This window comes from Pseudorca crassidens, chromosome 4 (genome assembly GCF_039906515.1).
Source record: "Pseudorca crassidens isolate mPseCra1 chromosome 4, mPseCra1.hap1, whole genome shotgun sequence".
In the NCBI taxonomy this organism is placed as follows: domain Eukaryota; kingdom Metazoa; phylum Chordata; class Mammalia; order Artiodactyla; family Delphinidae; genus Pseudorca; species Pseudorca crassidens.
The window spans coordinates 6,886,253-7,030,431 of NC_090299.1; the positions used below are offsets into that span (position 1 = coordinate 6,886,253).

Here is a 144,179-nt window from a genome sequence, read left to right on the forward strand (position 1 = left end):
CACTTCTCATAGAGTAAAACACCACACAGAGAAGAACTTTTCTCTAAAACACTTTATAAGCTTAGTTAATATTTATGATCATTGACTGAAAGAAAAACATATGGAAACAAGTTCATTCTGTATTGAAGAATGATGATCATCAACCACATTTTACTGAAGCAAAGACTTCCATTTCCAAAGATTGTAATACTCATCAGGGATACATACAAAAAATGTGAAATTTTAGAGGATAGAACTATTGGATATTCCTAAATATGCTTCCACATTAATGTCAAATAGACGAGTTCAAAGATAGGGAAACCATTCTCAGTGCATCTGCCAAGCAATTTCAGAGAATTTGACTGATTTTTTTTTTTTTTTTTAGGTAGTAAGTTCTGAAAACAGAAACTGTTGAAAGCTATCTGACCTGAATTTATTCCACAAAATTTTATTCCCTTCTAAAACTGTGCCTGTGATTTATTCTCTGTCACTGCTGTATCTACACTAATGCACCATTATGCACAGTGGATGTTTCGGATGTATAACCATCACTCTTCCTGAAGCCAGAACTTTATGATTACGTCAGGCATTGTCTGGCATAATCTATTTAGCTAGTCGATTTTACCTCCGTAGTTTCTGATTAATCTGGAGTAATAACTTAAATATTTACTCTTCTATGTTTAAAATGTGCTAGAACAAAGAGATTATGCATGCAGGAAGTGTGCAGGGGGGTTGGAGATAACAAATGATACATTGAGCACAGCCTAATGTGGCTTTACTGGAGTAGAAACAGTGGTAATAAATCACCTGCCAATGTTGATAATAAAATACTGCATTGGCCTCCATCAGCCACAAGAGAAAGGATAAATGTTATTTCTCACAATAACCATGTGGTCTTCATAGCTGACACCTCCAATATTAAATCCCATCATTATTTTCTATAGAAAACATTTGGTCTTTATTCCTAATGGAGCATTTTTGTAAAGAACTACTTTGCAAATATCTAATATCCTTGAAATACCTTCATTCATTTTATGGTTATTTTACTCTATAAAAGTATCTCTTCTCTTTAGTATAAAACTACTTTTATGTAATGGGTAGCTTTGGGAGGTTGAAATTCATTCTGGTCAACTGTAAGCGACCTTTTAATGATAGGATTCATGTGAACTCGGTGTTGGTGTAGGTTGCAAATTGAAATATTATCCCTGAATAAGCTCAGTGATTTATTTTCTAGTTTATTTATTAAATCAAATCTCAATTTTTGTCCATATTGCATTCTAAATTACTCTTATTTCAACACCAACGTCATCTCTTGACCTGTCTATACAAAAATTATTTCCTTAATATGCTTTCTGTAATGAATTAATTTTTATAGAGTGGGTTTGAAATGAATGTTAGTCTGAAAGGGAAGGCATGAAATGTATTTTAGGCGATGTACACATGAGGCTTATATTTATCAAGATATTGATACACACACACACACACACACACACACACACACACAAGCTTATATCAGTGAAGATATTGACGTATGTACATACAGCTAAATGATAGCAAATACTTCCAGCTGTGGACACAAATGAAATCACACTATTCATGACCCCAGGTACACTGGCACCGCCTCTACTACCTATGGCTTATTGCTCACTCTTATTTCTGAAAGACATCAAATTGGAAATCTGTTTGTACTTACAAAATAGTTTTTCAGCTATAATGGCCTTAAACCTTTCTTCCTGTGCTTCTTCTATTCAAGAGACTGTTTTAAAGGAAAGCTCCTTTCAGTGCTCATCCAGAGAACAGCAAGGTTCATTGAAATTGTTTTATCTCCTAACATTCCCCAAACAACCAACCTTCAAAGTGTCAGTGCAGTCATGTATAATGTGCAGAAGTAGAGAGAATTCCTTCCTGCATAACTCATTGCAGAGAATTGTTAACTGGGCATAGCAGCATTGCATGTGACCACTTACACACTTACTCATAGCCCTTCACCAAAACTAGCAATGATTTTCTTAATAACTCAACCCAAGACCTTCCTCTGAAACGGCACATTTCTTCAATAAAACCCTCTTCTATTCATATATGATTTTAAACCTTTACATATAGTGTTTCTGAACTTGGAGCTACAGAGTTGCTCAGGCAACCTAACTTAAGAACACAATCTTTGCTTTCCACTACAGGATTGTGAACAACTTAAGAGCAAGTGCTGTTATCTTTCTTTCTCACAGCTGTATCCCCAGAACAATTCCTGCATACAATAGGTTATATTGCCAGGGTTGTTCCTGGCAAAAGTCTTTGCTTCTGTTTGTTTCCTGGACTGAAAATGGGAAATATCAAGTCTATCTTAATTCCTGCTGTATCTCCAGCACAGTCCTGGCATTGACTATTTTTAAAATGAATACATGGGGCCGGAGGGGCCGGTGGCACGCGCGTGCCGCCAGACGCGTCCACGTCCGCGTCCGGGTCCTCCGCCACCCTCGGCACGGGGGGTGGGCCGGGGGTTCCCGGGCACTCGCGGCCCTTGCGCTCTTCCTAAATAAATAAAAGAAAAAAAATGAATACATGAATAAATGAAGGACAATTGGATGTTTTTTCTAAGATGGGTCAGTCTGTATAAAAGGATATTCTAATATTCTATATCATATAAAACTGAAAATTATATATATATATATATACATATTTGAAAGTCAGACTTTTCAAGTTTTTCCTTTGACCGTCAAGTTTTGAAATATATGAGGTAAATTATCTTTTGTCAAGGACAAAAGCACCTTGACATAAATAATGGAAAACAATATTTTTTCAGGATATAGAAAGTAGGACTCATTTCTTTCTATCTTTTTAAATTGAAATATAGCTCATGAACAACGTTATGTTAGTTTTAGGTGCACTGCGTAGTGATCTGACATTTGCATACCTTATGAGATGATCACCACCATAAGCCTAGTAACCATCTGTCCCCACAAAAATGTATTACAATATTATTGACCACATTAGCTATGCTGAAGACTTTTTCACCATGGCTTATGTTATAACTGAAGGTTTGTACCTCTTAATCCTCTTCATCTTTTTCATCCCCCCATATCCCTTCCCTCTGGCAACCACCCATTTGTTCTCTGTATCTGATTCTGTTTTCTTTTTGTTTTATCTTTAGTTCTGTTTTTTATTTTCCACATATAAATGAAATCATACAGTATTTGTCTCTCTCTGACTTACTTCACTTAGCTTAATATCCTCTAGATGCATGCATATTATGACAAATAGCGAGATTTCCCTTTTTGTGACTAATATTCCACTGTATGTATATGTGGGTATGTATATGATATATATATATATATATATGGTACATCTTCTTTATCCATTCATCTATCAGTGGACACATAGGTTGCTTCTGTATCTTGGCTATTGTAAATAATGCTGCAATGAACATGGGGTGAATATATCTCTTTGAATTTGTGTTTTTGTTTTCTTCAGGTAAATACTCAGAAGTGAAATTGCTGGATCACATAGCAGTTCTATTTTTAATTTTTTGAAGAAGCTCCATATTGTTTTCCGTAGTGGTTGCATTAATTTACAATCCCACCAACAGTGCACTAGGGTTCCTTTTTCTCCACATCCTTGCCAATATTAGTTGGTTCTTGACTTTTTGATGATAGCCATTCTGACAGGTATGAGGTCGTCTCTCATTGTGGTTTTGATTTGTATTTCCCTTATGATTAATGATGTAGATCATCTTTTCATGTGTCTGTTGGCCATCTGTGTGCCTTCTTTGGAAAAATGTCTATTCAGTTCCTCTGCCCATTTTTTAATGGAATTGCTTGGTTGTTTTTGTTTTTGTTTGCGGTACGCGGGCCTCTCACTGTTGTGGCCTCTCCTGCTGCGGAGCACAGGCTCCGGACGCGCAGGCTCAGCAGCCATGGCTCACTGGCCTAGCCGCTCTGCGGCATGTGGGATCTTCCTGGACTGGGGCACGAACCCGTGTCCCCTGCATTGGCAGGCAGACTCTCAACCACTGCACCACCAGGGAAGCCCGGCTTGGTTGTTTTTTGATATTGAGGTGTATGAATTTTGTGTGTATTTTGGATATTAACCCCTTGTCAGACACATTATTTGTAAATATCTTCTCTCATTCAGTAGGCTGCCTTTTTTTTTAATTGATAGTTTCCTTCATTGTTAATAATCTTTTTAGTTGGACATAATCACATTTGTTTATTTTTGGTTTTGTTTCTCTTGCCTGAGGAGACAGATCCAAAAAAATGTTGCTAAGACAGATGTCAAAGAAGGTACTGCCTATGTTTTGTTCTAGGAGTTTTATGGTTTCAAATCTTACATTTATGTCTTTAATCCATTTATGAGTTTACTTTTTTACAGTGTGGAAAAGTAGTCCAGTTTGATTCTTTTGCATGTAGCTGTCCAGTTTTCCAAACACCATTTATTGAAGAGGCTGTCTTTTCCCCATTGTGTAATCTTGCCTCCTTTGTTATAGATTAATTGACCATATAAGCGTGGGTTTATTTCTGGGCTCTCTGCTTTGTTCCATTGATCTATGTGTCTGTTTTTGTGCCAGTACCATACTGTTTTGATTATTGTGACTTTGTAGCATATTTTGAAATAGGTGTGAAACCTCCAGCTTTGTTCTTTTTTCTCAAGATTGCTTTGACTATTTGATGTCTTTTGTGGTTTCATTTAGATTTTTAGAATTATTTGCTTTAGTTCTGTGAAAAATGCCATTGGTATTTTGATAGGGATTGCACTGAATCTGTAGATTGCCTGGGATAGTATGGTCATTTTAACAATACATTTTAACAATACAATTCTTCCAATCTAAGAGCATGGTATATTTTTCCATTTGTTTGTGTCTTCAGTTTATTTCATCCATGTCTTATTGTCTTCAGAGTACAAGCCTTCATGTCTTTGGTTAGATTTATTCCTAGGCATTTTATTCTTTTTGATACAAGTGTAAGTGAGATTGTTTTCTTAATTTTTCTTTCTGATAGTTTGTAATTAGTGTATAGAAATGCAACAGAATTCTGTATGTTAATTTTGTATCCTGCAACTTTAATGAATTCATTTATTAGTTTAATAGTGTCCTTAGAATGTTTTATGTACAATATCATGTTGTTTGTGAACAATGGCAGTTTTTACTTCTTTTCCAATTTAGGTTCCGTTTATTTCTTTCTCTTGTCTGATTGCTGTGGCTTGGACTTCTAATACTATGTTAAATAAAAATGGTGAGAATGGGCATCCTTATTGTTTCTGATCTTAAAGGAAATGCTTTCAGCTTTTCATTGTTTACTGTGATATAGGCTGTGGGTTAGAACTCATTTCTATAAAGAGAGTGTCGCCCTTACCTCTTTTGGTGGGGGTGGGGTCTTTGCAGCAGTCCTTGTTAGAACAAAATGTAGACAGTGGAAAAGATAATTCTCTCATTCTTATCTTGTGTTTTCATTGAGTTCTCTTATTGTTGATGCCTATAACTGATTATTTATCAGGAATCATAGATCCTTCTTTAATATCCCTGTTGTATATGCCCCTCTATCACAATCTTCTTCTAGTAATCACATATTTTGATAATTTGGGAAGGTGGAGTGCATGCACTACTAGCATAGAATTCCAAATTTTGTGTGTTTAAGTTTGGACATATTTTAGAAGGAGAGAGTCTGTATATTGGTTTCATCTTCTTAATAGTGTTTGGACCGAAATAGATAAAGAGACACTTCACTATATTCCTCATGTTCAGAATATACAATCTTATCCTCAGAATAGTCTTAAACCAACACTTTTTACATCTAACATTCTTATTCTAAAATAATAATTTTCATTCAAATCACTTAGCATAATTATTAAATTTCTTCATAGCTAGGAATTTCTCTTTACAGCCTGACATAACCCTAACAACACAAAAATATCATTTTCAAACTTGCTTTCATATGTTGTTATAGTCTGAAAAGCCAAATTCTTTCATTTATAAATATTCACAATCTATTATTTTAGCTTTGTGGACTTGTATGTTCAGTTCTTTCTCCAGGTTTAGGGAGTTTACAGATATTATTTCTTTAAATAACATCTCTTCCCCTTCTTCTTCTTTTCTCCTTCTGACATAACCATTATTATGCTGGGTCTCCTAATGGAGCCTGACAGCTCTCACACAGTTTCTTGACTTCTTAAAAATCTTAGTTCTGTCTCCTCTTCCAGCTGAATTATTTCTAGATTTCTATCTTTCAGATTGTGTATTCTCTCTTCTAGCTAATCTTTCTATTTCCAGTGCTTTCTAATGCATTCTTCATCTCGTGTATTGGGTTTTTCAGCTCCAGAATTTCTGTTTGATTCTTTTCAATAATTTCAGTCTCTTTGGTAGAGCACTCCTTCTGTTCATTAATTTAATCCCCAGTTCCTTGTATTGTCTTTCTGAATTTTCTTGTAACTCATTGAATTTATTCATAACAGCTATTTTTAATTCTCTATCAGGTAGATCACACTCTTCTGTGAGTTTGAGTTTACTTGCTGGAGAATTGTCATTTTATTTTTGTAATACCGTACTACCACAATTTTTCATGTTGTTTGATGATATGTGCCTATGCTGGCACATTTGAAGTAGTGAACATCTTTCTTCTTTAGGTAAAGCTTTGTTTACTTTGATTCTAACAGTCCAACAGATTGGCAATTAGAGGCCTTTCTATTGTTTCCCAGCAGGTGACACTATAGCACACATTTTTTTTTTTCCCATAGATCCTTGTGGCTGTATTTGGAAGCTTTCAATAGAAAAAGAAAGAAAAAAAAAAAAAAAAAAAAAGGCTGGGAACAAAGTGGGGTGAAGTATGTGCTTGGACCTTAGGGCTTTGGGTGTATGACAAGCCTGTAGGGGAGATCCTCAAGTGAGGGAATCCTAGAGGTTTTGAATGGTCCTCTTGCTAAATTCTGGGGCAGATAGCAGGTAACAATGTTCTTTTTTGTCTGATCCTTCCCTTCCTTTCCCTCCCCCCAGTTACACATGCCTCTCCTCTGAGGTCTGGGTACTGCTGAATTGCAACAGGACCCTTCAGCTGTAGTTCACAGAGCCAGATAGACTTCCACTCGCCACTTTTTACCTTAGATGCCCTCTGCCAGAGGGGGTGCCGGTGCTGCGGTCACCAGTGCTGTTGCTCCTGGGCTCACCAGTGCAGTTGCCACTGCTGGACCTTGAGTGAAGGCACTGCTACCACTGCTCCCCTGGTTCTGCAACCTCCACAATGTCCAATCCTCCCACCATTAGCTATACAGATATATGTATCTCTACAGTGTTATGGTGTGCTGTGCAGAGGAACCATTGGCTTACGGATGTCCTACTAGTTGTAAATTGAAGGGGAGAGACAAAGGAAATGATGCTGACCCCATATTGTTTTGAATAATAGAATAGAGATATTTACTCCAACCCCTTCAGTTGCCTTAATCCTTAAAAGTCATATTAAGTCTCTCCTCATTAGTGATGCACATCAATCTGATTTTATCTTTTACTAAAATTCCAGACACACCATGTTTTGTCTTGGGGGGAAATAAAACCATATTTGATTACTTAATGAATCTTAATAAAGTTTCTATAAAGAGAGTAGAGTAAATATAGAAGCAAGAAAAATATCAATAGAATAATAGAAGAAAAATTTCCAGAAGTGCATAAAAATAGGGATTTTCCAAATGGAAAAGCCCTACTAAATGTGAAATAGCATGGAAAAATAAAAGACAAAATATTACACACATCCTAATGAAACTTAATTGTTATACTCTACATTTCTCTCTTTAAAAAGTATTATAAAATAAAAAATGGTCAAAATGGAAGGAAAATTGCCTCCTGAGGAAAAACATGTAGATTATTTATAAATTAATGGAAATTGAACATCCTCCAGATATCTTAACATTAATAGCAAAGGAAAAGACACATTTTGTCAAAGCTTTCAAAATTTGTGGACAGGGGATTATTTTAAAATCCGGGGGAGACTTCCGGGAAGATGGCGGAAGAGTAAGACGCGGAGATCACGTTCCTCCCCACAGATACACCAGAAATACATCTACGCGTGGAACAACTCCTACAGAGCATCTACTGAACGCTGGCAGAAGACCTCAGACCTCCCAAAAGGCAAGAAACCCCCCACGTACCTGGGTAGGGCAAAAGAAAAAACTAAACAGAGACAAAAGGATAGGGACGGGTCCTGCACCAGCGGGAGAGAGCTGTGAAGGAGGAAAAGTGTCCACACACTAGGAAGCCCCTTCGCGGGTGGAGACTTCGGGAGGCGGAGTGGGGGAGCTTGGGAGCCGCGGAGGAGAGCACAGCAACAGGGGTGCGGAGGGCAAAGCGGCCAGATTCCAGCGCAGAGGATCAGGCCGACCGGAACTCGCCAGCCAAGAGGCTTGTCTGCTCGCCCGCCGGGGCGGGCGGGACTGGGAGCTGAGGCTCCGGCTTTTGTCGGAGCGCCGGGAGAGGACTGAGGTTGGCGGCGTGAACACAGCCTGCAGGGCGTTAGTGCACCGCGGCTGGCCGGGAGAGAGTCCGGGGAGAAGTCTGGAACTGCCGAAGAGGCAAGAGACTTTTACGTCCCTCTTTGTTTCCTGGTGCACGAGGAGAGGGGATTAAGAGCGCCGCTTAAAGGAGCTCCAGAGACGGGCGCAAGCCGCGGCTAAAAGTGCGGAGCCCAGAGACAGACATGAGACGCTAGGGCCGCTGCTGCCGCCACCGGGAGGCCTGTGTGCGAACACAGGTCACTAGCCACACGCCCTTCCGGGGAGCCTGTGCAGCCCGCCACTGCCAGGGTCCCGGGATCCAGGGACAACTCCCCCGGGAGAACGCACAGGCGCGCCTCAGGCTGCAACGTCTTGCCGGCCTCTGCCGCCGCAGGCCCGCCCCACACTCCGTGCCCCTCCCTACCCCCGGGCCTGAGTGAGCCAGAGCCTCCGAATCAGCGGCTCCTTTAACCCCGTCCTGTCTGAGCAAAGAACAGACGCCCTCCGGCGACCTACACGCACAGGCGGGGCTAAATCCAAAGCTGAGCCCCTGGGAGCTGTGAGAACAAAGAAGAGAAAGGGAAATCTCTCCCAGCAGCCTCAGAAGCAGCGGATTAAAGCTCCACAATCAACTTGATATACCCTGCGTCTGTGGAATACCTGAATAGACAGCCAATCATCCCAAATTAAGGAGCCCTGTGGATGAAAGGCTCTTGGTGCTGCAGCCAGGAGTCAGTGCTGTGCCTCTGAGGTGGGAGAGCCAACTTCAGGACACTGATCCACAAGAGACCTCCCAGCTGCACATAATATCAAACAGCAAAAATTTCCGAGAGATCTCCATCTCAACGCCAGCACCCAGCTTCACTCAACGACCAGCAAGCTACAGTGCTGGACATCCTATGCCAAACAACTAGCAAGACAGGAACACAACCCCACCCATTAGCAGAGAGGCGGCCCAAAATCATAATAAGTCTACAGACACCCCAAAACACACCACCAGACGTGAACCTGCCCACCAGAAAGACAAGATCTAGCCTCATCCACCAGAACACAGGCACTAGTACCCTCCACCAGGAAGCCTACACAACCCACTGAACCAACCTTAGCCACTGGGGACAGACACAAAAAACAACAGGAACTACGAACCTTCAGCCTGCAAAAAAGGAGACCCCAAACACAGTAAGATAAGCAAAATGAAAAGACAGAAAAACACACCGCAGATGAAGGAGCAAGATAAAAACCCATCAGACCTAACAAATGAAGAGGAAATAGGCAGTCTACCTGAAAAAGAATTCAGAATAATGATAGTAAGGTTGATCCGAAATCTTGGAGATAGAATGGACAATAGAATGGACAAAATGCAAGAATCAGTTAACAAGGACCTAGAAGAACTAAAGATGAAACAAGCAACGATGAACAACACAATAAATGAAATTAAAAGTACTCTAGATGGGATCAATAGCAGAATAACTGAGGCAGAAGAACGGATAAGTGACCTGGAAGATAAAATAGTGGAAATAACTACTGCAGAGCAGAATAAAGAAAAAAGAATGAAAAGAACTGAGGACAGTCTCAGAGACCTCTGGGACAACATTAAACGTACCAACATTCGAATTATAGGGGTTCCAGAAGAAGAAGAGAAAAAGAAAGGGACTGAGAAAATATTTGAAGAGATTATAGTTGAAAACTTCCCTAATATGGGAAAGGAAATAGTTAATCAAGTCCAGGAAGCACAGAGAGTCCCATACAGGATAAATCCAAGGAGAAATACGCCAAGACACATATTAATCAAACTGTCAAAAATTAAATACAAAGAAAACATATTAAAAGCAGCAAGGGAAAAACAACAAATAACACACAAGGGAATCCCCATAAGGTTAACAGCTGATCTTTCAGCAGAAACTCTGCAAGCCAGAAGGGAGTGGCAGGACATATTGAAAGTGTTGAAGTAGAAAAACCTGCAACCAAGATTACTCTACCCAGCAAGGATCTCATTCAGATTTGATGGAGAAATCAAAACCTTTAGAGACAAGCAGAAGCTGAGAGAGTTCAGCACCACCAAACCAGCTCTACAACAACTGCTAAAGGAACTTCTCTAGGCAAGAAACACAAAAGAAGGAAAAGACCTACAATAACAAACCCAAAACAATTAAGAAAATGGGAATGGGAACATACATATCGATAATTACCTTAAATGTAAATGGACTAAATGCTCCCACCAAAAGACACAGATTGGCTGAATGGATACAAAAACAAGACCCATATATTTGCTGTCTACAAGAGATCCACTTCAGACCTAGAGACACATACAGACTGAAAGTAAGGGGATGGAAAAAGGTATTTCATGCAAATGGAAACCAAAAGAAAGCTGGAGTAGCAATTCTCATATCAGACCAAATAGATTTTAAAACAAAGACTATTAGAAGAGACAAAGAAGGACACTACATAATGATCAAGGGATCGATCCAAGAGGAAGATATAACAATTGTAAATATTTATGCACCCAACATAGGTGCACCTCAATACATAAGGCAAATACTGACAACCATAAAAGGGGAAATCAACAGTAACACATTCATAGTAGGGGACTTTAACACCCCACTTTCACCAATGGACAGATCATCCAAAATGAAAATAAATAAGGAAACACAAGCTTTAAATGATACATTAAATGAGATGGAGTTAATTGATATTTATAGGACATTCCATCCAAAAACAACAGAATACACATTTTTCTCAAGTGCTCATGGAACATTCTCCAGGATAGATCATATCTTGGGTCACAAATCAAGCCTTGGTAAATTTAAGAAAATTGAAATTGTATCAAGTATCTTTTCCGAGCACAACGCTATGAGACTCGATATCAATCACAGGAGAAGATCTGTAAAAAATACAACCACATGGAGGCTAAACAATACACTACTTAATAACGAAGTGATCACTGAAGAAATCAAAGAGGAAATCAAAAAATACCTAGAAACAAATGACAATGGAGACACGACGACTCAAAATCTATGGGATGCAGCAAAAGCAGTTCTAAGAGGGAAGTTTATAGCAATACAATCTTACCTTAAGAAACAGGAAACATCTCGAATAAACAACCTAACCTTGCACCTAAAGCAATTAGAGAAAGAAGAACAAAAAAACCCCAAAGTTAGCAGGAGGAAAGAAATCATAAAAATCAGATCAGAAATAAATGAAAAAGAAATGAAGGAAACGATAGCAAAGATCAATAAAACTAAAAGTTGGTTCTTTGAAAGGATAAACAAAATTGATAAACCATTAGCCAGACTCATCAAGAAAAAAAGGGAGAAGACTCAAATCAATAGAATTAGAAATGAAAAAGGAGAAGTAACGACTGACACTGCAGAAATACAAAAGATCATGAGAGATTACTACAAGCAACTCTATGCCAATAAAATGGACAACCTGGAAGAAATGGACAAATTCTTAGAAAGGCACAACCTGCCAAGACTGAATCAGGAAGAAATAGAAAATATGAACAGACCAATCACAAGCACTGAAATTGAAACTGTGATTAAAAATCTTCCAACAAGCAAAAGCCCAGGACCAGATGGCTTCACAGGCGAATTCTATCAAACATTTAGAGAAGAGCTATCACCTATCCTTCTCAGACTCTTCCAAAATATAGCAGAGGGAGGAACACTCCCCAACTCATTCTACGAGGCCACCATCACCCTGATACCAAAACCAGACAAGGATGTTACAAAGAAAGAAAACTACCGGCCAATATCACTGATGAACATAGATGCAAAGATCCTCAACAAAATACTAGCAAACAGAATCCAACAGCACATTAAACGGATCATACACCATGATCAAGTGGGGTTTATTCCAGGAATGCAAGGATTCTTCAATATACGCAAATCAATCAACGTGATACACCATATTAACAAATTGAAGGAGAAAAACCATATGATCATCTCAATAGATGCAGAGAAAGCTTTTGACAAAATTCAACACCCATTTATGATAAAAACCCTGCAGAAAGTAGGCATAGAGGGAACTTTCCTCAACATAATAAAGGCCATATATGACAAACCCACAGCCAACATCGTCCTCAATGGTGAAAAACTGAAAGCATTTCCACTAAGATCAGGAACAAGACAAGGTTGCCCACTCTCACCACTCTTATTCAACATAGTTTTGGAAGTTTTAGCCACAGCAATCAGAGAAGAAAAGGAAATAAAAGGAATCCAAATCGGAAAAGAAGAAGTAAAGCTGTCACTGTTTGCAGATGACATGATACTATACATACAGAATCCTAAAGATGCTACCAGAAAACTACTAGAGCTAATCAATGAATTTGGTAAAGTAGCAGGATACAAAATTAATGCACAGAAATCTCTGGCATTCCTATACACTAAGAATGAAAAATCTGAAAGTGAAATCAAGAAAACACTCCCATTTACCATTGCAACAAAAAGAATAAAATACCTAGGAATAAACCTACCTAAGGAGACAAAAGACCTGTATGCAGAAAATTATAAGACACTGATGAAAGAAATTAAAAATGATACAAATAGATGGAGAGATATACCATGTTCTTGGATTGGAAGAATCAACATTGTGAAAATGACTCTACTACCCAAAGCAATCTACAGATTCAATGCAATCCCAATGAAACTACCACTGGCATTTTTCACAGAACTAGAACAAAAAATCTCACAATTTGTATGGAAACACAAAAGACCCCGAATAGCCAAAGCAATCTTGAGAACGAAAAATGGAGCTGGAGGAATCAGGCTTCCTGACTTCAGACTATACTACAAAGCTACAGTAATCAAGACAGTATGGTACTGGCACAAAAACAGAAATATAGATCAATGGAACAGGATAGAAAGCCCAGAGATAAACCCACGCACATATGGTCACCTTATCTTTGACAAAGGAGGCAGAAATGTACAGTGGAGAAAGGACAGCCTCTTCAATAAGTGGTGCTGGGAAAACTGGACAGCTACATGTAAAAGTATGAGATTAGATCACTCCCTAACACCATACACAAAAATAAGCTCAAAATGGATTAAAGACCTAAATGTAAGGCCAGAAACTATCAAACTCTTAGAGGAAAACATAGGCAGAACACTCTATGACATAAATCACAGCAAGATCCTTTTTGACCCACCTCCTAGAGAAATGGAAATAAAAACAAAAGTAAACAAATGGGACCTAATGAAACTTAAAAGCTTTTGCGCAGCAAAGGAAACCATAAAGAAGACCAAAAGACAACCCTCAGAATGGGAGAAAATATTTGCAAATGAAGCAACTGACAAAGGATTAATCTCCAAAATTTATAAGCAGCTCATGCAGCTTAATAACAAAAGAACAAACAACCCAATCCAAAAATGGGCAGAAGACCTAAATAGACATTTCTCCAAAGAAGATATACAGAGTGCCAACAAACACATGAAAGAATGCTCAACATCACTAATCATTAGAGAAATGCAAATCAAAACTACAATGAGATATCATCTCACACCAGTCAGAATGGCCATCATCAAAAAATCTAGAAACAATAAATGCTGGAGAGGGTGTGGAGAAAAGGGAACCCTCTTACATTGTTGGTGGGAATGTAAATTGATACAGCCACTGTGGAGAACAGTATGGAGGTTCCTTAAAAAGCTACAAATAGAACTACCATATGACCCAGCAATCCCACTACTGGGCATATACCCTGAGAAAACCATAATTCAAAAAGAGTCATGTACCAAAATGTTCATTGCAGCTCTATTTACAATAGCCCAGAGATGGAAACAACCTAAGTGTCCATCATCGGATGAATGGATAAAGAAGATGTGGCACATATATACAATGGAATATTACTCAGCCATAAAAAGAGACGAAATTGAGCTATTTGTAATGAGGTGGATAGACCTAGAGTCTGTCATACAGAGTGAAGTAAGTCAGAAAGAGAGAGACAAATACCGTATGCTAACACATATATATGGAATTTAAGAAAAAAAAAATGTCATGAAAAACCTAGGGGTGAAACAGGAATAAAGACACATACTTACTAGAGAATGGACTTGAGGCTATGGGGAGGGGGAAGGGTAAACGGTGACAAAGCAATAAAGAGGCATGGACATGTATACACTACCAAACGTAAGGTAGATAGCTAGTGGGAAGCAGCCGCATAGCACAGGGAGATCAGCTCGGTGCTTTGTGACCGCCTGGAGGGGTGGGATAGGGAGGGTGGGAGGGAGGGTGACGCAAGCGGGAAGAGATATGGGAACATATGTATATATATAACTGATTCATTTTGTTGTGAATCTGAAACTAACATACCATTGTAAAGCAATTATGCTCCAATAAAGATGTTTAAAAATAAATAAATAAATAAATAATAAAATCCGAATCTTATTTCCAGGTAAATGATATCTACTGTGAGGGTAAAATAAAGAAATTTTCAGTTATAGAAAGACTCACAAATTTATCTCTCAAGAGCCTTTACTGAGTAACCCAAACAGCAGCAACAGCAGAGCAGAAGTAAAAAAGGTATTTCTTAATTGGTACTTAACAGGTGATGATTATAGTATGTTATTTAAAATGTTACTAGATGAAATGTCTCTATAGCTTTCTCCTTTGTTTTAAGTAAAATCCTGGTAACCATGATTTTTCTTTTAAAAATAAATAGAATAACTTTATATGTTCTAGAAAACCATAAAATGTGGGAAATAGGGTACTGAATACATGTTATTTATGGATACATGAATGTAACAAAATGATATCATACCATTTTATATAGAAAATTATGCATTTTGCTTTCTTTTCACAAAAGATTACATTTTTAGCAAACATCTCCTATAAGTAAACATAGATCTATACTATTTCTTTTTTTAACACATCCATCAAAATAGGTATTTATCTATAGATAGATACATAAGACTTTTTGGGTGAGAATATTTAAGTTCTACTCTCAGTAAATTTCAGTTATACAATACATTATTATCAACTGTAGTCACCATGTTTTCATTTGATCCTCAGATCTTTTTTATCTTACAGGTGAAAATTTGTACCCTTTATTATCCTCTCCTTATTTCCCCATCCCAGGCAGGTAGCTACTTTTCTACTTTCTGTTTCTATGAGTTTGACTTTTATCGATTGATTGATTGATTCCAGATATAAGTGGTATCATGCAATATTTGTCTTTCTCTGTCTGGGTTAATCTGGTTATTAGCATAATGCCCTCAAAGTCCATCCAATTTCTTATAAACGGCAGGATTTCCTTCTTTCTCATGGCTGAATAATATTTCAGTGTATTTATATACACATTTTCTTTATCTATTCATCCACTGACAAACAGTTAAATTGTTTCCATATTTTGGGTATTGTGAATACTACTGCAATGGAACATGTGAGTGCAGATAAAGCTTCAACATCCTGTTTTCTTTTCCTTTGAGTATGTACCCAGAAATGAGATAGCTGGATCATATGGCAGTTCTACTTTTAATGTTTTGAGGGACCTCCATATTGTTTCCCATAGAAGCTGCATCCAATTTACATTCCCATCAATAGTGCACAGAGGTTCCCTTTTCTCTATATCCTCACCAACAGTTGTTGTCTCTTGATATTCTAACAGGTGTGAGGTGATATCTCATTGTATGGGGTTTTTTTTTAAATAAATTTGTTTATTTATGTATGTTTGGCTGCATTGGGTCTTTGATGCTGCACACAGGCTTCCTCTAGTTGTGGCGAGCAGGAGCTACTCTTCGTTGTGGTGCGTGGGCTTCTCATTGCGGTGGCTTCTCTTGTTGCGGAGCACGCACTCTAGGTGCGCGGGCTTCAGTAGTTGTGGCACATGGGCTCAGTAGTTGTGGCTTGCAGGCTCTAGAGCGCAGGCTCAGTAGTTGTGGTACACGGGCTTAGTTGCTCCACGGCATGTGGGATCTTCCCAGACCAGGGCTCAAACGTGTGTCCCCTGCATTGGCAGGTGGATTCTTAACCACTGTGCCACCAGGGAAGTCCTCTCATTGTGGTTTTAATTTGCATTTCCCTGGTTATTAGTGATGTTGAACATCTTTTCATGTGTCTGTTGACCATCTCTGTCTTCTTTGGAAAAAATGTCTATCTAGATCCTCTGCCCATTTTTTACTCAAATTATTTGTTCTTTTGCTATTGAGTTGCTTAAGTTTTTTAATGTATTTTTATATATTTTAATTAGTCCCTTTGAATATATGATTTGCAAGTATTTTCTCCCGTTCACAGGGTTGCCTTTTCATTTTGTTCCTTTGCTGTACAGAAGCTCTTTAGTTTGACATAGTCCTGCTTGTTTATTTTTGTTTTTGTTGACTTTGCTTTGGGAGTCAGATCCAAAAATTCCATACCAAGCAGCTTACCACCAATGTTTTCTTCTAGGAGCTTTATGGTTTCAGGTTTTGAATTTAAGTCTTTAATATTTTGTAGTTGATTTCTGCTTATGGTGGAAGTCAGGGCTTCAGTTTTATGCTTTTTCATGTGGCTGCCAAATTTTTCCCAACACCATTTATTGAAGAGTCTATCCTTTCCCTATTGTATATTCTTGGCTCCTTTGTCATAAATTAATTGTCCATAGATTATGCCTGGGATTATTTCTGACTGTATATTGTGTTCCATTAATCTATATGTCTATTTTATATCAATACCATTCTGTTTTGATTATGTAACTTTGTATTATATTTTGAAATCAGGACGTGTGATGCCACCAGCTTTGTTTTTCTCTCTCAAGGTTGCTTGGGCTATTTGGAGTCTTTAGTACTTCCATACAAATTTTAGGATTTTTTGTTTTCTTTCTGTGAAAAATTGGAGTTTTGATAGGGGTTGCATTGAATCTGTATATTGCTTTGGGTAATATGGGTATTTTAACAATAATAATTCTTCCAATCCATGAGCATGTAATATCTTCCATTTATTTGTGTCTTCCTCAGTATCTTTTATTAAAGGGTGTGTGTGTGTGTGTGTGTGTGTGTGTGTGTGTGTGTGTGCATGCTCATGTTTCTTTTTGAAACAGAGGGTTAGAGAACCCTCATGATAAAGTAGGATATGTGAGAAGGATTTTGAAAACCCTATGGAAATAGCATAGTGTGTAACATATCTCATCTCCATAAGGAACAACTATTTGGGCTGTTTATTGTTACTGTTTTTGAATTAGTGAGACTTGATATTAATCATTGTTTTATGATTATATAAAAATATTAATATTGGTGGCATCTTTGTACAGGATACCTATGGAAATATATATGGAAATAAATATATTTATGGAAATTCTTTGTACTTATTTGCAACCTTTTTTTGTAAGTCTAAAGCTTTCAAAATATAAAGGTAAAAACTAACTATAGTGTATGTACATATGTAATATATCCCTTATTTACCTTATCTTCAATAACATTCTGTATAATTCTAAAATATTCACAAACTTAACTCTGTAATTATTTATGTATCATTCAATGGCAGGAAACTGGGTGCATTAAAAGGAGGTAATTGCAAAGAGTTTGGTGATGAATGTTAACTAGACTTATTGTGGTGACCATTTTGCAATATATACAAATATCAAATCATTGTATTGTACACCTGAAACTAATGTAATGTTATATGTCAAATTATTCCTCAATAAAAGCAAGGAGGAAAGCAAGAAAGGAAAGAAAGGAGAAAAGGAAAAGGAAAGAGTTTGGGGAAAAGTTTATTGAAAAAGTATGCACAGGTTTTTTTCACAAACCAACAAGGGTTGTTGAATCACCCCAGCAAAGCTACCAGTAGTGTCCAATGACCTTAACAACCTAGGCCAGAAAGAGCAAGATTGGGTAAAGCAGTTTCCAAAATGTGATCTTCAGTGTAGCCATATATATACTACCAACCTAAAGCCTGGTGGGGTGGGAGCTGGGGAGGGGGTGGATGCACTGTCAGTTTTCAGTCCATAGTGTCCTGGCAATGCATCTTATTTGTCAAACCAAATGAGAAGTCAGAGGATGAGATAATACAGTTTATGGGCAGATAAATATCTGCCTCCTGGGTAGAGAGCAGGGTGGAGAAGGATGCAAAGTGGTTGGAAAGGGACAAGAGAAGAGTGTTCAGCATGCCTGGAAAAATCTGAAAGCACTCTGTCTTTCTTTGTCTACAGTATTTGTAAACACGGATTTAAAATGAACTAAGTTTTATATAACATCAAGAAATCCTGTATTAAGTGTTAAGAAATAAAGTAACAACCATCTCTCTGCATCTTAATGTGTTCACGATATCTTCTTTTTAAAAAAAAAAAATTATTGGAGTATAGTTGCTTTACAGTGTTGTGTTAGTTTCTACTCTATAGCTTCTTTTGATTTCCATTTAAATCCATGGCATTTGCAATGTGTTTGCATTAATAGAACATAATTGCAGACTTTTCATGAAATGGTTTGTCTTTTGAAAAACTGTGCAGTAATCTTGGGTGGATGACTTATTGTTGTTCCTGAAAACAATTTGGGAATTCCTAAAAGACCATTCTCAATCAGAATCAACAGCATCAAGTGAATTTACTCAATATTTTCCTTGCTGTCTACTTTTAAGTGCCACATTTCACTTAGCAAAAACAATAATATTTTTAAAATAGTAAAGAAAATTCAAATATTTTAATATCATTTTCTTCTTTTATATTTTCAGCTATTAATTAATTCTATATAACCTGAAACATAGGTCTTCTTTGGTTTATGAAAAAGAAATATTTCTGCTGTATAAATTTTGTTTTTAAAATCTGCATTGTATTTTGAAGACATTGGACCAGCTACAAATGAAAAAGACAGTATGGCCAATTATTTAATGGAATGAAAAATTATTTTCAGTTTTCTATCCACATTTTTTCCTCTAGTTATATATAACTGTATTATATGTAGTAATAGCTTATATATACACAGACATTTCTAAATTACTTTTTACTGGTTAATATTATTTGTCAACTTGGCTGGGCCATGGAGTACTCAGATATCTGTTGAAATGCTTTTCTGGGTGTTTCTATGAGGATGTTTTTGGTTGAGGTTAACATTTAAATTGGTAGATTGAGTAAAGCAGATTGTCCTCCCTAATGTGGGTGAGCCTCATCCAATCACTTGAAGCCCAGAATAGAGCAAAAAGACTGAACTCATCCGAATAGAATTCTTCCTGCCCAACTACCTTTAAGCTACATCATTGGCTTTTTTGCTGCCTTCCCACTGAAACTGAAACATCAGCTCTTCCTGGGTCTTGAGCCTACCAGTCTTTGGACTGGAACTACACCATAGACTCTCCTAGGTCTCAGTTGGCTGGTTCACTCTGCAGATCTTGGGACTTGTCAGCTTCTATAAAATGTCAGCCAATTCCTTATTTTATATATATATTTATATATATATATATATATATATATATATATATATATATATAGGGGGCAGAGAGGGATGTACAAGCATAGATTTCTCTGGAGAGCCCTGACTAATACACACTGCATTTTATAATATGACCAGCCTGTAACTTAATGATCTATAAGGAAATATGCAGGGAGTCATAGGTATTGGAAAACTGGCTCAAGAAAGAAGTGAGGGAAATATTATTTGATCTTTGATTTCATGTAATCTGCATGAATTCTGGAAGTTTGAGGTATCAGCCATGGCTTATTGTGGAGGAGCAGAAAAAACATATGCTGTGGCTAGAATTTGAAAAGTTTGATATAAGAGTTTACATCTCAATTCTAAAAGCAAGCTCACAAGGTTAATTGCTCAGTTTACTTCTAGAACATCCAATCTTAAGCTTCACATCAATGGTTTCACAGTATGAAAAACTAAGGATCTATTTAACATCAATTTTGGCCAAACTTTGGAAGGAATTGAAAGGGATTTACAAAGAAAGACAATTTGGGTCAATTGTTTTATCCATTGTAGGAAGAGGTCTCCAATGTGTCTGAAATATTTCAGTATCATACGGAAAAAGTTGGTGTGCTTATGCCTAGAAATGTACATCAACAATATTTTATAATACCAAGCCCAGGGAGAATGGCAGCAGTGAATGATGTGTCCCAAAAGGGATTCCAACAGGACCCTGTATGGAATAATTTGCTGTTGGGACTGTAAAAGGCTGATGCAGGGGCAAGGAGCAAGGTAGAGTTGTGACCTTCAAGAGAAGCACTAGGGACATGAGGGAACAGTAACTATTCATATTCTGAAGGGGTAAAAGAGTAAGAAATGAGAGTGAACTAGGGGGTGCAAGGAAGTGGTGAGAGCTGGGATCCTGCTTAGCACAAATGATCTTTCCTCAGACTTAAACTGAGGGCAGTCAAGGGAGTTGGCCAATTTTTCTAGCTTGGGGTGTTGTACTAACTTGGTTTTTTTATTCCCTGGGCTTTGTGTGACTCAGTGAGATTTCTATACATGGAAATACCAAGAAGGGTATTTTTCTGCCTTTTTTTTGAGTCATGAAGCTTAAAAATCTGTACATTTTTTATTCATTATGTTTATATGTAGGAAACTCAGGTGGATACACAGTGGCTTATAATACTGAGTTTCATGATTCTCCAAAGTGAGGAGATGGTGTCAACCCTTCTCAAGTATATATAAGGGAATAGTTATGATCCTGACAAAATGTTTCAAGCCCTAGTGGTCACCCATGCACTTTCTGGTTCACTTTATTTCTTATTTGCTGCTTCTGGCCTTGCTACTTGCCATCAACGTGTTGGCATCCTGTTCTTAAATAAAGAATCCATTTACCTAGATTAGATAGAACTTAGTCTTTCCTGTTTACTGGTTTTAGTAATTGAAGATTTGTAAATTGATTTTTCCAGAAAGTTTTGCTTTCTAACATGATTGTGTTTTTAGGTTGATAATAATATGTTTATCATACTGGTTTTCTTTGGAATTCTGCAAGTACAAGAGATATCTTTTAACTTTTACTTGAGTCACTTTGCTTGCAGTCTTGGGTAAAAAATTTTTAATAAATGATTTCTTATAATATAGATGTAAGACTGTCATTATGCTTACTGTGCAGTATTATATAATTTTATTTATCTTTCCCACTCATCTTACTAATTCAGAATTTTTTTAAACAATTCTCTGCCTGCTATGACATAAATCCTCCCTAAGTGCTGTGCAAAATGTGGCTTGGTGGTGCAGTTGGAGGGAGAGGCAGATAGTTGTCATAAACAACAACAAGAACAACAAAAACACTTAGGAAATGACATACAATTGCTTATTTTAATTCAGCCTCCAGCATCTTCTGCTTATAAATAAAACATCAATCCCAAAACATGTAAGAGGATATAATCTCACATTTTTTAAAAAGAATAAATTTAAATTATATAATTATTCTATATCTTCCTCTTAATTCTCTGTGACTTGATGAAAACTTTGTCATTGACTGGTGATTTTTCAAGATTATATTGGGAACCACTGGCTTAAAGAGTAACATTGACACTCAGAATCGTGTCATTCTTGCAGACATTGAAAATAAAATGCATTTGTGTTGTTTTGAGCATTAATCACCCACCTCAAGAATCTGCTAAATTTAGAGAGAAATGGCTCAGTGGACTTTTATGGAGCCAACTTACTGTCAAACCTAGCCTATCGCTTTAGTGCATGTCATGATTCTATATACTATACATACGGTAGTATAAGATTGCTATCTGTAGCTTGTTCAATAGAATGAGAATAGAAGGTTGCTGGGAAAATATTTTCAGAGTTGTTATATTTTAGAATAAGGATATGCTTAAACATGCATTAATATTCTAAATATTTAAGATTTAGAAAAAATAAATTGCACCTTAAATTGTATTAAGCTTTTTTTCTGTGATTATGTAGTTATAATATGTCACATAGTTGATGTTCACTAAATAATATCTCATACTCTCTTCTCTGAACCTGTGTTTTTTAACTAATTTATTAGCAAGATTCCATCATTGCTAATCAAATGTAAATTCAATACATCTTGTTCATCACATAGGTTTCATTAAGAGTACACTGTTCAAATTAGATTAATCTGACAAATTATTATTTCAAACAGCATGCCATGAAAGGAATCAGTCTCCATAAATATCTCTTTGAACTATATATTCTCATTGGTCAAAAGAACTTCTTAATTTTAGCAAATTAAGTTCTTAGTTTAATACCCTTCATAAATTAAGTAATAAATTGCTTTTACAATGCATTGGGTTGCAAGCCTTGTTTCTACTCAAGAGGATTTTAATTGTGTTGCAAGTTAGAAGTGCTAGGAGTATTGTGAGTCGGTGAAATCTATACATGTGATTATAATAATGTAATTTCTTCTAGGAGCCAGATGAGTCCTTATATAAAATAATGAGCAATTACTGCTTGCTAATAGTCACTTGTTACGTATTATTATTAGAATGTCTGCAATCAAAATGGAATATGTAAAACATTTCCAGCCTTCAAAAGTATCAATTTAGAGCAACGTATAATCTTTCTACTACACAAATGCACCCCTGAAATTTCAAAAAAAAAAAAAAATTGGTATATGCTTGCTGTCAGGAACAATATAGTTACTAGGTTAATGCGTATTGTTGAAATAGATGCTGGATATGCCTCTCAGATTCCTCCAGCTTCCAGGAGTTTTGATTGCTGAAGGTTCAAAACTGAGGCCATCTCCAGAAATAGCCTTTCCCCAATATTATACCCCTGTCCTGGGAACAGCCTACTTCTAATAACTGATCAATTTGGACAAAGCCCCAGCCCCCTTGTCTCAAGTCATGATACGTTTGAAGAATTATCTCAGTTTTAGATTTTCCTAAGAGATAAACTGAGGCCCTTGTTGCAACCATATCTCAGTTCAACCCCTGCCCTCCCGCTAATTCTCTTGTAAGATTGATAAAGAATGTTGATAATATTATGTTAATTAATATTAACATATTCTACACTTGGGAATACTACTCCTACCCATTTACTGATTACAATGGAAAAAGGCCATCTTTGAGTGGGACCCAGATATGGAATGGCTGTACAGCAGATTCAAGCTGCAGTGCAAGTGGTCCTGTTGCTGGGTCATCCAAACAAGTAGATACTAAGGAATTAGAGATGTTTGTGGTAGAAAAACATTTTTATACAACAGAGATTTATACACCATTCACAGATGGTGCTTGTACATGCTCAGCCATGAGAAAAATACCATGGGACACAGGTGACCATGCAGCCATACCAGCCTTCCTGAGCTGGGTCCTGTGAAACCCAACAACAAATCACATGGTTCCTAGATCCAACAGCTGTCTATTCCAAAACTGAAGGAGTACATTTGGAATTGGGCAGGATCAGATTAGGAGTATAAGTAATTTGCATTAAATGGCTCAGACTTCCAGTTTCTCCACCACTGTTGCACTAGCTCCTGAACTTAGCTCAGCCCTCTGACTAGTATTCAAGGGCTTACGAAGTGTTGGAGCCACCAAAAAGGTATTCTGCATTACATTACATTATAACAAGGGACTCAAAGAGTGTAGGGTATGCAGCAATAGAAAAATGGAGGCACGGATGAAGAGCTAGGCTGGAGGTGACACCCTGTTTAGATGAAATACTATTAGGAACAGTATACACATTAAATCAATGTCATTATTTGGTGTCTACGCTCATTAAATAGAGCAAATAATCTTTAGAAACAAGAGATAAAAGTAGTAGTGGCTCTGTTTACCATCGCTCCCAGTGACTGACTTTAGGAATGTGTGCTTCCCATCCCCACAGCTCTAGTCCCTTCAGATCTGGAAGTTTAGGTTCCCCGTGAGGCTACGCTTCAACCAGGGTCCACAGTCAGAGTCCTATTAAACTTTAAGCTATGGCTGCCACGTCACATCAGTATCCTAACGCTAAAGACCAGCCGGGAAGAAAGGAGTCACTATCCTGGCAAAGGTAATTGATTTGATCATTGGAAGGAGGCAAGGGAAGTTGCTGTTAAACGATGGTTTGAAGAAAAATTATTTGATGCCCAAGTGATCCGTTGGGTCATATGTTGGAACTTTACACAATTTTTTAAAAATAGCTTTAGTGAGATATAATTGAGATATAATAACCGTAGAATTCACCTATTCAAGCTGTGTGATTCAGTGGTTTCGGTGTAGAGTACATTATTATTTTTTATTGTAATTTTATATGTGTATACATTTGGTCATCCAGCCGTTTTAGATCAAATTCAGTGTCACTCACAGTGTTGTGCAACCCCCACCACTCTGTTCCAGAAGCTTCTGTGTTACCCTCCCACCAATTCTGTTAAGCTGTTATGCAGTAATTTCCACTCCTGCCTCCCCTCATACCCACTCTCCCCATCTAATCTACTTCCTATCTCTATGAATTTGCCTGAATGTTTCATATAATTGGAATCACGCAATGTTTGTCCTTTTTTCTCTGGTTTATTTCAGTTAGCGTCATGTTTTCAAGTTTCATCCATGTTGTAGCATCCCTTTTGATGGCTTAGTAATATTCAACAAAATGTGGTATATACATTTTTTATATTCAGTAATCAGGATACTTGGGTTATTTTCACCTTCTGGCTATTGTGAATAATGCTGCAGTGAACACTGACATTGAAATATCCATTTGAGTCCCTGCTTTCATTTTTTTTTCAATATCTACAAAAAGAGTGCGTTATATGGAAATTCTGTGTTTAGCTTGTTGAGGTTATTACCCCACCAGGTAATATCTCTTAACCAGTGGAAATGGTAGTTGAAGGTAAAAGGCCTCTAGAAAGAGTGATAGAGGGGGAACACTACGAATATTGTTTATGGCCCTAAGACCAGCTGAAGTCAGAGGAGAAAGGCTTGTGTTAGTCTTAATAGCATATTTTTTACTCCAGGAAAAGAGACCTGGAGGATCTATTTCCAGATGGAGTAAACTTATCACAGGAAACAAGTGGATCTAAGTGGTGCAGGGGGTGGACTATAGTGGAGGTTATGGTATAGTACTACTGAAATCCCCATTCAGGATGGGGACACCTGTTACTCCAGATGCTGGGGCTGATAGCTGCTGATGTCTCATGGAAACTTCCCTCACCAGGAATTGCCCTCAGTCTAAGGAAGCTGCCTCATACACCCTTACATTGCCTTAGTGGGAAGAAACTTATATCCAATGCAGTTAAAACAGGACTACAAAGCCCCAGTACCTTTCCTCAATTTGGGGCATTTCTGAAGGGCCTCAGCAGCTTGAGAGCTCTTCTTGATATCAGCTCAGGCCTCTGTTGCAGCTGTATCATAGTTTAATTTCTTTTTCTGCCTAGTTCCATTTTTCTTTTAATTTCTACAGATATTATTCCTGAAAATACTCCCCAATACATTTTCATTTCATTGACTGTTTCCCAGGTAACCCGATCAAAAATTATTGGTTTAGAAAAACTGACAATAGAATAGCAATAACTGAAGACTAAAACAGGTTGTTGGCTCAGTTATATCCATGGCTTACTAGTCCTCATTTGCAGTGGAAATTCAGGTTCCTTGACATTTAAAATGTATATTATTTTCAGAGTGATGCTTTTTAAAAAAATTCTGATAGTGCAAAGAATTCATTACCATTTGCATCTATGGAATAAAATGGATAGTGAAAATTGTAAACAAAATCAAAGCAAAGCAATAACTGAAGAAAAAATAATAGTAATGTATATATACAGAATATGTAAGAATAAAATGTATGACAGTAATAGTACAGAGGATAGGGTAGAAATAATTGAGAATATGTGCTTATAAAGTGCTTAAACTACACATGAAGTGGTATGATATTGTTTGAAGGCAGACTGATTAAATAAGAAAATAAATTTTAAGCCTGGGGCAACCACTAAAACATTAAAACAGGCATAATAGTAGGTCAATAGTGTAGATAAAATGTAATTATGTAAAATGTTCAATTAATCTAGAGAAGGCATAAATAGAGGGGGGAAATACCTGGATACCATTGGAAAAATAGAAAACAGCTGGGAATATAATAGATTTTAATCTAATTATAGTAATAATCACATTAAATATAGGTAGTTACAAGACATTAAATAACAAATATTGATAAATTGAATAAGCAAAGAAAGAACCAATTTTAAGCTATCTACAAGAAACCCACGTTAAATATCTGGGCATAGGGATGTTAAAAGGAAAAGAAAGGTATACTAATATCTTATAGACTAAATACAGAAGAAATGTTACCAGGAATAAAGAGGGACATTACATAATGATAAAACTATCAATTCTCCAAGAGGACATGACAGTTTTATATGTGCATGTATCTAATAACAGAGCTATAAATAATATAAAGCAAAAACTGATAGAACTGAAATAGAAATAGAAAAATCCACAATGATAGCTGGAGATTACAATACTTCTCTATCTGTAATTGATAGAACTAGCTGCCAGAAAATCAGTAAGGATTTAAAAGAATTGAATAACATCACTGAATGAGACAATTGACATTTATGGACCACTTGCCTAATATCAGCAGAATGTACATTATTTTCAAGTACCTATGGAACTGGACCAAGGCAGAGCATATTGTTGGCTATATGACAAGCCATACAAACAAAAAGAATAGAGGCAATAAAAGGTAATTTTATGACCATAGAATTAATCTTATAATTAATAACAGGATTATTTGGAAATTCTCAGATATTTGGAAATTAACCAGTAAACTTCTAAATACCTTATGCATCAAAGAGCAAGTTTTTTGTTTTTTTTTTTTCTTTTTTTGCGGTACGCGGGCCTCTCACTGCTGTGGCCTCTCCTGTTGCGGAGCACAGGCTCCGGACGCGCAGGCCCAGCGGCCATGGCTCACGGGCCCAGCCGCTCCACGGCATGTGGGATCCTCCCAGACCGGGGCACGAACCCGCTTCCCCTGCATCGGCAGGCAGACTCCCAACCACTGCGCCACCAGGGAAGCCCAAACAGCAAGTTTGAAGGGGTTTTAAAGAAACAAAATTTGAGCTAATTGAAAATGAAAATAGAACATATCGAATATTTGTGTAATCCAACTTAATGCTTAGAGTGGAATTTATATCATTAAACTTTTATTTTAAACAAAAGTATAAAACAGTAATTTAAAATTTTACCAGTAAATACATAAATAAGCAAATGAAATTCAAAGCAAGCAGAAGAAACCATAAAGAATTAAGGAAAAATCAATGATATAGAAACCAAAGAAGCAATTATACTCCAATAAAGATGTTAAAAAAAAAAAGAAACCAAAGAAAACAGAAAATAGACAAACTCAATGTAACAAAAAGCTGCTTCTTTGAAATGAGTCATAAAACCAAATGAATTTTATGGATGAGAAAATTAAGATTTGGAGAGATTAATTCATTTACCGAAAGCCATATAGAAGCAGAGAGAGAGTCCAAATCTAAATCTTTCTTAATCTACAATCTCCTCGCCACTACTTTGAGAGGTCACATAATTTGTCTTGGTTCATTTAAATAAAACAAGACTCTAAGATTCTTCATTTAAATAAGGAATCTGACTGTGTTTTTATTTGTTTCCTCCATGTATAGAACAGGTAGATATTCCAATCCCATCTGACCAAAGAAGCATGGCAAAGATATATGCCTTTGAGAAATCAAAGGTGCCAATTTAAATGTTATTGGTATGATAAAATGTTATTAATTACGACAGTCTGTTATTAATTATTCAGTCCGTGGTTCAGAGTTTAGTTACACAGGACTGAATAACATTCTCCAAACCTTTGGTGTCATACAAGACTTACTTAATAGAAAATTACATGTAAGGACACTTTATTTTTCTATAACTCTGAGTATTAAATGTTTTTCTTTCATTTGTGAGGGAATGGAAAACATTCGATCCTTCTAATTTTGCTTAAACTTCTTTCATGCACAGTTAGAAGAGCTTGCAGTTTCAGATCCTTAATCACAAAGATAGAGAGCTCTCAATGTCTCTGCAATTTCTCAAAGTTCAAACTTTATGTACTTAGTCATCATTAATTGTTTGTTTATATCTATAACTGCAGCCTAGCTTCACAAGATGCCAGAATTTGTGTTTTGCTAAGTTGCACTTTACTGTACAAAATGATGATTACAACTGCATTTTATGCCAGTGAGAGAATCTCTTAAGAGTGCTGTCTGATATATACTGTGATAAAATTTGGGTGGCGGGTGTTAAAAAGCCATAATGGTTTTTAGTGGAAAGGACAGATTCATGACTGAGTCTAGCCTCAGAAAGAATCTTTCTGTTTATATCTTCATGAACTTTATAATACTAGCTAAACATTCCCTGACTTGAGGCTCATATTTTTATTTTCTATTTTATGCCTAATATAGGATAAGTTACTGTATCTTTTAGGTGGTTTCTGTAGAAAGGGTTAAGAAAACTAAAACTGGCTTAAAAAGGGAACTTACTTGTTCACATTAGTAAGAACATAGAAATAGAACTAGCTTCAGGTGGAATTTGAATGTGAAATCTTAATATCACCAGATCTTTGTCTTTTACCATTATTTCTCTTTACTTATCTACTCTAAGATGGTTTTATTTGTAGCTCAACATAATAGTTGCCAGTGATGATGTGGCTATATCATCCAGGCCTCAGATCGGGGACAACAAAAACAAGAGTATGTATTTTTAGTCAGTTCCCCCATATGTCTAATTATTAATATTAATTAAACCAGTTTAGGTCATAAGCTTATCCCAGAACCAGTGGGTGTGGCCAGGAATTATATTGTTTGGCTTTGTCTGGGTTCCATTTCCCCTACTACACTCAGTGTTATCTGAGTCACAAGAGGTGAGAGTGATGAAAGGTTTTCTGTCTGTTTGTTTGTTTCCTAAAGGAAATTTGGAAGTCCCAAAGGAAGAGAAAGGAGGCACAAATAATAACCATACACTGTAACTACGTATATGAAAAAGATAGCAGGATGATTTGGGAGAATTGTTTTCCTTTCCCATTTCCCATTGGCAGCACAGCTTCCTGCGTGAAGCAACCCTCACAGCGGCGTATTTCAGATGGCACGCCACTTAGCACTGCTGTACTGACTACTCTGGGAGGCAGTTATAACGGGAGCAGTTCTTGGAGCTACTCTACTTCTGTGTTTGCTAACAGGAATTCAGAGAAGCCTTGCTCGCCCGATAGGGAGACAAATGTCTTAAGAATTAAGAGGAACTTTATATTGATGTTTTAGAGACGACTGCAGTTTTCTTGCTTAGAGAGGTTAAAAAGGGAGAGCTGCCACTCAGTGCTAGCTGAAAGAGCATTTGGATTATGACGTGCTGTGCTCGAACTGCAGGAAGAGTGAAGGGTTTGCCAAGAAAATGGGCTGGCCGTTGGGCATCTCAACCCAAATTCAACATTTCTGTTCAGAAACCAGTGTCTGAAATCAATAACTCTGCCAATCTGTACCTGCAATTTCCCCACAGTTATCTTCCAACACCCACGTGGGCAATGCTGAATTTAATGTGACCTGTGACATGGATATTTTTTCTATTCTTACTTATCCTCCTTAAAAAAATTATAATTGCTCCCTCAGGGAATCATTCAGGATGTTCTTCAGCAATTCACCCCTAAAAATGATAGGCTATTTTCAAGCTCAAGTCCAACACAATAAAATGCAATATAATGTATAGTCAAAAAGACTTGCTGAGGATTGAAATAGGTTGTTTAATGGAAAACGGTGACCCTAGATTTCAATCTCTCCTTGCTTTACTATCTTTAGAAACTCAACTTTCTATGAAACTTTCTCCTAAATGCACATTCTTTTCCTATTTTTACTCTCATTTTACAAGTTAACAAAATCTAATTAATTATAACAAAGACTTCTGAGACCACTGACTTTATGCTTTTTGTCACTTTAATTGTATGTATATGTTTACTTGGTCATTGTCAGTGTGTATACACCAAACAGTTCCCTTTCTAGTGTTGATGAAGCAGCTGAAATGTCATCACTGAATTTTTAATACTTTGTTCTTTTAATATTCCATCTTTTCAACAGCAAATATAAACATTTTGGAGATAGTTGAAAAGCTGAGTTGTCAGATCTATACAACTCTCCCATGTCAATGTGTTAGATCCTATTACTAATATATGGTTAAAATGGATGAGGCAATACCCCAAGAGAAAGAAGAGGAAAATCAAAAGTGTGAAATGAGTTCAATATACGTATGGAAATTCTCTCATTTATAAATCGTACATCTCTACCTATGTTAGGCAGTGAAAGATGTTTATGTTTTAGTACTGTCAAACTGTTGTTTGAGATTCTACTATAATTTCTGCAAACCTGCCACATTACGTATCTTGGAAACCAAAGTAAATTCCCTAATATCTGAAACTACCATTTTGTTGCCAGGTGGGGATGGAATGGGGTGGAGATTGTGATATGAGGTTGAATAATTAAAGTTTTCCTTTACCCATGATCCTAGGGTTCGAAAACAAAATAATTTAGTGACTTGGGAATGTAGATGATGAAGTGGAAATATGTCATTTGCCAAAATGTGTATAAGATAATTTAATATAAAAAAATAAGTAACAGGCAGGTATCACAGCCCCAAAACTCAAATTTAGAAAAATTATCAGTTTTCTCACTCTCTTAAAAGTCAATTCAACACAACTCCAAAGTTCCTTTTCCCCAAGGTATTGGAATCTCTATAACATTAAGGGTGTTAACCCCTTCTCTCCTTTCTGAAAGTCATACAAAATCCAAGAGAACCCATAAAATTGGAAAGGCCCCTAACAGTCAGGTTTTAGAATCAGTGACAGTGTCTTAAACTATTAATAGATGATGCAAGAAAAAGAAGTTCTACTCTTGCACAAGCCAACACACACCACAGCTTGAAGGATTGGGAGAGCACTGTCCTTGTTATCTTGAGTAGGATTTAGAATATATTTTGCTACAGAAATGATTATAATACCATGATAGCTCATTTAATATGGAACCTTTCTAACATATGAAATAATATCAGCCTTGTTTTATTTCCATATAATATGCAAATCTCAGAGTTGGACTAAATTACATAAGCATATGTTCTTCCAAATAAATTAAAAATTTGTATCAATATGCATTAAGTGAGTCTGAAGGACACAAATATGTTTAACAAATTAATATTGGGATATAAACTCAATATGTTTTATTGCTATTTAGTTTTGAATACCTAGGATTATGCAGGGTGTGATAATTATATAAATATATCTCCCTTTGGTTTACCACAAATTATAATAAACAGGGGATTAATATTAGTATGGAATTGCTCCATTATATTTGTTGTTAATGTGTGCATACTTAATACCATAGACATTTATTTTAGGGTTAAAATCATCACATTACTTATTGATAGGAGAATTATTTATCCCTAAATCTTTAAAAAAAAAAAAATGTCTGTTAATCTAATCTAGCACTTTCTTTTTAGTTTCCTCTCAAGGGAATCTTTTATGTATTAGACTTCCTTGTTATTTATTTGCTATAAGAAATTATCACTTTGAAGAAAAGCTTTAATGTTCAAAATGTTCTCTATTAAAAGTAAATATCATTATTGTTTATTTGAAATCAGAAAAATAACAATTATTCCAAATTGAATCCAATGATAGTTAAGTGACTAGTCATCTCTTCTTTCCACAGAAAGCATATTTATTGAATCTTAAAGCATTCAGAACAAAAGAAAGTCGTGCCTGAGCACATCTTGGCAGCAAAATATGCAATTTACTTAAACGTTAAGGATATTTTAGTATCGGGTCTCATCAGTGATTTCATGGTACCATTAGAGATGCCTGCCTGCAGGGCCACTGTCACCATGCCCAACAAAACAGAAAAATAGAAAATGTCATGCATTTCTACTGTTTGTCTAATTCTCTTCTTATGTCTACTTTTGTTTCTTTTCCTGGATTTCCCAGTAATTATATTTTTTGAGTCCCTAGTCATCTGTCCTCTTGTCACTTTTGCCTCTATATTTTTTCCTTAAAAATCTGAATTTTTAAAATATTTTCCCCTCAAATATTTGATTTTCAGTTGTATGCTCACTGCTTGCTCGCTTCACATTTCAGTTATCTTTACAATATCATTTAAAATGTGCATTAAGTTTTTTCTTAATGTTTTTCATTTCTAGACAACCTACCCAAGTATTATTGAGCATTCAGGCTTTTAGCAGTCTTATTCTGTTAAATGCATAAAGAAGGAAATAATCTCCTACAGAAAATGTTGCATATATGGCTAAGTTTTTCCTTGTGAACAACCTAAAGTTTTGATATATATTATAAAATTTCCTTTATGAAATTTGAGTCAATTTACAGCTTACTTAACATAGCATAAAACTTATATAATTTGTGTGCTTGGAAATTTGTTGGGCAAAACAAAAGCGGTATTGTTTCAACTTGCATTCCTGTAAATACTACTGGTTTGAGTAGTTGTCCTAATATTTTATATGCACAGGATAGCCAAGAACATCTGCAGTCATATGAGAGACGGTAAAAGCAGGGTCCGGGTACTCAACTGTACAGTTATGAATTATACTTAAACCAAGGCTAATTCTGAGTTCATTTCTGCTCCACGGATTTCCTAACTTATTAAAAATACTGTATTTTACTCAAATGAATACGACATTGTGTTCTACCAAAATTTGTATCTACCCCAACATTGTGATTTTGCTTGGCCATTTCAAGTTATCCACCTGCAGCCATATATTCATATTTTCCGTGTCCCCAATCATGTTGATGAAATATAATATATTCTATTTATTTTATATTCTTAAATAGAACAAAACCTAAAGATTTTGCAATGGGTCCTATCAATTTCCAGTTCTTTTGTTATTAAGGTACCAACTCAGCATGGACTCTGCTATATAAAACATAGAAGACCCAGCAGATCAGGGCCCTGTGTCACCTAGCCAGACCCATGTGGACACGAGAGGATTCCTCCCTCCACTCCACGGCTCAGCTGAAGCTCTGTGCTTTGAGGGATCAGGCTTCCCCAGTGGCTACCAGAAGGGCTGGAGAACACAATTCTGAAATGCAGAGACTTAGTGCCCACTCCATGGGACAAAATTGACAACTGAGAGCCAGGAGACGGCAAGGAGCTGGAAGTTAAATACTTCTCACTTACTGTGAAGACTGTTCTGAGTTAGTTGTAGTGATCCCTCACTGGGCTGGGCTGTGCATTCTCACAGAGCAGTCTCTAACTCAGTAGTGCGCTACCTAGAAATTTCTCCCCTTTCTTTCTTAACTCACTACCCCTCCTCTCTCATCTCTTGTGGCTTTGAGTCCATACTCCCAATAGATTGTAAGGTTTACAGAATCTATTTTCAAGGTTCCTCAGGCTATGATACTTGGTCACATCCTAATTACTCCTTTGCATATCCCTCAATTCTTTTTTTTTTCATCAGCACACTATATTTGCAAAATTACAATTCTGATTAGATCCAACTCTGTCTACCCCAAACCTAAACTTGTGCTATTAAAGATAGGTGAAAAAATACATGAAACAAATTTAATTTTCAATTTAAATTTTCAGTTTAATTTAAAAAGTATGTCTGTGTACCTAATTAGGGATCACAAATCTTGTCTTTGCATCTGTTATGACTTGTGACTAGGAAGGTCCGATTAAAGTCAGTCCCCTCACATATATACTAAATCTCATTCGTCCTCATTTACTTACTTACAGACATTGCTCCAGCAAACTTCTCTTTATTTCCTCCATCATCATTATTTTTTTCATAACTCTTTTGGATGTTTCCTATCAGTATGAAATTATTTTTATGTCCCATCTTAAAAAATGGACACAAAACACTTCTTTGACCCTTTTTACTCTCTAGATGTGATCTTGTTTCTTCTCTTTCAATATAAAATTTGTCTCTAACTCCTCTTCTTCTAGTCCATCTTTAATGCATTCCAATCAGATTTATCCTCTATTATCCAACTGAAACTATTATTATTATTTTTTTTTTTTTGCGGTACGCGGGCCTCTCACTGTTGTGGCCTCTCCCGTTGCGGAGCACAGGCTCCGGACGCGCAGGCTCAGCGGCCATGGCTCACGGGCCCAGCTGCTCTGCAGCATGTGGGATCCTCCCGGACCGGGGCACGAAACCGTGTCCCCTGCATCGGCAGGCGGACTCTCAACCACTGGGCCACCAGGGAAGCCCCAACTGAAACTATTCTTGACTAGATCAGCAATAACCTTAAAAGTTGCTAAATCTAATAAGCATTCACATGTCATCATCATTCTTGACTTAAAGAGCAGCAGTAACTTATTTCCTCCTCCTTGATATGCTGGGGTTTTTCTTGTTTCTGTTTTTCTTTTTTTAACTTGGCTTTCAGGATGTCAAACTTTCTTTGTTTTCATTCTGTAACACTGATTGCTTCAGCTTAATCTCTTTTGAGTGTTTCTTTTCTTCACTCTGGCTAACATTGCAATCATAAGTTAATGCTATAAGTCCCCAAACCTCAATCATTGACTCTTTTTTCTTTTAAAATGCACTCATTTCCTTGACTATTTTATCTAGAGTCATTAGTTACAATAAATTCTGTATGATGATGAATCTGCTATTTATAACTCCAGCCTAAAGTCCCTATTTGTTGATATAACTTTCTTATTATCTTCTCCTGTTGGTCAAGTGATAGACATCTCTAACTCAATATGACCAAAACTAAACTCTTGTTTTTCATCTTGAAACCAGCTTCATCCATATCCTTTTCTATAACCATTAATGACAACTCCATAATTTCAGCTGATTAGTTCAGAAACTTTGCAGTTATTCTCTATTCTGTTTTTCTTTTCACACCACATATGAAGTGAGCTAAATACAGTTGATTCTTGTATTCACCATAATATGTTCCATAAAACTGCTAAAAACATTTTATTATCAAATAGTGAACCATTGCTCCTAGGGGAAGTACAGAGTTAAGCTCCTGTAAGCCTCTGGTCACAACATTTTTGCCCACTGATCAACAAATTACCTTTTTTTATGTGTGTTTCTGTTTAAAGACATCTTATTTAATATATATTGATTAATTAACATTGAACTCAGCCCAACAGCACAGAAACTCATACCTGAGCAGCGTTTATCTAACACTCCTATTGTCTCCAAAAAGTACATCTTAGCCTTCTTGCACTAAGGAACTCTAGATAGCCTTCAGCACTACACTTGGGGGCCATTTTAACAGATTACAAAAAAGAAGCACAAAAATGTGAAAACTGTGGCACGAAATAGATGGTGAAAACAAGACATGTTTATAGTATGATAATTGAAACAAGAAAGCAGAGCATTGCCTTGTTTGACCTCAGCTGGAAACCTGCACACAGTGCAACTCTGAGTTTGTGCAGCTCTGCCCTCAAACACAAATGATTGCAAAAGCATCCTCAGCATTGATTTGAATGTTGCAAACAAATTTTAGTGAGCAGGCAAATTTGTAAATATGAAATCTATGAATAGTGAAGATATACCGTATTTTGAAATGGTACTTTCCAAAAAGAACTAGAGTGTGAGCATTTATTACCAATTCAAATTATAATAGTCTTCCACCTGTATTATTCAGACTCCTTTACTATTCTCCGTGCTTCTGCCCTTGTTTCTTTACTGTCTACCTTCAATATAGCCCCATACATAATGTGTTACTAAAGAAGAAAGAAAGGAAGGAAGAGAGAAAGAGAAGAAGGAAGGGAGGGAAGAAGGGGGAAGAAAGGAAGGAAGAAAAAAGAAAGATAAAGAAAGGAAAGAAAGAAAGGAAGGAAGAAAGAAAGAAAGGAAAGAAAGAAAGGAAGGAAGGAAGGAAGAAAGAAAAGAAAGAAATAAAAGAAAGAACGACTGTTAGTTATTATGGTAGGGCACTTTAGATTATGAGTCACTCCAATTTCAGACATGCTAAAATTTTAGGAAAAAATGTGTTTCTTAGAGCTGATGAAATCCTGTATATTCCATTTACTTTATATACTTAAATACAACAAAATCTAAAGGATATACAGTGGGTTCATATTTCTATCAAGGTACCTATGTAATCCACTTGTTTATCATGACCTAAGAAAGCATGTCTTTTCCCATGACATTACCATATGATGCCTACATCTTGTTTCAATGTTTTAAGTACCAGTGAAGTGTCTACCTTTTCTTATGTTTTTACCAGAGTTTAGAATGTAAGTGTTTGCCAGTTGTTTCTATGGAAATACTTTTTTTCTCATCAGTATTTTTTGAAACAATGCTGTATGTGGCTGTGTCTTACTCTTGTTTTTATCTGTCTGACTTGAGGATTCTGCATCTCTTTTTGTCTGTATTCTCTTTACAGAAAGAATTGTAGGTACATATAAAATGTTATCTTTTTAAAAATATTTGAGAAAATTACTCTCTACTTAAATAGAATTTGGTAATCTTTATCACCAAAACAAAAATTCTGTTTAATACCTGTTTGGCAGCAGTAACTTCTGGATTACATGCTGTCAAAAAGTTCATGGCCAAGTATTATATGTACTGTACCATTCGTCCTTACTCCTAAGGCTGAGTTAAGTCAGAACTCATGTATGTAATTCACATGTAATCATTTAGTGAAACAAAAATTTCATTTTTAGTGCCAGTTTATGTCAAATATTATTTGCAATTACATCCCATAATCTCTCTGAGATTTTAACTATGATTAACTCCCAATTGCCATTTTTAATGAAGGCAAATTAGTCTTTGGAGGTTGACATGTAAAGCTCCAATAAATGGGTCTCAACTGAATGCAAGAGGCAGAGGGCAAATTTTAGTAGCAATAAATCAATTGATAGAAATACAGCTCCAAGTCAATTAAAGTCAAATAGTAACCTACTTAAATTTGCATAGAGGCTAATAGGCTTCTTGTCTAGAAATTATCTCTTTCAGATAAATAGACTGATTTTATATGACAGAAGCTGAATCTAACCTGCCTGAACTTATTTGCTCTGTTTTCTCTTGTCTTCTCCTTCCTTTCCTCCCTCCCTTCCTTCCTTTCTGACTTGTCTCCTTCCTTCTTTCCTTCCTTTTCCTTTTTTTAAACATCTTTTTATGTATGCATAGTGGTTAAACACACATGCTCTGGAGCCAGAGAGCTTTGGTTACATTCTGGTGTAAATATTTACTATTTGATCTTGAACAAATTGTGAATTTTCCTGTTCCTAAGTTTTCCTAATATGCTATTTGATGGTGATAACTTTCTCAAGAGTTTATTAGGATTTTCAGCATTAATGCAAATAAAGAGCAAAGCAAAAGACTTTGCACATAGTAACTGCCTAGTTAATGGTAACTAAAATATTTTACCACAGCAGATAGCATCTGGATATCTTTATACATTTTATCATTTGCATGTAAGTTATTATTTTAAGTGATATAATAATTTTATGAATTAAGTGGTTCATGTTGCTTTAATTTACTCAGTCTTTTGTTTAATTTTTCATAATTTTGTACATTATCAAATCCCCTTTACAACAAAGTGCTGCTAAAAATATTAAATAAGTCAAAGTAATAAAATTTCATAGTTTTATTGACCCATTACATATGATAATAACAATAAGTATTAAGTACTTACCATATGACAGAAACTATGTTATGTGCTTTAAATGGATTTTCTAATTAAATCCTCACAACAATACGATGAGATCATTATTAAGCACACTGCTTGAGGATATATAGGTGTTCTGCAAACTTTTTTTTCTAAATAATTTTATGTGCTTTCTTATCTTTAAATATGTATACAATATTTTTTTAAAAATACCATCTCCATTTCAAATTTTCCTTAGCATACTCATTGCATTATGTACATGTAAATTCAAAAATAAATTTCTCAATTTTACTTAGCTCACAGGTGTTCTTTCCAAATACAATTTTGTGTAGTATTCAGAAAACAGGCAAAAGAGTAATTGTCAATGGTTCCTAAATAGTTAGATTGTACTTATTGTGCTCTTTCTATGTGTTAGGCACTCTGTTAAAGTTTTGCCCATACTTTCCTCTCTATTCCTGCCACAATTCTGTGAAATAAGTCTTGCTGTTTCCATTTTATCTAAAGGAAAGAAGTTGAAAGAATTTGAGTAATGTTCCCAAAAGATGTACAGCTCGAAATAGTCCCAGGTCTATTTGATTTCAAAATCCATGTTGTTAAGCATGATATACACCACCAGTCTCAGCCTGAGTTCCCCAGAAACCAGCACCTAAGACAAAATTATGTACTACCAATTGATTAGGAAGCATAAGAAAGTATTCGAGGTTGTGTATAACTGGGCATCAGGCAGTTCTTGTGGCATCTAATACATCAGAGGCAATAGGGAAGCCCCAAGATGCACACCAGCAGTCAAGATGACAGACATGAAACAGGGAGCTAATATCAGTGAAACCTATCAAACCACACAGGGCTGCTGCATTGGAGGCTGGAGTGACATCAGTGTCCAATGGCTCAATGTGGTGTGTACAGAGTGTCTGATAGACCCACTTTTATTTCACTGATGGAGCTTATAGTCTAAGAATTTCAATTTTTAATTTGGATGAAACTTGTGTGACACGTAGGTTTAATGGTGACCAACATAAATTGTAAGCATGAAACCCATAGGCTTACATAGCAAGAAAAAAGAATAAGGCTTCCAACATTCATAACTGGCAATGAAGAAGTGCTTTACATAATACAGGTATTCTGAATAGGGCAGAGAATTTTACTTGAATCATCTGTTGAAAACCATAGTGTTATTTCAAAAAGTATCAACATTAAATTATAAAATATTTGTAATTCACCCTTCCCCTGTGTTCTAAGAAAAATGGGATCTAAGGAAGATATAGTTGTTTCCTGGGTAACAGTGGCGATATAGGCTACCTAATTCAATTGACAATTTTTCAGTTGGTAACTAAGGAAAACCAATAATCTAAAAAAGAGAGGGTATTTGTCTTTTCCTGATACTATTGGTGCCTATTTCTTTTTTTTTCTTTTTCTTTTCTTGTTTTTTTTTTATAACAAATGTGGTAGAAAGTAGGGAACTACAATCAAGCAACGTTTAAATAGTGGACTCAGACATATTTTATTTCTGAATTTTCTTCCAGTTAACAATATAATGAGAAAAAAAAATTGCCTATGAATCTAGGAAACATAAATATATCATGAGCTCTCACTCTATGGTTAGCCACTAGGGAATCTGCAAAATTTGTAGTTACAATATAATATGCATCTTTTAGAATTATTACATGGGGATGTTATTTATCAGCTATTTTATGATTATGCTTTAGTAATCAGATATCTCATTAATTATTTGTACACAAATGAATGATTCTTTTTGTGTGAATAAAAGTTTGCTTTCCAAATTAGTGACATCAGAATTTTTGTCTTAAACTGTGCTGAACTTCTTTTGGCAATGAATTATATCTTTTATATTTTATTATTACAATCCACAAGTGTCACTTTGTATTTGCCAATATTACACTCATGAAATTTGTGAGTAACATTAAAATGTAGTTCTGGAAGCTGTTGTTTAATACCCTGTGAACTAAATTACTAAATAATAGGTTGGTTAATTAAATATTAATGATAAAGGTAGAAACACAAAGCAATAATATGAATTTAAATGTATGATCTAAAACGTTAGTAAAATAGACATCTTCTAAGTTTTGTTCCTGCAAATAATTTATGTTGTTGATTATTCATTGTAAGTTTCAGGTCTGATTAAATTTTATTCAAAAATTCCTAACACTCTGCATTGTTATTTGCTTTATTATATATATATATATATATATATATTACTCTATATAATAACTCTTTAGAGTAGTTATTAACATTTTAGAGTGGAAGAATCTGGGGCTAAAAAAGTTGAAGTAACATTTACAAGGTTATGCATTTAATAAATGGTAGGGCTAGGGTCTTCTGACTCCAAACACACCGTTAACTTCACTATACATCACAAGCTAAGATTACACTGTGCTTACATGGCAGCTTTCTATAGAACAAGTTGCTTTATTCTCCTTGAGGTTATATGTTTTCAGCAAGTAAAACACATAAATCCAGAGATACAACAATTACAACAAAAACCCAGTTTGTGCTAGGCCCTTACAGGACTTTGGCGTAAAACACACACACACATAAACACGCACATACACACACACACACACACACACACACACACACTTCAAATAAAAACAGCCCCAGCCCTGAAAAAGTTTACAATATTGTAGAAAAAACCAAGTACACTAGAAATTTGTACGACATGCACAGAGGCTTATGAGAGTGCAGAATGCTAGGAGACCATTCAAAGAAGACCTACGTGGATTGGGTGGATTAAGGAAGGCATGTGGGAAGAGATAACGTGCAGATTAGGAGCAAGTAAGAAGTTGCTGAGCCAGTAGAAAAGAAGAGGGGGGAGTCGAGGGTTGAAAACAGCAACAACAACAACAACAAATGTCAGCAATGAGAATGCTTTACAGCAAACTAAAAGTATCTATAGAAAGTATATATATATATATATCCATATAGAAATTTGAATTGTGTAGTATAAAAATTACATTTTCTCTCTCTCTAGATTCCAACCTCATTTTACCTAAGGAGTCAGATAAAAATGTAATGTGACCTGTATGTATAACTGAATCACTTTGCTGTATACCAGAAACTAACACAACATTGTAAATCAACTATACTTCAAAAATTTGTTTTTAAATAAAAGCTATAAGAACTCTGAAAAAAAAATAATGTGACCTATAGAACTTAAAATAATGTGGTTTTTGGTTTCAAATGTCTTAATGAGGAAAAGTAGATTTTGCTTCTGTGTTCTTTTAAGAACAAATAAAGTAGAAGTAGAAATTAAAAAAAAAAGAACACGTGTTCTAGGGCAATGGAAGAGATGTAGACTCATCTTCAGGTAAGAGAGAGCAAAATCTTTTTTTAAAAAATTTTTATTGGAGTGTAGTTGATTTACAATATTGTGTTGGTTTCAGGTGTACAGTGAAGTGAATTGGTTATACATATCACTCTTTTTTAGATTCTGTTCCCATGTAGGCCATTACAGAGTATTTAGAGTTCCCTGTGCTATACAGTAGGTCCTTATTAGTTATCTGTTTTATATGTAGTAGTGTGTCTATGTCGATTTGCAACAATATGGATGGACCTAGAGATTGTCATACTGAGTGAATGAAGTAAGTCAGACAGAGAAAGACAAATATTGTATATCGCTTATATGTGGAAACCAAATAAAGGTACAAATGAACTTATTTACAAAACAGAAATAGAGTCACAGATGTAGAAAACAAACTTATGGTTACCAGGGGGTAAAGGGGGAAGGGATAAATTGAGAGCAAAATCTTTTAAGCAGAGAAGTGACCTATCAGAAATGCACTTCACTAAGACAGAGGAACTAAGGATAGACTGTTGATGGTTCAGAGGAGAGTAATGGTGCAAAGCACTCACGGGGTAGCAGTAGCATAAAAGTAGGCTCTCGTATGGGCCTAAGATGTAGATCTCATTAGCTAATTGTAATAAAAAACACACATATTACACTATTTTACATATATTAATTCATAGTATTTATTCCTTATTACAACCCTGGGATTACACACTTTTTATACACTTTCTCTTGTGAGAAAACTGAGCCACAGAGTTTAAGTAACTCGCAGAGGTACCTCCAGTTTATGAGGGAGACACAGAAATTCTAACTCAGGAGGCTGGCTCCAGAGTCTGTGCTCTCAACTCCTATGCCGCTCTGCTTCTCTGGATGATTGGTGGTTTGAGGGTAGTTGTACCACACTGGGCAAATCACACAGCTTCTTGTGTATCAGTTGCCTTGAATATACAAGTGCATATGACCATAATTATTTACCCGACCATTGTGTATTTTAAGATCGGGGGACAATGTCTTATAATCAAAATTAGATTTTACTAATAAAGAGATAGTTTACTGATTTATTGCTTTTTAGTCATGTAAAAAATATCTCAAGCACTCACTGCTTGTACTTGTATCACAAGTACTCAAGCCCTACTCATTCTAAGAAGCTTTCTCTCGTTGTTACCAAATATCACTCCCTTCAAAGGAGTCCATAGTAGCACTCATCTGAAACTCAATTGTAAACCTTTACCAAATTTACTTTTTACAGGCAACTTTTTATTTATAAAGCTTAACTGTAATTCCCTTGAAAGCTTAAAATCTAACTTTTGTTTTTGAGAGGTTCTTATTTAGAGATCTAATATGTATTTGTTAGAAGAAAAATTCTAAACAATTCATTTTACTAATAGTATAATTTACTGTAAAGACAAGAGAGGTGACTGGAGCTTCACCAGTCAACACATTGGTCACTTAAGGAAATTCTTTCTGTCGCTGATATGCTAGTAGTTGATAAATGTTACTGACAGCCATTATTCTAGCAGTATATTTGATAATCCAGCATCTATATATGAATGTGTATATGTATGTATTTATGAATCTAAACTACATATCTATGTCTGTGGCAACAAGTAAATAATAATGGTGGACTAAGAAGATACTTCCTGTCCAAATCACATACACACACACACACACACACACACACACACACACATTTCAGGTAGAGACTAAATAATTTACAGTACTATATAACAAGAAAGTTTTCATAATTTCTTTAAGTAGAACTCAGCCCAATTTGAATTGACAAAGAAAAACACAGCCTAAAACATGAAAGAAATGATGTATAGCATATATATTTTTAAAAATCTTAAAATTCAAAGCTTATGGATAAAGAGTGTGGAGGTGTGGAATTTGGTCTGGTGATAAGGAATCTTTTCTGAGCAGCAGGTCTAAAAGATTTTTCCCATCCCTCCTTGACACAGACCAGAGGCAGCCGCGGCAGCCTCTGCCCACAGTTAATGTTCTGGGACCCATGATGTAGAAATCCCTCCGTGTGGCTACTACTCCCTGCCGTCCTCAGCACTGTCTTAAGTTCCAAGCAAACTAAGCCAGTGATGTTTATCACATCAAGGGCTTAATAAACTTCTCCTTGAAGTGAAAGATCCTGGGTTGTAAATAAGCTAATATGCTGAATAAATATTTGTTGTATTGAATTGAGTTGATTCCAGAAAGAAAAAAGTAAAAGCTGTATCATAATTTAGTATCATTTCGTTTCAGACAAAAATGCAGTAGGTTAACATTTTACATTGTCTTGGTATCACAAATAATTTAAAAAATACCAAGTAAGTAAGTAATTCTGATTTTGCAGATGATTATTTCTAAGTCTTAAAATAAGTAATAAACCTTTAAAATTATTTATCAGTGTTCCCAGATCCTTAAACTTTATTGAGACTCAGTAGTTGAAGATAAAATTTCTAAAGCTTTAAGTTATCTAAAATTTATAGACCATATTTACCCCTAATGAATATTACTAACATGTATATCATTCTATGATAAACTTCCTTGATTCATTTTAATCAAGAAATATATCATGAATGACAGAATCAAATATCTCCATGTATTTTATTGGATATGTCTCTTGGTATTATGCTTGCTTATATAAATATTTATTTAATAGTAATTTAAGTTGCCAGAAAAATGGCAAATGCTTAAGTTACATGAATTTAACTTAGTTAATAATTAAGTAATTTAACCAGTTACATCACTGGTTTATACATGCACAGAACATGCCTACCATGTTTATCACACAAATTATGGATTTTAGAAAAAGTATTTCTTTAGAATAAATTTATAAAAATTAGATGGGCTATGTAAAATGTTTATATTACTGCACTCTTTATGAAAGTGTTGGTTTATTACTTTTCCTCACCATGAATTTATGCAACATAAATAATAGGCTCATTGCAATGAACGAAGAATTTTTCACACATTCTATAGAGAATATTTCCCAGTAATTTTACTCATCAGATATCTGATCAAACCTAGCAAGAGTATAATCAGTCAGAATCTTGAATCAATTACACATGGCAACTTTGCTATTCTCCCAGAGCATGCATAAAACTACCATTTAACATTGATAATATTTGAAGTCTTTGGAAAAGCAGCTGTTTGTAAAGGTAAAAAAAAAAAAAAAATTGCTTTTAGTATTTGTTTTTAGTAATTTGTGTACAATTAAATTCATGTAACTTAAGCATTTGCCATTTTTCTGGCAACTTAAATTACTATTAAATAAATATTAATATAAGCAAGCATAATACCAAGAGACATGTCCAATAAAATACATGGAGCTATTTGATTCTGTCATTCATGATATATTTCTTGATTAAAATGAATCAAGGAAGTTTATCATAGAATGATATACATGTTAGTAATATTCGTTAGGGGTAAATATGGTCTATAAATTTTAGATAACTTAAAGCTTTAGAAATTTTATCTTCAACTACTGAGTCTCAATAAAGTTTAAGGATCTGGGAACACTGATAAATAATTTTAAAGGTTTATTACTTATTTTAAGACTTAGAAATAATCATCTGCAAAATCAGAATTACTTACTTACTTGGTATTTTTTAAATTATTTGTGATACCAAGACAATGTAAAATGTTAACCTACTGCATTTTTGTCTGAAACGAAATGATACTAAATTATGATACAGCTTTTACTTTTTTCTTTCTGGAATCAACTCAATTCAATACAACAAATATTTATTTAGCATATTAGCTTATTTATAACCCAGGATCTTTCACTTCAAGGAGAAGTTTATTAAGCCCTTGATGTGATAAACATATATGTGAGTCAGCTATGACAAGACTGTGGATAATATCGTATTGTCAATCTCAGGTTGACCTGCATGCAAACACTTACCACACACATACACACACACAAAGCATCAGCAGTAACAAATAGATACAAATATCCAACTACAAAAATAATTTTATGTCATTTATTCTGTAAGTTATTTTAAGGTAAACTATTCCAGGGCCACAAATTAGGTATATATTATTTTCACATATTTTTATGTTTTTCAAATTTAAATCTTCTGCTGGAACATTGTTTAATGTATAAATAAATTAATACATACATGAGGCATAAATAATATTATTTCTCATGAGATTTATTTAAGTCAGGACTCTGGTTTTGAGTGTGTTAGATATTTCCGTCCATCATTTCATGTCTTTACAGTGGCTCCAATGGAAAGCAGCTCAGAAAGTGGGGCTTCTTTTTTTTTTTTTAAGTAATTCATAATATATTTCTAGTTTCACATTTTTAAAAAAGATGTTACCTGATGATAACAGGTGATGATAAAAAGTCTGAAATTTAAAATCAAAACTGAGAAGCTCTGCATATATATCTAATTTTCATAATGATACATGTAAAATTTATTTTCTTATTTTGTATATACAGAAAGTGTTAATTACAAACACTGAATGACTGATAGATTTAGTCATATTTCTTTTACCAAATACTCTGGGCAGAAGGTTTTTAGCAAATACTTCATTTTGATATGGAAAGAACACAATCCGTTTCTGAATAGTTCTGAATTTATATCTCTAACTAGTCAACAGCTAGTTATTTCACCTTGTGAAGGGGCAATACTTAATAAATATTTTAAAATTTATACTGTCATCACTATCTTAAGAAATTTATGGTAAAAAGTTTAGATGAAACAGTGCTGGTTTATGCTTGTTGTCTTAGCATAAATAAGCAGTCACTCCCCTGCTAAAACCTTCCAATGATTTATTGTTACAGAAAAAAATAACACTCAACTGTTCCCTGTAAGATCTGCCCCCTGTCAACCATTCCAACTTCATCTACCTCCACTCTTTTTTTTCTCATAGCACCTAGTACTACATGAATTACCTCTTTTTAAAAATGTTTAATAATTTCTTCTCACAAAAAACCTTCAGAAGAAGAATCTTATGTCATTCATCATGGTACCCCAATGTGTAAATTATTGGAATGTAATAAGAATCCAAAGAACTGAAGATGTTGAAATGATTATTTAAGTTGCACAATACAATTGCCATGTTAATAACAGAGGAAGATTGTTAAACATACTTTAGACTTTCTGAGTTTTCTGTAACGTTTATAAACTTCCATGTTAATAACAGAGGAAGATTGTTAAACATACTTTAGACTTTCTGAGTTTTCTGTAACGTTTATAAACTTCCATAAATATGGATGTACAATACATATTTAACAGTAAAGTAAATGTAAGATTCTTACATGCATTGACTTTTATTGTTTCCTTTTGTATTTCTTGTCCTACCACTGTGTGTATGTGTGCGCATGTGCATTTAGAGAGAGACAGACTGGTTGAAGATCAAATTTGAAATTTTTTTAAAATGAAAACTATATATACATGATTTATAATATTTTATAAATATTATCTATTTATATATTTATAAATATTATATATATATTATAATATTAGGCATGCAGATAAAAAGAAAAACTATTCTACAATTTAAATATGCAATATTGTGTATTTTTATAAGGATTAAATACTTTGTATATATCCGTAATAGATATATGGATAAAAGTTTTCTGGAATCTGTTGCTTAGACATAATAATCTATAATCAATCCATAGTTTTTCAATAAAAAAATAGGAATTTGTATCAAAAGTCATAAACTATTTTTGCCTTTGATCCAGTAATTCTAACAAATCATTCTTCAGTGATTGAAGATGTATGAAAATATTTCGCTCAAAAATACATATTTAAGTGTAATTTTAATAAGGATGAAAGAAGACAATCTCCAAATTTCCTAAAATAGCAGAAAGGTTAGATGTATTATAATACACCTAACAATGAAATATTACACATATATAATACAGAGATTTAGAAAACTCTTTAATGAAATGGGAAAATATTTATGAAATATATACTGTATATGTTTATATTTTAATATTTATGTATATACATATTTATAGGTATCTAGAGAGAGAAATGTGAGGCCAAGAAATAAATCTACCAAAAAGTCTATGAAATGCATGTTTTAACCACTCTAGGACATGGATGCATTTTACATTCAATGGGATTTTATAATCACTGCCAGCCAGTTGAAGTCATGACATACATGTGTGAAAATCTTCCTTAGCACCTTCTGGTGAAATCACAGAACTGTCAGCATTAAAGCTGCTTAAGTTTCATGAAGTATGGCTTTGTGATTAGACAAATTATTTTGTTTTCCTTTCCTACTTTTACCCATATTTGTCAATTTGTATAATTTTTAAAAGAAAAAATATTAATAAATCCTATAAAAAAGAACATAAACTATAAACACATAAACAAAACAGTAAATTGTATTTTGGAAAATCAAAAAGGCATAAAAGGAATTTCACTAAAATACTACCTTCTTTACTTCTTTACCTTCTTTAATTTTTGAGAAAATTAGTTTTATAGTATAAATAGGATTTTAAGTAAATATACAAATAAAATTGGTTTTAGATTCAAGTCCTGAATAACCCTTACTACCTATGACCTTGGTGAAACCACCACTACTCACTCTTACATTTTTTTTTTCTTTTTTCATTTTAAAAGAGAGATACCATATTAGCTTTGGGGAAGTTTGTAAATTAAATCACAGATGTGAAAGTTTTTCAAAATTCTAATTTATAAGTTCTCCTGGTTATTTAATTTTGCTTTACATTTATAATTACAATTGAAGTCATTAAATTGAAAAAAAGAAACTATTGTGGATAAATTATCTTAGGTATGGAAATGTTCTAAACGCCTATTTGAAAATGACTCCTGAATCATCCAGACTTTGAAAAGTCAGTTTTCTTTACAGATTTTTGTGGGATAACTTAAGGAACACAAAATTCACCCTTTTAAAATGTACACTTAAAATAGTTTTACTAAATTTATAGAGTTATGCAAGCATTATCATGATCTAATTTTAGAACATTTCCTTCACTAGGACAATTTTCCTCCTGCCCCTGGAGGCAGTCAACCTCCACTCCCTCCCAAAGACCTTGGAAAGCACTTATCTGCTTTGTGTCTTTATAAATGTGTCTTTCCTGTACATTTCATATGAAAGAATTAAGCAATATGTGGCTTCTTTCACTAGATAATATTGTGAGGTTAATACATGTTGTAGCATATATCATAAATTTGTTCTTTTTATTTCTATTTCATTGTATGCGTATACTGATTTTTTTAACTGAAGTATAGTTGATTTTCAATATTATTTTAGTGTCAGGTGTACAACATAGTGATTCATTATTTATATAGATTATAGTGCATTTAAAATTATAAAATATTGGCTATATTCCCTGTACTGAATGATATATCCTTGTAGCTTATTCATTTTTTACATAGAACACTATACCTCTTAATCCCCTACCCCTATCTTGCCCCTCCCACTTCCCTCTCCCACTAATTTGTTCTCTATATCATGAGTCTACTTCTGTTTTGTTATATTCATTCATTTCTTTGTTTGAATTCCATATATAAGTGATAACATACAGTGTTTGGTTTTCTCTATCTGATTATTTCACTAAGCATAATACCTTCCAGATCCATCCATGTTGTTGAAAATGGCAAAATTTCATTCTCTTTTATGGCTGAGTAATATTCCATTGTGTGTGTGTGTGTGTGTGTGTGTGTGTGTGTGTGTGTGTGTAGATAGGTAGGTAGGGAGAGAGAGAGAGAAATAAAACACATCTTCTTTATCCATTTATCAGTTGATGGACATTTAGGTTGCTTTTGTGTCTTGGTTCTTGTAAATGATGCTGCTATGAACACTGGGTGCATGTCTATTTTCAAATTAGTGTTTTTGTTTTCTTTGGATATACACCCAGGGGTGGAATTGCTGGATTGTATGGTAGTTCTATTTTTAGTTTTTTTGAGAAACCTCCATAATATTTTCCATAGTGACTTCACCAGTTTATATTTCCACCAAGAGTATACTAGAGTTCCCTTTTCTCCATATTCTCACCAACATTTTTTATTTGTAGACTTTTTGTTGATAGCCATTCTGACACGTGTGAGGGGATAACTCATTGTGGATTTTATTTGAGTTTCTCTGATGATTAGTGATGTTGAACATCTTTTCATATGCCTGTTGGCCATCTGTATATCTCCTTTGAAAAATATCTATTTAGGTCTTCTGTTCATTTTTTGATTGCACTGGGTTTTTTTTTTATCTTGAGTTGTATGAGCTGTTTATATAATTTGAATATTAACACCTTATTGGTCATATCATTTGAAAATATTTTCTCCCATTCAGTATGTTGTATTTTCTTGTTGTTGATGGTTTCCTTTGCTGTGCAAAAGCTTTTGAGATTAATTAAGTCTTATTTGTTTGTTTTTGCTTCTGTTTCCTTTGCCTTAGGAGACAGATCTAAAAAAATATTGCTACAATTTATGTCAAAGTGTATTCTGCCTATATTTTCTGCTAGTTTTATGATTTCTGGTCGTCTTACATTTAGGTCTTTAGTTCATTTTTAATTTATTTTTGTGTATGTTGTGAGAAAATAGTCTAATCGTAGGCTGTGTATTGATATAAACTTCCCTCTTATAACTGTTTTTGCTGTATCCCACTGGTTTTGGAAAGTTGTGTTTGCATTTTAATTTGTCTTGAGGTATTTTCTGATTTCCTTTTTTATTTTTTCGTTGACCTATTGGTTTTTCAGTAGCATTAGTTTAGTCTCCAGGTGTTTGTGCATTTACCATTTTTCTTCCTGTGCTTGATTTGTAGTCTCATATCATTGTGGTCAGAAAAAAATGCTTGATATAATTTATATCTTTTTAAATTTGTTGAGATTTGTTTTGTGGCATGGCATGTGATCTATCCTTGATAACATTCCATGTGCACTTGTAAAGAATGTATATTCTGCTTTTGGATGGAATATCCTGTAGATTTCTATGAAGTCCAAATGATCTAATTTGTCATTTAAGACTACTGTTTCCTTATGGATTTTCTGTCTGGATGATCATCCATTGATGTAATTAGGTTGTTAAATTTCCCTACTAGGTGTTATTTTAATAATCCTATCAATGTAATGGATTAGGGTAGGCATTCTCAATGGTCCATGGGCCATTATGGATCTACGAGACAATTTAAGACGTTCTATAAGGATAAAACTCTTTTCCTAGTAATACTAAGATAAAATTTCCAACTTTCAATGCATTAACATTTGCAATGATGGTTCAAAATCTATAATAGGTAATACCGCAATCATTTCAGCATGAGTCATAGCAGGGGCACCAAACTCTACGTGTAGTTATTGCTTTTTCCACTGCCTTATACCTCCAATGAAATTAAAAATAGATCTCTAGCAATGAATTATGCATGTTTATTATTTTATGAGACCAAATAGGGAGCATGCATAAAGCACTTATGCTGAGTACCAAATTACGTTGGTTGTCTCAAGGAAAAAAACAAGAATATTTTGAGGGCTTAGTTGAGCTAGCCATTTTTTCTTTTTTATGGAATATAACTTTACTTAAAAATGAAATATGATTATTTAGACTTTGGTAATTGAAAGATATTTTTAAGAAAATGAGTAAGTGAGGTTGACAGTTCAAGAAAAACAATTGACAGTGTTTATTACCAATAATAAATTTTGAGCTTTTGAGTGAAAATTAGAATTTGGAAATCTTGTACCTTCTACTGTGAGCTTGGCAACTCAAACCCTTAACTTTTTTGAAGCAATTGGTAGTGATATTAGTAAATGTGAATATTTCATATTTTATACCATGTCAAAATTTGGAATATTTGTATAACTCAGTGAACCAATATTTTCAAAATAAACAATGCATGATATTGTAAAACTATGCCTAGATAAATGATTAATTCAAAGTGCAAGACAGACTATTATAATGTAAAAGAGTACCAAAGTTTATTGGTATGGTTTCAGATCCCATATTGTAAACAACTTTAAGGAACTTGTTAAATTTTGGTGAAAATCAAAGAAGATCATCCACAATTACCAGTCATTCTTAACTTTTCCAAGTACCTGTTAGTAGTTGATCAGATTTTTCTCCATATACTTCAACCAAAACAATATTTTGAATGCAGAAACACATATGAGAATCTACCTGACTTTTATATTAAGACAGGCATAAAAGAGTTTTGCAAAAATATAAAACAATGCTGCCCTTCCACTACTTTGTTTTAGAAAATACAATTATTTTAATAAATTTCTGTTATTTATACTATGACAGTTATTCATAGTAATTAGATTTATTATTGTCATTCTTAAATAATTTCAATAAATAAAAATTTTTAATTTATATTTTAATATTAATATGGGCGATAACGATAGACAAAACCTAAATAAACAAAAGGTTTGTGGGTCCTCAATAAGTTTTAAGAGTGTTAAGGTGTACTGAGAGCAAAGGTTTTGAGAACTGTTAAATTAGATGGATGGTAGAAAGTCAAATTTTTGTCCTGTAATATATCTCATACCTCGTTCAATTCACACGTATCATGTTTAAATTAAATCCCATAAGCCATTACAAAATTTGCAGCTTTTAGGTGACATCAGCTTTCTGTCCCTTCATTTCAAATTGTTTAGAAACTAGGTATTTTTGAGTTCAAATTATTTAACATTCTATTTTATTATGATGATTGCTGTTTTATTCAGGGCTAATAATTGATTTATGGTATCTAGGAAAGAAAAGATGTATATACTTAATTTTAGTCTTCTTGAACTTAGGCAGTGCTATAGTACTATACCATTTGTTCTGCCAACATGGTAAACAGAATGGTGAGGGAAGTTATATTATATCCCTTAGGTGTTTGCTAACAATGAGGAGGTAATGATAGAGGACAGCAGAGAGCATCAAATATTTATGTAGTGCCACTTGTTTTGCCCATTTGGGAAATCAGTGTTTTAACAATCATATTTATAATACCCCAGATCATGAGTCTACTGTGCTAAGAAAAAGAGAGTTTACAGAAGTGGAGACTGAAAACACCAAGTGTATAAAACTTCTTAAAAGTATACATCCTGGAGCTATAAAGAGAGAGCAAACATTCCACTAGCAGAAGCTAAACCAGGAATGATCTTCTTGCTTTTCACCTCATACACATTACATGTTCCTTACGGTATTTGATATCCTTCCAACAATATTTTGTAAAGTAATAATATTGTGCTGTGTTATTTTGGTTGTTTGTAAAAATCTGGGCTGAAACGTAAATATCCAAATTGTACAGAGGTATAATTTTTTTTCAGAAAGTGAAAGTATTCTCTGTAATGAATATAATTTGAATAATTAATAATTATACATACATATCTTCTTTATTTTTAAGAATTCCATTTCACCATTTGTTCTTTTCACTCAGGTTTTATAAATACTTTAAATGTAATTTTCAAATAAGGAATTTAAATTATTAAAATACTTAAATAAAATAATAAAGATGAGAGAGGCCATAAAAAAATACAACAATTTGGATTAATTTATAATTTTAAGGGTAATTGTGTTGTCATTTTTTTTAAGGTAGAAAACTGACATAAATACTGGAAAGCCAAAGAGAAGACTGACTATTTGATTCTGGTTAAGGCAAGTAAATTTCAATTTTATACAAATAGCCAATATATTGTTGCATAATTACTTATTCACCTTTTTATATTATAGATTATAATTATGTAGTAAAATTTTTCCCTTTTTACTGTATACTTCTCTGAGTTTTGTTAAATGCATATAGTCACGTAACTGCCACCATAACCAAGATTTAAAACAGTCTATCAATCCTACCCACTTCCACGCCAGTTCTTCCTTAACCCTTTATGTTCAGAATTTCAACACTCTCAGCCCCTTTCAACCACTGATCTGCTTCCAGTTCCCGTAGTTTTGCCTTGTCCAGAATGTCATATATATGTTATCTTATAATCAAACCTGATCACACGCTCAGATCTTACAATCTTTAGAGTTTGTTGTCTTGCATTTAGCATAATGAATTTGAGATTTATCCAGGTGGTTGTGTATATCAAGAGTAATTTCTTTTCATTACTGAGTAGTACTCAATTTTGTGGACTTACTATAATTTTGTTATCTGTTCACCAGTTGAAGGAAACTTGGATTACCTCCAATGTGAGGGCAGTTACAAATAATGACACTGTAAACACTACTGCATAGGATTTTCCATGAATGAAAGTGTTCATTTAAGTTTGCTAAAAACTTGTTAGTAAGACTGGTTACTAATTTATGTTTAACGTTATGAAATCATCAAAATATTTTCCAAAGTAGTTGTACTCTTTTACATTCCCCCAAATATTGTAAGAGAATTCCAGTTGCTATGCATCTTTTCTAATTTAGGGCTATGTTTTATCTTATTTATTAGCATTTTACTCATTCAAATGTTTGTGTAGTATATCTTATTGATGCTTTCTTTTGTGCTGCCCTACTGATGAATGACACTGAACATCTTGTCATGTTATTTTTGCTACCCATAAATCTTGTTGGTTAAGTGTCTATTCAATTCTTTTGCCAAATTTTAATTGGATTTTGTTTTCTTATTCTTGAGTCTTAAAAGTTCTTTATGTATCCTCTGCCAGTCTGTGCCTTGGCTTTTCATTACTTTAATGGTGTTTATCAAAGAGTATTTAAATGTAATGAAATCAAATTTATCACTTTTTTGGGAGATAATGCATTTGGTGTTGATTTTAATAAATGTTTTCATAAGCAAGAATAAAAATTTTCTTCTAAACTATTTATACTTTTATACTTTATATTTAGGTCCTTGATCCATCTTTGGTTATTTTTGTATAAAAGTTTTAGAAGAAGATCTTTGTGACATGGGTATGACAAAGATTTCTTCCACATAATAACCAAAGGAAAACATGATCTATAAGAGAAAAATTGATAAATTAGACTTTATAAAAATTAAAACATCCTGCTCTTTGGTAAACACATTTGAGAAAAATAACCAAACAAAACACTGACTGGGAGAAAATATTTGTGTATCATATAAAGGACTTAGAATATGTAAAAAACTCTCAAAACAATGATTAGAAAACAAACAGCCCAATTTAAAAAAAAAAAGAGCAAAAAATGTGAACAATTTACCAAAGAAGATATACCAATGGCAAATAAGCCCATGAAAAGATTCTTAGTATTATTACTCATTAGTGTCATTCAAATTTAAAAAAAAAGATCATATACCACTCACACTTTTTAGAATATTTAAAATTTAAAATGTCTAAAATTAAAATTGAACACAGCAAATGTTGGCAAGGATGTGAAATAACTGCCACTGTTATACACTGCTGGTAGGAATGTAAAATGGTAAATAAAAGAACCTTGAAAAACTGGCTGTTTCTCAAAAAACTGAGTATACACCACCATATGATCCACCCATCAACTCTTGGGCTTCTACCCAATAGAAAAGAAAGCTTGTGTCCATGAAGAGATTTGTACATAAATATTCATGTCAAGTATATTTTTAATAGCCAAATTGAAAAACAATCTAATTGTTCATCAACGTGTAAATATACATGTGTTCTATCCATATAGACAAAAAGTATACATATTATGTAACTCCATTTATATAAATGTCTAGAAAATGCAAACTAATCTATAGTGACAGAAGGCAGATCACTAGTCTCCTGGTAATGGTGGTGCAGGACACAGGGTGGGCCGGTATGGAGGAACTAGAAAGGGGTATGTATAAATTTGGGGAGGTATAGATATGTTCATATCTCAATTGTGGTGATGGTTTCACAGATGTATACATATGTCAAAACTTATCAGATTATACAATTTTAGCGTAAGCAATGTATTGTTTGACCACTATACCTCAATAAGTTTGTTTAAAAAGTGGAACATAGGGCTTCCTTGGTGGCGCAGTGGTTGAGAGTCCGCCTGCCGATGCAGGGGACACGGATTCGTGCCCCAGTCCGGGAAGATCCCACATGCCGCGGAGCGGCTGGGCCCGTGAGCCATGGCCGCTGAGCCTGCGCGTCCGGAGCCTGTGCTCCGCAACGGAAGAGGCCACAACAGTGAGAGGCCCGTGTAGCGCAAAAAAAAAAAAAAAAAAAAAGTGGAACATAAACAATAAATGCATACTTATTGTTGTCCAACCACTTTTAGACAATTCTTATTATAATAAGCTAGAATCCTACTAAAAATAAGACAGTTAACATACTCATTTTCTCAATAACCTCATTTTCTCAATAACCAAAGTATTCAAAGTCATTCAATGGCCTAAAACTTCCTACGTCATTAGTTCTCAATATACTGACCCCTAGGAGAAGTTTTTGTTTGTTTGGTTGTTTTTTTTTTTTTTTTTTTTTTTTTGCGGTACGCAGGCCTCCCACCGCTATGGCCTCTCCCACTGTGGAGCACAGGCTCCGGGCGCGCAGGCCCAGCAGCCATGGCTCATGGGCCCAGCCGCTCCGCGGCACGCGGGATCCTCCCGGACCGGGGCATGAGCCCGCGTCCCCCGCATCGGCAGGCGGACTCCCAACAACTGCACCACCAGGGAAGTCCCCTAGGAGAAGTTTTAGAAATTGGTGAGGGTACCTTAAGGTATCAATGATTGTGGTGATCACCTTGCCCTTAGTGGGATGCTACATGGTCTACAATGTTCAGGAAAGTCCCACAAAATAATTTTTCTCATATTTCCCACAATGTTTGAATTTTCTGCTAGGCATTCATCAAGATAAAAAATCTTGAACGTAAAACTCAACTCTATTTTCTGGATAATCACTAAGTTTTTTTAGACAGTTTTAATATAAAATATACTTTTTAGGAATGTGAATCTCATGCAAATATAAGAAAGTTGCATTTCTGTTTTGTTTAGAATTTTTCCTTTTTTTTTTACCATTTCAAAAAATCACATCACATAAAATAACCCTAGGCATCTGAGGTATCTCAGTTATCAACACAAAAGACTTGCATTGGTTCTGTATTTATAGCTGCCACATTCACACTTTACAAACAGTGACATCTCTCCTGCATCACTGCATGACTCCCGCATCACTTCTTCTATAGTAGTCATACCTGAGCATTTACCCATTGAAATGGGTACTTTACCCATTGAAATAATAATTTCACATCAATTTCTTTTTTCTAGTAATGTCACATGTCGCATATTGGGTTCTCAAGAAAAAAAAGTCTTGAGTAGGAATTTAAGGTTTAAGCTGTTTATTAAGTAATATTCTTCAAATACAAACCTGTTGAAAAGAAGAGAATGAAGCAGGACTGAGCAGAGAGAGAAGTAGATCTGTAGAAGAAGTCTAAAAACAACCTAGCCCAATGCCCTCAGAAGTTCTGTGGCTAGAATATCCCCTCAGAGTTGGACCTAATTAGCCCAGGATATTCAGGCCTCTGTTAATCACTGATGTGGACTGCCTTGGTATTCCCTGTGGCTGAGAGCCCTGCCTTAAATTTAATGGATTGTGCAGAATATCCAACCTCTGGCTCTCAGCATTTTGCCATTATGATGGTGAATCATTTCAAGACTAGAATATATCTACTTTGAATTAACGATTTAAAGGAGAGTTTTAAGAAGACAGTAGGTTGTTTACTAGCATGTTTTCTCAGCTAGTATAAAATCTTGTGAGTTAAGTCCTCTTTGAGGTAGTGCTTTGCACAAAGAGTAAATAGTGTTATCTCTGTGCCTGCCTACTGGAGGGTGAAGCTATGCATTTTCAAACTTGGCTTAGATTTAGGGGTATACTTTTGTCTCTGATTGGATTTGCAAGTTTTATTCTACAACGGAAATGTCCGGAGTTGGTCCCAACTCAAGAACTCTTGGCACCCATTGCCAGAAGATTGTGATGGGTTGGGAAGTCATATCTTTACTTTTGCTGAGATGGTCTGCCTCTAAGAACAGCTTAGCAAGAGGGATTTTATTTTTCATATTAGGTGAAAGTCCTTGAATCAAAACCCTAGAGGTTTGTGGAAACAAAGCAACAACAACAACCAAAAAACCCATATTGTTGCCAAATCTTCTGTAAACTGTAGAATTAGTCATATATACCTATAATTCCATGAGATCTCAGAGGTATAGAAGACGCAATTTCTGGACCATTTTTAGTAATACGACAATTTCTAGGGAATTTTATTATGCAGGGCTCCCAGTTAATGTGAGATGCTTATTGATTACTTGGTGTAAAGAATTTAGTTAAATTGTTTGATATCAGTTGCACCATATGCTACATTTAAAGAAATCAACTTGTTTACAATTGATATCTGCACATCCACTGGTTTCTTACTTATTAGGTATTAAAATTTCACACCCAAGTTGTACAACCGTGGGTTTTATTCTCATCCTAGAATAGGCAGTATTTAGAAGGCATGAAATGCAACGCAAGAAGTTGTTTTGTTTTTCTTTTTCTTTTGTCCTTTTTTACATTTTCTGGTGAAGGTGACCAATACAAAAATGTTATGAATATAATTAAATATTTGGATACCAACTAGCAGTTCACAGTGTGTAAAGGTTTGCTCAACCTGTCGATGATACACTTTAAGAGAATTAAAATACCTCTGTGGAAGGATGTCAAATGTGTATGCCTTTCTTGAAGCAAGCATATTGATTGTTGTGTCTTGGATGTGTGTAGAAAAGAAGTTATTAGCAATGTCAAAGGCTGCATTCAAATGCCAGTAAAGGCAGCAAAATTATTCTGTTACTATAGGTTTAGCAATGGTCATGTTCTTGTTCAAGGTAGTTTATAGTGCAGTGCCAAACAACAATGCCTTCCAGAAAATGGTGCATGACACCAAACTACTATAAACCTTGTAAAAAAAAAAGATATTTTTTTCTTTCTGCAGACCTTAGTTCATTATATGTCTTTGGTAGCTGTAGGTAGTACAGACGTTCTTGGCCATGCATTTGTGTAAACATTCTAACAGTAGGGTTATAGTGGATGCATTCAATCAGTATATTTACATACCTGCATCTGCAGAATATCCGTATAAATTACACAGGCTCTCTAAAAAAGAACAAGCATAGTCCATGCAAATGATAACAATAAAAATAACTATTATTATAAACATGATTATAACCTTGTAAGGCTCAGTATGTAGTAAGCTCGCAAAGGTATTTAGCCTCCACTTGGAAAGGCAGTGGAAAATTGAGTTTCAGCCCTAGTCCTTGGCTCTGTCCCTTGGCTCTGACGTTAAAAGGAAAGTAAGTTCTGTATTTTCACATTAGCTTCTCAGCTTATATGTGATTCTGTCTAGTGGAAGTAGCCAAATCCATTCCTGACTTACCCTTGGCTCATCTGCACTTTTGTTTTTCACCATCATTGTAACTCTTATAGCTTTTAGCTGACCTCATACAGGTAATGTATAAGGTCCCGTTAAGACTCACAATATTCTGCACAGGGGTACATAGACATGAACCACTATTGTCATTTGGTATTAATGTAAATTAAAGCTTATTGGAGAAACTCAGAGACAAGTGGAACACCAAAGCACACATGATTCTCAAGCTCTAAGTATCCTACAGTAGGTTAGTTGGGGCTGGATGTAGTTGGAAAATCATGGAAAAAAGTGTCATGAAAGAGATTCCACTCTGTGATAATTTACATGTTTACGTAGGAGAATTGAAAGGGGGACAGGAAACATGTATTCAACCATGTAACAATTAGAGCTTCCTGGTCAAGGAGAAGACTTTGTTAGGACTCAGTTGCCATTATTGTCCAAGAGCCATATGTTCTGTTGAGTTAGATTTTTATTAGGCCATCTATATTTGCTTCCTTTTATTAAAAATTATATTAATTTATGAAATTATATACCTATTATAGTGATGTTTGTAAAGTATCAATAGCATGGAAATTAACGGTCCATGGTAGAATTTCATTAAAAATTTTTTTAAATTTTTTTTAATTAAGGTATATCTTAACAATGGACTATCTATCTCCACCTACCTAGCTATATATTTACCACTTCTATATGAATTGATGTGACTAAAGCAAGACTCAGTGCCATCTATCTTTCTGTTTTTGTAACTAGAACTAATGGTTAGAAAAATTATTAGAGAGATATAGTTGTCTAGAAAATATCAAAGTACATCTGAAATATAGGTGGATTTGAAAAATAAAAGAGGAATGTGAATGTGGGAGAAATATTTACTTTTCATTGAATACATTTTTTGTGATAAGGATTTTTTAACCCGTTTAATGTGCTGAGTGTTTTTAAAAAATAAATTTATTTATTTATTTTTGGCTGCGTTGGGTCTTTGTTGCTGCACGTGGGCTTTTCTCTAGATGCGAAGAGCAGGGGTTATTCTTCGTTGTGGTGTGTGGGCTTCTCATCACGGTGGCTTCTCTTGTTGTGGAACATGGGCTCTGGGCACGTGAGCTTCAGTAGTTGTGGCACATGGGCTCAGTAGTCGTGGCTCACGGGCTTAGTTGCTCCACGGTATGTGGGATCTTCCCGGGCCAGGGCTTGAACCCATGTCCCCTGCATTGGCCGGCAGATTCTTAACCACTGTGCCACCAGGGAAGTCCTAATGTGCTGTTTTATCAAGAACCCTCCTACATTGTTGGTGGGAATGTAAATTGGTACAGCCACTATGGAGAACAGAATGGAGGTTCCTTGAAAACTAAAAAATAGAGCTACCATATGATCCAGCAATCCCACTCCTGGGTGTATATCTAGAGAAAACTATAGTTCGAAAAGATACACGCACCCCAGTTTTCATTGCAACACTGCTTACAATAGCCAAGATGTAGAAGCAACCTAAATGTCCATTGACAGATAAATGGATAATCATACTAAGTGAAGTAAGTCAGCCACAGAAAGACAAATATCATATGATATCACTTATATGTGGAATCTATAGCAAAATACAAATGAACTTATTTACAAAACAGAAACAGACTCACAGGCTTAGAAAACAAACTTATGATTACCAAAGGGGAAAGGTAGGGGGGAGGAATAAATTAGGAGGTTGATATTAACATATACACACTACTATATATAAAATAGATAATCAATAAGGACCTACTGTATAGCACAGAGAACTCTAATCAATTCTCTGTAATAGCCTATATAGGAAAAGAATCTGAAAAAGAATAGATATGTGTATATGTGTAACTGAATCACTTTGCTGTATGCCTGAAAGTAACATAACATTGTAAATCAACTATACTCCAATAGAAAATAAAAATTAAAAAATAGAACAGTGCTCAGATCTTGATTTTTAATATCATTCTCCAATAAAAAGAACTAAGTTTCCATGAAAAAATAGCTGATTCTAGGGCTGGGGCATGGAAAATCAAAGATGAACATGGAGCATCTTGTAGTGCAAGAAATAAGGAAGTATACAATGATTTGGGTATTTTAAATGATGATAGTATTTTAAAGGGACACAGGAGCCATGATAAAGAGCCCCCAGTGCTAAAAGCTGGAACAATGTGAGCAATAAAATAACATAATATTGGATTATAACCCAAAGTATAAAGTAAATACCCATGAGTCCATACTGACACAAATAAATGATTAAATGAATAAATAAAATTGGGGAAGGACAGGCAAATCTGTGCAGAAGAGTTTCAAATAATTTATGTAGATATTCTCTATTCAAGGAGGTGCTACCTAACTCTCTCTTCTTTAATTGTGGGCTGCACAAAGTGACTTCCTTCCAAAAAGTACAGTATGCAAATGGAGAAAACATAGTAACTTTACAGTGTAGAAACATGACAAGCACTGTGTCATCTAGATGAGGAAGGTTAATAGCCGTAATGATAAGTGATATTGATAGCACGTACCTTTGATATGGTGAAATGAGGATGGTACTTTATTTTCCTCCTCCGAACTTCATAAATCTTGTCTAACACTGATAAAAAACGGTCAGGCAAACCCAAACTGAAGGACAGCCTATAAAATACCTTATCAGTACTTCTCAAAACTGTCAAGGTTATCAAAAAGTCTTAGTAAACGTCACAATCTAGAAGACTCTATGGAGACGTGATGACTAAATGTAATGTTGCATCTTGACTAGGATCCTAGAACTAATGACACATTATATAAAAGCTAAGGAAATCCATATGAAATACAAAGTTAATTAATAGTGTCAATATTAGTTCATTAGTATGACAAACATACCATATTGATGTATGATGTTAAAAATAGGAAAGCTGAGTGTGGGGAATATTGGAACTCTGCACTAACTTTGTAACTTGGCTGTAGATCTCAAACTATTCTAAAATAAAATTTTATTTTAAAAAAAGAACAAAAAATATAGGGATAATGTTAAAACTCTTCTTTAATTTCAAAATAGATAAAAACAATTGTGACCCCCCCAATAAATAATTTTGTGTTTTGCATTTATAAAAGTATATTATACATTTTCCTCTTAAATATTTTCAGTAAAAAATTAGTATATTCAAAGGATAAATACTATCAATAATAAACTAAGCATAAGTTACATGCACATATGGCTTCTTTCTCTGTTTAAATGTGTTTTCTAAATTTATTTATTATTATTATTTAGTTAGTTATTTCTTGGCTGTGTTGGGTCTTTGTTGCTGTGCACGGATTTTCTCTAGTTGCGGCGTGCAGGGGCTACCCTTCGTTGCGGTGTGCAAGCTTCTCACTGCGGTGGCTTCTCTTGTTGCAGAGCACGGCCCTAGAATGCACGGGCTCAGTAGTTGTGGCTTGCTGGCTCTAGATCACAGGCTCAGTAGTTGTGGCGCATGGGCTTAGTTGCTCCGCGGCATGTTGGATCTTCCTGGACCAGGGATCGAACCCATGTCCCCTTCATTGTCATGCGTATTCTTAATCACTGCACCACCAGGGAAGTCCTAAATGTGTTTTTAATAAAATTTGCAGGATGATTTATAAAATGAAGACTGAATATTATTGAGATCATTTTTTGAAATTAAAATGGATTTGCTTATTTTTTCCTCAAGGCTTGATCAAAATATGTCATTTTATTCTTTAACAGAACATATTGTATTTGATTCAAAATACTTATTTTTTTTGCTATCGTGACTTACACAACTCAACACTTGAGGCTGAATTTCCTGTGTAAGAACCATATTGTAGAAAGAATACTGGCTCTCTTACAATACAAACACTTCACAGCCTAGAGATTTAAAAGAAACTAAGCAAATTAAAAATTTCAAGCATTCCAGAGTAAAAAGAGTTCATAGATTTGGGGCATATTTTCATTCTATTGTGAGTAATTCTAAAGTATTCTCATATTTCCTTATACATTAAAAATCTTTCACTCTTATGCTACCAGAAAACTACTAGAGCTAATCAATGAATTTGGTAAAGTAGCAGGATACAAAATTAACGCACAGAAATCTCTGGCATTCCTATATACTAATGATGAAAAATCTGAAAGTGAAATCAAGAAAACACTCCCATTTACCATTGCAACAAAAAGAATAAAATATCTAGGAATAAACCTACCTAAGGAGACAAAAGACCTGTATGCACAAAATTATAAGACACTGATGAAAGAAATTAAAGATGATACAAATAGATGGAGAGATATACCATGTTCTTGGATTGGAAGAATCAACATTGTGAAAATGACTCTACTACCCAAAGCAATCTATAGATTCAATGCAATCCCTATCAAACTATCACTGGCATTTTTCACAGAACTAGAACAAAAAATTTCACAATTTGTATGGACCACAAAAGACCCCGAATAGCCAAAGCAATCTTGAGAACGAAAAAAGGAGCTGGAGGAATCAGGCTCCCTGACTTCGGACTATACTACAAAGCTACAGTAATCAAGACAGTATGGTACTGGCACAAAAACAGAAATATAGATCAATGGAACAGGATAGAAAGCCCAGAGATAAACCCACGCACATATGGACACCTTATCTTTGATAAAGGTGGCAGGAATGTACAGTGGAGAAAGGACAGCCTCTTCAATAAGTGGTGCTGGGAAAACTGGACAGGTACATGTAAAAGTATGAGATTAGATCACTGCCTAACACCATACACAAAAATAAGCTCAAAATGGATTAAAGACCTAAATGTAAGGCCAGAAACTCAAACTCTTAGAGGAAAACATAGGCAGAACACTCTATGACATAAATCACAGCAAGATCCTTTCTGACCCACCTCCTAGAGAAATGAAAATAAAAACAAAAATAAACAAATGGGACCTAATGAAACTTCAAATCTTTTGCACAGCAAAGGAAACCATAAACAAGACCAAAAGACAACCCTCAGAATGGGAGAAAATATTTGCAAATGAAGCAACTGACAAAGGATTAATCTCCAAAATTTACAAGCAGCTCATGCAGCTCAATAACAAAAAAACAAACAACCCAATCCAAAAATGGGCAGAAGACCTAAACAGACATTTCTCCAAAGAAGATATACAGACTGCCAACAAACACATGAAAGAATGCTCAACATCATTAATCATTAGAGAAGTGCAAATCAAAACTACAATGAGACATCATCTCACACCAGTCAGAATGGCCATCATCAAAAAATCTAGAAACAATAAATGCTGGAGAGGGTGTGGAGAAAAGGGAACACTCTTGCACTGCTGGTGGGAATGTGAATTGGTTCAGCCACTATGGAGAACAGTATGGAGGTTCCTTAAAAAACTACAAATAGAACTACCATATGACCCAGCAATCCCACTACTGGGTATATACCCTGAGAAAACCATAATTCAAAAAGAGTCATGTACCAAAATGTTCATTGCAGCTCTATTTATAATAGCCCGGAGATGGAAACAACCTAAGTGCCCATCATCAGATGAATGGATAAAGAAGATGTGGCACATATATACAATGGAATATTACTCAGCCATAAAAAGAAACGAAATTGAGCTATTTGTAATGAGGTGGATAGACCTAGAGTCTGTCATACAGAGTGAAGTAAGTCAGAAAGAAAAAGACAAATACCGTATGCTAACACATATATATGGAATTTAAGAAAAAAAAATGTCATGAAGAACCTAGGGGTAAGACAGGAATAAAGACGCAGACCTACTGGAGAACGGACTTGAAGATACGGGGAGGGGGAAGGGTGAGCTGTGACGGGGCGAGAGAGAGTCATGGACATATACACACTAACAAACGTAAGGTAGATAGCTAGTGGGAAGCAGCCGCATGGCACAGGGATATTGGCTCGGTACTTTGTGACAGCCTGGAGGGGTGGGATAGGGAGGGTGGGAGGGAGGGAGACGCAAGAGGGAAGAGATATGGGAACATATGTATATGTGTAACTGATTCACTTTGTTATAAAGCAGAAACTAACACACCATTGTAAGGCAATTATACCCCAATAAAGATGTTAAAAAAAATCACTCTTAAAATTCAAACATTATTGAAAAGTAGGTTCAATGATACATGTGTAAAATGACTTTATACCTATCTGTGGGATAATTGAGTGAAACACGCACCCACACCAACGCATGTGAACATACACAATTTCTGACACGTTATGCCTTTATCTAAATAACAACCTAATGCTAACTACAAGGTTTATATGAGTTTGCGTAATTTTTTAAGATATCCCTACTGGAGTTTGGGGGCAATTATAACTTTGTGGAACTACAGGAAGGCATCTATATTCTGTCTTGAATGCTATTGTAGACAGAATAGGTGAATCCGTTTTCTTGAACTACATGTTGAGAAAACCTGAATAAGAGCACTTAAAAATAGAGGGGTTTATTTTTATATCTTGAAGACGTCCGGATGCAGGCATTCCAGAGCTGAAGCAATAGCCCAGTGAAGTCATAAATATCTCAAGGCTATTCTGTATTTCTGGTTCGTCATTCTTGTGTGGATTTTCATTCTCATGTCTGCAATATATTTCCTCCTTCTCCTGACCTAGCATATTCCAGGTGGGAATACACTAAAGAGCCCACCTACACAAGCCAGTTTCCCTTTAAAAGGCTTTCAAAGAGCAACCGCTCCCACCTCACCCCACCCTACCCTTGTCACTGTCATTTATGTCAATGTTCAGGCCTATGTCACATAGACACTTCTAACTATAAAGGAAGTCAGGTGCTCAGGTATTTTTACTGAAAACAAGAATTAAATCATCATTCTCACAGTAAAGAAAAGCAGCAGAGATCAGGATAGGCAACTACCAGTATCTGCCATGATAAGTATCTCTGAAAGAGAGCACTGTAGTTTAAGGTTTGCTTCCATGAAGTTTATTTTCTTTTTTGAGATATGACATATAATATTATATTGGCTTCAGGTATACAACAAAATGATTAGATATTTGTATTCATTGCAAAATGATCACCACAATAAGTCTAGTTAACAACATCACCATACATTGTTATATTTTTTTTCTTGTGATGAGAACTTTTAAGATATAATCTCTTAGCAACCTTCAAATATACAATACAATATTATTAACTACAGTCACCATGCTATATATTATATCCCATGACTTATTTATTTTATAACTGGAAGTTTGTACTTTTTGACTGTCTTCACTCATTTTGCCCACCCCTAATCCTCTAAACTTTTAATGGCCCTCAATGTTGTTTAAATTTTCTGAGATTTGATGTTAACATTTATAATTTCTGAGCCTATATTACAGAAATTAGGATGTGCACTTTACATACTTTTTCTCATTTAATCCTTCCAAAAAACAACGTATAATTTAAGTATGCTTATCTCTATTTTAGTTAAGAACACTGAGATTAAGAGGTCAAATCAGATCTCTAAGTTAATTAGTACAGAGATAATCCAAAAGTTATACCTAAAATTGTCTGAGATTTAAGCTCACACTGAGTATCTGGAGAGAATTGGGAAGATTCTTCTCAAGTTCTTTGAAACACATGATACCTATGCTTGTTTTTAGCTTAGAAAAAAGTCCTAAGCAAAGGAAAAGCATATGTGGGAAGGCATGAACAAGAAGAGTCCACAGAGGCAACTGAGGAAGTCGACTGTGACTATAATGAGAACGTCCATGTCTTTAAAATTGTTAAAGCAGACATTTTTCTCTTATCCAGTTCGGTTGCACTTTGTAGACTTATACACTCATTAAATTTAATTTTTTTAAAAATCTAATTTCCAGTTTTCATAATGAAGCCCTTTAGAAGCCAATTAATTATACAAAATGATATTTGGATTTAAAGAAACGTAGAACAGTTTAAATATCCTCAGACATTAGTGTTTTATGTGTTTACACAAAAGTCTAGATAAATTTGACTTGATACCAGAATTCATCAGACTTTACCTTTGTAAGTTGAAGACAGCTAAAATGTTAGAAAACTATGGACTTACTATCCAATTTGTTTTTATTAAAATATTGTAGGAAAACTCTTCATGATATTGTTTTGTTCCTATTTCAATGAAGTTAAAATAACTGTGATAATATATTTCAAAAGAAGTGAAAATTCTTTCAATGTCATTTTCTCAGTCTAACCCTTATGTCTTTTATTTGCAAGATATTCAAGCAGTAGGAGTAGAGCTACATTTTAGAAAGTAATAATAAGGTTTTTTATTTCCCTTTTTTAAGACAAATTCCATCCGGTGGAAACAAATAGCAGAATGAATTAAAGGAAAGTTCCTGAAAGCACAAGGACTGAAATCAGACTGTCTACCCTATTATTTGGCTAGTTCCTGAATAGGCAGTAAGATAAGAGAGTAAGGACTGTGCCTTTGGCTAACAGGCCAATAGAGAAATCAGGTACCTTTTCTTTCTTTTTGTTGTTTTCACATATACTAGCTTTTTTTTTTTTTTTTTTTTTACTTCTTAAAATTAATTTTTATTGGAGGATAGTTGATTTACAATGTTTTGTTAGTTTCTGCTGTGCAGCAAAGTGGATCAATTATACATATACATACATCCACTCTTTTTTAGATTCTATTCCCATATAGGTTATTAAAGAATACTGAAGAGAGTTCCCTGTGCTATACAGCAGGTTCTTATTAGTTATCTATTTTATATATAGCAGTGTGTATATGTCAATCCCAATCTCCCAGTTTATCCCTCCCCCCTTTCCCCCTTGGTAACCATAAGTTTTTTTTCTACATCTGTGACTCTATTTCTGTTTTGTAAATAGGTTCATTTGTACCATTTTTTAAATATTCCACATATGTATAAGCGATATCATATGATATTTGTCTTTTTCTGACTTACTTGACTCAGTATGACAATCTCTATGTCCATCCGTGTTGCTGCAAATGGCATTATTTCATTCCTTTTTATGGCTGAGTAATATTCTATGTACCACATCTTCTTTATATATTCCAATGTTGATGGACATTTAGTTTACTTCCATGTCCTGGCTATTGTAAACAGAGCCTCAAGGAACGTTGGGGTGCCTGTATCCTTTCAAATTATGGTATTCTCCGGATATATGCCCAGGAGTGGGATTGCTGGATCATATGGTAGCTCTATTTTCAGTTTTTTAAGGAACCTCCATACTGTTCTCCATAGACCTTTTCTTTTTACTTTACAAAACTTGCAGAGAGCTGAAGTAATCAGTTACCTCTCCATTTTCACTTAGCTACTGATTTCTCAAACTGTACATACACTTATTTTCAAGATCAGTATTCTGAGTACAGATTTAATTGTATATCCTGACATCCCCCATTCCTGGTACATTCTAGAATAGTGAAAAATGGCAAAATAGACTTTTGTATTAAATAAACTTTGACATGCACAGTAATTTTCTTAGTAGAGACTGTGATTTCATTCCATACCTTTTCTATCAAGATAGTTAACAAAATAAAGTGCTTAAATTTTCTTCCAGATCTTTTAAAAATTAGATACACACAACACATCCTTTATGTTTTAACTAACCTGACTGCCATATAACTTATCAATACAAATAAAACTGTTTTTAAGTGTTTTAAACCAGCATATAATACAGAAACAAAAAGAGACCTTTACTCTCAATTGTACTGTCAGTCCTTTGAGAAAGGAGTAACTACTTAGTACCAAATTGTTCTAGCAGACCTAGATATTTAGCTCCAGAACCTGCTTCCTTAAAGGAATGTAAAAATTATATTTGGATTTCCCCTATCTAATTACTGAGACCATAAAATTTACCAGTAGAGGATAGCCTTTTAACCAAACAAATATATTGAGGCTTATAAAATCTTCTAAATATTTTCATTTATTGGTTCCCAATATAGTGTTTTCATATTTTAATAACTAATATAATCTTAAATAGATTAGGGTTTAATCTCAATTACCTGCAGATTTTATATATTCTAGTAATTCTGACTTTATTTTAATGTTATTTTCACTAAAGATAGAATAAAGTCATGCTTGAATAGTCTTTGCTATCCTCTGGAGTAACTCCTCCAATTTCAAATATGTTTTAGGCAAGTATAATAGGTAAAAATATCAATATATCTTTTGGGTGACTCATATAGACAACAACAAAAAACATACCAAAAAAAATCTTCGAAAATAAATGCTGACATTTTAGAACCAATTTCATTAATCCACAACAGCTTTGAGATAAAATCATGACTAAAAAACATGAGTTTTGCATAACTTTTTCACATTTAGTATAGGAGAAAAATTGTTCTGAATGATTTTTTGTCACCTATTTACCTTATGGTATTTAATTACTTAGCTTAATTTTTTTCTTAGAATTTTAGGTAAATGCATAAAGTTTATATAAAGTGTACAAAAATTAAATGTACAACTTGATGAATTTATATAAATATATTCCCCTGTATCATCGCTACTTACTTAAAGACATGGCACATCACCAGCCCCTGAAGCCTCCAAGTCAATCTGCAAAGGTAGCCACTATATTAATTTTTATCACAATGGATTCATTTTTTGTGCTTTTGAACGTCAAATAAATGCAGTCATACAGTGTATACTTTTTTCGTGTCTGTATTCTCCAGCTTAGCATAATGCCTATGAGATTCATACATTTTAGAGCTTGAGACAATGTGTGTTTTTTATTCCTACTACTATACCACTATATGAATATAGCACAATTTATTTTTCCATTATACTCTTCATGGGCATTTAGGTTATTCCCAGTTTGATGCTACTGTGAATAAAAGTTCTATGTACATTCCTACCTATATCTTTTGGGGGACATAAATATTTGTTCCTGTAGGGTACATGCCTAGGAGTTGAATTGCTATTTCAAAATGGCTGAATATCAGTAATTGCATACTTTCAAGCTAATACTATCTGATTTGTACTTTTTAAATGGTATCTTTTGACTCCCTCCTGTTACCTATACAGCAATGAACTTATTCTGTTTTCACCTATTTCTCCTCTTTTTCTCCTGTATTTTAGGTCTTTTATCTCTACTTTATCTGAACACGTATACTGTATTCTTACCTCTTTACCTCCAACTTTGATGTTAGTCATAAGTCTACACTTGCATAGATATAAAATGCTCACCATCCATTCTTTTGCTGAAATTTCCTTAGTCATGTCTGTGTTGGATGATGCTCATACTTTAGCAGATTCCTCAAAGAGAAATCATGTTCATATGAAATTTGCTCTTTTTCCTAGGGGTCTGTCTAAAGGACTTTTTCTCTCTCTCTTTCTCTTTTTTTTTCTTTCAAGTTTAATTCTGTTCTGAGTCTAAAAAAATCACTAGGGTATGTCTTGCAATTAATTGTTGAAGGTCAATTTTCTCAGGTCAATTTTTTTTTTTTTTTTTTTTTGCGGTACGTGGGCCTCTCACTGTTGTGGCCTCTCCCGTTGCAGAGCAGAGGCTCTGGACGCGCAGGCTCAGCGGCCATGGCTCACGGGGCCAGCCGCTCCACGGCATGTGGGATCTTCCCGGATCAGGGCACGAACCCGTATGCCCTGCATCGGCAGGCGGACTCTCAACCACTGCGCCACCAGGGAAGCCCCTCAGGTCAATTTTATCAGTATGTAGATATGAATCTTCTTTTAATTCCAGATATTTTTCTTGGATCATAGTTATAATTATTTTATTGTTATTTGTTTATTTATTTGCGGGACGCGGGCCTCTCACTGTTGCGGCCTTTTCCCGTTGCGGAGCACAGGCTCCGGACGCGCAGGCTCAGCGGCCATGGCTCACGGGCCCAGCCGCTCTGCGGCATGTGGGATCCTTCTGGACCGGGGCACGAACCCGTGTCCCCTGTATCGGCAGGCGGACTCTCAACCACTGCGCTACCAGGGAAGCCCCTTGTAATTTTTTTTAGAATGATTTTCATAGTATTGTATCAAGTATATCGTAGACATATTACTTATCATAGATTGGTACACGTCAATATATTTGTGTATACTATCTAAAAGTAATGTTAATGTTATTATAAAACAGAATACTATGGTATGTAACGATTTATATTCAAGTTCAAAAGATAGTTTAATATTGCTTTTATTAGTTACCTATCTTGATCATTTCTGTTATAATTAATTAGGAATGATTTATTTTGAAAAAGGTATTTTAAAATACTGTTTAAAAATCTAGGAAAGGGCTTCCCTGGTGGCGCAGTGGTTGGGAGTCCACCTGCCGATGCAGGGGACGCGGCTTCGTGCCCCTGTCCGGGGGGATCCCACACGCTGTGGAGCAGCTGGGCCCATGTGCCATGGCCGCTGAGCCTGCGCGTCCGGAGCCTGTGCTCCGCGGCGGGAGAGGCCTCAGCAGTGAGAGGGCCGGGCACAGCAAAAAAAAAAAAAAAAATCTAGGAAAAAGTTCATAAAACCTCAACAATCAGCATTGGTATAAAATTTCAAAATGGATAAACTGCTGAGTTGTTGGGTTCGTTATTCCATCTGTTTGATCTATTTTTCAAACAATCTGTTTTAATACCTTACTAAGTATGTCTCATATCCCACCCACAGTAAAGACACAGAAGATTGCTTAGTGTAAAAATGATTTTGTTACAACTTCATTAATTTAAACCCAGAATATGGCAATTAGCTCAGACCTGGTAAGACTAGTCTCCTTATTAAGTAGACAGCCACTAGTGTTTACTGATTACTCTGTTTCCTTCCACTGCTTGAAGAATTACTTTCTAATTTTCATATCATGCCTGCTACGAATCTTGTATTTTCTGCACTAAGCAATAATATCCAAGTCACATTTCTGCTTTCCGCATTTCACCAAAGAGGTTGTTTTGAGAAGAGCTCTGACACTAGTACACTAGAAAATAGGATATAAAGTTAAAGTTTTCCTTTTCCCACTTGAATCTGTGTCTAAGAGAGATCTTGTGTGGGGTATATCTTGAATGACTAGAGTAGGAGCTCTCTCAATTTTTTATACAAATGTCTCTGATATTAGTAATTTGTCTCTTCTCTCTTTTTTCTTGGTTAGCCTTGCAAAAGTTTGGATTTCCTCACATGTTATAATTTGCTAGCTCCTGTCATAGACACTTGAGGAACAAAAGTTTAGAAATATGTTTTAGTGAAAACATTTTGAAATTATAAAATTTATTTTTTTATTAATTTTATTGGAGTATAGTTGCTTTACAATGTTGTGTTAATTTCTGCTGTACAGCAAAGTGAATCAGCTATACATATACAGGTACCCCCTCTTTTTTGGATTTCCTTCCCATTTAGGTCACCACAGGGTATTGAGTAGAGTTCCCTGTGCTATACAGTATGTTCTCATTAGTTATCTATTTTATACATAGTAGTGTGTCTATGTCAATCCCAGTCTCCCAGTTTATCCCCCCTTTCCCCCCTTGGTATCCATGTGTTTGTTCTCTACATCTGTGTCTCTATGAAATTATACAATTTAAATGAGGTTAAACATTAGAGTTTATTTATTTTTCTGCCCTTTACTCTCCCCCCACCATATTTCTTTTCCATTCTTTCATTTCCTATTTCTTTGTAGTTTTATTTATGCTTCCTTACCAAAGACACATTCACTCCATTTCCTAAGATATGACTGACACTGCTTGTGCTTAAGCTCCTGTAGACCCTCCATTGCATGGGGGCTAATAATTAGTCACCTTTCCAGAGTCTAGTTTCCTCGCCATCTGTCACATTTCTTTTCTTATGAAATAATAAAATACGTTCTGCTATTTTAATACCAACTCAAATATTGTTGGAAGCAGCAACTTCAATAGCTTAAATACTTCTAATAGCCTAATCCAGAGTTACCTTTTATGAGTTCAGCAAAAGAGAAACATGTACTTGTTGTGGAATCTTATATTTATACACAGATAGTGGGAGTGGATAGGGGATTATGGTTTCTTGCCTGTATAAGCGATTTAACAAAAAATTAAGGTACCCATCAGTATTCATGAGTCCTCTTAGGCCAGGGTAGTGTGGGCATTACACAGACAGTGGACCTTTCATTTTAAACACTCTCTTTGGCATTTTGTAAATATATAGGTTTTATTAGGATTTCTCCTTCCCAGATTGGTATCACTGTTAAGAGAAAAGCTTACCTGCCTCCACTGCTAAGAGAAGGTGTCTTTAGATCCATGGGTCTGTCCTCTTCCTGTCCTGTGGGTCTTTGGTAGTTTCTGTGGCAATACATCATATTAAATACTAGGTTCCCTGCCAACTTGCGCTGGCCACCTCTTGCTAGCACTGCAGTCTTTCTGTGACAAGTCACAGCCTCTATTGTGCTTATGGGTCAGGTCATCCCATCCCACAGCCTCCATTTAGGGTCACCTCACACTCCTACTGCAGTGAAGGACCTTCACAAGAGCAGGTCCATGGACTCTTTCTGGGTCTCCCCCAGGGAGCACACAGGAAATGCTCTATTACCTAAGTTGTAGGAGCTTCGGGAAATTGTGGGCATAATCCCTGGTGGCATATTTGTCTGTTGGGCCTGTTCCAGATTAACATATAGACACGGTAAAAGGCGGTCCCTCACAGAATCCCAAGTAGGGATAGGGAAAACATTTATTGTTTTGTTTTGTTTGAGCCACAAATTGGGTGGTTTAAACAACAGAAATACACTTTGTTTTTCTTTTTAAGGCTCGTAAAGAGCTTTTCTTTTTCTTTATTTAATATTTATTTATTTGTCTGCGTCAGGTCTTTGTTGTGGCAGCGGGATCTTCCTTGCAGCATGTGGGATTTTCCATTGCGGTGCTCTTTGCAGCACGCGGGCTCTTTGTTGCCGTGTGCATCCTTCTCTCTAGTTGTGACGTACAGGTTTTCTCTTCTCTAGTTGTGGCGCGCAGTCTCCAGAGCACATGAGCTCTGTAGTTTGCGGCACGTGGGCTCTCTCGTTGAGGTGTGCGAGCTCAGTAGTTGTGGTGTGGGCTTAGTTGCCCCACGGCATGTGGGATCTTAGTTCCCCAACCAGGGATTGAACCCCCATCCCCTGTATTGGAAAGAGGATTCTTTACTGCTGGACCACCAGGAAAGTCCCCAGAAATGCACTTTCTCACAGTTATGGTGGCTGAAAGTCTCCCAGGTGTCAGCAAGTTTGGTTTTTCCTGAGACCTCTCTTACTGGCTTGTAGATGGTCGCTCTCTTGCTGCCTCTGGATGGTTGTAGATGGTTGTCCGTCTGTGTAAGTGCACCCTTTGTCTCTTTGTGTGTCCAAATGTCCTCTTCTTATAAGGTCACCAGTGAGACTGGATCAAGGCCCACACTAATGATCTCATTTTAACTTAATTACCTCTTTAAAGACCCCATCTTCAAGTACAATCACATTCTGAGGTTCTGGTTAGGACTTCAATATAAGAATTTTGAGGGAACACAATTCAGCCGATAACATCAATCTAATATCCATCTATCTATCTATTATCTATCTATTTATCTTTATCTGCTCATTTCTCTTCTCCCTATCTCAATGGCAACATTTTGAAAAAGGACCCTATGTTTTCCTTGCACCTCCCTCCATTCTTTTTCCTCTCTTCCTGTAAGAAACACTAGATTTTTTTAAAGTTGCCTTTTTCCCCTCTTGCTTTCCTGTGCCATGCTTTCCTCTTTTCAGTCACCTGGGAACATGGAGGTAGGGGATTTAAAATATACACTGAATATTATTGTATTTACATATTTCTTCTTCTTGGTGGTAGAACATCAGATATAGATATAGTAAACAATCCTTTTATTTATAAAATATTCTGATAAATAAATAGAAACTTCTGAAATAATATATGAGTAGTGGAAAACAAATATATTACCAATTTACAAAACATGGTGACTGCAGATATAAGTTGTAAGCAAAAAATGGTATTTTTAAGCTTCTTTATGCTTTTAACATTTTTATTTATTTATTTAAATTAATTTTGTTGGAGTATAGTTGCTTTACAATGTTGCATTAGTTTCTACTGTACCGCAAAGTCAATCAGCTACACGTATACATATATCCCCTCTTATTTTAGATTTCGTTATGCTTTTAACATTTTTAACTTCCCCCAAATTATTTATTTTGTAGTATGAAAAATCAGTATAGACTATATCAAATAATTCTTCAAATCTCAAGAGGAATTGCATTTTTTCCCCTTGAGTAGATAAATGTTCATCTTAGTCTCCTAGTTATGGTTTCCTATAGCAGTCTGTATTTTTTCCCACATCTCAATGGTATCTTTAAACATAGTTTAAAGTTTCTCATATACTGTAAATTTCAATAATTGAATTTGTCTCAAACACTGAATTGCGTTCTGTGAGAATATATACAAGGACGATTAAAAATAACAAAGAGAATCTCAAATACATAAAGCTATCAGATCTAAGTCTACCTCAGGATTTTTCATCTTTATTGTTAAGGTATTGTGCAAATACCTCAAACTGAGTTTAGCTTACAAAGAAAAATATTCTCAACCTGTTAAGAATAAAATTAATTCAGCTCAAATGATAGCAGATTCATTTAAATAAGTATAATTTTGACTATAAGCTTAAAGAAAATAGAGTTTCAATAAGGATAAATTTTTGACTCCAGATTTATATTAACACAAACCAAAAAGACTACCCAATAAGACAGATTGAAGACACATGTGAGTTTTATACTGCAGTGATAATTTCTGTATAGAACAGTTTTAATATCATATTACCAAATATTTGTGACCCCTTAAATGTACCTAAATAACAAAAAATACAAAATCATAAAAATTACTTATTATTTATCTATTTCTAAAGTATACAGTTGTTATAACTGGGCAATGGGAATCTAATGAGTTAATAACTGTTTCACAAAAGGTCACAAAGTTTTCAGCATCTTACAAATGATCAACAAAGAATAATTTGTATTAAGGTATTCCATATGAAACTCTTGTTGAGATAGAAAGATAGATAATTAATAGGTAGGTAAGTAGGCAGTAGAAAGGCAGGTAGGTAAACAGACAGATGGTTAAATAGATAAATGTGGAAGAAGAAAGTGAAACAATATATTCTTTTAAAATGTTTTAGGAATTTAGTATTTAAATGTGTGAAAGGGATAGGAGGATACAACCAGGTGCTGGTGATGTTTTTTTCTCATATTTAGACATTAGAACTGTTATCATTGAAAAGTTGAAGTATTAAAATGAGTGTGTAAGGACTATAATTGTTCATGATACCAATTACAGAGACCTTATTTCTCAAGTCTTTTGTTCTGCTGAGGATGCTTTTTCTCAAGTAATTGTTTTACAGTAATGTGACGGATAGATATCCATTTATAAATGACCATTTTCCTATGAATGTGTCATTCCTCTTTTCATTGAACAACCAATAGTTTCCTCAATGAAACAGTGAAATTAGTGAAATGGATAGGTTTGATATATTCTCATGCAGTATCTAACCTCCATTTAAAAAAAAGGCTAGGAAGGAATGTTCACCTTTCCTTTGGAGTGATAACATAGATTGTCACTGGCAAGCATATGCTCTCAGGGCTTCCTGAAATATTGATTGGAGTAATGGATTCTGTTGATATGTCATTTTCCCAGAAGATACATTAGAGATTTGAAGAATTAAACTGATGAATCTCTACATGTTGTTCTGGAGGCTACTGATAGGACTTATGACAAAAAGGAAGACAAACTTCAGAGGGGTCTAGAGGGCTTCCAAATAATTTGGTAGAACAGCGACTCTGGCAATCAAATGGCATCTTTAGAAATGTGGGAAGTCTTTTGGTTACTGCCTCTTTCACTTTCAAGCTAACTCTAGCAATTCACTCTTGCTTATCTCTTTCTTCCCATCTTTATATTATACGATTCTACATGCCCAGCTTGAGGGTTATTTCTCCTCTTCACCTCTTAAACAAACCTACTTTTCCTTCTCTCTTAAATATGTGATTAAAAATTTGGTGGTGTTGTTTTATTAAGACTTTATTTTTTAGATAAAATAAAATTTGTGTACTAGGTTCACAAATTGAGGGGAAGGTACAGAGATTTCCCATATACCCCCGGCCTCCACACATGCACAGCCTCCCCCAGTTATCAACATCCCCCATCAGAGAGGTACATTTGTTAGAATTGGTGAACCTACATTGATACATCACAATCACCCGAAGTCCATAATTTATATTATGGTTCACTCTTGGTGCTGTAAATTCTATAGGTCTGGAGAAATGTATAATGACATGCATTCATCATTATGGTATGATACAGAGTGTTTTCACTGTCCTGAAATTCTCTCTGCTCCATCAATTCATTCCTCCCTCCCACACACACCCCTGCAACCCCTGATCTTTTTACTGTCTACATTGTTTTGCCTTTTCTGGAATATTATAGAGTTGGAATTATACAGTCCATAGCCTTTTAAGATTGGCTTCTTTCCCTTAGTAATATGCATTTAAGGTTCCTCCATGTCTTTTCATGGCTTGATAGTGCATTTATTTTTAGCGCTGAATAGTATTCCATTGTCTGGATGTACCACAGTTTACTTACTTACTCGCCTAATGAAGGACATCTTCGTTACTTCAAACTTTTGACAATTATGAATAAAGCTACTATAAACATCCATGTGCAGGTTTTTGTGTTTGGACATAATAAGTTTTCAAATCTTTTGGGTAAAATACCAAGAAACATGATTGTTGAATCATAAAGTAAGAGTATATTTACTTTTGTAGGAAACCATCAGCAGGGATCAGAGTTCATGTTGCTCCACATCATCACCAGCATTTGGGATTGTCAGTGTTTTGGATTTTGATTATTCTAATAGGTTTGTAGGGGTATCTCCTTGTTTTAATTTTCATTTCCCTGATGATATGATGTGGAGCATCTTTTGTGTGCTTATTTGCCATCTGTGTATCTTTTTTTGGTGAGGCATGCGAAAGTCTGGCCCATTTGTTAAATCAGGTTGTTTGTTTCTTGCTGCTGAGGTTTAAGAGTTCTTAGTATATTTTGGATAATAATCCTTTATCAGATGTGGTTTTTGCAAATATTTTCTCCCAGTCTATGTCTTCTTGTTTTCTTGATATTGTCTTTCATAGAACAGAAGTTTGTAAATTTAATTAAATCCAATTTGTAAGTTATTCCTTTCATGGATCATGCCTTTTGTGTTGTATCTAAAAAGTCTTTACCATACCCAAGGTAATCTAGGTTTTCTCCTATATTATCTTCTAGGAGTTTTATAGTTTTGTGTTTCACACCTACATCTCTGATCCATTTTGAGTTAATTTTTGTGAAGGATGTAAGCTCTGTGTCTAAACTCTTTTTTTTTTTTTTTTTTTTTGCTTGTGGATGTCCAGTTGCTCCAGCACCATTTGTTGAAGAGACTGTCTTTGCTCCATAGTATTGCTTTTACTCCTTTGTCAAAAATCAGTTGACTATATTTATATGTCTCCTTCTAGGCTCTCTATTTTGTTCCACTGATCAATTTTCTATTCTTTCACTGATTCCATGCTTTCTTGATTACTTAGTTGTATAGTAAGTCTTGAAGTCAGGCAGTGTCAGTCTTCCAACTTTGTTCTTCTTCAGTATTTTCTTGGCTATTTTAGTTCTTTTGACTCTCCATGTAAACCATAGAATCAGTTTGTCCATATCCAAAAAATAACTTGCTAGTATTTTGACTAGGATTGCATTAAATTTGTAGACCAAGATAGGGAAAACCGACATCTTAACAATATTGACAATTTTGTTTTCCTACACACAACCATGAACTATCTCTCCATTTATTTAGTTTTTCTTTCATTTTGTTCATCAGTGTTTTATAGTTTTCCTTATATAGATCTTGTACATATTTTGTTAGATTCATACCTATTTCACTTTTTTAGTACTAATGTAAATGGTAGAGTGTTTTTAATTTCAAATTCTACTTCTTCATTGCTGATATATAATTGTATAAAAGTAATTGATTGGTATATATTAATTTTGTATTCTCCAACCTTGCTATAAACACTTATTAGTTTTGTCAGTTCTTTCAGATTTTTGACACAGATGATCATGTCATCTACAAACAGAGATAATTATATCTCTTCCTTCCCAATCCATATACCTTTTACCTCCTTTTCTTGTTTTACTGCACTAGCTAGAACTTCTAGTACAGTACTGAAAAAGAGTGATGAGAGGAGACATCCTTGCCTTGTTCTGACCTTAATGGGAAGACTTCAAGTTTCTCACCATTCAGTTTGATGTTAGCTGTAGAATTTTTATAGATATTCTTTATCAAGTTAAGAATGTTTGGCTCTATTCCTGGTTTACTGAGAGTTTTTATCATAAGTGGTGGCTGGATTTTATCAAATACTTTTTCTGCATCTATTGATATCATGTGATTTTGCTCTTTTAGCCTATTGATGGATTACATTAACTCATTTTTGAATGCTCAACCTGCCTTGCCTAACAGGAATAAATCCCACTTGGTTGTAGTGTATAATTCTTTTTGTACCTTGTTGTGTTCAACTTGCTAACATTTTGTTGAGGATTTTTGCATCTATGCTCATGAGAGATTTTTGCCTATAGTTTTCTTTTCTTGTAATGTCTTTGTTTGATTTTAGTATTAGGGTGAAGCTGGCCACATAGAATGAGTTAGGAAGCATTTCCTCTGCTTCCATCCTCTGATAAACCTTGTAAATAACTGGTACAATTTATTCCTTAGAGATTTGGTATAATTCACCAGTGAGCCAACTTGGGCCTGGTGCTTCCTGTTTTGGAAGGTTATTAATTGTCGATTCAATTTATTTAATAAGTATAGGGCTATTTAGATTGTCTATATCTCTTTTGTGTGATTTTTGGCAAATTATGTCTTTAAAGGATCTGACCCATTTAATCTAGGTTATCAAATGTGTGGGCATGGAATTGTTTATAGTATTCCTTCATTATCCTTTTAATGTCCATAGAGTCTGTAGTGATGCTACTTCTTTCATTTCTGATATTAGTAATTTGCGACTTGTCTTTTTTTCTCAACTAGGCTAAAGATTTATCAATTTATCTTATCTTTTCAAAGAAACAGCTTTTGGTTTTGTTGATCTAATCTATTTAGTTCTTGTTTTAAATTCCATTGATTTCTGCTCTAATTCTTACTATTTCTTTTCTTCTGCTTACTTTGCATTTTGTTTTCTATTCTCCTTTTAGGTTCTTCCTATGGAAACTTAGATTACTGATTTTAAATCTTTCTTCTTTTATAGTATATGCATTTGATGCTATAAAATCCCTCTAAGTACTGCTTTTGCTGCATCTCACAATTTTTCATAAGTTGTTTTTTAATTTTAATTTAGGAAAAAGTGATTTAAAATTTTTCTCCAGATCTCTTCTTAGACTCATGTGTTATTAAGAAGTGTGTTGGGGGCTTCCCTGGTGGCGCAGTGGTTGAGAGTCCACCTGCCGATGCAGGGGACACGGGTTCGTGCCCCGGTCCAGGAAGATCCCACATGCCGCGGAGTGGCTAGGTCCGTGAGCCATGGCCGCTGAGCCTGCGCGTCCGGAGCCTGTGCTCCGCAACGGGAGAGGCTACAACAGTGAGAGGCCCGTGTACCGAAAAAAAAAAAAAAGAAGAAGAAGAAGTGTGTTGTTCGATCTCCACATATTTTGGGATTTTCCAATTATCTTTCTATTATTGACTTCCAGTTAAATTTCATTGTTATCTGAGAATAGACGTTATATGATTTCTCTTCTTTTAAAATTTTAAGATGTGTTTAGACCAGGAATATGGTCCATATTGGGGAATGTTCCGTGTGAGTTCAAAAAGAATGTGTATGCTGCTGTTGTTGGAAGATTTAGTCTATAAATGTCAATTATATTCAGTTGATTGATGGTGATGTTTTGTTCAACTATGTGCTTACTGCTATTCTGCCTGCTCAATCTGTCCATTTCTGATAGAGGGATTTGAAGTCTTCAACCATGATAGTGGATTCATCTATTTCTCCTTGTAGTTCCATCAGTTTTTGCCTCTCATAATTTGATGCTCTGTTGTTAGACATATACATATTAAGGACTGTAATGTCTTCTTGGAAAATTAACCCCTTTATCATTACATAATGCCCTTCTTTATCCTTAATAATTTTCTTTCTTTGAAATCTACTCCATTTGAAATTAATGTGGCTACTTCTGCTTTCTTTGATTAGTATTACTATGATATATTTTTCTCCAGCCATTTACTTCAAATCTATATGTGTCTTTATATTTAAAATGAGTTTCTTGTAGACATCAGATAATTGGGTCTTATTTTGTGGTTCACTCTGACAGTCTTTTTTCTTTTAATTGGTGTATTTGGACCATTGATGTTCACAGTGATCATTGATATATTGGGACTCATATCTACCATCTTTATTACTGCTTTCTATTTAATGCTCTCCTTTGTTCCTATTTTTGCCTCTCACTTTTTGTATGCCTTTGGTGATTTCAAATGAGCATTTTATATGATTCCATTTTTCCTCCTTTCTTAGCATATAGGTTATACTTCTACTTTTTACCATTTTTATGGTTGCCATAAATGTGGCAATAGGCATTTACATATATAATTTAAGTCCCTTTTTGAATGACAGTATACCACTTCATGGGTAGTGTGAGTACCTAATAATAACACAATAATCCTAATTATTTCTTTTCATTCTTTGTATCATTGCTGTCATTCTTTTCACTTATATATAAGCATACATAAGCATATATATATTTGAAATATATATATAAGCATACATAATCAAATATACTGTTGGTATTATTTTTTGAACAAATATCTGTTAGGTCAACTAAGAATTTAAAAAAAGTTTTTATTATATTTTCACTTATTCCTTTTATGTTCTTCCTTTCTTTATGTAGATCTGAATTTCTGATCTTTATTATTTTCCTTGTCTTTAAAGAACTTTTTTCCCCCAATACTTCTCCAGTTTAAGAGAACTGGAGTTTGTTAACTCCAGTTAACAAATATGGTATTTATATATCTCAATATTTACTGTAAGTTTTAAGTGATGTTTAAATTCTGAATTATCTTTCCATAAAGATAGAGGCACATTGGTTTGTATTTTATAGGAAAACATTTATCTTTAGGTCACAAACATGAATGAGTATTTTTTGCCAATATTACAAAGATGATTCCAAACCCTAGCTAATCTCTTTCTCAAATTGCAACCCCTTGTTTAATCTTTAATGAAAATAGAGACCAAAATCAATTGCTTAAACATATCACTGTGTGAGATTATGGTGACTAAGAAGTCCCTGAAAGAGCAGTAAACCATGATTTTTGGAAAGCTCGGAACACTAGCAAGGTTTAATTGCAAAGGTTTAACAGAAGGCCACAAATTGTGTTTTCCTAAGAGAAGTAGTAACTATATATGTCATTCAGTAATGTACTGAAATGGCCTTGTCTAGTGTGAGTGTTGCGCAGAAACTCCAAGTCACTTTTTCCTGGTCTGTTATCTATCATAGCATGGCCCTTCACTCCACCTGCATAGACAGCCACTAAGCCATACTGGCCTGCTTCCTTCCATAATTTTTTGACAGCTAATGGCTCCATACAGGTGTCCCAAGGACAGTGACTCACCCAAGTTGTTAAACTTCTTCAAAGGAGGCAACCCAACTTTTTTTTAATCCGTGTAGTTTTGTACAAACTAATCAGAATCTATAGCTTTACCATTAGCTAAAATCTGATCTGAGAAAGCGTCATGAAATTCCAAAGCATCAATACCATTCATTGTTAATCCTGCCTTTTCTAGCACTTTTAGAGTAGCATATGTTGGTTCGAGTAAAAGTTGATCTTTCGAATCCTGAGACAAATGCACAAAATCCCTCAAATATGCCTTCGGGTTATAACCCAAGGCCAGAGCCTTTTCCTCAGCACTGCAGATGCACCATCAGTCAGGAAAGAAGAATTTGCAGCTGTCACTGTGCCATAGGGCTTGATGAATGCAGGTTTTATTTTGGCCATCTGCTTCAAGAAGGACAAATGCCACTATCTTTGGTAACTGTATCTTCTTCTGGTACTTTGAAGATGTACAACATCAGAAGGGAGTCCTTCATCCTGTGCCTTCTTAGCCAGACTGTGCAAGTGCAGTGCATACTCACCCTGTTGCAGTTGAGAAACAGCAAGGCAGAGGCAAGTCAGTCTTCAGAGTGATACATGGTCGTGCTCAGATGATAGGAAATTCAATCTGAATTTAGATATTAAAGATAGTCACTGACCTAGAGTCTTGGACTTATTGAGATCAAGCATGTGTTTCCTCAAATTACAAATAGGGACATAGGACATTAACTCTACACCACCTGCCATGACCACATCATACTGGCCAGAAGTAATCAAGCCAACACCTGTGGTCCTGGTTTGGTTAGCAAAAATGCAAGCCATGGTGACAGCGTATACAGGAGATGTATCAGAGAGGTCATCTCCAAGGGCAGCCTCTCTAGCCGCATTGCTTGTTTTCACTTCCTGTATAACTATGCCAAAGATGATATAATCAGCAACTTCCTTTGGGACACTGGTCTGATGCAACAAATCTGAAAGTACTCCTCTAGCCAAATTACATGTCATCAAGTCTTTATATGAAGTGCCTGGAAGCAGAATGGAGTGTGAACATTATCTACCACCACCACATTCCTTTTATAGGGTTTGGCCAAGGTCTTCTTTGATTTGGTCTGGGCAGCTGGGGCAGCTGGTGGCTAGTAGGAACAGCTCAGAGGACTCAAGAAAATCTGAGGGCCCATTTTGCTAAACTTAGAAGATTTTTTTCAAGTGTAAGTCAAGATGGAAGTCATCCTGAAATGGTCCCACCTTAGTTCTCATATGCTTAGGCTCCTGTTGTGGGCGGGGCTTGGCCCTAAGTTTCAGAGGTCAGAGGGACTTAGAAGTGGATCCAGCCTAGAAAGAACCATCGTGCAGGTCATCAGGCTCCAGAGGCCTAGCTGTCTGCCAGTCACCTGACTAGACAACCAGGCACATGACCTCTCCTTGATGGGCCTTCTTCCTTTCAATGGAAGAATTCTTTCTGTCCCTTTAGCCAAAGTGAAGGGCAGTGTTAAGGGACCTGCAGGAAGTTAGCATGGGGGTGGGGTGAGATTAGTCAGGAAGTATCTTGGGGGCTTGGCTAGCACCAGGCTGCAGAAAGTAAAGTCCTCTGCTCCCCTACCCCAACTTTAAGCACTTTCTACTCTTCACCTCAGAATGGTGGCCTCCCTGGTGACTGACGGCTTCACTGTCTCCAGGATGCTCTGTGCTCAGGTGAGTCTGGCTAGGATGTTCCCGAGCCCAGGCAGAACTCTCCTGCAGGGGCTGGGGCAGCCTCTGAGCCTCATCTCCTCTGCCAAAACACTTTTAGAAACATCATTTGCAAGACATGTCTCCTGGCAACAAATTCCCTCAAGTTTTATTTATTTGAGAAAGTCTATTTCTCCTTCACTTTTTTTTTTTCTCTCCTTCACTTTTGAAGGATAATTTCACAGGTTACAGACTTCTAGGTTGGTGGGGTTTTTTTTCTCTCAACAATTTTTTGTTTGTTTGTTTTATTTTTGTTTTTGTTTTGCATTTAAAACTGGCCTTTTAATTCACTGGGTATTAAGAGTCAGGCAGAAATGAAACAGTGGTACAAATCATTGGTACAAACCAATGGTACAAATCAAAGCAATGGTACAACAATGGTATAAATCTTCTCTAAGTCTTCAAATTCCTCGTGCTCAGCTTTTGTTGTTGCTGTTGTTACAAAAATAAGAGGAATTGCAAAATTAACTTCCGCTTTAATATTTCCAATGCCATATTTACCCTCTTGGAGGTTCGTGCTCTCTATCAGATAGAAGTAAAATGTCTTTTCCACCCTTCCAAAGCAGAAATGAATTTTATAGTTTTGTATAGAGACTCAAAATATTGCCTTTTCCCACCCCATCCTTGCTCTTTTTCTTCTCCCTGACTTGAGATGACAAAGGAATGTGTATCTCAGAAGCAGAAGTTTGCCCCTCCCTGTGGCTAGTCCTTAACACCTCCTCCCCAGCCTCTCCTTCTTCCATCAAATGTGTGAGTCCGCCAACCCCTTCCCCTGGTGCCTGGGGTGGAAGTGAGAGAAAGGGCAGGGAGAAGAGGACAGAAGGTGACGAAGAGGGTTAGAAATAGTTTTACCCCAGCTACCATCAGTGGGACTAAAGATCCGAGAATTTACATGATATATGTAGAAATCTCTCAACGTTTTAAATATTTCACTCTGCTTTCTTCTTGCTTGCATGGTTTCTGAGGAGAAGTTGAAGGCAGTTTTTATCTTTGTTCCTCTGTGGGTAAGATGGGTTTTTTACCCCCCTCTTGCTTCTTTCAGGATTTTTTTCTTTCCCTTTAGTTTTCTGTAGTTTGAAAAAGATATGCCTAGCTTAAGGGCTTTTTTGCCATTTATCCTGCTTGGTTTTCTCTGATATTCCTGGATCTGTGGTTTGGTGTCTGACATTAATTTGGGGAAATTCTCAGTCATTATTGTTTTTTTCTGTTCCTTTCTCTCTTTCTTAGGGTTTTAGTTAACTAGTTTCCCCAGAGGGCAGGCCTTCTTGAAAACAGAGTGCTCTGGAGTATTTAAAAATGGTTCCTTTTCCCCTGCCCCTGCCAGAAGCCCAAGGGGATTTTTCTCTAAATATTTGCTCTGAGAACCTGGTTGAGTTCCTTGTAGTAAATTTTATGATGCTGGGGGTGGGCCCATCTGTGGCCAGGTTACCATTTTTTAGCTCTTTTAACTCTTTTTTTTTTTTTTGTGGTACGCGGGCCTCTCACTGCTGTGGCCTCTCCCGTTGCGGAGCACAGGCTCTGGACGCACGGGCTCAGCGGGCATGGCTCACGGGCCCAGCCGCTCCGTGGTGTGGTATGCAGGGTCTTCCCGGACCGGAACACAAACCCGTGTCCCCTGCATTGACAGGCGGACCCTCAACCACTGCGCCACCAGGAAAGCCCTCCTTTTGCTTTTTAATGCTTATGTTAATTTTTAATTCACATTGAAAGCTTCGCATGTTGATTTCTATCAATTATTATTTGATGGTATATTTTCATTTATATCCAATTTTGAAAGCCCCTTTCTGTCTGAAGACCAGATACCTGCATGTTATAATTTATATTTCCTGTTGTTTAATTTAGCATTTGTTTCTTTAATTTTTAAAATTTTAATTTTTAAAATTTATTTTTTATTTTTAAAAAATTAATTTTTATTGGGGTATAGTTGCTTTACAATGTTGTGTTAGTTCCTACTGTACAGCAAAGTGGATAAAGTATATGTGTGCATATATCCCCTCTTTTTTGGATTTCCTTCCCATTTAGGTCACCACAGAACACTGAGTAGAGCTCCCTGAGCTATACACTGGGTTCTCATTAGTTAACTACTGTATACATAGTATCAATACTATATATATGTCAATCCCAATCTCTCAATTCATCCCACTCCCCCACCTTTACCCCTTGGTATCCATACATTTTGTTCTCTACGTCTGTGTCTCTATTTCTGTATTTCAGATAAGATCATCAATACCATTTTTCTAGATTCCACATATATGCATTAATATGTGATATTTGTTTTTCTCTTTCGGACTTGCTTCACTCTGTATGACAGTCTCTAGGTCCATCTATGTCTCTACAGTTGACCCAATTTTGTTCCTTTTAATGGCTGAGTAATATTCCATTGTATATATGTACCACATCTTCTTTATCCATTCCTCTGTTGATGGACATTTAGGTTGCTTCCATGTTCTAGCTATTGTAAAGAGTGCTGCAATGAACACTGGGTTGCATGTGTCTTTTTGAATTATGGTTTTCTCAGGGTATATGCCCAGTAGTGGGATTTCTGGGTCATATGGTAATTGTATTTTTCGTTTTTTAAGGAACCTCCATACTGTTCTCTATAGTGGCTGTACCAATTTACATTCCCACCAACAGTGCAAGAGGGTTCCCTTTTCTCCACACCCTCTGCAGCATTTATTGTTTGTAGATTTTTTTAATGACGGCCATTCTGACTGGTGTGAGGTGATATCTCATTGTAGTTTTGATTTGCATTTCTCTAATAATTAGTGATGTTGAGCATCTTTTCATGTGTTTGTTATCCATCTGTATGTCTTCTTTGAAGAAATATCTATTTAGGTCTTCCACCCAGTTTTTGATTGGGTTGTTTGTTTTTTTGGTATTGAACTGCATGAGTTGTTTGTGTATTTTGGAGATTAATCCTTTGTCAGTTGCTTCATTTGCAAATATTTTCTCCCATTCTGAGGGATGTCTTTTCATCTTGTTTATGGTTTCCTTTGCTGTGCAAAAGCTTTTAAGTTGAATTAGATTCCATTTGTTCATTTTTATTACTCTCGGAGGTGGGTCAAAAAAGATCCTGCTGTGATTTATGTCAAAGAGTGTTCTGCCTGTGTTTTCCTCTAAAAGTTTTATAGTTTCTGGCCTTACATTCAGGTCTTTAATCCATTTTGAGTTTATTTTTGTGTATGGTGTTAGGGTGTGTTCTAATTTCATTCTTTTACATGTAGCTATCCAGTTTTCCCAGCACCACTTATTGAAGAGGCTGTCTTTTCTCCATTGTATATTCTTACCTCATTTTAAATTTTTGCTCCTTTAATATATTTGAAATGTACCCTGGTGTATGATGTAGGGTAGAGCTCAAAATTTGAATAATCTGCATACTTTTTGAAAGTTCATTTTTCTGTTTATTTTTTTCTGATGGTTTAAAGGCCTCCTTTGTTAATTTCTATTTATAAATATGTTTACTTGACTTTTATATCAAATTAATATTTTTAAATTACTGTATAAATCTCCATTGAAGAGATGTCATCAAGCTCAGTAAAATTTATGTAAAAATTTTCCAGCTTTTTTTGTTTTTCAAAGTTATCTATATTTTAAAATCCAGAATGGAATCTTAAATTTCCATTTATTTTAATATGCTATATTATTTTCCACTTATTTTGATACAAAATGTTATTTTTCTTTATTTACAAGTATTTCCATTAATTATGTGAAGTCATTTTTTGTTATTCATCCATGTTTTCCTGTAATAAAGTCAATCCCATTTTTAAAAATACATGATGGGATTTAATTTATTATTTTATTAAGAGTTCTGCCTCACATAGGGGTAGGGTAGTGGAAGATACAAACTATTGGGTGTAAGAGAGGCTGAAGGATGTACTGTACAACACAGAGAATATAGCCAATATTTTGTAATAACTGTAAATAGAAAGTAACTTATAAAAATTGTATAAAAATTTAAAAAGTAATTAAAAAAAGAGTTATGCCTCAATATTGATAAATTTGCTTAGGCTATAGATTTCATATTGTTATTTTTTACAGGTTTGTTAGCAATTGTGAACATAACATGGGAAGCTTTTCATCTTTTCTAAGTTGTGCTTCTGTAACAGCAGTCAAATGTTTCTTCAGATGTTAAAGTATTATGCTGTTAAAATTGGCGGTAATCGTCACTTTTAATTATAGTAATATTTCTGAAAACTTTCTCTAATTTTATTTTTATTGTTTTAGTTATTTTTGAGTTTTCCTTGAGACAATATAAACTGTTGGTATATATTTTATATAAAACAATCTACTCCTTTCATCATTTGTTACTGTAGAATTACACGTACAATTTATTTATAGTTAAATATATGGTTCTACACAGTGTCTGCAGGCACAACACATCCACACCTAGTAATACTACTCCAACCCTTATAAAAGGTGATGAGGAAGGCAGCCAGCTTTGAGTGGAGCCTCAAGCAGGAAAGTGTTGTTTTCTCTATTATGCCACCTAGAGATCTGTGTATTTTACTGACCATTTCAAGCAAACAGATCTTGATTTTTAAAATGAATTCTACAGTTCATATCTTAATTTTTATTAACGCTGCTCTCATTTTTTATTACTTTCTTTTGTCCCACTATCATTAAGTTCATTAATTAGTTTTCTAGGTTATTGATTTTAATACTCAGTTTTTTCATTTTATATAGTAATACAAAATTTGCTGTTAATATTCCTCTGCTTACAAAGTATGTTATATGCCATATATTTTGAAACATGGTGTTCATATTAATATTTTCAAAATAATCCTCTTCTTCTTTGACCTGAGTGTTTCAAAAAAGTGTTTTTGTGTTTTGTTGATTTAAATATCCAAACAAAATTCTTCCTAAATTGATCTATAGATTTAGTGTGATCTCAAATAAAACTAGGAGCATTTTATTTTAGTAGGAAGCAGCTGATTTTACAATGCTCGGTGTTCCAATGGTAGCTTCTAAGATGTGTGAGCTCAGATAAAAGCAGATACAAACATAGGTGTAGACTTACAAGAGAAGTATTGGAGAGAAGTGCTTTTAAAGATTAAAGAGGAACAAGCAATTGAGGCTGGAGAGAGCCTTTAGTCTGTGATGCAGTTCTGACATTTGTGAAGGAGAGTGAGGTAATTAAAATTGGCGAAGAAGAAGCTCAGATTGTAACATAGTTTTATGAACATTTTGGCCAAAATAAGGGAGTCCTCAAGCCAAAGTCACAGTCACCTATTGGAAGAATTCCACATCTTGCAGGAATGGGCCTGCATTGTTCCCACTGCCATGCTCAGTCACCACTCACTGGAATGAGGCCAGGGGAAGTGAGGCCTCTGTGAGAAAGTGATTATAACTCCCAAAAGGTGGCTGCTGGGGCTTTTCACAGGCACTACAACCCAAGCCTTTTGTTGCACAGATCTACTTCTCTATGTAGATTTATGCAGTAGCTTCCTAGTTTCTATGACCTCTCTTCTTGAAAAGAAACATAGAAGAGCGAGTCTAATGGAACAAACTATAGCCTCTTTCACTGCATTTGATCTCTGGGTCACGACTGGTATTTATCCTATTTCTCCTAAACTATCTTTCCAAAATTCTCATCCTCATCACTTTGGTAGATCTTGGTAGATTTCCTGGTGCTGGGACCCAAACATTCATTTCTGATGTGTTTGGGCTCATGCTAATGATGCCCTTTTAAAACCAAGGTTGTTATCTTTGTCCATTTACGGTTATAATGGGTACAAGAAGTACTAGAGTGGATCACCTGGGTTCCTTGCATGTTTCCTCCTGCCATCATTGTGCTAAGGCAGTCATGATGGTGATTTCTCTTTTAATTTTTGGTCCTTGGACACAAAGAGCTCAAAGAGATCTTGGCAATATTCTGTTGTAAGCGTGTGTTCTTTTTGGGGGCTAAGACCTTCAATCTTTGGAGGTCCACAGTTGTGGGAACACGGAAGCACAAAATTCCTCAATGGGTAATTGGGAATGATGGCTAGCAGGGTCTCCTCTGCTTCTACCCCCTGGTTTCCTAACCCACGCATCAATGTCTTTTAAGATAACGCACCATATAAATGTCACCCCAAAATTCATATGTTGAATCCCTGTCACCCAGTACTCCAGAATGTGACTGTATTTGGATATGGATTTAAAGAGATAACAAGGTAAAATTAGATTATAAGGTGGGCCCTAACCTAATATGACTGTTATCTTTATAAGAAGAGGAGATGAAGACACAGAGATTAAGTACACAAAGGAAAGACCATGTGAGAATATAGTGAGAAGGTAGCCATCTGCAGGTCAAGGAGAGAGGTCTCAAAAGAAACCAAACCAGCTGACATCTTGAACTTAGACTTTTAGCTTCCCAAACTGTGGAACAATAAATTTCTGTTGTTTAAGCCACTCAGTCTGTGGTGTTTTGTTATGGCAGCCCTAGCAAATAATACAAATGGTGATACTAATCTCTGTCGTTATCCTTGTTCATGCCATATTTTATATGATTTATTATTTTGACTAGGGAGGGCTGTTTCAGTGGTTTCTATTTGGTTTTCCATAGAGAGATAGCTCTTAATCCACACATCAGGGAACCAATCTGAGGTTTAAGCAAATTGCCAAGTATATCAATTTCAACTATATATTCAGTGACTGGAGAAATAACTCTTGGGTGGATCCATGGACCCATGGTTCCAATATGAGCAAAGATTCCATTTGTTACTTTATCCCATAAGCTCCCACTTTACCAGTGGGCCTGGTATGATGTTTTGGAGCTCTAGGTATCAATGTCAACTCAGAACCTATGCACAATAATCTGAAATGTCTCAGTATTATGCTTTCTCTTGAGTATAGTCACCTGAGTAAAAGATCATAGATTACTTTGAGGAAAGGACTAGTCGTTAGAGTTTATATTTGCCACATTACTATGGGTGACTGCCTCCCAGAGACACATACTTCTCTTTAGTTCATGGTTTCTGGATCTAAAATTTGAGAACTTAATGAGGAACCGTAGCTTTTTATTGAGATGGCTTCCCTTAGTCTACTGCTCCTACATTCTTTCCTCTTTCTGGTTATACATGCTTAGTAGATTCTTGTTGGCTGTATGCTTGTTGCTCCTAGGGACTTCATCTGTGCTCTATCAACCATTTCCACAACTTCCTGTGGGCAAGTTTGCTTGTCTTTATCATGATTGTGGCCTGCTGGTTTCTAGTGTTAAAACTTTTACTACCCAGGCTTCTATTACTTTGATGACCTTGTCATTCTTATGAATATTAACAATTCCATCTCTGAATTCCTGTCTTCCCGTCATCTTGGTCTTCACAGGAGTTCCACCACTGAACTTCGTAGTGGTTCTGGTGAATTTTGCATTTGGGCCTCCTGTGGAACATAGTTCTCTAGTGGTTTATCTGGACTTACATAGCATTTTCCCTCCAGCATTCCCACTTCCTTCAGCCTCTTTATTCTTTCAATTGCACTCACTTGGGACATCTTTTTCTCTAGATTTCTAAGGGCCACTCTAATAAAGAGTTTTATCCATCCACTGATGTACTTGACAGATGTCCCCAAAAAGGTGACCTCAAATCAGTGAATTCTTGCTTAATGCAATCTTACATTTGCCCCCTCTTGATACAGCATTCTCAAACTCCAGTCCCATTGGTACTTCCCAAGTTCCTATGGGAGCATGCTAGCTAATTCTTGTAGCTCTTTTGGTGAATGATGTCTTTCCTCCAGTATGAGGCCCAGCATGTCCTGTGCAGTGTTGTGGTGGGATTTAACACTAGCTATTGTCTTGGCAATCAGAGGAGGTGGGGAGCCTTCTTTGGAATACCTGTTAATAGGGAGATGCCTCTGCAGTAGCTACCAACACTGGATGTGCTCTAGCTTTTACTAGAGCTTACTTTTTTACTTCTAAAAGATCTGAAGGCTCAGAGGGATTATTCAGAACAGAACATCCCTACTGATTTCCCCATTTCATGTTTCAGCATCCCAGAAATTCCCAACCATGGCCTTGATATTAGCACGACATACCTGTTTGGCTGAACATTTAAATTTCATATATAAATGTCTCTGGAACTCCATGGCTCTATCAGTTCCTCGGGTCTTTCTGTCTGCTGTGTCTGCTTTCATCGCAGGAGATAAGAGGCCTCATATTTAGCTAATAACCTTTTGTTAAAGTTCCTCAACAGGCATCAATTCAGCATAAGAGTAACCAGTCAATTCCACTGTCCTTGTAGTCACAGGTACCCCGTATCTTTCAAAATGCTTCAAAAATTGCACCTGAAGGAGCATTTCCCTACATTAACAGGTTTTCTCAGGTCACCCTGGGACACGTTAACTCTAGTAATTTGCCCATCACTTTTTACTAGGGACTCTCAATGACCACATACTAGTCAGAATGGCATCTTCTTGCCTGCCTGGTGGTGAGTGAGCCAGTCCCAAATCCCTATCCTGTTGCCTGTTTTGTAGACAAATCGTGGATCTTCTGAGAAACAGAAACAAAGATGAGATTACACATGCAACGGATGTGTATTTGGAAATGACAATCAAGGACAACTATCAGGAAATCAAAGGAGGCAAAGAGAGCCTTCGGATACCGTGTAGGTTTTACATCAGTGAAGAAGAGAGAGAGGGAAGGGGGCCAGGTAGTCTGCAACAGAGCTCCAAAGCAGGTTCAGCCAGGATGAAGGGGAGTCCTTGAGCCAAAATCTCTAGTTGGAGGAGTCTCATGTCTCACAGGAACAGAACTGCATTAGGACCACCTCTCTGCACAGTCATTGATGGGGAGAAGTATTTGGAAAGGATGACCATAATATGATAGTGGTGATGAATCTGGAAAAGCAGCAAATGGGCCATCAATCAGTTATATTCTCTGTGGCATATTCTCATGGCTTCCACAGATGCTGTCTCATGTTCAGTGGAAAATTATTTAGAGTATCCCCCATTTTCCCAGAGGCTTTAATTCTCTCCAATTAAAGACATTTTGTACAGGCTCTGCTAGGCTTTTCTCTGCATACTTCCTGCTTTCTTTTGAAAAAAAGTTTGAGGTTCCTCTTTATGGTCTTTTTAAACCTGATCTAATAGGGCAAAATTCCTAGGGGCTTGGTGTAAGAAGTGGCGGCCTTTTTTGATTTTCACATTTATACAGGCATAGAGGTTTTTCTTTTTTTTTCCTTTTCTTTTCTTTGATCATTTAATTCTGGTTTTGGAAAGGAAGTTAGAGAACCTGTTCATATATTTATCTTACTCAGAAGTTCCCCTGATCCCTTGTTGAATCCACCAACTTATTCACTCTATGTGTCTAACTGGACAGTGGATCTTGTCCCTGCCCAAATCCTTGTAAATGCAAATGAATGAAATCTCTGAACTGAGGAGCTAATTTGTTTTAGGTGAGGTATCTGCTTGACAGTAATAAAGTAGTTGAATAGATAGATGAACAAATATAGTCAAAATGAACATTGGTTTGCAGAAAGATAACATAAGAGCATGATTCTATTAAACCCAGTAGAGGTATCTTTTCACAGTTAAGCTTTTCTGAACGATTACTTGTGCATATGTGAGTTAATACATTAATTTGGGAGTTATCCTGTCTTTTAGAAAGTTACTATGAGCAAATTAAATTAAATTAAATTAAATTCTTATTATTCATCTTTCAAAAAGTGCATTTTATATGCCTGCATTAGAATGACCCCAAAGAAGAGCACAGAGAATAAGTCATTTTATCCTGAAGCCACTGGAATTGAAATAGTGACAAAAAGTTTGAATTTTTAAAAAAGTGTGCATGCATATTCTTGCAATGATATTTAGCTTAAATCATTTTAATATGCAGTCTGGCAAATATTTTTAAATAGAACCAAGGTTTTTTTTTGAAAATGTGTCTGTAGATCGGTGTTCTCCTCATATTTGTAATTCAGTGTGATTTCAGTGTTTGTAAGGTTTTTTTTTTTAATTAAGAGAGGTGAGAAATTAAATAGAAGAAATAAAACAAAACCAAAAATTTTTTAAATCAAGTCCTAATGAAATATGAATGCAGATTTTAAAAAATTTTATCATTTCCTCCAATATTTTAGAGTTGTAATAACCACAAGCTAATTTAACAGCATTTTAAAACTAATTTCTTTGTACTGAGTTTTTCCAAAGCATTAGACATAGTTTTCATGTAAACACACACACACACACACACACACACACACACACACACACATACACGTGCACAGAATTTCTTTGGCACACAGATATTAGCAAATGGTGTAATGCTTAACTAAATGACCTAGTACCTTTCACAGTTTTATCTGGCATGAGGGAGTTGAGAATAACCTCAGTGGACTCTTGGTAGGCACTCAACTCATATTGACTACAAGTGCCAAGGAACTCTTCATAAGTAACCTAGTAGTCATCAGTGTTCCGAAGGCATACTTATTAGTAAACATATTACAGACAGAAAAGAGGAAATAGGTTTGGAATCCAGCAAACTGCTTAATTAGAAGGTGATCATGGAAGCTTCTACTCTACATGCAATTTCCACATTTTCAGGCTTTTATTTTTATGGTTTATTTGTAAACAAAATGACAATGTGCTACATCAACATACTCTGCAAGGAAAAATGTATAGCAGTGTCTGGAAGCACTTAAAGAAATAAGCTATTCATTTCCAAATATTTGACAGTAAAATTTGCTAGGCACCTTAAACTATAAAATTGTATTTAACGAGTTTGTAATTATTCTCAATGACAGAAAAAATGAAGAAACATAGATGAAAGCAAGCAATACTTTTAGAGGGACTATCCCATAATTATTCATATACTATTAGTAACTGATATAGAAATTTAAGGTATCTCATTAATTAATGAAAATGATTATTGGCCTAGAAGAAAAAAATTAACAGTCAACGTAAAACATTATGCAAGGTTGTACTTGAATTTTACCTATGCCATTTTAAAATTGGTTTTATATTTGTTAAGAACACTGTTCTGTTTGTCACTTATATCTTCCTATGTTTAGTCTCAGCTACTTCTGTGGTCAAAAAGCTCTATTATCATAGCTCCAGTTGAGAGTTCTCAATATTACAGCTTTTAAAAAATCGGAATAACTAGAAAATAGAATATCTTATAGGATAGAAATCATTTTTGGTCCTCTCTGGATAGTCTAACCTACATAATCTAATTTTTGATTTCAAGGTTTTATTACAGGGGGATTTTCCCCTGTGGACTTCCTGAAATAATCTAAATAAACAAGAAGTTCAATTTTTCAAGCATGGAAAACCAAGTTTTCTGTATATTTCTTGTATCTAACATATGCTCATAAATTCCTTAAGAACTGTTTCATTGACATTTGAACTTTAAGTTGTTTCTAAATATCATTTATATTCACTAAATTTATCTGTGTATTTCAGCTTCTACAAGTACTTGTGATCATAATTCTGCTTAGCACACCCATGTGGGACAACATACATATATTAATAATTAAAACTTTAAGTTCAGGCTTTTTGTGTGTTCATATACTCATCAAAATAATCTTTCAAATATACCAATGCTTCAGTGTTTATGAACAATATAACTCTAAAATGAACAGAAAAATACTGGCGAATAAACTTCATTATCCATTTTTATCACAACTTTGCTGCCTTTATGGCTGCTATTTAGCCCTGAAATGAGGATGCTCAGTGCATTGAGCATGAAAAAAACTATTAAAATTATTCCGTGTGATATTAGAGTGCTCTTTTGTGGACCTGTGCTTCTGACTGTGCTTGAAAATTTCCAAGTTTTAGAACAGCTGCTCAGATTTTATTACTAATGTATTGGAGATGCTTAACCAGTGCACCTCACTTTGCTATTGTACTGTCTTTCTTGTGGACTAACAAGCCATTAACATTGGGAATGGAGAGCTGTGGTCCTCTTATGAAATTATGTCCAAACTAGGTTTTCAAACAACCCTAAAAGCATCCTCTTGTTTTTAAAGAATATTAGTTTGTTTTTTTCTTCCTTCCTTTCTTCCTTCCTTCCTTTCTTCCTCTCTCCCTCCTTCCCTCCCTCCCTCCCTTTCTGTCTTTGTCTCTCTTTCTCTTTTCTTTCCTTCTTCACTCCCTCCCTTTCCTCCTCTCTCTTCTTCTTTTCTTTCTTTCTTTCTTTCTTTCTTTCTTCTTTCTTTCTTTCTTTCTTTCCTTAATATCTTACTGAAAACCTCTTTTCTAAAGAGTACAAAAACATAATACCTGCGACTTACATATAGGAGGTAATAAAAATTTAACATTTAAAAACTATGGCTCTGAATATGGTATTTTATGACTTTGAAGTGCTGCATGTTATTGAGTTGACTGCTTTAACATAGAGAGGCAAGAAACCCAATAGAGAAAGTATTTGTAATTGTGTCCTCTGTAAAAGACATTCATGAGCTTCTTTCTTAACAGGATATTTTATGAGCAAAATAAATAATTCTTCTTTACAATGCAGCAGGTTACTCATTTAACTTAGATATGAAAAGCTGATTATACAGGCTTTCCTAAGTTCAAGTACACACAGACTATTTTGTTAAGAGACTAAGTGGCCACAAAGTACGTTACACAGGGAATAAACCTCTTTAGCCATATAGCTGAGAACAAAGGATAAGTATCACCCAATGCCTAAAATATGTGTTTTCATGTTGTTCTCCCTAAGTACAATCCTTACAGTCAGCCATTGTGAACCTGCTCTCTATAGCATGCTTTAGAGACCCCCATTTTGCCTTCCACTGGCCATCACCCTTTCCAAAGTGAGTAAACTGTAGGGGCCAAGGAGACATGCTTACCTGGAACCTGTTGTTTCCCCCCTCCTTCACCATGGAACTTAGACCCTGGAATTATCTCTAGTTCCTCCATAGTCCTTTTCCCCAACACTACACAGAGCTGATTTACTGCTACTGTGCTCATCGCTAGGCCCTAATGGTGGACCTAGACTTCTGTAATTGCCTAAGGGGTTGTGGATAGAGCTTGGATGTGAGGGCTAAGATCCTTCTTTTAGTGAGGGAAGGTGCAAGGACTGGGGGGAAGAGAAGAGGACACACTGGGTGCCTACATTTGTACTCTTGACTTGGTCCTGCAAGTGTAGTCATTAGGGGTGGGCTTAATCTCCCTTACTAAGTCTATGAACGTCTTGAAAGACCAAAACAAAAAAAAATCCTAATTATCTTCATATCCCAAAGCCTAGCATTTTTTTTTTTATTCTTTAGTAGACTTTTTCCAACCTGAAATAGCAAACTTCTCGTCCTTGGGCAAGATCTGACCTGTAGAATTTTTATGTTGGGTCAGCACAGTATTTAAATTTTATTTTGAATAAATATTTAATATTTGGGAAATTCTACACAATAATCTGGCTTCTCAGAAAAAAAAATCTGAAAGACACTAGTCCTAGCCATGTTCCCAGATACTATCTGCAAAGACCAACTTCTTCCTCACCCTCAACAGATCTTCTGTCGTTTGTCTAGTTTTTCACAGTCAGAGATTCCCATGGTTTTTCTTACAACAATTTCAATGTTGTGAGTCAACTGCCTGGATCCTTTAGGCATTTGAATATGTCACATCTGCAATAAACATGTATGAAATAAATGAGAAATTAAAACATAGAAGATACTACTATGTCAGTATTAAAATTCTATATTAAATTTTAATAATTTAATGATTATTTTTTTTATTTAAATTCATAGGCCAGTATTAAAATTCTGAGTATCTAGGAGTTGCTATTAAAACAGAACTCCCCTGTGAAGAGAAATTGATTTGTGCAAATGAACTTGCACTAACTCTGTATCTATGAAGTTTAATTCTTAAATTTTGTGAAAAATTATCCATAGTCTCATTAGTCTTAACTCCCAAATGTTAAAAGTCCCTATTTCAGCCCAGAGGCCTTAAAGATGGTGGAGGAGTGAGACGTGGCAATCACCTTCCTCCCCACAAATACATCAAAACTACATCTACATGTGGAACAACTCCTACAGAACACCTACTGAACACTGGTACAAGACCTCAGACTTCCCAAAAGGCAGGGAACAGATGCCCTCAGGAGACCTACATGCAGATGCAGGGCCCAATCCAAAGCTGAACGCGAGGAGCTGTGTGAACAAAGAAGAGAAAGGGAAATTTCGCCCAGCAGCCTCAGGAGCAGCAGATTAAATCTCCGCAATCAACTTGATGTACCCTGCGTCTGTGGAATACCTGAATAGACAACAAATCATCCCAAAACTGAGGCAGTGGACTTTGGGAGCAACTATAGACTTGGGGTTTGCTTTCTGCATCTAATTTGTTTCTGGTTTTATGTTTATCTTAGTTTAGTATTTAGAGCTTATTATCATTGGTAGATTTGTTTATTGATTTCGTTGCTCTCTTCCTTTTTTATACATATATTTTTTTTTCTTTTTCCTTTTTTCTTTTCTTGTTGGTGTGTATGTGTATGCTTCTTTCTGTGATTTTGTCTGTATAGCTTTGCTTTTGTCAGTTGTCCTATGGTTCTGACTGTCCTTTTTTTTTGTTTTTGTATACTCTTTAGACCTTGGTATCATTAGTGGATTTGTTTTTAAGTTTGATTGCACTCTTCTTTCTTTCTTTTTATTACTTTTTATTTTTAATATTTTTTCTTTTTTAATAACTATATTTTTAATACTATATTTTATTTTATTTATTTGTTTTTTCTTTCTTTCTTTCTTTCTTTTTCTCCCTTTTCTTCTGAGCCATGTGGCTGACAGGGTCCTGGTCCTCTGGCCGGGTGTCAGGCTTGAGCCTCTGAGGTGGGAGAGCTGAATTCAGGACATTGGTCCACCAGAGCCCTCCCAGCCCCATGTAATATCAAATGGCAAAAGCTGTCCCAGAGGTCTCCAACTCAATGCTAAGACCCAGCTCCACTCGACGACCAGCAATCTCCAGTGCTGGACACCCTATGCCAAACAGCTAACAAGACAGGAACACAACCCCACCCGTTATCAGAGAGGCTGCCTAAAATCATAATAAGGTAACAGACACGCCCAAACACACCACTGCCCACCAGAAAGACAAGATCCAGCCTTATCCACCAGAACACAAGCACCAGTCCCCTCTACCAGGAAGCCTACGCAACACACTGAACCAACCTTAGCCACTGGGGGCAGACACCAAAAACAATGGGAACTATGAACCTGCAGCCTTCGAAACGGAGACCCCAAACACAGTAAGTTAAGCAAAATGAGAAGACAGAGAAACACACAGCAGATGAAGGAGCAAGGTAAAAACCCACCAGACCAAACAAATGAAGAGGAAAGAGGCAGTCTACCTGAATTCAGAGTAAGAATAGTGAAGATGATCCAAAATTTTGGAAATAGAATGGAGAAAATACAAGAAATGTTTAACAAGACCCTAGATGAACTAAAGTGTAAACAAACAATGACAGAACAACCCAATAAGTGAAATTAAAAATTCTCTAGAAGGAATCAGTAGCAAAATAACTGAGGCAGAAGAACGGATAAGTGACCTGGAAGATAAAGCAGTGGAAATAACTACCCCAGAGCAGAATAAAGAAAAAAGAATGAAAAGAATTAAGCACAATCTCAGAGACCTCTGGGACAACATTAAACACACCAGCATTTGAATTATAGGGGTCCCAGAAGAAGAAGAGAAAAAGAAAGGGACTGAGAAAATATTTGAAGAGATTATAGTTGAAAACTTCCCTAATATGGGAAAGGAAATAGTTAATCAAGTCCAGGAAGCACAGAGAGTCCCATACAGGATAAATCCAAGGAGAAATACGCCAAGACACATATTAATCAAACTGTCAAAAATTAAATACAAAGAAAACATATTAAAAGCAGCAAGGGAAAAACAACAATTAACATACAAGGAAATCCCCGTAAGGTTAACAGCTGATCTTTCAGCAGAAACTCTGCAAGCCAGAAGGGAGTGGCAGGACATACTTAAAGTGATGAAAGGGAAGAACCTACAACCAAGATTACTCAGCAATGATCTATTTCAGATTTGACGGAGAAATTAAAACCTTTACAGACAAGCAAAAGCTAAGAGAATTCAGCACCACCAAGCCAGCTATACAACAAATGCTAAAGGAACTTCTTTAGGCAGGAAACACAAGAGAAGGAAAAGACTTACAATAGCAAACCCAAAACAATTAAGAAAATGGTAATAGGAACATACATATTGATAACTACCTTAAATGTAAATGGATTATATGCTCCCACCAAAAGACACAGACTGGCTGAATGGATACAAAAACAAGACCCGTGTATATGCTGGCTAAAAGAGACCCACTTTAGACCTATGGACACATACAGACTGAAAGTGAAGGGATGGAAAAAGATATTCCATGCAAATGGAAATCAAAAGAAAGCTGGAGTAGCAATTCTCATACAGGACAAAAAAGGCTTTAAAATAAAGACTATTACAAGAGACAAAGAAGAGCACTACATAATGAATAAGGGATCAATCCAAGGAGAAGACATAACAACTGTAAATATTAATGCACCCAACATAGGAGCACCTCAATACATAAGGCAAATGGTAAAAGCCATAGAAAGGGACATCGACAGTAACACAATCATTGTAGGGCACTTCAACATCCCACTTTCACCAACAGACAGATCATCTAAAATGCAAATAAATAAGGAAACACAAGCTTTAAATGATACATTAAACAAGATGGACTTAATTGATATTTATAGGACATTCCATCTAAAAACAAGAGGTTACACTTTCTTCTCAAGTGCTCATGGAACATTCTCCAGGATAGATCATATCTTGGGTCTCGAATCAAGCCTTGGTAAATTTAAGAAAACTGAAATCATATCAAGTATCTTTTCCAACCACAGCACTATGAGACTAGATATTAATTACAGGAAAAAATCTGTAAAGAATACAAACACATGGAGGCTAAACAATACACTACTAAATAACCAAGATACCACGAAGAAATCAAAGAGGAAATCAACAAATACCTAGAAACAAATGAGAATGAAAACACAACAACCCAAAACCTATTGGATACAGCAAAAGAAGTTCTAAGAGTGAAGTTCATAGCAGTACAATCCTACCTCAAGGAACAAGAAAAATCTCAAATAACAACCTAACCTTACACCTAAAGCAATTAGAGAAAGAAGAACAAAAGAACCCCAAAATTAGCAGAAGGAAAGAAATCATAAAGGTCAGATCAGAAATAAATGAAAAAGAAATGAAGGAAACAATGCAAAGATCAATAAAACTAAAAGCTGGTTCTTTGACAGGATAAACAAAATTGATAAACCATTAGCCAGACTCATCAAGAAAAAAAGGGAGAAGACTTAAATCAATAGAATTAGTAATGAAAAAGAAGTACCAACTGACACTGCAGAAATCCAAAGGATCATGAGCCGTTACTACAAGCAACTATATGCCAATAAAATGGACAACCTGGAAGAAATGGACAAATTCTTAGAAAAGCACAACTTCCAAGACTGAACCAGGAAGAAATAGAAAATATAAACAGATCAATCACAAGCACTCAAATTGAGACTATGATTAAAAATCTTCCAACAAATAAAAGCCCAGGACCAGATGGCTTCACAGGCAAATTCTATCAAACATTTAGAGAAGAGCTAACACCTATCCTTCTCAAACTCTTCCAAAATATAGCAGAGGGAGGAACACTCCCAAACTCATTCTACGAGGCCACCATCACCCTGATACCACCACCAGAAAAAGATATCACAAAGAAAGAAAACTACAAGCCAATATCACTGATGAACATAGATGCAAAAATCCTCAACAGAATACTAGCAAACCGAATCCAACAGCACATTAAAAGGATCATACACCATGATCACGTGGGGTTTATCCCAGGAATGCAAGGATTCTTCAGTATACGCAAATCAATCAATGTGATAAATCATATTAACAAACTGAAGGAGAAAAACCGTATGATCATCTCAATAGATGCAGAGAAAGCTTTTGACAAAATTCAGCACCCATTTATGATAAAAACTCTTCAGAGAGTAGGCATAGAGGGAACTTAGCTCAACATAATAAAGGCCATATATGACAAACCCACAGCCAACATCATTCTCAATGGTGAAATATTGAAACCATTTCCGCTAAGATCAGGAACAAGACAGGGTTGCCCACTCTCACCACTATTATTCAACATCGTTTTGGAATTTTTAGCCACAGCAATCAGAGAAGAAAAAGAACTAAAAGGAATCCAAATCAGAAAAGAAGTAAAGCTGTCACTATTTGAGGATGACATGATACTATACATAGAGGATCCTAAAGATGCTACCAGAAAACTGCTAGAGCTAATGGATGAATTTGGTAAAGTAGCAGGATACAAAATTAATGCCCAGAAATCTCTTGCATTCCTATATACTAATGATGAAAAATTTGAAAGAGAAATTAAGGAAACACTCTCATTTACCATTGCAACAAAAAGGATAAAATACCTAGGAATAAACCTCCCTAAGGAGACAAGAGACCTGTATCCAGAAAACTGTAAGATACTGATGAAAGAAATTAAAGATGATATGAACAGATGGAGAGATATGCCCTGTTCTTGGATTGGAAGAATCAACATTGTGAAAATGACTCTACTACCCAAAGCAATCTACAGATTCAGGGCAATCCCTATCAAACTACCAATGGCATTTTTCACAGAACCAGAAAAAAATTTTCACAATTTGTATGGAAACACAATAGACCCTGAATAGCCAAAGCAATCTTCAGAATGAAAAACGGAACAGGAGGATTCAGGCTCCCTGACTTCAGACTATACTACAAACCTATAGTAATCAAGACAGTATGGTACTGGCACAAAAACAGAAATATAGATCAATGGAACAGTATAGAAAACTGAGAGATAAACCCACGCACGTATGTCACCTTATCTTTGATAAAGGAGACAAGAATATACAATGGAGAAAAGAGAGCCTCTTCAGTAAGTGGTGCTGGGAAAAGTGGACAAAAAGCTACATAAAAGAAAGAAATTAGAACACTCCCTAATACCTTACACCAAAATAAGCTCAAAATGGATTAAAGACCTAAAGGTAAGGCCAGATACTTTAAAACTCTTAGAGGAAAACATAAGCAGAACAGTCTATGACATAAATCACAGCAAGATCCTTTTTGACCCACCTCCCAGAGAAATGGAAATAAAAACAAAAATAAACAAATGGGACCTAATGAAACTTATAAGCTTTTTCACAGCCAAGGCAACCATAAACAAGACAAAAAGGCAACCCTCAGAATGGGAGAAAATATTTGCAAACAAAGCAACTGATAAAGGATTAATCTCCAAAATATATAAGCAGCTCATGTAGTTGAATATCAAAACAACAAATAACCCAATCACAAAATGGGCAGAAGACCTAAATAGACATTTCTCCGAAGAAGATATGCAGATTGCCAACAAACACATGAAAGGATGCTGAACATCACTAATCATGAGATAAATGCAAATCGAAACTACAATGAGGTATCACCTCACACCGGTCAGAATGGCCATCGTCAAAAAATCTACAAAGAGTAAGTGTTGGAGAGGATGTGGAGAAAAGGGAACCCTCTTGCACTGTTGGTGGGAATATAAATCGATACAGCCACTATGGAGAACAATATGGAGTTTCCTCAAAAAACTAAAAATAGAATTACCATATGACCCAGTAATGCCACTACTGTGCATATACCCTGAGAAAACTGTAATTCAAAAAGAGTCATGTACCACAGTGTTCATTGCAGTTCTATTTACAATAGCCAGTGTCCATAGATGCTGTGTCCATAGACAGATGAATGGATAAAGAAGATGTGGTGCATATATGCAATGGAATATTACTCAGCCATAAAAAGAAATGAAATTGAGTTATTTGTAGTGCAGTGGATGGACGTAGGGTCTGTCATACAGAGTGAAGTAAGTCAGAAAGAGAAAAACAAATACCATATGTTAACACATATATATGGAATCCAAAAAAAAAAGAAAAAGGTTCTGAGTAATCTTGGAGTAGGACAGGAATAAAGACACAGACATAAAGAATGGACTTGAGGACACGGGGAGGGGGAAAGGTAAGCTGGGACGAAGTGAGAGAGTGGCATGGACATATATACACTACCAAATGTAAAATAGATAGCTAGGGGGAAGCAGCTGCATAGCATAGGGAGATCAGCTCGGTGCTTTTTGTCCACCTAGAGGGGTGTGATAGGGAAGGTGGGAGGGAGACACAGAGGGAAGAGTTATGGGGATATATGTATAGCTGATTCACTTTGTTATACAGCAGAAACTAACACACCATTGTAAAGCAATTATACTCCAGTAAAGATGTTAAAAGAATAAGTCCCTATCTGAGATTCCTAATCAGATAGTTTTTGAAAGAGAAACATGAAAATGTCTGCTTTGTATCTGAAACCAACTCTCTCTAATTTGAATTTCATAGTTCTCTAAAGGACTGTTAGAACTTTGTGCCTCAAAAAGGCATGAAGTCATAAATACATTTTTCCTTTTCAAAATATCACTTTACCCCATTGGACTAAAAAAATTTATTGTTAATATTTTTCTTTTCAGTACCTAATGCTAGGTAATTTATGACAGAACCAAATGCTAGGTACTTTATTATGTATGGATTTATATTTCATATTTCAGTTATCATGGTAACTTTGAATGTGTTAATGTGATGGCCTTTATTACAAATGAAATAGTCTACCTTTATATCACATCTCTTCTTTGAAGAAGTATTTTTCTATAAAATATGTAATAGTTCATCAATGATGGCATTTGTATTATAGTTGTGGCTACCAGATAGGGAAGGAAGAAATACATAGGGAAGATATTTCAAAATAAACAATAGTCATTTTGTTCTGTGTGTGATAAGAAGATAAAATCAGAGGATGGCTAAATTTTTACAACTGAAATTCCAACCACTTGTCTATCATGAACTTCTCCAAATTCCCTTCCCAATGCCATCAGATTAGTCTTTCAAATATACTACTAATTTTGGAAAGAAAACATTATATTCTAGTTGAATTACTCAATACAAGCAGAGAAGATAGGCTAAATACAATTAAGGGCCTATATCTAAACCTTAAATATTTATTCATTTATTTATTTATGGCTGCCGTGGGTCTTCGTTGCTGCGCGCGAGCTTTGTCTAGTGTGGCGAGTGAGGGTTACTCATTGGCAGTGCGCGGGCTTCTCATTGCGGTGGCTTCTCTTGTTGCAGAGCACAGGCTCTAGGTGCGTGGGCTTCAGTAGTTATGGCACGCAGGCTCAGTAGTTCTGGCTTGCGGGCTCTAGAGCACAGGCTCAGTAGTTGTGGCGCATGGGCTTAGTTGCTCTGTAGCATGTGGGATCTTCCCAGACCAGGGATCGAATCTGTGTCCCCTGCATTGGCAGGCGGATTCTTAACCACTGAGCCACCAGGGAAGCCCCTAAACCTTAATTTTATGCAGGTATTTTACAAAACCTCAGCTATGCATCCTAAATGGTTGGGTTCCAAAATATTAGATTTGAAAGCTCTTCATTGGTTATATTTGGTAATATTTCATGCAGCTCTCTTCTGTACTCCAGGTAGAAAATTTACCTAATGTGGAGAATCCTAAAAATCTTAAGACCCCACCGCATTATGTATTTCCCTTGTCTGTCCAACTCTAGCATTATCCTCCTTCCTGGACAGCTGTGGAATATACCTGTGTTCACAGCACATTTTCTTGGTTGCGAGCTTCATTCTGAATTGAAGCCACAGTCTGCAGTAAGTCTCCCAAAGACATGGGGGTTTTATTGATCTGGTTTTCCTTCATGTTATCTTTCAATTCTTGATGACTTGACTTTCAGTGAATCAGTTTAAAGCTTACTTCTGAGGCATGAGAATGCAGTGACAGCTTTCACTGTTGTACCCTTTATGAAGAGATTTGGCTGCATGTAAGATACAGTTTAGTTGTCAGTCCTTAGCACACAGCTGACATCTTAAAATGATCCATAATCTGTTACAGGATTACTCATGTGAGAGCTCCTACATGGAGTGTACAGCCTGCTGGGATGTCAGTATCAATGTTTTACTCTGTACATAGGTAACAGCAAGTGGTCTTGTGATTTAAGGGACAAGGTCTAGAAGTGACACTTTTAGAGAGCAAAGCTATTATAAAAAATTGGGCTGAAACAAATGGCATAACCATCTACAGAGGTACCTTTTCCAAAGAGATTGTTTATAAATATGTTGTTTAGAAAACTTGGTGAAACACCTAATATAATCAATTGTAGATCAAATTTGGAATATAGAGGCAAATGCAATCAGTTACAGTTTGTGGGTTGGAATAAAGATGTACGAATATACTGTTACAAATGTTTAGTGGGATAAACAAAACTTATTTTTAGGTTCTTCCTAGGAATAACTGGGAGATGTAAAGTATTTTCAGAGTTTCCAATGGCTAGCTCTTTAAACCAACATAATAATATTCTGAATTAGTTCATGTAGTAGAAGAATTGGAATTAATGTATAGCTTAGAAGATATTGGGTGTATACTACAGGCAATGCACAATCTTTGGTATTATTTTATCATGGGAGTAACTAGGGCTGCTACTAAATCTACTAGATGGCTAAGGCTTCAGAAAAACAATTTTTGAAGGTCGTTTTCTATTGAAGAGAAGTCCAAATTGCAAAAGGAATGTCAGTTTCTCTTTGGGCATGTCTCAAGACTAATTCAGGAGAGCACAACATCACGACTTTGATTGGAGGCAATCAAGGACATCAATTGGAAGGACTGTTTGGTACTGCCGAGCAATAATCTCAAAGTCCCTTGAAGGAGATACAGATAGTCTCCCCTGGGGGACTGAAAACCATCTGCAAGAGATATAGGGTGAATACTCTGAGTGCCAACAATAGAAGCTGCAGAAGATAAAAGATGTTTTTTTATCCACAGGTGCTGTAAACTAACGGTAGCCCATATCTTTGGCCAACAGATGGGCAAGAGCCTTAGGCCTCCAAGGTCTAAGGAAGGTACTGAAAGGAATATTGTAGGAAATGATATGTTTGTTGTGAATATTACCTAGCATCCATATTCCCTCTTCCTCGTTCTAACAGATAACTTGAAATTCAAGTGTCTAAGGGGAGGTTGTACTCTCAGCTCTAGGGTTACAACTTTTTGGTCTAAGAATAAACCAACCCCAAGAAATTGGGTCTGTCATGAAATACAATATAATTCTACCTAAATATATGAAAGTACTCTCTTGCCAAATGTAAACGAGGCCCTGGTTGTTACTCTCAACCATCCTAGAACCTTGAAGAAAAACTACTTAATGAAAAAGTTGACAATTTGGGAAGCAGAAAAGAAAGATAACAAAGAACTTGGCTTTTAAATAATGAAGTTGGACTTATGAATGAATCCATATGAAGCCAGCACTAGCTCTCATTTCCCTCTCCCTATTTATTCTGAGTAGGATTTGGGTAGTGCAGGTTTATCCTAATTGGTAATATCATGAAGTGGAGTTGGAGAAGAGTAAAGTTAGGGGCAAGGAGACCAGTTAAAAGACTATTGCTATTATTTGGATTAAGGGCTTGGACTGCATGATGCAAACTGTGGTATTGGAGAAATTAAATTAAACCTAATATGTTATAAAAACTTGAGCCTTAAAACGATCCATAATCTGTTACAGGATTACTCACCCTAGACCTCCTACCTGGACTGTACAGCCTGTTGGGGTGTCAGTGTCAATACTGTCCTCTGTATATAGGTATCTAATGATAAGCAGTTTTGTGTTTTAAGGGACAAGGTCTAGGAAATGGCATTTTCAGAGAACAAAACCATTATACTGAACAAATGGTATAACCATCTACCAATCAAAACAATTTAATTTATTGTGTCGTCACTGTTTTAGCCACTGCTGTCATTTTGTCTTAATTCTTACTGTCTCAGCAGGAATTATTCTCATTTTACAGTTGAGGAATCTGAGACTCGCTAAGTTTAAGCAAGTTGCAAAAATCATGTGCCTAATAACTGAAAGCACTCAAATTTAATCCCAAATCTGTTTGGCTTCTAAAAACTGTGGTCTTTCCATCATATTGAGTATAATATTTTGTGTTTACATTGTCATATTTTTTATCACCAGTCTCATAATATGCAACACATGTATACTGAGTACCAGTTGATGACAAGGGCATAAACTTTATTATTATCTATCTATTCTTTGATGCTTCTATTTTGAAACAAATCCTACTAGGTTGGAAAAGAGCCAATGCAAACATCCAGTGCCTTCAAAATCAAACTGAAAATTCCAATACCATCTATTAAAATACAGATTTTCTAAATTACACAGAAATTAGGAGCTGAAGTCATTGAGCTCCAGATTATCTAAAAACTTTCCCTAAATTTAGAAAATTTATCAGTATTTTGGAAGGTTTTAGTAAAATGCTTCTTGTGTGTGTGTGTTTGTGTATGTGTGTGTATAACGGAGAAACAGAGCGAGACAGAGACAGAGACAGAGATTGACCTAACCAAAGAGTTTGGTACACTCCATGCACCCCCAGTTTCTCCAGATTCAGAAAGAGTTCTTTGCTCTTCTCTCTGTGAACTGTCTTCATATGGTACATATATTTTTGTAGAAATACAACCCCTCCAGTGAGCACCCTGTTTTCTCCTCTTTATCTAGAGCAAGGGCTTGCAAACTTTTTTGTAAAGAGCCAGATATTAAATATTTTTGGTTTTATGGACCAGATGTTCTCTGTCACGACTATTCAGCTCTGCCATTGTAATATGAAAGCAGCCATATATAATATGAATGGAGTGGCTGTGTTCTAATGAAACTTTATTTACAAAAACAGGTGGCTGGTGAAGTTGGCCCATGGGTCGTAATTTGCTAACCCATGATTTAGGGCATCACTATGTTATTTGTCTTCTTTTACCAGTTCTGAATTATCTTGAAATAAAATTTCAGTATAAAAAAATCAGGAAATCAAATTATCCTGAAATAAAATATTTGGGAATAAATTATTCTGAAATATATATTTCTTCTATTTGCTAATTTTTCAAACTGAATTTCAAACCCTATCTATCTTAGCATATTTCTTCTATCCCTTGTCTCTACAAACACCCCCCCCAATCTGATATTGATTACCTCCTCAACCAGTCACTACCCCACAATGACATAATGTTCATTTCATTCCTCTACCTCCTTTTTTCTACAGTTTGTACTTAATCAAATGCCCACGCAGAGTTTACCTACCCAAATGCTGCTCATATTTCAAAATTCATTGTGTAGGGGCTAGAATGAGCACAAATTTTTGTTGTTTGCCTGAGTATTCTAATTCTTGATGATATTTATCTAACTTAACTAATAACTTATGGCTCTGTGACAGATTATTCCCTCTGTGTGTGTATATGACTGTGTGTGGGTGTGTTTTACTGCTGCTTTAGGATCTGGGGATTCAGGAATGATGAAAATGTCCAAAAGTCCTGCCTGTGTGGAATCTACATTCTACTAGACAAGACGGTCATTTGAGTAGCTGTTTCCAAATGATATTTTGCTTGTATTAAGCAATATTGTGTGTTATATCTTTCCTTCTCATTAAGATTATAGTATGAATGAAGACAGAAGACTGTTCTCTGTTTTGTATATATCTCACACAATAACTAGTGGAGTATTTTTATTGCCAAAACTCAAAATAGTGAATTAAATTAAAAAGTGAAGTTTTTGTTTTAAATTACATATGTTTAAAAGTTTTAGGTATTATAATTTGCCACATTTTCCAACGTTCTTGTTTGTAAGAGCACCATCGATTTTACAACTGCAGGTTGCTTCTTAAGTTTCTCCAAAAGTTAAGAGTAACCCACATTTTGACCCTGACATAAGGGAGCAATAATGCAGGTTGAGTGAAGGGGCAGGATGCTTAGGAGAGACAAGACACTTGGGCTGATTGTAAAGAGACTGCAGCTCTCTTTTTTATTGTCTGATAAGAAACAAAAACCTTTTCTCCATAAAACTATTGTTAATTCAGGGAGAAAAAGAAGAAAGAGAAAGGTGAAGAATGATATTAAGAAAGCATTTTTCTTGATTTCTTGCTTCCATGCATGTGACAAAAATATTCAAGGAAAAAATATGCAAGCATCGGCCTAATCTGGGCCACTTTTAAAAGGATTCAGTACCTTTTCTTTAAACCTCAGTTATTCAGTTGAGAGATTAAATTTTCAATTTCTAAATCAAGTGACAAGATGTGTCAGAATTACATATAGGTCAGAAAGGGCACAATTCTAAGTCATCTGAATTGAATATTGTTACGAAGATGTATTTCTCACCTTATCCTACAATTACTTTCGCGTAAGTGTACAGCCTAATTTGCCTCTAACGGAAGGATGATGGCAGAGGCCCAATATTTAATTGAGACCCGTTTCCTATAAACTAATGGTTGAATTTGACACCTTGTTGCTATATCCTAACAGGGATGAGATTTTGTAAGGGTTTTGGCAGGGATCCAGTCATCACAGCTGTTCTTGTAGGATCACTGCTTTGAGAAAACCGTTTTCCCATCTCTAAATACCCTATTTTCAAATGTAATTTTGCTGTGAGAACTTCTTTTATCCTTTTTTACACATAAATCCTTCCCCTCTGGGAATACTTTTAACATTGGCTACTAACTGCTGTTCACAACTGTTACTCATCTGTGATATCATTGTAAAGTAAATCACCAGAAACTATCCAAATGTCACAGGGAGGGCAGTATTTAACTGTTACAAGGTTAAGGTAGAGAAGCTTCTAGGCAAAAGAAACAACACATATCATTAGTATAACATAAAATTATTAAATTGGTATAAGCATATTAAATTTATGTCTGTAGCATTTTATTCTTTTTATTCTAATAGATGAGATGCAGGTATTGGGAGATACTCAGATTCAGATTCCCAATTCCAGATATTGGGAATATTCAGAAACACTACACATAGAGTGGATTCTAAGGTCCTGGAGTGAAGGCATGAACAAAATGTGTTTCTTTTGGAGTGGCACTTAAGGGCATTAGAATAAATCTTTGCTCTAAGTCTGACATTATACAACTAGCTTACATATGGCTTGTCATTGGGATAAACATAGTTTTACAATAAATTAAATATACTTATGTAATTATTGTGATTGGTATTTATAGGATTGTGATTATGTAAACTCTAAACTCCAGGAAAAACCTGGGCTTTGAAAAGTACATGATTAAACTTTGTATTCTGAGCCTGCTAAGTTCACCTCTGTATGACATGCCAAAGTGCTCATAACCAGACTATGACAGAATTGCATATATGACACTAGCACCAAAATTGCTCATTTGATCCATTGTGTCTCATTTTGCCTTGGACTACACTAATTTTGAGTCCTGATTAACTCTGTCTCTTCTTTTGCTTAGGCAGTCTTACTTGGCATGTCGATTGTCTTCCTTGCAGTCTTTCAACTTTCTACTTTGTTCCCTCAAATTTGAATGGTGTCTAATTTAACTAGTCCTGGATATCCACTGGCTGTTAAGCTGAGAACAAATACCACTTGACACAGAACCACCACCATCAGCTGTCACAGCAGTCTATGTCACCGCCCAACACGTGTGTGGTTTTGAGATGTAATGTTAATCATACAGAGGTCTAATATTAACACGTAATTAATAGTCAACTTAGAGGGTGCATATTTTTTTAAAGTATACTTTAAATGGCAGTATCACTCTATCTTGGCTTCCCTGTAATATTCCCTTTTCTGCTGATTCAGTTTATATACTTAATTACACAAACAGGCATCCCAACTTGATTCCTTTTATAGCTGGGTATCTATAAACAATTGTATATCTAGGAATGTTAAAGAATACCTTCATTCCCTTATTGATATTATTAAAGACTAAACATAAAGGATTTTGAACAGGGCTGACTTCATAGGTGTGAGACCCATATGCTTACACAGGGCTGCACACTCAGAAGTATCCGCACTTCATAAAATGCTCTGCCTCTTTGTCTCGAAATCCTTAAGAATTTTTGAACGATTTTATTTTTCACTAGGATTGACAAATTACGTAGCCAGCTTGCTTTTGAAATTTGGCAAAGGCAATAGTAAATCTGGTCATAGGTGATATCAGATATTAAGGAGGTAAGAACTCTCAGGATATAGGAGAATCTTTAATTCAGTAAGTATTAAGTGTGTACTATTTGGCAGGCACTGTTGTTCTAGGTACTGGGGATATGTTGGTCCAGCAAACAGACAAAATCCTTGCATTACAGAGCTTATGTACTAGAGAGGAGAGACAGATAGTAAGTGAATAAAAAGACTACTACTGCATTGTATGCTAGATAAGAATTGTGGAGGAAATTGAAGTATTATAAGAGGAATGAAGAGAGAGAGACAGACAGACAGACAGAAACTACCCACCAGGACAGAACTGGGATAGGATTTAACATCAATCTCCCTCTCTACTAAAATTATCTCTGCCTTATGACAAACTCTCCTCTCTGACTCTTTAACATGAAAGGGGGTCATTAGTCTGTCATATAGGTGAGAAAACAGAATTAGTGCAAAGTTTCTCTGAGAAGTTATTGAAATCAAATTTGTCGTTGATTAAATTCTGTCTCTGGCTCAGAACAAATTCTTTCTTGTGGCAGATGGTGGAGGTGGAGGTGTCTATGATGAATGCATTGCGTCTAATTCTGCCAGCTAAATTGTTCCCATCCTAAGATAAGCACAATCAGAGATGTGATGGGTCTGGGTATTTGTAAAAGGAACATGACACCTTTGCAAATATATTTGAAGATTTATAAGAGCATGTGAGGGTCATATAGCCAAGATGATCAATTTTCCAAGCCATTTGTTACTTAAAAAATAATAAATACCAGAAAATTAATCTTATGGTATTACATATTCTACCTTGGAGGACATTTGGTCCTGTCCAAACATCCGTTGAGACATTTAGTCCATGATTCATTTAATAATACAAACATTTAACTTCATTAAACTTTTTTACATTATTTTTATTGTAGTTCATGATGAATTTTGGATTTCACATTTATTCTTGTTCTTCTTCATCACGAAGTTCCACAGGGTTACTCTTAAGTTAATGAGCAATTGCTCTCAAGTATGGATCAACCTGATTATTGATTTTATATTTGTTATGTACTAACAATCTCTGTAATATGAATTTGATTTTGTTAGTATCATCATGAAATTGATGGCCTTTTTTGAGTGTGACCACCAAGAATCTGGATGATAACTTATTCATGGCTTTTCTGTTCATCTTTTAACACTTAGACAAATCTCCAAACTGAAAGATTATGCACTATCATCAGCCTTTGAAATTTGCTGTGCCTGCCTTCCACTGCATTGTTCATCCTGTGGTTGCTGGTCAGTACTGATATACAAACAGTCCAAGTTTCTGGTGGAAATCTTGGAGCTTCTGCTCTTCTTCTGCCTCTGCCATGCCTTCCAGGGACATACACTGTCTTAACATAATCCTTTTGGTCATCTAAATTTTTTTTTTGCAATCTCCACAGTGTACTCAAACATTTCATTTACATCTTCCAAAGGTACGTGTGAACGTCCAAACGACATGGATGCACACTTACAGGTGTTACTTGTCATATACTCTTGTGTAGGACCCAGTGAAGATATTTTTGCCACAGTGATTGTGAAAAGTGAAACAAGCATTCTTTTTACTTGCACATTTGGTAGTAGTTGAATCACACACATATTTGTAATCTCGGAATCTATTATGCACAATGAAGGGTTATCGTTGAAATTTTTTTCCCATGTAAATGCAAGTACTTTCTCTCATATATATATATATATCTGTAAGTGTCTTCTCACCTTTCCATTATTAGTGCAAAATCAATAGCATAGTATAACCCAATACTACATCATAGTGCCCAGTAAATAACTGAGTGAACAATGTTGGTGCTGTCTTGAACCTGCCATTACTGTATAATGTGGTCCTGGCACTTTATGTCAAAAACTGTCCTAAGTCGTGTAAATAAGAATTCTTTCATCATCTTGAGCACAGGAGTCATGCATAAGAAATGGTTCTCTATGTCTGATCACTTTATACTCTTCTGCAATTTCAATTCCATGCAATGAAGTTGGGTTTGGAGGTCAATGTCTACTTTGAATTCTATTTAGGTCCCTCTTTAATGACCTCTTCATCATAAATATCATGAAAATCACAGAGAGTTCTTTGAAGTACCTGCAATGCCATTGCATTTGGTTCTTCTTCTGTGTGTCCTTTCAACCTATTCAGGGTTTTCCTTACTTCCCCTTCAACACCAACATTATGCTGATGCTTTCCTGTCGCATCTTGAATGATTGGAATGTTATCATAATCCTGACTAGTTATACATCTGGCATTGCAGGTTGTTTTCTCTTCACAGTGCTGGTACCTTTTACCTCTATTTTTGTTAAAGGAGTGGAAATGGTAACCAAACCATTATAATGTAGCACATTTTTTCTTTTGTGAGTATACTTTTTCTGCCATATTCATATTCATATTGCTAAGCAACAAAAGAAGGGTTTTTTTTTTTCTTTTGTAGCCATCTGACCAGTGGTTGCTGCTTTACTGATAGGAGAAACCTTACTAATGTCTTACAGATTGGACACGCTGTTTGGCCAGGCTGCATCAGCCAGTAAAGAGACATCAGCTGAGGACGTGGTGGTTCACACTGATGAGCAGGTAAGCGTGAGAGTCACACCCACTAAAACCTCTCTATGCTTCGTGAGGTCTACCTTAATTGTACTTCTAGAGGACATCAGTTCAAGGGAAGCACCACCCATTAACCCTGAGCAATGGAATAGTTGGTTGGGGGTTAATTAGATGCCCGATATCACTCCCATGGTGGATATTACACTGACAAGTGAGATGCTCTGTAAAATGTTTACATCAACTCGTTTGCCACCTGTTTCACATAGTGACTTGACCAAGCTCCTCCTTTCAAACTCCACCTTTATTGAATGACCAGACACACCCAACCAAATGCCCAGTGATACACTAATGCACCATGCATCACAAGGTCCCATCCCTGACTTCTTATCTTCTATGCATTTCTCTCACTGTAAGGCTCTTCCTTGGTACCCATGGTTAATATAACTCCCACTCTTCTGCAGATTTGAACCCCCACCCCATCTACCTAACCGCATGTGCCACTACCAGCTAGGCTACCGAGGCAAGAAGGGTTATTACTGAATATAACCACAACATAGTTATTGGACCAATAAAATATGATAATATTTTTATGTATTAATCTCGTAAACCAAAGTATAAATAAATGATATGGGCATTTAGGAACCCAGGGACATTTTCTAAGCATGGGTGTTTTTGACAGGACCAAGTATCAAGGGACATTTGTCACGGACTAAATATGCTTATGGATGTTTTGATAGGACCAAATTTCAAGGACCTTTTGTCATGGGCCAAATATCTCAGTGGACTTTTAGAACAGAACCAAATGTCGCTAGTCCATATTCTATGATTCAAATGTTATATCTCTTAGTTTTTTATGTTATTTTTACTTGGAAAGATGTAATATGTATGTGCTAACTTAATGTACATATCATAAAATTGGTCCATGATGGAAGAATACAGTTGTCAGGTACAACACTCTATCCATGATACCTTCTAATTATCATAGCATCTTTACCATATTGATCTAAAATCCCTTTAAATGTAAAACAAATGGAATTTGTCACCTTCTCACAATCCATGCAAATACTATATCACCACCATGCTTTAAGAGCTCATCATATAGACCCAGGAAACCAAATTAACTTTGATAAGTTTACGTAGTAAGTCAGTAGGTCAGCTGATAAATGTGTGGCTCTTCAAAAGATTGAACTACTTTATTTATATCAAAAACTTGTGTATATCCAGCCTTAGCACTCTTAAAGTTTACAGGCAGAATAAAATTTAATAGAACTATGTATCTCCAATAACTGGCTGAATTGTGTAAATTTAAAAATCTGTTCATATTAACAGCAGTGTCATCAAAAGTAGTCATCATTACTTAAATAGTGACAGTCTTCACCAAACACTCTTGCTTTTGGCTGGACATTCTGCCACTACCATAGTGTATTAAACAGATACAACATCTCTACGTACTACCATGTTCTTTTAATGTGGATTATATACCCTCATCTGTGCATTTAATTTTCTATGTTTTTCCTAGGTCATATTCCATTTGTTTTTTTGCCTTGTATTAAAAATGTAATTTTTATTTTTAAATCTCTACTACTCTTTAAATATTTTAAAATCTTTTCAATAGGATTTGAAGCAAAGTACATCAATTTGCATTTTTATTTATTCTAGATAAGTTATGCTCCTGTTAGACAAGTAGATTCCAAGATGTGCTTTTCCTACCATCTGTTCCAATAACTGGGGGGGGGGGAATGTTTAATGGCTAATGATGTACATGTGTTAGTATCTCTTTAAGATACTCTGTCATTTTGATGAGCTCGGTGTTGCTGACATAATCGTCTAGAAGTTGAAATTTAATTTTAAAATTTAAGAGTGTTAGTGGCAAAATCTTCAAAAGCTGGAAGAAATATTTTGGGGTTGAATGAATTGCACACATTATTCCAAATTATCTTGGTCTACTTTTAAAAATTTTTTTCCTTTGATTCCAGTTGTATAATCTAGTAGATTAATATTGGGATTATTTTCTTGGAAAGGTAGTTATATTAATGCATTTGTAGGTCATGTATCATGTTCATAGTGTCTGAGTAACTTCTGTAAGTCTGTAATACTTCATGTGGAAGAAATCAGAGCAGATTGCATATGTTGTTTACATTGCAATCCTCAAGCATCTTAACCACCTAAACTAATAAAAATATTGGATAGTTTATTATTACCATTAGGAATATAGAATAATGTTGTATTAAAAATTAGAGCATTTAGTTAAAAAATGAATATTTCAAGGTAAATTAAAAAATTGTTTCAAATTCATATTATTAGTAACACCGGTTTAAAGCTATCAATATGAAAGTTAAAATAATGTTAATTTTTTTTCTTTGTTTTTAGTCTATACGTTAAAAAATTTAAAACTACACTGGCAAACAAAAACCTAACAAGGTGGGGGGAAATTATAAAATATTTGCAACATATAATATATAAAATAATTGAAAATGTAACTTTTTCTGTCCAGGTGTTCCATAACTTAGGCATAAATAACCTACCTATTTCACTCATATTTGAATGAACAGTTAGAAACAGGGTCCAAGGTGGAAACCCTTAAGGGTAACTGGCTTTCCCCATAGCTCTCATTGTGAAAATGGCTCTCCTACAATAAGGAGAGCCAGGGCTGCTGGCTGGGACTCTCACCCCCAAAAATGTGATTGTAGCTTTCCATCAAAACACAGGGACTTTTCAGAACATGGTTATGATAAATCGGGAAACTGCTCTTTCTCAAACTGCTTTAGTGTCCTGTAAACACACATTGAAAAATTCATCAGTCCTACTCAAAGCAAACAGATCATAATAACAACAACAATAAAAACTTTAGAGTCACTGATAACAAATCCGAGTGTTTCTGTGCAGTCTGTACCAAGTGCCTACTCAATGCCAAGCCCTATCTTGGGGGTAGGGATATAACGGTAATGCCACAGACATGACTTCCTCCCTCCCCACCAAACCCATCACACAGAGTGGAGATATATATTTTTGGCCGAGAGAACATATTTAAAGATTTAGATGAGAAAAACATGGGACCATCAAGGGGGCCAAAATAAATAAATTCAGTGATAGTTACTAGAATGTAGAGGGTGCAGGATACTAGTTTAAGAGGCGGGGCTGGAGAAAGAGGGGACTAGACCATGATGCACTTGAAAGTCAGGTTTAGGAGTATAGACTTTCTCCTAAAAGGAAATGGAAGGCATTGAGAAGTTGAAAACGGAGAAAGTGCCACGATCAGATAAGTGTTTCCCATGTTAGGCAACTGGGTAGACATCAGTACTAATTACTTAAAAAGGGATCACTGGAGAGGAGGCAGGTTTGGGAGATGATGAGTTTAGATGTTCAAATATTGAGTATGATGTGTCTGGAAAGCACTCAAGTGTATGTGTGCAATTGGCAGTTGAACATGTATCTTCAGCAAACAAGAGAGTGGTGTGATTTGAGATATGGCTTTGTAGCTTTATAGAAGTAAAAGGAGGGATCAAAAGAAACAAATGCTGCCAAAAGGTGACTTATATGCAAATGAAAAAATAAAAATTATATATCTTCAGTGAATTTAGGGTGACAAGTTAAATGATTTTGGATCCCAGATTCAGGGGAATTATGAGGGCAGAAAACTAACAGCAATCACTTATGGATGAAAAGGAGACAATGAGTTTAATAGGTTATTTCAAGAAATGTAGCTTTGTCATGGAACAGGTAAAGCAGCTGTACAATGATTAGGTTAATGAAGGGCTTCTTTAAGAGGAAAAGTTTTAATATTTGAATAATGATGGAAAAAAGCCAGGAGCAAGGGGATCTCTGTTTCTCTTTCTCTTCTTCTTTGTCTCAGTGCAACAGTCTTGAGGATATCTGTAAGGACTGTGTAGGTTTTGTAGACATATGTGTTAGAAAAAAAGTTGAACTTCCATTCTGATCCAGTTTGATCTGGACAAAAGAGAAATCCTGACCAACGCAAATAGTATTTTTGAGAAGCAGGATCCTAATTTCAGAATACCTTGGGAAGAAGTAAAGAACTAACTGTTCCTTGAGATTCTTAATGACAAGACAACATGACCTCTAGCACGTATTTGCCTCTGACTTTCTGGAATACTCCTTCATATATTGTTTATATTGTCCCTGATCTCTCAGTCTCTGCTAGAGCAGTGCGGTAAAGTCATCCCTATTAATCAGTCCTTGCCAGTTCTCCAGGAAATAAAGCCTGCAGATCTCAGAAATGATTCTCCTGCAAAGGCTGAGGGCAGAAACAGTGAACATGAAAGGAAGAGGATCAGGGAAGTAATATCTTACTGTAATTCTAAGGCAGAAATTGGACTTAGTAAATCTCCTGATCTGACTATATACCCTTTACCCACCCACCCACCCACGCCCTGCCAAAAAAAAACCATAGCTTGGAAAATATTTTTAAAAAATTAAGTTTGAAGCAAATTCATATAAAGAGTAAATGTCTTTTTTTTAAGAAGGATCAAAAAGTCTCTTAGTTCATTCTTTTCCCAAGGAAATTTACTGGGTTTCTGATTTATTTAAATAAGAAGGGTTGGCATAAATAAATATATGTAACTAGTTTGATTCAGAGCATCAAGAATTCTATAACAACACCAAAAAGCCTTAGTCTATAACCTATTAAAAATGCCTTGGAAATGTAAATTAAAGATGACAACATGGAACAGTACTGTTGGTACAACTGGTTTTAATTATAAAACAATGCAAGGCCACACGAAATTTAAGAACTTTATGAAAAATAGTAAAATTCTGCTAAGGAAAGGCACTTTGAGTTTATATCCTAATAGGGTTTGACAAACATTTTATTATAAAGAAGCAGATAGTAAATAGTTTAGGCTTTGCAAATCATTGGCTCTGTTGTAACTACTCAATTCTGTCATGGTAGTTTAAAAGCAGACATACATAAAAGAATGGAGTGGATGTGTTCCAATAAAACTTTATTTACAAAACAGGCTGAAGACTGGATTTGACCCAACAGCCATAAATTGTGACTCCTATCCTAGATGATAAAAAATATATAGATGATGAATATTCTACCTGAATAAAATTTATATATAGCAGTATTTTGCATGTTTTCTTTCTGGGAACTTCAGCTATCATAAAATCATTGTAGACAAATGATAAAGGAGATTTCATAAGCACATTTTCCTTCTTTTCTATTCAGGCAAATTTTGCTACTTTCTTGAGATATTTCTTCTTGTACACATAAGGGTTAGGGTTTACATTTTACTGGAAGAAAGCAAGACAAAATTATTAGATACTGTTTTGTTTTTGTTTTTATATTTTTGTTTTCCAATTGCAGTAAACAAGTTTCAGTTAGATTGGAAACTAGATGAGAGTTTTCTCTTGATCACAGACTTTTAGAAATCTGGTTATTCAGTGAATCATTCAAGAAAAAATGATTAATTATTATTGTGTGCTAAGTAGGTACTGAGGATTCATATCAAGTAAGACAGAATCCTCATTATCAAATACTCAGAGACAAACAAATTCTTCTAACATGACATGAGAAGAGCTACAATAAAATAATCTCTAAGATGTTATGGGAACTCTAAAGGAGTCCATTCAAACTAACAAGGAGATGGTAGGATATTAATTTTCAGGTAATCGCTTAGAAAGCACAGTATCTTAATTATCAGAATAAAGTGTTTCACTAAATCAGTGTGCTAATGTAATTATTTTCCAGTAGTTTCTCCAAATACCATTGGCCATAATATCAAGAAGTCCAGTATTTTCTCCATGAGTTTTCAAAGACCATGGCAAAAAGTTATAGTCTACAATGTCCAACGTCCACATATAAACGAAAAGACTACATTAGTAAGATCAGCCCGCTATATCCATTGCTTCTACCTGTGGATATGTTGCATCATAGTTCAACTATATGGAAATGCATAATGCTGGTCCTTTATTTTTTGAATTGTTTTGTGAATCTCTTGTTTGTATAGCTACAGACCCCACTATGTTACTCCAGAGAGGATAATCTCACTCTGTCGTTGCTTAGGTCAGAAAAGTACTTGCATTCCCAAAGATATGGCTCTTAGTATAGTACTTAGATACTTCAGTGCAAAACTGTGGAAAGCTTCCAGAGGGATAGGTTCAAGATAGATTCTGGAGTTTATCACCTCAGAGGCCAAGAATTGCTGAGCTTCTCCTACTCCCCAAATATTTGGCAGCTTTTCCTTTTAGACTTTTATAAAACAAATGGTTTGATTATATTGCCCTTTCCTGAATATGAAAATATTCACCTAAATTTTTCATTCTTATGTAAGCTACCTATTATTTTTTCATAGTGTCTTGTTCTATTTCTCTCTTATAAAAAAGATACCCTCAGTGAAGTAGCACTGTCTTTGCTGAAGACAAAGCAACCACAACTTAAAGAAATAAATCCACATATGCACAAGTAATCTTAGGTATGCCATTCAGCTATATGAATATTTAGCATTGACTAGACAAAAAAAAACGCCATAAGTATATGATCTCTGACTCATAAGTTTCATCATCAGACTCCAGAATGCTGCAACGACTACTGCCCCCCAACTCTGAAAGCCCAGCTGCTTTGTGCTGTAGCCTAATACTGATGCTCACTGCCTCTAAGTCATAGTCCTTATGACAGAGGTGCGACAAGTAGACTTCCAACTTCACGGTGCAGAAATGATTAATTCACTAAAATGCTATGGTGGATATCTGTTACAGCTAAAATGCTGGAGTCAAAACCCAAGGCCTGCTGTTTAGTTAAGACATCTTCTTCATGCGCAGAGAGCTTCCTGCTTCCCTGTCCCCATACTTAACTCCCCAGCCCAGCAGAGTCCAAGCAGGGGTCTAATGTTAGAGATAATATGATGCAATTAATATTACACTTTATCTCTCTTTGACCATCTCTTTCTCAAAGGGAATACAGTTTGAAGGCTGTAAAGAGAGACAGCCTAATGATCTTTGACACATGTCCATGAGATAAAATATGGATATTGTATCTTAGGGAACCCAAAAAGCAAGTGCTCGATAAATGTGTCCTGGCTCTACCAGCTTTGCGATGGTGATCAAAGGAACATGGTGGAAAGGGCAACAAAGTCTTTCACTCTCCTTCCATGTTATTAGAAAACTGCAGCACAGGCTACCTGTAGGAGATGGTACAAGCTGCAAGACTATCTGTAATGCTAGGCCAAACCCTCAAAATTTGGATGATCTAGTTCAGGGCAAGGCCTTTAACCAATGAAGAAGCTTCTCAAGGGATTTGATTGTGAATTCATTCTCCCCCATTGATTCTGTGCTCTTCTTCCTAGAGTTAATTCTACTTCCACTTGAAATTCCCAAGTAAGATTGATAATTAGACTTTATAGGTGGCCCCTAAATGAAGTATAAACTGATTACCCAGAATACTGATAGAGAGCTGATAAATAGATAGATGCAGTGGTTAATAGTGTATTATCATTAGATAATTATGCATGAACTTGGATGTCTCCTTTGTCCGCAAGACCTAGATATCGTCATCCTACGTGAGAACATCTGGCTTTTGTTTCAGCCTCAGATACCCGGTTCAGTAGCCTTCAAGCAAGTATCTTCTTTAAAAGCAGCTTAAATGAGTAAGGATTCTTATGATGTTATGATACTTCACCCCCAAGTGAAAGAAGTAACACATGGCAGGTTGAAACTGAAGAAAGTAGAAGGAAGGAATGATGAAATCAGCACAGAAATGCAATATGAATTCATATAGGCATATCTAAAACATGCAATGTTACTATTTAATTAAACTTTGGTTTAACGTTTTCATCATCAACCACATATTGAGTATCTACTATGACTTCAGCCCTTTATAACAGCAGAAGATGTAGTGATAAATATTTCATTCTTGCTTTGGAGAAGCTTGCGTCCGAGAAAGGGAGAAAATCCCAGAGGAGACTGTGATACTTGCTGCCACAGTGTAAGCACAAGAAGTTACAGGAGTGCAGGAAAGAACACCTTCTCCCAGGAAGAATTGGCTAAAGGATGGAAGACCTTAGCCCCTTACCAATTAGACAGGACATGCCTCCTTCATTACAACGAGAGAGGAAATATGGAAAGAATGGCCAGGAATGTTATTTTTGCAAAAGTCTACTGAAAGAAATGGGAAACCAAGTAAATAGATGTTCTTTTCTAACGAATGTGGCCAAAGATGATCAAATTAGAGTAAACTTAGGTCTTTTGTTATTTGGTGGTAGGACAGAATGGTTTCTATTACTTTTTATGGAAAAAAAAATGTGCCCACAGGAACTGTGGGAAGTCTTCAAGCTACCATGAGGAAAGCTAGCCTGAAGACAAAGCTGACAGTGGAATAGAGCTAGAGCCCCAGTAAACACGACTGCCTGAGTACTGCCTTAACTCTGAACATGTCAATGCATTCTCTTTATTATGACAATTGAGGTGTTTTTTTTTTTTCTTTTAAACCAGAGGGTATGACAGTGCTTTTTGACGGATATTCGGAGTGACAGAAAATAAACGTCTTGAAAGATGTTTTAAATGTCCTTAAAAATTTTTTATGTCAAAATATGTCAGATATATTTGTATCAGATTACATACTGGTATTATATACGTTACTAAACTCAGGATATATGATTGCAGGCTAGTATTCTCAGGACGCATAGTCAGTGAGACTTGCTAATTTGTTTCACTTCTTATATCTCTGTGTTCTCTTTTCCTCACATTGAAACATTGCCTGTATTGGTCACTGGCAGAGGCAATCTGCCTAACTAGATGGGCCAGATATCTAATCCGGTGTGACAAATGAAAGAGACACATAATTGGCTATGTAATTCTAGGGTGGAACTGTTATCAATTTTAAGCAATTGATGTTCTGAGAACAACATTATATACAACACAAGTGATTACAATTACTGTGGGGAATCACTGAATGTTTTTCTAATCTTTTAGTGGGTTATAAAAATTAACGGAAACTTTTGGTAACTGGTAGTTTACTCACATATGGTGATGATCTGAGTTTAGCTTCTTTGATGCAAAATGTTTGTAACCATAAAGCTATTTCCATCTTATTGTGGAAAGCATCCATCTCTCAGCATAATATAACTGTTGTTTTCTTTGAGTATAAAAGCATTTAACTTTAATTCATGTCAGATTCTCTTGCCAGAAATACCTGCCAGGCGGGGGCACTTGTTTTGTTGGCTTCAGCTTCTATTGTCTCTACTCACCTCATGTCTAGGGAGACTTCCAAAACCACCAATATTATTCTTTCAATTTCTATTGCTCATACACTTTTATACTTACCCTAATTTACCAGAAAACTGAACCCTTTCAGGTTTGGGGGAAACTGAAATTACATAGCTGAGAGTTGAGAGAAACTCTAACTAGGCCATATACAGAGTTACATGCTAATCACTTCCTGGCTTGCATCTTAGGGAACTGATGAAATTTAGCCCAAACTTGGAAATGTCATTCTTCGCAAGAGATTGTGCTATACTATTGCTTATTTCTGTTCTTGCATTCCTCCAGTATATCTCCAGAGAGTTGGCTCACTCTCCATTTCATTTATTTTAGTAGGTTCTGTATGATTTGGCAGACAGAAAGACACAAATGAGACAGTTCTCCATGTGCCCACGTTCACCATGTACTTACAGTTAAACTACACGCTTCAGCATAGATTGATTTGCAGAAAACAACTTTTGACACAATATTCTGGATAACTCTGAAGCTGCAACATTTAAAATATCCAGGAGACATTAATTCTTTATTATGTCCCCAAATATAAAATAATATTACAGCAGGACATAATCAGTTTCCATGGCTATGTAGGATTCTTAATGTAAAAGCGATCAGATAATTTGAAACACCCTAACAGAATGAGAAGTCTAATAATAATAACAACAATAAAGTATATTAACTTACATTCAGTTTTTGCTAGGCACTGTGTTAAGTGCATCACATACATTAAATTCTGATCCTTTCAACAAACCCTGCCCTGCTTGAGATTACTATCCACTTGTCAAGGGTGAAGAGTTTGAAACTCATGTAAGTCACTTGCCAAAGGCCGTGTACCTGGTAAAAGAAAGGTTCAGGACTCAAATCCAATTTTGTTTCCCTTTAAAACATATGCCTTTTAAATTATAGCACCAAGCTCAGCTTCAGAGTAGTAGTCTGTTAAAAACTTTCTGTCACAAAATATATAATGGGCAAGAAGTAGATACACTGTGGAAAATACACTGTCCTGTTTTAAAAAGGAATGGTTGGGATATAAGGACCCCAAAGAAGGCAATATAGATGTTCTAAATGTGTATTGAACTAACAGCAGAGGTCTTAGTTCAGGGTTGCCAAGCAAACACACTACCCATCAATTAACCAAACTTTTTTCTTCAAGTGATAAACTAGAACCACACTATTGGTCACATGTAAGATTGTTTATTTTTTTCTTTTCTGATTTTTTTAAACAGACAAAATGTTAGAGCCATTAAAAAGCATTTTCTATTGTCCAGTGATTACAACTATTATAATAATATTGACTCTGCATAATAAAAAGAAAATTCCAAATGGCTCAAGGTTATCTCTGGGGATTAATTTGAAAGTATTTAACTGGTAGATGTAATCTGGACAGAAACTTAGTATGGATATCAAAGGGCTTCACAATAAAGTTAGCTCACCATTCTTATATACAAAGCCTAATCAGCCTTACAAGTTAAAGAAGACTTTTGTCACAAACAAAGCTTATTTTGACAAGGCCAAATTATGTTCGAAGTAAGTCTTGATACACAGAAAGACTGCTCAGTCCCCAGTGAGTCTAGTGATAATTAACATCTGACTTAACCACTGGGAATGACTTGGAATGTTTTAATTGGTCCACCTTACTTGCCTGCAGGCTTTTCTGTTTTGGGGATGATTTATGCCTCTTCTTGCTTTCAGTTAAATCTCAGCGTGTCTCAGATTTCTGAAGCCACCTTTATCATTTGAGGCCTTAAGGAAAAAATGAATTGTAATTCAGCTTTTATCTTACTTCATGGAGAACAATAGTATTTCTGTAATAATAAAGTGAGAGCTGATTAAGAAAGCAGGAATCAATCTCAAAATAAAGGAAAAGAAGTAGGAATGAGTGAATCTTTAGGTGTCCACTAGTACACATGACTTAGTTCTATCATGTAAAATATATCAGATGAATATATATTTTAATTTAAAAGATTGATACAGGATTGTTCGCAAGATCACTGGGGAGACAAATTGAGATACACTGAAACAGTACAAAGCCATACATTTGCTAAAATCTATCAATATTTGGCACTCCTATAATGAAATAAGACATAAAAATTACTGAATGTTAACTGTATCGCTTATACATTTTTATTGTTGCATACTTTGAGTGAAACCCATGGGAGGGTGGTTACGGAAAACAACGATATCCATTAAGAGTGTAGATCTAATTGCAGGCATTATCAAATGTGGTAAGACTTGCATCTGGACCACCATGGCAATGGAAATAAATATGCAGATGGTTGAAACCAGTCTGCCTGTCAATGAACAATTAAGGCACATTTTCTCAGCTGTCAAAATTTTTTCTACTTATATTGAGGATTCATCTTTGCTAAGTGGTAGACAGGCAAATTAATCTGTTTATCGTTTAAGACTGTATTTTTATAAATTTAGAAAGGTAAACTGTTGTGCTCTGGAAAGTTTTTGTACTAGTTTGTTTGGTCACTCTCTTATTATAAATCATACTGTCCTAATTTCAGATTTATATGTATTATTATATTATATACATTATAATATAATATATTAGTATATTATGAATTAAATGTATACATATTCAATAATAACTGCCTTATTTAACATGTATGTACAGGTGCATTTTTTCATATAAATGCCTTTCACATAAACACTAAATTATTATTATGAAGAAGATAGCTCTTTTTTAATTAATTTTTTTTGGAGTACAGTTACTTTTGAAGAAGATAGCTCTTAATTTGGTTTTGAGCTATGTAGCTGTAGACAACATGTTCAGAAAAGAAAATTTTTAAATCTTTTGGATGCAGAGAAAAATGGGCAACAACATATTTTCTTTCCTTTTTTTTTTTTGTTATTTTCACTGTACACACACACTCACACACTAATAGAATAGGAGTTCCAGTATTTCTACTATGTAGAGATAGAAATGCCAGAATGAGTAGAAAGTGGAGTTCTGCTGTCACTGAGAGTACTTGAATCTCTAATTCTGAATGAGTTATCTGAGGGTTGCTGGTAAACATAAAGGAGAATTCTTGTCAATCTGGTACTTACTTGGATGTACTTATTGTATTTGTAATCTCTGGAGAAAAACCCTTTCAAACAGTGGGCTGATAACATTTATAATTAAGATACTGTGCTTGAAGCTTTGCTTTCATTTAAACTGGACAGAACTATTCTTTTAAGATTTATATGAACACATGGCATTAACATGAAACATATGCAACAAAATCTGTGTAAGGTGAATATACATGAAGTTGAGGTTTAGGAAAAGTTTTGTCTTAAATTCCTGTGATTCCTCGGTAACTGGTTCCATTTTTATGTGGAAAGAAATCATTCTTTGTTGTATCACATTTACGAGTATGGTGAAGTGCAGTGACATTCCATCAAAATGTTATTTTGATATAATAAGAATCAAACTTGTGATATGAAATATGTGAGAACATGTTCCCAAATTACCCACAACCCAGATTCATCTTCAGATAATCAAATGGCTATGAAACAGGAAAAAGAATAGCATTGGAAACCAGATTTAAAAAAAAACCTTGTATCTACATATCAAAAGTGTAAAGACATTTCTGCCAGCAAAGTACAGGTAAAAATAGATGAATGAAAGGAAAAATGGAGTACATGACCTGTCACAAATCACTTGTAAATTGATAGTGGAATTCATAATTTGAAGGGGTAGGGACTAGATTTTGTCAGGGAAATCAGCAGCCTTTCCAGCAATATTTCTCTGATGCTCATGAGGCCATGTTGAATGGAGATCCTGATGTGCTCATTACTCCAGGCTGCAGCATCTGACAAAAGCAAAGTATTAGCCACAGACAAAGTGAATGTGCACTGACCTTGCTGCTGTTCAGCTACTGCATCCATGCCAGGTGATAAACAGTTGGCTCCAGCTAGAGTCCAGATGCTTCCACAACAAAGGAAAACTACCCATGCTCTGCCTTTTGTCGTCTTTCAATATCTTGCCTATTGTCAGTTCTCTCTAACAACCAAATTGGCTGCAGGAAATCTAGATGTTCTCCTTTATGGTAACTTGAAAGAAGAGATGAATGTTTCCTACAATCTCTGGCAGAGCCTATCTCAGTTCACAGTATGAAAGTTAATTTCTCTTCCTGTTAAACATGGAACAAAGAGAAAAATTATCTGACACAAGAAAAAAATGTTGCAGTTCAAAAGAAAGAGCGCAGTATGAAGAAACAACATGTCTCCCTGTGACAAAGAATTATAAAGTCAAGAAAATATATAGAAAATTATAATTTTGTTTATTTGTATTTGAATTCATTAAACTTAATATTACTTCTAAAATAACTCACTGTGTGCCAAGTGCTCTAAAGGGTATTACAAATAACTTTTTATCACTATGATAAATTTTGTTATAATCCCCTTTTCACAGATTTTATTCTTAAGAAAAAAAATCAAGAGCATATGTTATACAGGAAAATAGAGGTGGCAGACACAAAGAGAGAAGAATCTGAGATCAGAAAAGGATCGTGGCTCCTGGGATAATATGTAGCACATAGTAGGAGCTCAACAAATATTTGTTGATTTGAATTTTGTTGACTTTGGAAGAGGATTTCTGATTTTAAATATATATCAGATTGAGTTATTCACATAGAAAGAAAAATCAGTACCAAAATAATAAAGAAGCTCAAAAAGTTCCCATATAATTAAAAATAAATGATAGAGGTGAAAATGAAAATAATGAGAGAAATAAGCATGGGTGAAATATTAACAATTCTTAATAATATTATAAACAGAATGCCAGGATGAAAAATGGAGGAGAAGCAGTGCTAAAGAATTAAGATTTTTTTTAAAAAAAGTTGAAGAAAATTTCTGTTTTAATATAAGCATTCACTATATACTAGGTTAAATTGATAATGGCGATGATGATAACTGACATTAAACTACATCAGGCATACCTCTGAGATAGTTCAGGTTTGGTTCCAGACTACTGCAAAATCTCAATAAAGTGAATCACATGAATTCGTTGGTTTCCTAGTGCATACAAAAGTTATGTTTATACCAAACTGTAGTCTATTAAGTGTGCAATAGCATTATGTCTTAAAAAATGTGCACACCATAATTAAAAAATACTTTATTGCTAAAAAATTCTGGCCATCATCTGACAATGCAGGGCTACCACAACCTTCAATTTGCAAAGCACACAATATCTGTGAAGCACAATGAAGTGAAGGGCAATAAAACAAGGCATGCCTGTAACAATAATGATTAACTTCCAAAGTGCTCTATGTCTATAAACTCAATGTTCACGACTTATTAACCCTAGTAAAGCTTTTTAAAGGAGCACTGTTATCAGCACTTTGCAGAAGCAGAAATTGAAGTGCCGGATGAAAGTTAGAGCCTGGATTCAAACCCACAGAGCTTTTCCCTGAGCCCTTCATTCTAATCACCTCTCTACCAAATTATACTGATGAAAAGAGACCCACATCTTAGTAAAGTAACTGCACCTCGAGAATAACAACAACAAACGCTACACTTATTGAGGCAGAAATATAAAAAACAAACAATACAAAAAAACCCAACTTGGTGCCTAATAAGATAGACATGAGAATTGTCAGACAAAAATAAGTGCCAAACACAGTGAATCCATTTCCATAGAGTTTTGAGTAAAACAAATTGTGATTCAAATTTTATAGCTAGCCATGGACAATCTCAAAAAATTTACTTCTTGGAATAAAGAGTAATTCAAAGACATATTTGGAGCCAACAGTGAGGTAAATCAAGATAAGTTATTCAGTAATATGGAATCTTGGTAAAGAAAAGATGAACCAATTGTTAATACAATATAAAAACTGTTAATAGATTCATAAATTACAATGTATATGTCAATATAACATTAGACACAGATGTTACATTATTAATTTAATCATTTATTCCATAATATTTACTGAGAGACAACTAGGTGCTTGGTGCTAGTGATTCAACAATGAATAAAACATATATCCTTCTCTTATGTAACTTACTTTTAATGAAGAGGGTGTGGTCACAATGAAAAAATCAGGTGTGATGAATGCTATGAAGTAAAATAAAGCGGAGAAAGAGAATAAAGAGTGAGGGCAATAAGGAAAGGCCTTTGCGTTAAGGAGAGTCTTGAATGGAAGAAATTAAGGGAGTTAGGCTTGCAGCCGTCTGGAGAATGAGCACCCCAGGAGGAAGGGACATTAAGTGCAAAGGACCTGGGGTTGAAGAGTGCCTTGCTGGTTTAAGGGAAAAGAGTGAAGTGAGTGAAAGAAGTGAGTTAGGTTGCAAGAGCAGAGAACGAACCAGATTTTTAGGCGAGGAGCTGGCAAACTATAAACCTGTAGGTCAAATTCTGCCCACTGCCTTTTTTTTGTAACAAAAGTTTGTTTTTTTTTTGAACACAGACACATCCATTCATTTGTTCATATTGTCTATAGCTATTTTCATCCTACAATAGCAGAATTGAGTAGTTGCATTTTATGCTTATTGCCCACAAAGCTGGAAATACTTACTGACCTTTAGAAAATTTTGCTGGAACCTGGTTTATGCCATTGTTAAGTTCTGGACTTTAATATGAGTGAGTAGAGAAGCCATGGAAGGTTTCTGAGCAGAAAACTGATATTATCTGACTTATAAAAGAAACATTATTGACAGCATTTAGCAAATGGACTTTACTGAGGCAAGAGAAGGAGAAAGGGAGTAGCTGGTAGTTGGTAGGTTGTTTCCATAATCTAGGAGAAGTTATTCATGACTATGTTGTACACCTGAAACTTAGGTCATATTGTAAATCAACTCTACCTCAATTTAAAAAAAGAGAGAAGACTAACAGGGATGAGGTTAAAATAAGCACAGCAATTGGGATCAATATACAATATTTGGGGAGAAATCTAAATGTGTTTGCCTCAGATATTTACTAGATGATTTCCAGCTACTTTGTTGGTACAAGAGTGCTGTGTGCCAAGCACTGTTCTGAACGTTGGGAATAGCGTGGTGACGGAAACACACCAACTCCCTGCCCTCCTGAAGTCCTGATGTGGACAGGTGACACCTAAGCAACAAGTTCCTGATTAAATGCTCGTGAGGGTCTCCTGCGCTCTCCAATATGAAATTACTGGCTCGGTGCCTGTGCTAGCAAATAATATTGCTAATTCTTCTACAGAGCATTTGTCATTCTTGATTAAGATTATCTATAGCAACATTTGTCTTTGCGCGCATTCTAGGTACTTCAAAACCCCTAGTCTCAGATGAAAACAAGAAGAAAATCTGGAGCATATTCTAAGTTCCTTATGGAAATGGGTTAGCCTACTGCCTGGATTTGGAATCATATTAGGAACTTAACATTTCACAACAGAATGTCAATTCAGCTGCCTGAGTGTCTGAAATGCAAAGCATATGGATCGTTTTATCAACAGCACAAAATATTGGCATTTCAGACACGCATTAAAACGTCAATCATAAATTAACTGTGATGCCAAAAACTTGCTTGAGACATCTGATATTTGAAAGATAGGATCTAAAAGATATATGAAGCATCCATTTCTCTAGTCAGGCAATCAAGAAACTAAAGCTCAAATTTTCATTTAGTTCCAAATTACATGACTTGAAGGAACATGGAATTTGCTCTTTCCCTCACGCCATTATGCCTGTGCTTTCAGAGAATAAGATTTGATGGTTTAATGACTGTGTTCATTTATTCACAAATATTTATAAATTTATTTCCAGCCATTATGCCAAATATAATTACAAAGCACGTATTAATAATAAACTTGCTTTTTTATAACAAAAAAGTGTTATAGTCAAGAACCTTAGCTCTGTACTTAAATTAAACATGAGTTTAAATCCCTCCTATCTTACTAATAAGCTGTATCCTGTGAGGTGAATTTTATTGACTTTCAAAACATCAATGTTCTTATTTGTGAAATAGGGATTAAAAACATGTGCTTGTTTCATAGAGCTCTCACAACAATTAAAAAAAAGATATTATAAGTGCTTAGCACTGTATGTGGTACCTAGTTAGTAGCTATTATGATCATGATCATTAAATTCTGATTATCATTAAGGATACTTTTTGTAATTTTTATTTTGGGATAATTGTAGGTTAACATTTAGTTTTAATAAATAAGTCAGAGAAATTCCATATGAACTTTACTCAGTTTCTCCCAGTCTCAATGTCTTTCAGTAACAGGAAATAGACATTGATACATCACTGACCTTATTCAGATTTTGCAAGTTTTATATATACTCATTTTATATATACTTATGTTTAGTTCTATGTAATTGTATCATAGATTTGTATGCCCTAGACCATGGTCAGGATAAATGCATCGTAGGGATTCCTCTTGCTACCCTTTTAAAGTGAAAGCTCTCTCTCTCCCTCTTCCTCTCCCTCATACCCGGTAACCACTTATCTGTTCTCTATCTTTATAATTCTGTCCTTTCAAGGATATTATATATCAATCCTAATCTCCCAGTTCTTCCCACCCTCTCTTTCCCCCTACCATGTGTAAAATACATAGCTAGTGGGAACCTGCTGTATAGCACAGGGAGCTCAGCTCGGTGCTCTGTGATGACCTAGATGGGTGAGATGGTGGATGGTGGGGGGAGGGAGGTCCAAGAGGGAGGGGATATATGTATACATATAGCTGATTCATTTAGTTGTACAGCAGAAACTAACACAACATTGTAAAGCAACTATACTCCAATTTTAAAAAAAGAATGTTACATAAATATGATACATAACCTTTTGAGTTTTTTTCATCACTCAGCGTAACTCTTTTAAGATCCATCTAAATTTTCACATATATGGGTCGTCTGTTCCTTTTTAAGACTGAGTAGTAGTCCATGGAATAGACGAACTGTAGCACTATGTTTAACTCTTCATCCATTCAAATAATTTAGTTGTTTCCAGATTTGGACTATTAAAAATAAAGCTGCAATGAACATTTGTCTACAGGTTTTGATTGAACATAAATTTTCATTTCTCTGGAATAAATGTCCAAAAGTGAAACTGCTTGGTCATATGGTAAGCAAATGTTTAGTTTTTTTAAGTAACTGTCGTACTTTTTCCAGAATAGATGTCCAGTTTTACATTCCCACCAGCAACGTATCAGGGATCTAATTCCTGGACATCCTTGATTGCATATGATGTAATCACTATACTTTTTTTCAGCCATTCTTATTGGTGTGTAGTAAATATTGTTGTTTTAATTTGTATTTTCCTTATGACTAACAATACTGAATATATTTTCATATGCTTATCTGATACCTGTATACCCTCTTCAGTTAAATAACTGTTTTGTCTTCTGCCCATTTTCTAATTGGACCATTTGTTTCTTCACTGCTAACTAGAGGACTCTTTACATATTCTAGATACAATTCTTTTCTTGAATATGTTACTTGCAAGTATCTTTTTCTCAGTTTGTAGCTTGATTTTTATCCTCTTTACAGAATCTTTTACAGAGAAAAGTTGTTTTTTTTTTAAATTTTGATGAGGTCCAATTTATCAATTTTTCCTTTTGTGGATTGTGCTTGTGGTAACAAGTCTAAGAACTTGCCACCTAGCCTTAGGTCCCAAAGAATTTCTTTTACATGTTTTTCTAAAAGTTCTACAGTTTTAGTGTTGCATGTAAGTTGATAATACATTTTGAGTTAATTTTTGTGTTACAATGTGATATTTAGTTTGAGATTCTTTTTTGCCTTTTTTTTTTTTGGCCTATATAAATGTCCAATTGCTTCAACACTGAAAATATACTTTACTTTGTCCATTGAATTGCTTTTGCATTTTTGTTGGTCTCAGGCACATATCTGTGGGTCGATATCTCAGTTCTCTATTCTGTTTCACTGATCTATGGGACTCTCCTCCACCGATACCCCACTGTCATCATTATAGTCACTAAATAAGTCCTAACACCAGACAGAGTGATTCCTCACACTTTATTCCCACTTATCGAAACCTTTTTTTTTTTTTTAATAAATTTATTTATTTATTTCTGGCTGCATTGGGTCTTCGTTGCTGCAAGTGGGCTTTCTCTAGTGGTGGAGAGCAGGGGCTACTCTTCCTCTCAGTGCACGGGCTTCTCATTATGGTGGCTTCTCTTGTTGCGGAGCACTGGCTTTAGGCACGTGGGCTTCAGTAGTCGTGGCTTGTGGGCTCTAGAGCGCAAGCTCAGTAGTTGTGGCCACGAGCTTAGTTCCTCCAGGGCATGTGGGATCTTCCCAGACCAGGGCTTGAACCCATGTCCTCTGCATTGGCAGGTGGATTTTTAACCACTGTGCCACCAGAGAAGTCTTCAAAACTTATTTTTTAGCTCTTCTAGGTCTTGTGTCTTCCCATATGAATTTTGAAATAAGCTTTCCTAGGCTGTAAAATCACTTACTTTAATGCATTTTGATAGAAATTGCATTACAGTGCTGGGTTAATTTGGAGAAAATTAACATCTTTATCATGTTGAGTCTTCAAACTGCAAATGTAGTTTGTCTCTACATTTATTTATCTAGGTCTTCTTTGACCAGAATTTTGTAACTTTCAAGATACAAATTCTGGGGCTATTTTATTAGCTTTGTATCTGTTTACTTTTTTGTTAAAGCAATTGTAAATGGCATTTTTTTGTTTGTTTGGTTTTTGGTTTTAATGGGTTTTTTTTACAATCAATATTGTTAAAATGACCATACAAACCAAAGCAATCCACAGATTCATTGCAATCCTTATCAAATTACCAATGGCACTTTTTCACAGAACTAGAACAAAACTTTTTTAATTTGTATGGAAACACAAAAGACCCTGAATAGCCAAAGCAACCTTGAGAAGGAAAAATGAAGCTGGAGGAATTAGGCTCCCTGACTTCAGATAATACTACAAATCTAGTCGTCCAAACAGTTTGGTACTGGCACAAACATAGACAAATAGAACAATAGAACAGGATAGAAAGCTCAGAAATAAACCCACTCACTTATGGTCAATTAATCTATGACAAAGGAGGTAAAGAATGTACATTGTAGAAAAGATGATCTCTTCATTAAGTCATGCTGGGAAAACTGGAAAACTACATGTAAAAGAATGAAATTAGAACATTCTCTAACACCATATACAAAAATAAACTCTAAATGGATTAAAGAGCTAAACGTAAGATCAAACACTCTAAAACTCCTAGAGGAAAACATAGGCAGAACACTTTTGACATAAATCGCAGCAATATTTTTTTGGATCTGTCTCCTAGAGTAATGGAAATAAAAACAAAAATAAACAAATGGGACCTAATTAGGCTTAAAAGCTTTTGAACAACAAAGGAAACCATAAAGAAAACAAAAAGACAACCTATGGAATTGGAGAAAATATTTGCAAATGATGTGACCTACAAGGTGTTAATCTCCAAAATATACAAACAGCTCATACAGCTCAATATCAAGAAACAAACAGGGCTTCCCTGGTGGCGCAGTGGTTGAGAGTCCACCTGCCGATGCAGGGGACACGGGTTCGTGTCCTGGTCCGGGAAGATCCCACATGCCGTGGAGCGGCTGGGCCCGTGAGCCATGGCCGCTGAGCCTGCACATCCGGAGCCTGTGCTCCGCAACGGGAGAGGCCACAACGTTCCGCAAAAAAACAAACAAACAAAAAAACGGCCCAATCAAAAAATGGGCAAAAGATCTAGATAGACATTTCTCCAACGAAGACATACAAATGGCTAACAGGCACATGAAAAAATGCCCAACATCACTTATTATTAGAGAAATGCAAATCAAAACTACAATGAGATACCACCGCACACTGGTCAGAATGGCCATTGTGAAAAAGTCTACAAGTAATAAGTGCTGGAGAGGGTGGAGAAAAGGGAACCCTCCTACAGTGTTGGTGGGAATGAAAATTGGTGCAGCCACTATGGAGAACAGTATGGAGGTTCCTTTAAAAACTAAAAATAGAGTTACCGTATCATCCAGAAATCTCACTCCTGGGCATATATCCAGCTTTTGTTTGTTTTTTAATTTCAGTTTCCACATGTCTTTTGTAGTGTATAGAAATGTGATTTATATATTGATCGTATATCCTGCAACCTTACTGAACTCACTGCTTAGTTCTAAGAGTACTTCATAAAATATGGACAGTTTACTTCTTCCTTAAAATTAATATACCTTTTATTTCCTTTTCTTGCCTTAAAGTGCTTTCAGCAGTATGTTGAATAAAACTGGTGGAAGTTAATATCCTTGCCTTTTTCCTGGATTTGTTGGGAAAGTATTCAGTCTTTTACCATTAAGTAGGATGTTCTCTGTAGATTTTTTGTGGATGCTATTTTTTTTTTAGATTTCTATTTTTTATTGAGGTATAGTTAATTTACAATGTTGTGTTAGTTCAAGTGTACAACAAAGTGATTCAGATATATATATATATATGTGTGTATATACATACATATATATATATTCTTTTTCAGATTATTTTCCATTATAGGTTATTACAAGATATTGAGTAGAGTTCCCTGTGCTATACAGTAGGCCCTTGTTGTTACCTATTTTATATATAGTAGTGTATATATGTTAATCCCAAACTCCTAATTTATCTCCCCCGCCCCGACTTGCTATCCCCTTTGGTAACCATAAGTTCCATTTATGTGGATGTTTTGAATCAAGTTGAGGAAGTATATTGGTTTGCTGGAGCTGCCACAGCAAAGTACCACAAACTGGGTGCTTTAAACCACAAAAATTTATTTCCTTACAGTTCTGGAGACTAGAGGTCCAAGACCAAGGTGGTAGTAGAGTTTCTTTCTTCTGAGGCCTCTCTCCTTGACTTGTAGAAGGCTGTCTTCTCCCTGTGTCTTCACATGGTCTCTCCTCTGTATGTGTCTGTGTCCTAATCTCCTCTTGTAAGGACACCAGTTATGTTGGATTAGGGCCCACCCCAATGACCTCATTTAACTTTAATTATCTCTTCAAAGACCCTATCTCCAAATAGTCACATTTAGAGGTACTAGGGTTAGGATTTCAATATATGAATTTGAAGGGTTGGGAGAGAGACACAATTTAGCCCATAACAGGAAGTTCCTGTCTCTTCCTTGTTTGCTATGAATTTTTATCATAAATGAGTGTTGAATTTTGTCAAATCTTCTTTTCTGGATCAGTTGATATGACTACGTATGTTGTGGATTGCAATGAATTATGTTTTAATGTTGAACCAGCCTTGCATACCTGGAATAAATCCATTTTGGTCATAGCATATAATTCTTTTCATACATTGCTAGATTCAACTTGCTAATACTTTATTGAGAATTTTTACACCTAAGTTCATGAGAGATATTGGTCTGTAATATTCTCTTTTTGTATTCTGTCTACTTTTGATATCAAGGTAAGAGTAGACTCATAGAATTCATTGGAACATATTCCCCCATCTTCTGTTTTCTAGAAGACATTGCATAAAATTGTGTTAATTATTTGATAGAATTCTCCAGTGAAATCATCTTAGGCTGAAGATTTCTTTTCTGGGAAATTTTAAATTAAAAATTTAATTTCTCATTGGTTTTAGGACTATTCAGATTTTCTATGTTATATTTTTGAGTTTAGTAAGTTGTCATCTTGGGACCCTTTCTTCTAAATTGTATATTTTATGAGTGTAAAATTACTGACAGTAATTCTTCATTATCCTTTTGATACTGGCAGGGACTGTAATGGATATTCCTGGTTTTCTCCCTAATGTTAATATAAAAAAGATATTATATTAATATATAATATAAAAATAATATTTTTCCCTAATTTCAGTCTTTTCTCTTTTTATCTGTGTCCATTTTCCTGAGCTTTTTCAATTTCATTGATTTTATTTTTAAAGAACCAGCTTTTAGCTTCATTGATTTTTCTATTGTTTCCTCTTAAAAATTGAAACTTTTATTGATTTTTGCCTTAATCCCTATTATTTCCTTCCTTTGGCTTGCTTCATGTTTATTTTATACTAAAAATTTTTTTTTCCTGAAGGGAGAATATAGGTCATTGATTTGAGACCTTCCCTTGTTTCTAATGTAAGCATTTAGTGCTATAAATTTCCCTCTTAGCACTGTGTTAGTTGAATTACACATATTTTGATATCTTATATTTTCATTTTCATTCATTTCTACATGTATTTTTAAAACTTTCTTTGACACTTTCCGTTAGACCTGTAGATTAATTAGAAGTGTGTTTTTCATTGTCATACGTTTGGAGATTTCCTGTTGTCCTTCAGTTATTGATTTCTACTTTGATTCCATTATAGTCAGAGAACATAATCTGCATAATTTTAGTTCTCAGGTTTGTTGAGGTTTGTTTTATGGCCCATGATATGGTCTATCTTGGTGAATATTTTTTGAAAAAAATGTATATTCTGCTGGTGTTGGCTGGAGTGTTCTGTGTGTCAGTTAGATCCTGGTGGTTGTGTGTAATCCATTTTTTCTATATCCTTTATGATTTTCTGTTCAGTAGTTCTATCAATTACCAAGAAGGGAGTGTTGGAGTCCCTGACTGTGATTGTGGGTTTGTCTATTTCTTTTATCAAGTTTATCTGTTTTGCTGTGTATTTTTAGGTTCTGTTGTCTGGTGCATACAAAATTTAATATTGTTATGTCTTTATGGTTGATTGATCCTTTTATCATTATAAAAATACATTTTAATGGTAATTATTAATTTTGTCTTGTATATGTTTTAAGGGATCTTAGGGAATGTAATCTACATAAATTAATAATTAAATAGAGAAGGTTCAAACCCCAGTGCACTAGTTAAGACAGGTTATTTTAACTTTAGCCAAAGTAACTGGAAATACATTTTTTGGTGTAGCATAATAAGACACCAAAAAAATAGACTCTTATTCCTTGTGCAAAGAATTTTATATAGTAAATATCTAGCTTGTTCATTCATAAATTAATAAAATTAGTCTTGTGTGTGTGTTGGTGCATATGTGTACATATATTGAGCAGCTATTGAATAAGAAAGGTCTGCTTACTATGCATATAGAAAATGATAGGCACACTTGCAGTGTGATTGTGATATTACCTAACAAATTCTTCTAACTAAGCTGTCAGTAAACTCCTTGGCTATAAATGGCAAGAGATAAGCAAAAGATAAAACAACTCTGGTTATAATCTGAGCCTCTCATCTTTTTTTTCCCCTGAAATTTTATTTTATTGAGATACAATTAACATACAGCACTGTATAAGTTTAAGGTATACATAATGATTTGACTTACATATATTGTGATTAACACAATGAGCTTAGTTAACATCCACCATGTCATCTAGATCCAAAAAAAAAAAAAGAGGTATTTTTTTCTTCTGATGAGAACTCTTAGAATCTACTCTCTTAACAACTTTCATATATACCATACTGAGCCTCTCATCTTTATGTTTCATGATGATATTAAGTAATCAGCTAATACCTGTAATAATTATGTTGTCAGTTTTTATAAAATTTACTTCAAGCCTTACATTTTCCTTTTTTCCACTAATGGATGCAAACAAATAAACTAGTATGAGTAAAATGGTAGGGACTAAGCATCTTGCTTCTAGATTTAATGTTTTAATGGCATGTGTCACAGTGATAGAAAAAGAGGTTTGTTACATTTTATAAGATGGAACTAGTTGCTGTAAGAAAAGAGTAATGCTTCTATCTAAAACCATGTATTAGTTTTGGACAGTCATTGCTTTTAGATGGAATCTTTTACAAATTCTGTGGTGTTTTTTTTTTTTTTTTGGCGGTACGCAGGCCTCTCACTGTTGTGGCCTCTCCCACCGCGGAGCACAGGCTCCGGACGCGCAGGCCCAGCGGCCATAGCTCACAGGCCCAGCCGCTCCGCAGCATGTGGGATCCTCCCAGACCGGGGCATGAACCCGCGTCCCGTGCATCGGCAGGCGGACTCCCAACCACTGCGCCACCAGGGAAGCCCCAAATTCTGTGTTTTATGGTTTTTTTTAATTTCAATTTTAAAAACCAATTTGTTTAATTTATTCTACAGATTACCAATTACATCTTCACAAACTTGAAAATGCAGGTGATTTGTATTGGTGATTATGGTGATCACATAGAAGTCCCCAGGGCCACTTCAGTTTATCTTGATTTATTACAGAGACAAATAAATGGCTGAATGGTATAGAATCAGATCAGCATCAGGACCAACATTGTCCTATTCACTTGTAACCACGAATTGAGTGTGTATCTGTGTGTGCCTGTACCACCATCTTCATAGTTTAAAAACTTTGTTTTAAAGTAGTGAGACTTTTCAGCACAACAATCCTCCATCCTCCTCTTAGACCTCTTCCCTTCAGTGATTCTGTATGGCACCTTGTACATTCTACAGAATACTTTCCATGGAATGATCTGAAACCATGCTACCTTATATTTGACTTTTGGTGTGTCAGTCAGTAGATAACCTGTATACTTGAGATATTCAGTAAATATTTGGTACTATGGTATTTGAAGTTTTATATCTATACCTATATTTGCATTGATATCTATATCAGGCTCAGAGTGAGAGACTTGAGTGGTGATACCTGAAAGGGGAAGAAATCCAGTTCTTATTTTCAGAATCTTTTTGTATCTAGGACTGATTTCCAAGAACACTGTGGCTTAGGTCAAAACCACGTGAGCTGTAGAAGCTGAAAAATAAAATTAATCTGTGTCTAATACTTCTTATAGAGTTTAAAATGCCATATTAAAAGTTTTTGACAATTAGAATAAAACATAAAATGACAGTATGATTTGTGGGACTCTACAGCACCAGCTGCCCATGAACAGTCTTTAATAATCAGCAGGAAGGGAATGAATCTTGACCTTGGTTAGTTAACTCAATATCAGAAACTAAATTTCAAATTTCCTTTGAACACCCATTGTCGACTCAGTAAATTTTGGTCACTGCCTAACAGGTTCTGTATGAGATGAGAAGGTAAATAAGTTTGTATTAGCTATCTCTTGTCACACAGAAATGACTCCCCAAAATTGGTGGCTTAAAACAATGAATATTGGTTATTTCACAGTTTTTGTGAGTAAGGCATCAGGGTGTAACTTATCTGGGTCCTCTACTTCAGGGTCTCCCAGAAGACTCCAATCATGGTGTAGGCTGGGGCTGTGGTCACATCTGAAGATGTGACTGGGAGAGGACTTGCTCCAAGCTTATGCATGTGCGTACTGACAGGATTCAGTTCTTCACCAGCTGTTGGTTGAAGGTCCTCCCTAATTCTTTGTCATGAAGGCCTCTTTATAGCATGGATGAAAACATGGGAGACAGCTGAATTCCCTGTGAGTGAGTGAGCAAGAGAGGGCATCCAAGGCTGATCCCTCTTTTTATAACCCAATCTTGGAAATACTGTCCCATCACTTTTGTTTCATTCTATTCAAGTCACTAGGTTTAGGTCACACTCAAGGGGAGAGGGTTATAATAGGGCATGATAAAAAAGAGGGAGGGGTTATTGGGAGTCATATTAGAGGCTACCTACCACAAGGGCATTGTTGTCAATGCTGATGTAAACAAATTATTTACTTTAAAACTCCATTTGATTTTTTTCTCTCATACTTGTAATTAAAGAAAATACATGTAAATGAATAGGAGAACAGACACACCCTGAAGATAATCCTGTTTTGTCGATACAGGTAGCTGTGAGGTAGGGTGGGAAACTAACCATATGAAACAAGAAGATCAATCAATTTAAATGCTACAGGTGTACACTTCTTCACATTCAGAATAGCCATTTCAATTAAATATTTTAAAATGTTAGCAGATTCCATGAGCATTTAAGATTATTTAAAATTCAACAAAAAAATCCATCTTGGAATTCCTGACTTTTTAATAATTTTGATAGCATTGATTTTTCCAGTATTGGGGTGAAAGATATCCAGTTTCCATGTTTTGTCTTTATACCAAATTGTTGCACAAAGTGAAATCAACATCAGACCAAAAAAAGATAAAATGGCTTTGCATAAAATGATAGGGGATTATTTCATTAGTAAAGAACCACATTTACACACTTCAGAAAATCAAGGTAGTGTTAATTTGTTTTTAATTTTTATTTTGTTGTGGTTTGCTGTTAGTTCTTAGATAAAGCATAACATTTTTCCCCTGAAAGGGCCCCTGTTTTTAGTTTAGTTAATTAGAATGCCAATTTATTTTATTAACAAAATAATTTGTTCACAGAGTCCACTAAGATAGAATATAACCATAATTACAAATATCAGGTGATTGTGATACCTTCTTTCTTTCTATGACTTCAGATTTTGGAATCCAAAATTACATTGTATTGATTTTTTTTGGTAAATCTCTTATTGTTGTATGCAGTATTGAACCACTGAATCCCTTCCCTGCTGCGCAATTAAACGTGTAACCATTGTCTCGTAATGAATATGCTGCCTAACAATGGACTCCTTTATAAACACAACAATAACATTTTGAATTTCATCGTTATGAAAGATTAGAAAAGTAGAATTTAATTCCCAGGGTTTTAAATGTTAATACAATACTAGCTAAAATATTTACATTTTCAGTGCCAGTTTAATTAAGCATATTCATTGTCTTGAATCAGAACATAATTTGCACTGGGTTTAAATATTTCAGCGTTATGTTTGTACAGAGTTTGAACACTGTCACAGAGGTCCTGAGAGTTAATTTTAAACACCAGCAAATGAGTCATTTTAAGCTAACCCAAGCTTAAAATGCATTGCAACACAGCTTTACATTTCCTGACAAATTGAATTCCAGCCAGGTGTCACTCTTTAGAATCCCCAAGGTTTATCTCTGCCCTTTTTGCTCTGGCATATGCTTTTGACATACCCAGAAAATTGTGTGATAGAAACCTGTGGAGTGGTAATACCCTCTACAGCAGGGGTCAGCTGTAAAGAACTGTTAATGAGACCTCCCATAAGCAAAGCATTCTGAACAGTGACTGTGGTGGAGGAAACAAAAAGAGATATGATCTGCTATTATATATTGCATACAGTGCAAGATTCTCTTATAACCCATTCTTAAGAATGTTTTTCCAAAAAGTGAAAACAAGCTGATTTTTCTGTCCATCTCTCCCATGGGAAAGTTATTTGACCTTTTTAAAATTTTTATTTTTCCTTTCAGTTTGAGAAGTATCCAATATTTTCTTTTATTGATGTTTCACAATGGGTATGTCATCTACTGTCTATCTTCATTAAAAATACATGTCACTCTTTGAAGACATGTACCAGAGCACTTGAACTGAAATCAATTAATATTTAAATAACTTGCAATCAACTGTTCCTAGTGGATCCCACCCTGTAGGTTTTTCTGGAGTGAGAATAATGAAGAACAGGAAAGGGAATAACTACTTACAATAAGTAAAAACGACCAAGTAAAAATGAAGTTGGATGTTCAGCCCATAAATTCTTCTTAAAATGAAATCTGCTGGAAATGCAATATTATGTTTCAAGAGAAGCACTGAGGTCATATTACTTACATTAATCCACAAGAAATAAACAGGATATGCTGGTACATGAGGCAGGAATTAAGGCTATGACTAGATGACCTGGATAACCATTTAGTGGTTATATGTTAGCTAATTTGTTTAGATGTGATATTTGATGATTATTTCTCATTTGTATCTTTGTTGACATTTAATGTTATGTTTATTTATGTTATAGATAACCACCCTCCAAATGATGCATTCATTAATATACAAAACTTCAGAATTAAGTTAAGCTCAAACCCAACAAGTGAGAAAGTAGAAAAGTTTCCAAAACATCTAGCATGTTGCAGTATGCTTCAAACTTCTTGACCCTGACACAATTTTTCTCAAGTTTGTTGGGTGTAAATAACGCACACATAGATTTTTGTTTGTTTGTTTGTTTGTTTGTTTTTTTCAGTATGCGGGCCTCTCACTGTTGTGGCCTCTCCCGTTGCGGAGCACAGGCTCCGGACACGCAGGCTCAGCAGCCACAGCCCACTGGCCCAGCCGTTCCATGGTACGTGGGATCTTCCCGGACCGGGGCACAAACCCATGTCCCCTGCATCGGCAGGCAGACTCCCAACCACTACGCCACCAGGGAAGCCCACACATAGATTTTTTAAACTCAGCATACCATATACGAAGATATAATTCCTTATTACATTAAATTTAAAACTAACTAGGGAAAAATGCCTCTTTAGCTTTTTATAAAATATGCTTAATAATATTGTAAAGCTGTGTATATCTGTAATCTATTTGTGTCTGTCTCACTGACCCCAATATGAATAAATGGGATAAAATGCAGTGAAATAAGATAAAGGATTAGTGCGTAAGTCACCGCATAGTGAAATGCTGACTTATGGAGTAGAGCTACCCAAAGATTGCACTGTTTCTTCTTCCCATATCACAGGTCTCCTTAACTATTCTAACCTGCCTTTCTGTCCAGTCTTAAGTTCAAGGACTCAGAATGAAAGAATTTTCACTTACAGGCCTCCCTCTCCTTGCCCCATCCTAATTCTAAGATGATAATACTTATGAGCCCGAGAGGCTGTATTAAATGTGACAAGTTAGTGTGTGTGTATGTGTGTGTGTGTGTTTGTATGTGTGTGTGTGTGTGTGTGTGTGTGCAATGACATTATTCTATCTGTGTTTTCAATGACTTACATATAGGAACAGTGCCTTAGAAATTTACCCTTTCAGGAAAAAATGAAGTTCTTTTTTGTAATTTTTATAATTCCTCAATAGGTAAAACAATCTCATTTACTTTGATTAGATGAGTTTTGAATAGATTTAGGCAATCCCGACTCTCAAATACCCCTTTTCTGAGTTTCCCTGTAGCTTTGATGTGCCAGGTGATGTACCGTGAAAAAAGTCCACCATGGATGAAACCCAGCTCCTGCCCTCAATGGGCTGCATTTCCATAGGGAGGGACGGACATGTGCATAACTCTGTGGGGTTAAGTGTTGGTGTTCCTGGCTCTCGTCCCCTTACAGTCCTCTAAGTGTCTTTATGGAGTCTCAAAA

The 144,179-nt window shown here is 35.4% G+C and overlaps 1 pseudogene; it reads right to left on the reverse strand.

Annotated features, from left to right (window-relative positions):
- Positions 1 to 2,238: 2,238 nt before the first annotated feature.
- LOC137224144 (trifunctional enzyme subunit beta, mitochondrial-like) lies at positions 2,239 to 96,371 on the reverse strand (annotated as a pseudogene).
- Between the last annotated feature and the right edge of the window lie 47,808 nt (positions 96,372 to 144,179).